This window comes from Amblyomma mixtum, chromosome 3 (assembly GCF_055824585.1).
Source record: "Amblyomma mixtum isolate Tamu chromosome 3, ASM5582458v1, whole genome shotgun sequence".
Lineage (NCBI taxonomy): Eukaryota > Metazoa > Arthropoda > Arachnida > Ixodida > Ixodidae > Amblyomma > Amblyomma mixtum.
Genome location: NC_143014.1, coordinates 56,158,886 through 56,303,064, shown reverse-complemented (window position 1 = coordinate 56,303,064; position 144,179 = coordinate 56,158,886).

Genomic DNA, 144,179 nt, shown 5'->3' with positions numbered 1-144,179 from the left:
CCATAGAATTAGAGATCCCTCACGCGCGAGTACTCTTTTGCTGCCGCCTAGGTTCTGCCTACATGCCCATATATGCGAAACAGGTCATTCTCTACTTTACATTCATGGATCGCGGGGAGTACTCATACCGCTCCTGGCTCAGTGGTGCAGCGGTTAAGCGATTCGTCGCTGCCCTGCGATGGCAGGCGCTGCCACATGTGAGGCTTGTGAGACCCAGGTTGCTCTTCCCGACGAACCTCTCGCCACCAATAATTAGTTTAACTGCCACCTGCCATGGTGCTCAGTTTGCTCACAATCCGGTGGGCAGGCTGTGATGACGTCACAAAATCACGTGACCTAGGTAGCAGGTGGGCTACCCGCTGACAACACCGCCGATTTTCTGTAGAACGGGAACCTTAACGCTAACGCGTTGATATCAGTGATTGTGTACACTAACGGACGTTACTCAAACTCACAAGAATTGATCGAAGTATCCACTAGCGAGACGGGTTATGCAAGCTGCATCTCTGCAACATAACGTTTAGGAGCTCATTAGGCACGCATGAAAGGTAACAGTATGCAAGGATTTTAAACTTGTGGCACCCTTCTTGAGTTTTGATTTTGCTTCTTCGCTAGTTAGCCAAGCGGCCATGCTATGAGAAGTACGATGACAGCACGTGAATGTTGGTGCTGGATACGGCGTAATTTAACTACAAATACTGCAGGCTACAGTTTGTCTTGCGCAGGAGAGGCTTCATATAGTATGCCGTCACAATTAAATACAGCATCGCACTCACCACTGCCGAAGATGGCTTACCTTCGCATCCACACACACAGAGAGAAAAAGAAAACAAAGGGAAACCTGGCTGTCCGCCAAATTGTAGGACATTGCACCTCAGCCCAAATTCAATGGCCGCACTAAATTGATTTACTTCTTTTGCTTTGCCATCTTTTGTGCCATATTTCGAAAAGAGGCGTGCTCTTTACATGGGTTTCTGTGTGCACCATTGTATGAACACGTGTTCAAATTAAATATTTAACGTACGTTAGGTTATGTGGAATATCTGTCAGAGAATTTGGCCTGCAAGTAATCTCCTCTCAGCCATGTGGCAGCACTGCAAAATACGTAACGTTGACAACCGTCCATGACAAATATCCGTTATTTGAAAAAAAAAAAAGAGAATAATACCCCGCATAAGTTACGCAATCACTCGCGTTAATAGGCCGAAAGTCTGGAAAGTACGAACTACGCTATCAAAATGAGATTTATCGCTAAACGTCTTTCAGGGAAAGAGACGTGCCAAGATCGGGCGTGCAGCAGGTTCCTCGGTAAAATTAGCGCCCTTCTCCCTGAGCGAGCGCAAAGAGAGAGCGGGTCAAGCAGCGACGACGTTCCTTCTTTAAAGAGAAAAGCGCCGTGTTTAGAAAAAAGTGCCATCGATCCAGCGAAAACGGAAAACGCCGAAAACGAGGGAACGAGGGGAGCGCATCGACGCGACGTCGGAAGCGTGCATTTCCGAGACTGCGCGCCACTGCGAGCGAGCGCGTCCTCTTCGGAGCCGCCGTCGCCGTGCGCAATGCGTGCCGCTCGCGTCACTCGCACGTCACGGGCCAAATTATGGTGGGAGATTTTTCCATCGCCGCTGCGGACGCCCACCTCAATCGGCTGAGATGCGGACCGATCGCGGCGGGCTCTCTTGACGCGTGCGTCTGTTTGCGGAGCGCGATACGGGGGTGCGCGCTGATCGAAACGGCGCGCCCGCAATCGGCGCGCGCTCGGCGCGTGCTATTTTCAGGTGGGGAAAAAAAAAGCGGATGGCTCGCAGTTCTCGTGACGCACTGTGCGCCCTGCTTACGCCGCTCGCTCGCGCAACCCCATCGTCCACTTCTCGTGTTCTGCTTCCAGGTGACGCTCTGCACGACATGGGAGTTTAAGGTGGTAATGACGTCGACGATGATGACAGCAGAGTGTTCCGAAGAAGCGTTTAATAATCGTGAGTCAGTGAGAAATCGGTGCAGAGGTTGAACGGCGCGCGAGTGTGGTAAGGCTTGTGCTATCGATTACCACAGCACACTTCTCCACTGGTGTAAACTGCAAGCGGCCAATAACGAAGGAAGAAAGGAGAGTACATTAGGGAGAGGGGAAGGAGGGACGACAGTTGAGCGCGTGTAGAGAAGCGCTGGCAGCGCTTCGTCCCAACTGGAAGCATCAATACCCGGGAGACAAATGAATCGCAACTAGAAAAAGAAACCGCCAACAACGCCGCTACGAGTACAGCAGGAGATCGGCAAAGCTGATGCGATTTCGGTACCTCCGAGGAAGCACTGGAAAGCATAACCAAATCGGGGAGGAATATGATGGTAAACTGGGCTCGATGTGATCAAACAAGTCCGCATATGAACGAACGTTGAAAGCTAATGATACTTTCAGCAATGGCATCTTAGAACTTAAAGGTGCACTTAGCGCGAACATGTTCGGTTCGCTGCTGACACGTATGCTGTTCTGTTTCCAATACACTTCCCTACCAGTACTTTTATCTAAATATGCGCCGCCTATAAGAGAAAGTTCCCCTGGACGAGAGGGCCCTGTAGCGCTGTTACAATAAAGCAGAGAAGAAAACTTAGTTTCTTAGTCAGATTTGCTGATATGCATTAGAGCATCTAAAAAAAACTGGCTGTAACAACATAGAAAACATTGAATCCAGATAATTCCCTTTGTGCAATGAATTTAGGGAAATTCCCGTAAGTGACATAAATTTTTAATAAGGGAGTCATTATTCACTGGCATCCACACAATAGCAGCCATAAGCTGAAGAAAAATTCGTCGTGGCCCGGAAATCGAACTCGCGGCCCCAGGGCAGTCGCTTTACCAACTGAGCTATTCAGGGCGCCTAGCAGATGGCAGGGAAAGGCCGAATTAATCAACAACCAAGTACAGAACAATTTTTCTTTAACTGCGAAGTTTCTGTGGCAGCTGTATAGCTTTCCTTTGTAGCTGTATGGCTGCGCTTGAGTCGATGACCATGAGTAAGTACTCCCTTGTTTATACTTCTCTTTGTTCCAATGTACGTACAAGCCATGGTTTTGAATTTCCGCGACCTTCGCGAAGTCACAAGACATAAATCGCCACGCAGAATCCGCCTACGCTCAGTAATTATAATTAAAATTATTTTCTCATGTTTTGGCTTCGGTTTCAGCAGCCGAACGGTAGCTTATTGTAGTAAAATTCACTTCAGGTCGCGTTAGGCATAAAACTTTTGCCATGGAGAGGAAAAAAAAAAAAGAAAAACTGAGGAGGGAGAGCGAAGCCATGCGACCAGCCTTCGCAAGCCAAATGCTCGCGATGCCGCTCCCTCCCCCGCTTTTCGCTCTCCGAGTGAGTCCCTAATGTTTTGGTGTTGGCATGTTTTGGTGCGCGCATCTGCGCGGCCCTTGGCGCGGGCGTCTACAGCAAGGAAGTTGATCTACATTCAGTTTCCTGGACTCAGTTTGCCGTATGCGCGCGCAGCGAGGATAGATATCACCGCACGGCATCACGTGGCGTGATCACGGGGGGGGGGGGGGGGGGGGGGGCTGACTATCTCCTTTTTACTTTTTATGGCTAGGCTTCGAGGCTATCGCCGGACGCTCCCTCCTCAGTTTATTTTTACTCCATTAGTGTTGCAGAAACAAATTGCACTGGTTGTCCATGAAGTGCAAGAGCATTCGTCATGATACTCACTACGCTGCTTACTATGAATACAATGACACGATTTATTGGTTTTGAGAAAACTTTATTCATCGATACTCTCGGCGGGGTTGTTGTTTTCATGGTTGGTTTGTATAGTATTGAGACTAGTGGTCTATGTAAACTGAAGTAAGAGACGTACTTGGAAGTCCTTAAGTCAACTGCCCCAAATGAAGCATCCCCACCTCGCCTCACACTGCCTCAAGGTCGGTACGGCAGCAGCTCACCGACCGGCCGCACTGGCGATCCGACCGGCCACATGTGCGCATGCGCGCGGCACTCCAATCGGTCCAGTTGCGGCGAGCACGCGCGTGCCGATTGACTTTCGCCGCGAGGCCAGATCTGCTGTCTGTATTTCTTTAAGTATAACAGGTCGGCATGCACTTCGTGTTTTTGCATTGTCAGCTATAATAAGACAGCAGTTAACAAATGAATTTTGGCTAATTTATTACTGGACTTAGACATATTTTCTATCACTAATTGCTTTTATGCTTTACGGAGGTTTAACGCCCCAAAGCGACTCAGGCTGTGAGGGACGCCTCTAGCACTAATTGGACGGAACAGAAGAAAGGTAAAGACAGGACCACGCTCGTCCGCTTGTGCAGTGTCCGCGCTAGGACCGAGCAGCACTAGCGCGCTTTTGTCTACGTCCTTTTTCTGTCCCGTCTTATTATCGTCAGAACATATCTTTTCATGGAATAGTACTGGTTTTATTCGTGAGGATATAATTACAGTGTTCTCTCTGTACTATGGGGCTTGGGGCTTGGAACAGACCGAAAAACCCTCACACACCGCCGTCATGATGCATCTGTGGCCATGAAATCCCTGAGCAAACTGAGGTAGTGGCAAGGTTGTTCTTATGCATGGTCACACCCTTGGCCAGGAAATGTAACAAACAAACAAACAAACAAACAAACAAACAAACAAACAAACAAACAAACAAACAAACAAACAAACAAACAAACAAACAAACAAACAAACAAACAAACAAACAAACAAACAAATGAATAAATAAATGTAAAGGTATGCGATTGAGTTTCGGTAGGTAACTTTCTCCGGAAATGCGGAAATAGATTCACACATGTGAAATTTCTAAACTTTTGGCTATAGAGGTTGGTGCGATGTGGTCACCCGCAGCCGCAGTGCATATGGACTCACGACGTTTTATTTATCTAAACACGTTTTTCGCTCCTGACTGCAAAGCAAAGTCCTTTGCTCATAGCCTTTATATACACATATACCACAGTGTGCATTTCTTGTATTGGCAATGCGTGCTTCCTGAAAATAGGCAAGGCCCACGGTATAAGATGGCAAGGCTTCATTCGCTAATATTAACTTTCCAGCTGCAATACTGGGCTGGGGAGGAGTGTCACCAAAGTACTTTAAGCGGTAATTACCTTTTGAAACTAAAGCTTCCCTACGGGACCTCGGCCTTTAATCGCGAACCGTGCAAATTTGACTTTCAAGTGACCTTGAGCTTAGAAAGCAAAGAAGAGGCGCATAACTGGCCCCCTCGGACAGTGGACACCTTAGTCGTGCTTTGAGCTACAAAACCAACGGAGCGGTAGCTTGGAAAACAAAGGAAAGGCGCATAACTGCCCTCTTGGAACAGTGGACTCTTGTGTCGTGCTTTAAGCTCCTTGGCGGTAGTGGCAGATGTGCGCTGCATCGACAAAAACGTTGGCATCGACAGCGGTGTGGCAGAAACGCGGCACTGAAGCCATAGGCCGTCGGCGTTCATTGTGTTCACTGGCGTTGGCATTGGAAACGCTTTGCACTGCGATGATTTTAAGGAAAGGAAGTGGCTTTCTGGATCAGTGGACGCCTGAATCGCGCTTATAGGTATACTTACGTGGGGTGCATGCGTTAGCGCTGACAACATTGTGGCCGACACGCGGCACTGCTGCAATAGGCCGCAGCGTTCTTTGGGTCAGCGAACTCTCGCGATCAACCATTAGCTGCCACCTGCCAGGGTGGCAGGGTGGGGGCGCTGACTATCCAGTGTCCGGAACGCACTCAACGTTGCAGACGCCAAGCCGCTTATAGTTGCCTGATACTTTCGCTCTCTAACCGGATTCAGCTATAGTTGAACCGCACCATTTTTTAATTGTCAGTCTTAAGTGGTGCCTGAAACACCATTCTTTGACGGTGCGTTGCTTTTACCCATCCGGAGCTCTGCCACTCTTTTCGATCCTACCAGCGTGAAGGGGCCAATACAGGAAAAAACCCATGTGCAGCCCTGGAACGGCATGACTAAACGGGCTAGTCGTGCATCAACTTGCTGCGGCTTTTGCATGGTCATAGGCTCGTCAGCGTGCTTTCCGCAGCTCCCGCTCAACGAAACCTGCCAATGATGGCAGAGCGACTGAGAGAGTTGCAGGTGTGTGTCAAGAGCGGTGGGTCTTGGGTTTATATGGGCGCATGTTTTATAGGTGATATGCACCGGCGCTCGGCCGCGTCGCGGCGCTGCGGCGAGACGCCGCCGGCCGTCGTGTTTGCTGTGCACGTGTCAGACGAACTCCTGATTCGCAAGCGTGCTTTCTTCGCATACCGCATTCATTTGTAATCCGCGTGCATCAGAGGTTGACACGGTAGTCTCCGCGCACGATAGCCACACGGAACTGCGTCCTAAACGAATGCCACACTGGACTGGCAACTGCATTGTTTAGCGCTGCTTGAGCCGGCCGAGAAACGGGCGCAACGACGAAAGTCATTAGCCGTGGTTTGGGTTTCCCTCGATTCCACTACCGAAGCTCGGATAGCGGTTGGTTATAGCGGCGCTTCTGTCAAAAATGGCTCGGGCGCATTCAGGAGAGGAAATCGATGACTCGGCCACTCGCTGCTGTGCTCATTGCATAACTGTGGTCGGCGGATCTGCGCAGAGCCCTTTCTTCGTGAGCTCTGCCAACGTGTGATATAAGTACATATGGTGTTTCAGATTTTAATATTTGGGTGATCTGCGCACTTTTTGGACGATATGTATCCTGATACCGCATTACGCCCACCTGAGCTTGGCGAAGAGTTGAATGAAAGTCTGTGACCTCGCCTTGTTTTGTATCTATAGAAATGAGCTCTTGGCGGATCGTTTTTCTTTGGAGTCATGACAACCAAGACGGCGTTTTTTTTTTATTGTAGACGATGCGAACTCCACGCTTGTGCCATGGCGATACTGCAAGTTCACGAGCTGGCCCAACCTCACTGCAAAGGCGTAAACAGCTCAGTTTCTTCACTCTGTGCTGAGTTGACAAAAGACGACACGAAAGAGAAACAGGACACAGGCGAAGCGCAGACTATCAATTATGTCAACTACTATCAGCTCTTTCATGTCGTCTGTTGTCAACACAGCTCACAGTGCAAAAATGAACGACAACCAGCAAGCCCAGTTTGTTTCCTTATTATGAACGGCTGTCTCGCCAATTCACAACCACATTTATGCAGAAAACGACTGATCCAGCGTGGCAGCAAGACTTTCCAAGCACGGCCTTGCGTATGCGTTGTGCATAGAGCACTTCCTCATAAGGCTTGAATGAACGGCATACAATCAGCGACCTTTCTCTGAAAGATTCACCCGTTATGTGTGTTCATATGAGCCACAGACGGGCCGCAGCGAATGGCCAAGTCACCGATTCCTTCTCCGTGAATGCGCCTGAGCCGTGCGTCGATCCGGTTTGATAGCAGCGCCGCTGTAACCGACCGCTATCCGAGCTACGGTTCTAGAATCGAAAGGAGCCCAGCCACGGACTAATGACTTTCGTCGGAGCGCCCGTTTCTCGACCAGATCAAGCAGCGCTGAACACTGCAGCCGGCAATCCTCTGTGGCATTCGTTTAGGACGCTGTTTCCTGCGGCTGTGGCGAGCGGAGACTACCGTTCGAATCTCTGACGCCAGTGGGTCACAAATGACAACTTGTATGTGACACGCGAAGAAAGCATGCTATAGCGGAGCAGGAGTTCGTCCGGTACCTGCACCGAAAACATGGCGGGCGGCGATGGCGCGTTGCAGCGCCGCGGCCATGTGCCAGAGCATGTGCAGTATTTGTCAAAAGTTTAGAGCCCAGGGGGTCCACTTCCAAGCTTTATACTGGTACTCCAGGAGCATTCATGGAAGTCCTACCTATTGCAGGAGGCAGTACCAGAAATCTTCTCATGTCCAGGAAATTTGGAGCGCTAGAGATCCATTAAGAACGACACAGTGTGGCTCAAAAGAAAACCCCTTGGGCTCCAAACTTTTGACAAAGGCTGTACCATCTGTTTGTCAGAAATGCCATAAAGAAAACTGACCTTGCGCCACACGTGTAGTTCTCGCTAAGTAATGATAATAATGACAATGTAAAGAACTCAATGCTTTTGTTGGGGAGTTCTCGAAGTGCTTTCGTGATATTTAGAAAAAAAAAGATTGCAGAAGAGGAAGAATAACGTAGCACGCTATTTATCAATCAAAGAAAAGACTAAACGTTTTAAGCTGCTGGATGGAGCAATAAGAGGTATAATATGCGATTTAAGACATTCAGTCGATGCACATCACTATCCTGGACGCAAAGCCTGCGGCGGGGCGGGAGAAGGTCGTTTAAGCTTAATGAATGGGGTGACTTTTTGCTGCGTCGTTGGTACACCTTGGCTGCTATCCGCACCGCTGCTTATACCTCGGTGCTGCTGTACCGGGAGCCATGAAACCCGTGCCGTGTGTGCAGTATAACTGTGTTTATGTGTTTAACAGCGATTTGAGGCTGTTCTTTACTTGAGATGAGCCGTATTTGTGAAAACCTGCAAAGGAATAGAATGTTCGAAAATCCCGCTACAAACGTTCTCTATACAGGAGCACAGCCTGCCCGGATGCTCCCCGATTTGACCGGCGCTGCAGGCGGGCCGTGTTGATTGGTTGGTTGGTGTTGTGTCCCCATATTGCTTTTGTGTGTGTGCGCCCCCTCCTAACGACCACTCGCATTCCCCTCCTAACGACAGTTCGCATCCTCCTCCTAACGACCACTCAATCCTCCTCCTAACGACACTTGCCCCTCGTCGCACGCTGTCACCAGATGCCCCCCCACGGTGCGCCCCCGCACCCTCCTCCTGTTCTGGGAAGCCACTCCCTCCCGTGGACGCTCCTCCGCTCCCTCCTTTCTTCGGGCGGCCAGTTCGGCTCCTGCCTCGGTCGACGCTGGTCGCACCCTCTTCAGCTTTAAATAAACGAAGTCTTAAAAGTACCGTGTGCGTCTTTCGCTGCATTCAACACAGCGACCGGACACGACAGTGGCGACGAGAAAGTGGATTCGACCCGCGCTACGCAACGCTATTGACAAGCCATGGCTACGCGAGGGTTTTCCAATCAGATACCAGAATTCAACGGCTCATCGTGGTCATCGTGGGTTGGACGCCTTCAGTTCTACTTTGAAGCTAACAACATCACAGACCCAGCCTTGAAGAGGGCCAACCTGCTGACGCTGTGCGGGGAGCAGACCTACGATACTGTCTGCGCCCTTATTCAGCCAAGCACACCAGCGGCAGTGTCTTACGACGACATCGTAAAAGCGCTGCAAAAGCACTACGACCCAAGGCCATCCGAGGTCTACAGCCGGGCTCGCTTCCAACGACGAGATCAACTGGGAGGAGAAACTGTGAGCGCCTACGTAGCCGCGCTCAAGAAGCTCGCTGCCGACTGCAATTTTGGAACGCTGTCGACAACAGCTACCGGGCAGGAGGGAGACGCAGCTTCTTCTGCTAACACCACCATGCTTCCCTTGGACGTGATGTTACGCGACAGATTTGTGTGCGGACTGAGTGACGAGTCACTGCAGCAGCGCCTGTTCGCTGAGAAGGACCTCACATTCAGCAAAGCTTACGACATCGCCGTTCGAGCGGAGAGCGCCGGTCACCAGCAGAGAGGGATTCGCCGGAACACCGAGCCGGTACACCAGACAAGCAACCAGGTGCGCAAGCCTTCTGTTGTTGTAAAATCGGTCAAAAAGGCACAACGCTGCTGGCGGTGTGACGACCAACACAACCCCCAGGGATGTCGATTCCAGTCAGCCACGTGTAATTTTTGCCACAAGCGAGGGCATATCGAAAGAGCATGCATTACGAAACGGAGACTTGCCAAGATAAAGTCACCTTCCCAGCCTAATCACAGCGTCAACGCCTCAGAGAATACGCCGCTATCTGATCTCCATGGAACAACATCAGCAACACCATCTGTGTTGTACGACCTGAACACCATGAATCTCGGCACGCGACCGAAGATTTTTACAGAAGTAAGCGTACATCACCAGCTGATTAAGTTCGAGGTGGACTCCGGCGCAGCCTGTACTCTGATCAGTGAGGACACGTTCCGAACTTCATGGCCATCTGACGCACCCGCCCTGCAACAAAGACGACACGCACCTGCGAACGTGGTCAGGACAGAATCTGCCACTATTGGGCTCTGCCAACGTGCAGGTTAACTACAACGGCCAGACCCATACGCTACCTCTGCTTGTTGTGAAGGGCACAGGATCAAGCCTTCTAGGGAGAAACTGGTTTTCTCCACTAGGCGTGATGATATGCGGCAAACATCAAAACGCCGATGCGCTAAGCCGTCTGCCACTAGACGCAACTGTTGACGAACCATTTCCACCAGGAGACGTTCTGATGTTCGAAGCACTGCCAGAACCTCCGCTTACAGCAGGCACAGTTGCAGCATCTACGCAGAAGTGCGCAGCTCTCCGGCTAGTTTACACAGCTGTTCAACAAGGCAACGTGCATAAACTCAAAGGGGACAACTTCGACGCTTACCGCAGGCGAGCTACAGAGTTGAGCACCCATCGCGGCTGCATCATATTTGGGTCCCGAGTTGTGATGCCGAGAGAACTACGCGCACAAGCTATGTCTCTCATCCACGCCGGACATCGGGGCATCGTTGCAATGAAAAAGTGTGCCAGAAGCTACATGTGGTGGCCTGGCATTGACAACGACATCGAAACAGTGGTGCGAGAATGCAAGCCTTGCCAGAGCAGCCGGAGCGCCCCGCCGAAAGCTCCTGTCCCAGAATGGGAAAAGCCAGACACACCATGGCACACACTGCACATTGATTTTGCAGGACCAATTGAGGGCTGCACTTTCCTTGTGGTCGTAGATGCCTACACAAAGTGGCTTGAGATAAGGCAAATGGGACAGACGACTTCGGCAGCAGTCATTGACAACCTCCGATCACTATTTGCAACGTTCGGCCTGCCGCGCAAGGTAGTGTCGGACAACGGAACACCGTTTGTGTCTGCGGAGATCCTCAAGTTTTATCGCGACAACGGGATCTCATCAGTTACATCGGCCCCCTACCACCCAGCGACAAACGGACAGGCCGAGCGCTACGTAGCCGAGCTAAAACGCGCCCTTGAAAGAGATCAGACAGGCTCGCTGCAGCGCCGCCTTGCGCGCTTTCTCTTCAAGCAGCACACGACGGTTCAGAGCACAACAGGCGAGACCCCCTCGAAAATGATGTTCGAGCGTGAAATGCGAACCCAGCTCACAGCCATCCTCCCCGAGCCAAAGGCAGAGACGTTCCGGGAAGAAAAAGCAATTCCGCGCTGCGGCACGCTTAATGAGGGGCAGCGCGTCCTCGCCCGACAGTTTCTGAAAAAGCCACGCTGGGAGGAAGCTACAATTGTCAGACGCATAGGCCTGCGCTCTTGGCTCGTCAACATACATGGCACAGTAGCACGCCGACATCTCAACCAGCTGCGTAGATTTACGACGCCGTCTGAGAGCTGTCCGCCAGCGGAGAGAACACGTGCACCATTTTCCCACATAGCCTGGCACCTCTTCCCGGAAGAAGAGACTTCGCCCAGGACAGACCTAGGAGACACAGCGAACAACAGCCAGCCTACAAGTGTTTCTCCCCCGAGCGCACAAAGCCAGCGCGCCTCCACGCGTGAGCGCCGACCCCCTGCACGATACCAGGCAACTTTCTAAGGGGGAAGGAAGTGTTGTGTCCCCATATTGCTTTTGTGTGTGTGCGCCCCCTCCTAACGACCACTCGCATTCCCCTCCTAACGACAGTTCGCATCCTCCTCCTAACGACCACTCAATCCTCCTCCTAACGACACTTGCCCCTCGTCGCACGCTGTCACCAGATGCCCCCCCACGGTGCGCCCCCGCACCCTCCTCCTGTTCTGGGAAGCCACTCCCTCCCGTGGACGCTCCTCCGCTCCCTCCTTTCTTCGGGCGGCCAGTTCGGCTCCTGCCTCGGTCGACGCTGGTCGCACCCTCTTCAGCTTTAAATAAACGAAGTCTTAAAAGTACCGTGTGCGTCTTTCGCTGCATTCAACACAGCGACCGGACACGACAGTTGGTTTATGGGGTTTAACGTCCCAAAGCGACTAAGGCTATGAGAGACGCCGTAGTGGAGGGCTCCGGAAATTTCGACCACCTGGGGTTCTTTAACGTGCACTGACATCGCACAGTACACGGGCCTCGAATTTCTCCTCCAAAGAAATTCTAGCCGCGGCGGCCGGGATCGAACCCGCGTGTTTCGGGACAGCAGCCGAGCACCATAGCCACTGAGCCACCGCGGCGGCGGCCGTGTTGATTCGTGAGTTTTTCGGCTTCGAAGTACCGCGATGCCGTCCCGCAGGCCGATGCCAGCATGTCGACGCCCCACACTTCATCTGAGCCGTGGAACGCGGCGCACCTGCGTGTTCATAAGGCCCGAGGCCAGAGTTAAAGGAAACCGGTAGATTTTCGCGTGTCAAAAAACCCAAGAAACCTGGACAAACGCTTCTAGTTTTCACTGCTGCCACCACGCGCCGCCTGGTGCAGAACATAACAAATCACAGCGCTAGTTTGGAACGTTCGGCACATCCCATTAATTTTTTATTGCCGCCGGAAATGGTTGGTGCACTGCAGGAAGAATTTTATAGGTCAGATTTTGTAGCAAGAAGTATGAGAATTTATCGGAACTCTTGAGTTTTCTGAAAATTAGAAGTTTAAAATATCCTCATTGAGTTACGCAGTGTTCGCTACTGGCGGCCAACAGAAGGCGCTAGTTGCTGATGCCCAATAGGGTTGCTACGCTAATGTCCAGGAAAGCTGGGCTTGAGTTGCGTCCGGGCTGCGAGGCATGCCGCACTTGCACCTAAGTTTTGACCGCTCGAGATTCCTGAATGCGCGCTAAACGGTCGCTGTTGAATGATTTCTCACTTCGCCTCTATCAAAAGAAACTGCAGTACTTGCCTTCGCCCTTTTTCACCGTACTGTGCTCTGCAACCGAATGCCATAGCCAGTGAACAATCGGGGCGAGTACAGTGAAGTGCCACTTGAACAAACCTAAGGGGAACTTGAGGCAATGTTCGCTTAAGTGAAAGTTCGCTGAATTGAAATGAGCACGTAGCCACTCATACTGACTAACTGAAGTACATTTCAAGCATTCAGTTGTACCCAAATGCATATAATTTTACAATAGTTTTGAAAAATAGACGCATGCATTTTGTTCTTGTCAGTTTCTATATATTGAAGGAATTTTCTTTTGAACTATTTATTGTATTTTCCATGGACTACCAACTTCATAAGCTGGGTGAGTTTGTCTGTGCTTTTATGCATCTTTATTGGTAGAAATGGGTGACGGGTTACATAGGGCTTCAACTTCTAAGACAGATTTGTGCCTCTTTTGCTGAAATTTTCTTTAAATTTTCTTTAAAATAAAGGCTTCTATGACTTCTCACTGTGACTGAAATGAAATAAGCGCGCTAGCCTACACGTTTGGCTACTGGTGGCAGCGGCTACGGCTACCTAGCCATTACCAAGCTAAAACAGATGTGGAATCTCGAAGTTTTTCAACTGAAAGTGCGGCGCTGCCTAGCTCAGCTTCGAATTGAAGTGGCTGAAGTTTCGGTGAGAAAAATTTCCGCATGTGTGCGGAATTCTGAGCCATAAGCAGGGCGCCAGTACTTCCCAAAACACTTCTTAAAACAGCGTAAAAGGCACGGGCAGACTCAGAAGAGAACACACACAGCACTGACTTTCAACTTCATTTATTCTTGAAATTCGCATGTGTGTGTGTGTGTGTGTGTGTGTGTGTGTGCGTGCGTGCGTGTGCGTGTGTGTGTGTGCGTGTGTGTGTGTGTGTGCGCGCGTGCGTGCGTGCGTGCGTGCGAGCGCGTGCGTGCGTGTGTGCGTGTGTGTGTGTGCATGGCTTGATGCGCGAGAGACAGCATACAGGCACAATGCACAAGAAAAAAAAGAAAATGATAATCGCGTTGATAATGTACCTTGCCAAATACGCTAGTTCTTTCCCTGATAACGCAAGAGAAGGGCTGCTGACGCAGAGGTGACCCAGAGCTAAGATCCTTTGTGCTTCAATAATTTCCCTCGTGTTTTGGTCTTTGCTTCTTTTGAAGGTCCGACACTTACCGAACATGGGTTTGCTCACTTGTTGACATTACTTTATGCATTCAAAGCAAAATGTTCACTCCCAAAATGTTCACTGAACTGAAAGCTGTAGTTTGCTGAAATTTGTTCAACTGAAACACAGTGGACACAATGGGATTTCGCAGATGTTGGTTTAACAGAAAAGGTAGTTCAAGTGAGACTCGCTCAAGTGCTTTTTTACTGTATACGGTAGACTTTTACCCATGACCCAAAATAAAACTCAATAATAATAATATAATCACTTATGCTGTATAATGTGCATTCGAAACTGCGTTAGAGCTACTGGTTTACAGTGCATAACTCGCATCGAAATGAATATATACGCCATGAGCTGCCGCTGCCACTTTCAAGCGCGACTTCTTCAGTCCATGAAATAATTGATTAAGGCATTAAATAATTATGAATTAAGTTCTTAGAATTTAATCACGTGCGAGCTGCATGATTGCTAACTCGCAATCGCGTGCGGGTCGTGCCTTGCATGGTGTTTTCATAGTCTTCAGCTCTGCAGCCCCGTTTCGTTTACGCGGCAGGGGATGACGAACGCGTGTATGAGACTATTAAAAAGAAAAAAAATATGTAGGTAGGTTCGACTGTACCTAGCTATTGGACATGCCGAATGCGGAACTGTTACTGTGCGATGTCAGTGCACGTCAAAGAACCCCAGGTGGTCGAAATTTCCGGAGCCCTTCGCTACGGCGTCCCTCATAGCCTTAGTCGCTTTGGGACGTTAAACCCCAATAAACCAATAAACCAAACCAACCAATGCGGAACTGTGCCCGGTCACCGGTGCATGAGCGATGTTGCTTTTCCTTACTTAGTGAGCATGTGTATGTGAATGTGACCTCGTGCATATGCTTGTATACATTCTCTACCCCTATCCTGTCTCGCTATCCCTCCTATCTGTGTTCCGCCGCTCTATACCCTACCCTGTCCCTTTAATGTCCTCTGGCCGCAGCTCAGGCGGTTAGGACAGTAAATAGCTGATGTTGCGCCCGGCAACTGTATCTTTTTCAGTTTTTGTTTATTTTATTGTAATCTTTAACAAAACCATCACCACTACTACTACATCAAAGAAGTCCATGCATGCCTTGCATTTCCTAATAAGCGGGTTCCAGTGTACTGCCTTTGTCCGAAGTCTGGAGCCCAGAAGGTTTGTTTCTAGGCTCTATTGTGGGGCTCCTGTGGCGTTCGTGGGAGGGGTCACTGCGGGGGGGGGGGGGGGGGGGGGGTCAGGCCCCGATATCTTCTTACCTTCAAAAGATTGGGAACACAGAGGATACATTACAAGTCACACAGTGTGGCTCAGAAGCAAGCCACCTGGGCTCTAAATATTTGACAAAAGCTGTACCTTATGCAGGCTTAGACTGCTGCGAAGATTTTACCAGGTGGTTCATGTTCCCCAGCTTTAATATATAAGCATGTGGCTTAAATTTGTTAATTAAATAATTCTGGTAGTTCATCAAATCAATGATATTTTTACGACTGTTAAATCTACCCTTGTTACTTTCGCTATAGATAATAGGAATGCGATAAAACAAAAGGTTCCTAATAAACGGGGATCCAATTTTTTGATCTCCCTTCTTCCAACCTTCCAGCGGGCACTTGTGGCCTCTTTTCTATATATTAGCGAATTTTGAATTTGTTGTCGCCTATACGCTCCTTCCTCTGGTGCTCCTTAATCGTTTTCAATAGTTTAGATTCCAAGAATTACTCTCGTGCAGTGATTGGGAAAATAGCCATGAAACTTTATTGCTCTATAAGACTAAAGCCCCTGCTGAAACTTGTCACGGTGCCTCCACTTGTACTTTCCGGGTTTGTCTTCTAAGAGTTGGAAGCGTTCTTTTCGATGTATCGTTCGGTTCTCAGCGAAGGTGCAGTCCACATCGGCACGTAGATCAAGGAAGCTAAGGCAAATCCGTCGGGGAGTAACACTTGTACTATCAAAATCTTCTTTCACGACTGAAAACAATGAAGTCGCTAGACGGCTCGCTTTTGACATTCGGCTACAAAACGCGTGCCACAAACAAAAGAAGAAAAGAAAACGTGGGTATTCAAATAAAGCTCCACATCGACAGTTTCCAGTCTCCGCAGCTTTCCGGGTTCTTATTTCTTTTTCATCTTGCCCTCACTGACAGTCGTGCCCTTTAATGTGCTTTTTTTTTTTGGCTTCGGCGGTTCCTTTCAGTGACAAGCTGAGCAGTTTATCCTTCGGCACTGACCTTTACCGCGAACTCTTGCGGACCTACGGCTAAGAACGCATGACGCGTTGACTGCCGCCGATGCGCCGGTCTGCCTTGCAGTCGCGAACGGCTGCGGTAACCGTTGAATTGGCAACCTTTTTCTTTGCATTGAGTTGCTAATATGGAGATCGATAGGCATCTTTCAGTGCCTAATGGCAAACATGGAAAGGCCCAAGGCGTAAAAACCCATCCCAACTGTGTACAAATTCGCCCTGTAAGCTAAAAGATTTGCGATCTATAATTCGGCCAGTGGCACGCAGTGACATTGGGGCGCGTACGCTCGTCCGGAGCTGTAGCGGTAATCTAAAGGGAATCGGTTCCCAGGCAGCGTCTTAAGACATGATTAGGTGCGCCGTTCATAGGTCATTTTTTTTTTTTGCTCAGGAATCGCTACAGTCTCCTTAGTTGTTTCCTGCTGAGAATTAAACGAAACAACTGCGACACTTTATTCGCTTTTTAATCAAAAAGCTAGTGGTGCAAAAAACATCACTAATGGTTTTCCAGGTTTATGCTGCGACTGTAAAATACTGCTTGGTTTGGGAAAGCCCTTGATTCATTTTCGGCTTTATACTAATAAAAGTGCTATATCGGCGCACAGTGAGATGTCTGCAATTTAATTCATCAAGTATTCAAACAGGACGAGGTTAGCAGAGTGTTATTAGTATGAAGAAGCCGCATCATAATTTCGCGCCTGGTGAGGCTAGCGATAGTAATAACAAAAGCCGCATCGCGCAGTGGTAAGTGCGAAACTCCGAAATTTAGCTGTGGTTGTTCGAAGAATCGAACTCATGCTTCTGCATGCTCCAGCTACATTATTCCAACAGCAAGGGTTAACAAGGCGTCGCATACTGTTCAGACAGTAACCTTTCGGAACTTTCATGTCTTTAAAATGCCCATCTTAAATGATGCATATATCGTTGTTGCGCTCCCATGAGGTCTTCACTCTTTCGTGTCTCAAACAGACAGATTAAATTGTTGTCGTTAAAGGTCGGAGCCCAGCTTCATGTCAACAGTCCGAGGTGACGTGCTGAAGCGCACATGCTCGTTCGTGCGCGCGTGACAGCTGAGCCCGCTGTGTATGACGCCAACGTCGCGGTCGCGCTAGGCACGACGTGGAAGAGCCATAGGCGTGGACGCATTCGGTTGCCGTCGCTCACGCTAAGTTCCCATTGGCGGGGGTCGGCAGCGGAGCGGGTCAAGGCGCGCTCAGCTGCGCTCTAACTACGCCCGTTAGGCTTCGTTGTTTTTCTTCAGTTTGTGGCGAATCGAATCCGGTTGTTTCGATCGTGCGTGTACCGGCGCAAACCAATGAAGACAACAATTTTTAGCCTATGTAGACTTCTTAGTTTCAGCAGGGCCCCTTACTGCTAATCTTCTGATCACTAAATTCTTTTTGGGTAATTGCTAAAGTTTCTTCTTTGTTATAGAAAAAAAATATGCAACATTTCGTGTTTCTCGTCCGGGTAAGGTGATAGGTAACGAGTAACGATTAGGACTCACTGACTGGACGGTTTCAGGCGAAAATTTCCCAGTATGCGGTTAGGAATGATAGCGTAATTGGCAAGTACCCGAACATGGCCACTCGATCCTCTGCTTGACGTGTCCACCGAGGGCAACTCATCTTTCCTCGATAGCCGCCGGTGTGTCAGGCACCTCTTCCGCTACTGGCTAGAAAAGTGGCCCTATTTAGTAGCTCCTATGCATGCAATTTCAGTCTGTGTTCCTTTCGAGCTATCGTCTGGGAACACTTCACTTCGTCGAAGGGAAAATATAAAACTGTTTTTGTGCACCAGTGGACAGAGCGAATGGTGTTGGTTTATTTCTTTCGTCTTGTCTTTTTTTTCTGTTTACGTCGCAATTGTTTATTACGTAGCACTCTAAACAGCAGTAAACCACCTTATATATTTAGGCATAAATGAATCTCGATGCAGGTGGGTGTAGGGCATCCTCTACTTTAACTATCGGTATATACTACAGCGCAAGGACACCGGATGCTCAAATGGGTGCATCTTACTCGGCTAATCTGAGGAAGCTTCTCAGCGTCCCATAACCGTATTCATGCAGTCTCTTCGCGTTTAAAATTGTACCCGACGATTTGCACACTTTACGCGTCCGTACCTTTGAGCTCAGTGTTTTTCAGGAAGCCCGACGTAGAGTGGGAGCTGTTTTAGGCGGATATAAGCCGCAGCTCGAGCCTAAGAAACGAGTATTTCTTTCAAGCATCGATATGCATCGCTTTTTAGTGTTATCTCTGCGGACTGCTGCAAGAAACGTTAATCTGATTAGTCTGTTTACCTTTCTCTGCTGTCCTCCCCACTGTGCTCTCTCAGTTCCACGAGAACCACATCCTCGAATATATGCTGACCCTGTAATAGCGCCACTTTGTATTTAGAAGCTGCATACCTTGTGCATGGAATTCTTGCTTCAGTGCATTTTTTGTCATCCATACAGACGCAAAATTTCATTTCACGAGGAAAATTTAGGCACTTTATTTGATAATATTGTCACCAGGAAGCGGGAAGCACAGCCGTATTCTCAGACGAGGCTCCGAACCGCCGAGCACAAGCTAGACGAAGACGACGCTCCGCCACGCGCTGGGAGCCAAGTTTCGGCCACCAGGTGGCGCCTGCAGAGTGTCAGCAGTGTGGCATTGCCCCCCTCCCTTCCAAGAGGCATCGGCTCGATGCCGCACGGGCGGGGAAAAAAAACAAGAATAGAGGGAGGGCGGAAAGTTAACGGCGCGAGTGTCTCCGTGAAGAGGGGGCTTGTCGTCTAGCTTGTGCTCGGCGGTTCGGAGCCTCGTCTGAGAATACGGCTGTGCTTCCCGCTTCCTGGTGACATTTTTCCGGTTTGAGAGAGAGACCAGCGGAACGTATGGCCTCGAAAACAGCACGCAAACGTTTCAGGTGTTCATCGAACGTGTCGGAGAAGATCACGACATCGTCGAGATATACGAGGCACGACTGCCACTTCAGGCCAGACAGCACCGTGTCCATCATTCGTTGGAATGTGGCAGGGGCCGAACACAAGCCAAAAGGAAGCACCTTAAACTCGTATAAACCGTCAGGGGTAATAAAGGCGGTCTTCTCGCGGTCGCGTTCGTCCACCTCGATTTGCCAATACCCACTGCGGAGGTCAAGGGACGAAAAGTAAGTGGCATGGCGCAGGCGGTCTAGGGAATCATCAATGCGTGGCAGAGGGTACACATCTTTTTTTGTGACGTTATTGAGGCGCCTGTAATCCACTCAGAACCTGAGGGTGCCATCTTTCTTCGTGACGAGGACAACAGGCGATGCCCAGGGGCTCGTGGATGGTTGTATGACGTCGTCCTGGAGCATTTGGGTAACTTGGCGGCGGATGGCGTCACGTTCTTTTGAAGACACACGATAAGGCCGCTGACACAGGGGTCTTTGGTCGTCCGCAACGATAATTCGGTGCTTGGTGAGCGGCGTCTGTCGCACCTTGGAAGTTGATGCAAAACAGTCGCGGAAAGAATAAATGAGATTTTCTACGCAGCGTTTCTGACTGGCCAAGAGGTGCGGGTTTACATCGGTCGGGATGGCTGTAGCCGTCACGTCGTCGAGATCTGACGTCGTGGACAAAGAACACTGCCGGGTACACTCTCCAAGCTCGTCAAAATAAGCGACGACCTCTGTCTTCGTTAGATGTTGCGGTTCACAGGTAAAGGTGGTGACTAGGATGTCGGTACGTCCGTTAGTAAGTTCTACGAGGCCTCGGGCTACACAAACTTGCCGAGCGAGTAGCAGCGACATGTTCGCTTCAGCGATGCCAAGGGTGCCGGTGCTGCTATCACACTCGACTGTGACGAATTTGCTGGCTCGCGGAGGAAGCGTTATGTGGTCGGCACATAGGCGCAACACTACTCTGCTGGGCTCGCTGTTGGTGTCAACGGCTCGCTGGGCGGAAAAAGATACCATGAGCTCCCGAAGGTCGATGACCGCACCATACTCTCGAAGGAAATCCATGCCCAGAATCAGATCTTTCGAACAGTCACGCAATACGGCAAAGGAGCCAGTGAAAGTAAGCTCTCGGATCTGGATACGGCAGGTGCAGACACCGATCGGCGTGACTACATGGCCACTGGCGGTGCGGATCACGGGTCCACACCAAGGCGTCATAACCTTACGGAGAATCGTGGCGAGCTCACTGCTCATCACGGAAAAATCAGCGCCGGTATCGACGAGTGCGTTCACTTGATAACTGTCGGCGGTAACTAAAATTTCAGCTGAAACTAATCGTTCGCAGCACGTCGGGGAGGTCGTCGGATCGGGTGGTCGCTGCCCGGGTCGTCGCGTCGAATCGTCGGGTGGAGGCTGTTGACTCTGTGCAGTGGCGGCGGCCCTACCCCCGGAGGACGCCGTCTTCAGTTTTCCCGGCGAGGGGACGTGCGTCTGAACTGACCAGAGGTGGAGGGCCGATTGGGCGAAGTAAAGCGCCTCGGGGACGGCGATCGCGATTGGCGCTGCTGCGAGGTCGTCGGGGGCAGCACGTGAGCGGCGAGGTACTCATCTATGTCCTGCGGTCTTTCACCATAGCGCGGTCGAGGCGCGTCCGGCGGAAATCCTCTCAAACCCATACGCCTGTACGGGCAATGCCGCAGAATATGGCCAGGCTCCCCGCAGTGGTAGCAGAGCGGGCGATCGTTGGACGTGCGCCACACGTGCGCTTTGCTGATAGGAGGGCGCAGATCCTGCTGCTGCTCGACGGGGCGCAGGTAACGGTGGGGTGGTCGAGGTCCGGCAACGGGGCGAAACGCTTGCGGCACGGGGGCAGGTCGGCGCAGGGCATCGCTGTACGACATGACGTGCGGCTCTGGTAGTGGTGCTGGTGGTGACTGCACCGCTCGCTGGATTTCGTCACGGATGACGTTCGCCGTTGAAGGTATACCTGCCGACGGAGCAGCGCCTCGTCCCCTGGGCCTGGCAAGGACGTGAAGTAGTGAGTGGCCGCTACATTCGCCTGACGGCCGTATTGGGCACTCCGTTCCTGCAGCGAGCGTTCCATGCAGGTAGCTTCCTTGGCGAAGGCGGCGACGGTTAGCGGAGGGTCGCGCATGAGGCCAGCGAACAGCTGCTCCTTCACCCCACGCATAAGGTGCCGTACCTTTGTAGCTTCGGGCATGGCAGGATCGGCCCGATTGAAGAGGCGTGTTATGTCCTCTATAAACATGGCCACGCTCTCGTTGGACTGCTGTAACCTAGAGCGAAGGGCGATCTCAGCATTTTCCTTCCGTTGGCTCGAGCTGAATGTAGCGAGCAACTCGCGGCGAAAAGCTGCCCAGTTGGAGAAGGACGCCTCGTGGTTCTCGAACCACGTTTTCGCCGAGTCGAGCAGTGCAAAATACACATTCAACAGCTTCCGCTCGTCGTCCCACTGATTGAATGCGGCCACACGGTCAAAACTGGCCAACCAATTCTCTACATCTTCGAACCGGTCGCCGTGGAAGGAAGGTGGCGACCGAGGTGCGAGTAGGACGAACGGCGTAGCACTGCCGGAGCACTGACCTGTCTGGCTGCTGCCAGTGGTGGACGTCATAGCGCGCACAGGCCTGGTCAGTGGCTCGAACTCGGGTTGCAGGCCTCGCAGGCGACGGCTCGCTTTGTGGACGGGTGTGGTGTCCGCGCGTTGAGGAGAAGCGTCACGGCTGTCGTCGGGGTCAGCGTACATGGGACGGTACCCAGCACCTCCACCAAATGTCACCAGGAAGCGGGAAGCACAGCCGTATTCTCAGACGAGGCTCCGAACCGCCGAGCACAAGCTAGACGAAGACGACGCTCCGCCACGCGCTGGGAGCCAAGTTTCGGCCACCAGGTGGCGCCTGCAGAGTGTCAGCAGTGTGGCAATATGCTTTTGAAAACAGCCCAGTGCCTTCCCGTTCTGGCATCATCGCTGTAGTACCTACGCACGGATGTTTCCGTCTAATTTCCCCTGCGTTTTCGCTTTCTGGCACCACTTAAAAAAAAAAAGGCAGCGGAACACAGCACATTTTTTTTGTACGTGTTTAAACGGAACACAGTTATTTGGCGCGGGTGTTGAAATAGTATAAATATTTTGGGTTCGTCGTAAGCGCAACCCAAGCAAAATGCCTAAGGGCGTCTTTCAATAACTTTGGCCCCAGCTGGAATTTGCATGCACACGAAGTCTCAATACGAGACTGCTGCGGGAACTTTTCATAGCGTTTCGCGTCTAACAACGTTCGGTTAAGAAGAAATGGCCTCGTCACAAGAAATCTGGAGTCAATGGACTCCCGGATGTGATGAATATTTTTTTTTTTTTTGTGAGAGACGCCTTCTTGAAGAGCTTGGGATTTACGCACATATCCGGTGTCCTTTAAGGCACGCGGAAATCTCCGCGATCTGAATGTTTGAGAGTTTTGCTCAGGTTTCAGATCTAAATGCCGCCGCCACACGCTGGGGAACCGAACGTGCGGAAGCGGCGAACAGCTTATGGTATTCATTCATTTTGCAGCAACGCCAGCCAACCTTTTTAAGCCAACCAAAAGCATTAGGACATAACACGGGCGCTTGAATCCTATGCTAATCAACTGTCAGATCCGAAATCTATAATGAGTACTGTTTTGTCTGGAGTCGCGAGTGGGGTGAGAGTGGGGGAGGTCGTGTAAATTTACTAATTACTCTCGAAATCTGCGTTTAAATGGTGAAATAATTGCTTTCACAAAGTCTGGAAGGGGTGAACACTGCATCGTGGTGTTCTGACGGCTAGCTTTTTTGCAGAGGCTGTTTTTAATCCAGCCACCGTTGCGCTTACACGAGACGTTCTCTGGTTTTTCATGAGAACGCTGCGGCCGGTTGTTCACAGCTGTATTGTCTCACAGACGATACACTTGAAATGCATGGGCAAATGTGTGCTCCGTGGAAGCGAGTAAAGCATGTGCTCTTTGCTATACGAGACGCCTTCTGTCCCCTCAATGTAGCGCAGCATTCCGGAGACGTGACACTCCGGCCGACCTCTTCACCCTGTTTTAAGGCGGAAGCCTTTAATGTCTCATCGTTGTAAGCAGCAGTTGTCGACAGAAATGTCACGCTTTTAAATTGGTCGAAACGGTCGTGACGTCACGGTGCGCGAATTTCAAACGGGGCCAATTGTACTTCGGCTAATAACCATGCAACCAATTGAAGCGATCGTATAGTGATGCTCCAAGTAAGTGGGACTGAGCTTAGTTTAATTGCCTAATTACCCACTTAGCCTAATAAACTTTTCTAGTCAGGCCATATAAATAAATAAAACTGAGTAGGAAATTGGTCGAGCTCGGGAATCGAACCCCAGTCTTCGGCGTGCGAGACGTGCATGCTATCCACTCCGCCATGCCAGCTCGATGCTTTGGAATGAACAAAGGCGCGTCTAGTGAATACGGTGTCTTCGCTCACTCTCATCCTCCTCCCTTCACTTCCGGCGAGGTTTAGGTGTCCACCGAGATATGAGAGACATATACATTTCCTTTCCTCAAAAACCAATTTACCGACGAGCGAGGCATAGAACCGAATGGGCGATGGCGTTCTATGAACTCCCTGGCAGCGTTGCAAAACGCTGTCGCGTTCCACTCTTAGAGGTGAAGCTTAAAATCTTAACCACACATAAGTGACCACACTTTAGGTCAGAAAAGTGCCCCCCCCCCCCCCCCCCCTGAATTTTGACGGGTGTCCACAGAGATATGTGAGACAGTTAGTGCGTGTTTTCCTTTCCTCAAATACAATTTTAATTTCCTTCATTACGGGCCCTCTTCGTCTTCTTTCACTCCCACTTCCTCCCTTCCTCTACGGTGCGGTTTAGGTGTCCATCGAGATGACACAGAATTACTGCGCCATTTCCTTTCCTCGAAAAGCGTTGCGTTCAAAGGGCAAGGCATCGCGCCGAACGGGTGGTGGCGTTCCGTGGACTCGCTGGCAGAGCTACAACACGCTGTCGCGTTCCACTCCTAAAGGCGAAGCTTAAGCGTTATTAATTAGCAGTTAATTAGTATCCAGACATTAATCAGTAATTAACCATTAATTAGCGATTTGTCATCACTTAGCAATTAGTACTCAATTATATGTGACGCCACCAGTGCCACAGAAGCAGCGAAAGTGGTGCGCAAAACGCTTTCGCCTCTACGCACTTTAGACAGTCAAAGTGGCCCCTGAATTTTCATTAAAGCTTTATCTACCCCTGTCTTCCTTGTACACATTGCACTATTTTCGTATTCCCGACGAATGGACGTTGATGCTTTCTTAGAAGGTCTCCGATAACCTTCGATATTTACCAACATATGTGAGAATTCTTATTTTAAACAACCGTACAGGTTGGTCTGAAGCACTTACGGCTCGCGGCTGCATTTCGCCGTTATTTAGCAGCCTGTTCTTCTGATTTAATTAACGCGCTTTGCGCCGTTGGGATGCTGCTGTATCAAGCATATTTCTTACTCCGTTGCTTTGAACTGAACGACGCGACATTTTTCGTGCGTGAATCTGTGAGTTGCGTAAGGAATTTTTTACAATGGAAGTTAATTTGATGGGCCAATCTAACTGAAAAATAATTTACAGGGGCGCTCCGCAAGGCAGCCTCATACAAGTTACTGAAGAGGGCTGTGTCCATTCGAATCACAGCAGTGTCAATGCATGCGCAACGCGCGTTCCCTTGCGCTCATACTGCTAAGAACCGCGCTAAAAAGGCATTGAAGTCTGGGCAAGTTGGTGGCGTGTTCATGCTTGCGACCGGACGCGCCAAGGAATAAAGCGCAGGGAAAGTTCGAAATGCTACTTCGTTCATTTTGTTTTTTTTTTCTTGGTGTGCCAGTGTCTGTTATCGGCCAGATCGTGGTGCTGTGCCCTTGCGGACAGCCAACTCGTGCAGTATGTTGTAAAAATTCAGGGGGCACTTTGACTGTCTAAAGTGCGTAGGGGCGAAAGCGTTCTCCGCACCACTTTCGCTGCTTCTGTGGCACTGGTGGCGTCACATATAATTGAGTACTAACTCCTAAGTGATGAGAAATCACTAATTATTGGTTAATTACTGATCAATGCCTGAATACTAATTAACTGCTAATTAATGACGCTTAAGCTTCGCCTTTAGGAGTGGAACGCGACAGCGTGTTGGAGCGCTGCCAGGGAGTCCACGGAACGCCACCACCCGTTGGGCGCGATGCCTTGCCCTTTGAACGCAACGTTTTTTGAGGAAAGGAAATGGCGCAGTAATTCTCTGTCATCTCGGTGGACACCTGAACCGCACCGTACAGGAAGGGGGGAAGTGGGAGCGAAAGAAGAAAGAAAAAGAGGGGCTGTAATGAAGAAAATGAAAATTGTATTTGAGGAAAGGAAATTACGCAGTAACTGTCTCACATATCTCGGTGGACCCCCGTCAAAATTCAGGGGGGCACTTTTTTGACCTAAAGTGCGGTCACTGATGTGTGGTTAAGATATTAAGGTTCGCCTCTAAGAGTGGAACGCGACAGTGTCTTGCAACGCTGCCAGGGAGTCCATAGAACGCCATCGCCCATTCGGTTCTACGCCTCGCTCGTCGGTAAATTGGTTTTTGAGGAAAGGAAATGTATGTGTCTCTCATATCTCGGTGGACATCTAAACCTCGCCGGAAGGGAAGGGAGGAGGATGGGAGTGAGCGAAGACACCTTATTCTCTAGATGCGCCTTTGTTCACTCCAAACCATCGAGCTGGCATGGCGGAGTGGATAGCATGCTCGTCTCGCACGCCGAAGACCGGGGTTCGATTCCCGAGCTGGACGAATTTACTACTCAGTTTTATTTATTTATATGACCTGACTAGAAAAGTTAATTAGGCTAATTCGGTAATTACGCAATTAACTAAGCTCAGTTGCACTTACTTGGAGCATCACTATACGATCCCTTCAATTGGTTGCATGGTTACTAGCCAAAGTACCATTGGCCCCGTTTGGAATTCGCGCACTGTGACGTCACGGCCGTTTCGACCAATTGAAAAGCGTGACATTTCTGTCGACAACTGCTGCTTACAACGATGAGACATTAAAGGCTTTCGCCTTAAAAACGCCCCGCGCATCTCCTAACTGGAGGAGCTGCGGTGACCCCGCCATATGAGATTTTAAGAGAGGCTCTGTGCGGTTAGTAAGTCTAGAGACTGAGGAAAGCTCTGATGGCAGACGGATTCTCGAAAGGAATCAGAAGACAGCAGCAGTACAGCTTGAAAGTGAGCTCCGTGCAGTCAGCTAATTTGGCTCTTGTTGCCAGATCTACTAGCATTACAAGCGTCCTTTGCACTTTTTTATGCTTTCTAAAATACCATAGCAGGGCTGTAGGTTACGTTTCGCCCCGATTTTTAGTCTCAACGGAATTAGTTCGCAGATAGAAATGCTACTTTGGAATATTGAGAGGTCACAAATACTTAAAACTACTATAAAAGTAATCTGGAAATTCTAAGTAATGAAAGAACTATAGTATCATACAAATTAAAAAAAAATGCAGAGGCGATTGTACTATGTTATGTGACAAGCCTGCCTAAGAAGTATTGGTTGTATGTTTCGCTTCTACAATGGTCATCTTCCCGTTGCATCTTTGAATTATATTTCGCCATCGCTTTTCGTTCCAGTGCTTCGCGAGATTCTCGTGGGTGGAGGCGTCTTCAGGGCGGGAATGAGGGGATGGGTGATGGGCGAGCGTCTGTAGGGTGGATATGAGCATGGTAGTAGGCAGAGGCGTCCCCGAGGGTGGGAGCGGCATCACCCAGCACCAGACGCACCAGTTTTGCGAAAGTGATAGTCGTAATGCTAACGCATTAAAAAAAAGTCAGCAGTTGGTAACAACTGGCCATGGGCCACGCGATTGAAGCGCCAAAGCATGATCACTTTTTTCGACAAGAACTTTTGTTTCGAACGCAATACCTGAACAGTAGGTTGCTGTGCCTGCGACGGGCTGAGAAAAAAATCCTCCCTCCACCTCACCCTATTTAATACTGACACATGTACGAAAAATTTCGATTAATATCATGCCGCCACATCAACCGAAGCTAGTATGGCCTTCAGATCGTTCTACTTAGCACTGCAGGCACTGACGTTGGTTATCTAGAACCGGGGGGCTGCTGTGTGAATCCTTCTAGTTACTACCGGCCCTTTTGAACTGGCTTGGGAGCGCGCCTCTGCATTGCCGCGGTGTCCTTTCTTTTATAATGGCAGAGTTTCCGTTCCGTGCACCCTTTTCTTCCCTTACTGATGCAGAGTAATATAGTGGTGTCCGCCAGTCAGCAGAGATAAGTCCGTAGAAGCATGTAGAAAATGTTCAGATGTACATGCGTTAAATTCACAGTGATTTAGTTGCCGTCATTTTGTTTAGAGACATTGTCGCACCGCTGCTGAAACGGACGACAGTCCCTACCAATGACTCTGAAACTTGTTTATGCCATCATGGCCTGGAAGGTGAAACAAACTAGTAATACTCAGCGACAACTTTTTCTGGCAATGGAGTGGAAGCTATGGAGCTGAAACACGCCCTATCTTTCTATGCAGCGGAGTTTAGTCCCCACTTTCTCTTAAAACTTAGTAATTGTCCATTTTCATATTTCAGTCATATTTCAAAGACAACTGCCATCTTTCAAACTTAGAAAGGCAAGGAAAGACGCTTTCTCGGTTACAGCGATTTTGCTAGGCACGCTTTGTTACAAAAAGCTTCGATAGATGGCGCCTGCTGTACCAGCAACGGAGAAGCTACCGCGCAGAGCAACGCGCCAGGCGGCCAGGCGCAGCGTCATGCGGATGAACAATTTAGCGAAAAGCGTCAGTAGCGGACGATCCGCACCTGTAGGCATCCCTTAATTGCCAAGAAAAGCTGTTACCGCGTATACCCCTTGTGCCACCGAGATTGTCTATCTATTCTACGGTTATTTTTCAAAAGTCAAATTGTTCTGATACGACTGGTTAACTGGCGCTGTGTATAGCTAATGAACAGCAGCTTTGTGATGACTCTTTTTCTGCTAGCATGAAAATTCGTACAAGCTTCTCAAAGTTAATAACCCTTCCTTTAGTACACATGCGTCAGTAGCCTGGAAATGGCAGTCCATTGTTCTAGTATAATCAAGCCTTTGAGTACAGTAGCAGCATGGGGAAACCAACTAAACAAATATTTTGAGAACGATGTTCCGCGATGACTCCAACGGAATGTAGCCTCTCGAATAAGCTATTCCCAAAGCAATGCGGGGGTTTGTCCGATTGGCAAGTGTAAGAACGACCAACTTGCGTCAGTTTTTTTTTTTTGTAAAGGTCAAAAGCTATTGCCAGGCTATTGTCATTTAACGAGGTACTCTTATTATCGCGGGGTAACCAGACTTCTGCCATGCTGTTGTAATTTAATGAGCTCATTTTAGTACAATATGCACAGTGGTGGCTATTCACGTGAGTTTCAGCTTCACTTGTAAAATACTCCCTCAAAACAGGCGATAAATTTCATTGTCCTTAATAACCTGCCGTTTAATCGGTTTCTACTTGCCGTTGTATTTCCTTATTGCGCCTAGTGGAGCTTATCTAAAATCAGCTAGTAATGTTTCTTCTGGCTTTACAAGAGTGGCGTTTAAAACATTTGATGAAGGGGAAGCTTACCAGAAGTGATATATGTTGATAAAGCCACTTATAAAGTCTAAAAGGCATAGTAACCTTCTCCAGCTCGAGGATGTTGCGGCCAATAAATCTAGGTCACTTCTTATTAGCACATACGTAAGTGTTTTATGCTTTATTTTGTTATCGGAGCCGATGTAAAGCGAACACAAACTGTAGTGCCGTCTCTCCTTTGCCGAAAGAGCAAACTTTCGCGTGTCTTTCTTATTCGCTAAGTTTAACAGCACGCGTGCATTAACATAAAAACGGCTGCAGTTCTGCTATACCGTGGCGGTTGCATCATGGGCACAGGGTGCGAGCTAAAATAGGGTGTATTTGTCTCTTGTCTAAAATTCAAACTTTCGCATACAGTTCTTGCTTGGCCATGCTGGAGCACAAGAAGCGTGCTTTAACTTCAGCATGTCTGTATGTTGGTATGTTTTGGTGCATTTCACTTATGCATAGTGATATGGTGTGGCTCCAGACTGGAATTTAAGTCGAGAGAACGGGTTCCAGGAGACAGCCGCGTATACAGTACAGACATTGGTGTTAGTGTAACGGCATTTCGTTTTACAGCGTTAGCTGCTCTTAGGCGGATTTAGCATAACGTGATCCACTACCGCGAACCTGTTCCTCGAGGTGCCAGGTGCGTATGCGCAGACGGCCCTGAGAGGTATACTGCTGGCACTGCGCAAGCGTAAAAGCGTGAGCACCGTCACAGCTATTAAAATTCTATATAAATTAACCGCAGGCTGCGACAGTAGGGGTACGACTATAGCATTGTCCCGATATCTCTCTAGATTCTTTGCTGCCAACGTGGGGATGAGGAAAGGCGTGTGCAGGTACGTGAGATGCCGAAAAAAAAATTTCGACGCCACCTTTTGCGATTGTTCTATTTTTTTTTACGCGCTGATTTGCATGCTTCGTCATACATTTATTGACACGATGAAAATCTAATGAGCCGCCGCGGTGGCTCAGTGGCTATGGTGCTCGGCTGCTGTCCCGAAAGACGCGGGTTCGATCCCGGCCGCGGCGGTTGAATTTCTTTGGAGGAGAAATTCGAGGCCCGTGTACTGTGCGATGTCAGTGCACGTTAAAGAACCCCAGGAGGTCGAAATTTCCGGAGCCCTCCACTACGGCATCCCCATAGCCTTAGTCGCTTTGGGACGTTAAACCCCATAAACCAAACCAAAATCTATTGAAATCTTTTGTACCCTTTGCAAATGTTCTTTTTCACAAAGATATAATAACTCATGGAGCGGTAATAAAGGGCACAACTTTCCCTTTCAGCTGTTGCTAAGTGGAATGCGCTCCGAAATCACATTACACGGTTTAACAACTTGGGTTTGGGTTTGCGACATTTATGTTTAAGAGTAGTTTTATTTTTACCCCTTCTTCCTTTGTGACAGGATTATTTCGTGGTTTAAATAGTAGTGTAAATATGTAAGAATAATCGAAGGAAAAGTCAACCAAACTGTTACACTTTTGCTCCCAGTTCCAATAGTGTACAAGTTCTTTGAGGCATAAGACATCACGCTGCATTATTAGTTTGATTGTTGCTTATGTCGCAAGGCCAAAAATAAATGTGGTCTATACGACTACCACGGAGTAAGTCAGCTGAGACTTACTGATGAGGGAAACTGCTTAGTTTGTCATGATGTGCACGGTAATAATTCAGTAGCATATGTGGTTCGAGTATTTGAATGCGAAATCAGAGCAGCGTCGATGCAGTCCACGTTGATAGCCAAGATCACTCAAGTTTTTCAGAAACAGCCGCTCGGACGGACATACACTGCCCTTTACAGACTACAGATGCCGGAGAAAGAGACTGTTTGAAATGCCGATAGTCCGCGGACACACCAAGGCCTTCATTGCATCTCCTGAAACGTTTGAAAACAACAACGGTATCAGGATTGTTTGTTAGCAGTGATGCTGTGAAGACCCTTTCTTTTATGCTTTGAAATAAAGTACCGAAGTATATTGGAACTCTGGAAACCGTGTCGATTTTTCCTATCGTTAGGTCGATGTTATTCTTAACTGGCTCTTCTGAGATTGCTGGCTTATTGAATTTCCACAAACGCACTCAGTCAGCCTATCTAATGAGTGTCGAATTATTTGTCTAACTTTTGGGAACGTCACCATCGCTACTTTGGCGAATGCGCGGTCTCTCCGGAAGAGCACACCGGAAAGCGTAGGAAGCTGGCCACTAAATTTGGCCTTGGACTTCAGAACTCGTTCAGCGTTAGTGTGCCACTGCTGCGGCACGTCGTCGAACAACTCCAAGGAGCGTGTTCGGATGTGCGTAAAAGCAGCAAAAATTAACGAGCAAGCGGGTATGGCAGTCCTGTCTATTGCAACAACAAGCTTTTCAGAGGCCTATAAGACACGCTTCCTTCGTACCGGGCACAAAAACGGCACTTTTGTGGACGCGTAATACGGGGACCCTATCCTTTCCTGACTCGGGCGCTGGATGTGTGCTACACTTTCTTTTTTTGCTTCCCTCGCCCTTGTAACGCGCACGCAGCGAGTTGGTCGAAGCGCTTTCCACAAGATGGCGACACGAGCCCTCATTACAGGCACTATCTCAGGAATAATATTAAAAGGAGAGTCTCGGCAGCTTACAATGCTTGACCCCCGTTGCACGCCACAAACGGCATCCGCGGCAGTCGGCAAGTGCTGCAAGGGCCGCATGGCAACTGCCGCTAAAGGGCAGCAACGGGAAAGACAGCGGCATATGCGCACGCGGCCGGAGCCCCCGGGCAGTGGCCTTGTTTTCGTGCCTGTCAAGTGCGTCGACGTGAACACAAAGCTCCATTTTTTTCCTTCTTTTTGTCTTGCCTCTGCTTTCGCCTCTCTCGTCCCCGGCGGCTGTCAACCCTCGGCTCGTCGCAGTCATACCCTTGCCCAGGACGGCGGATGCGCGAGACCGCCTCCCGAGGTGTCGCCCCTTTTGTCGCCGACAGCCGCTCCACCCTGACGCAGGGCGCAGACACGATTCGCGCTGTGCGCCTGCGGTGCGCCAATGGCGCGCCGACGACTCACGGGCTTCGTGCGCTAGGATCCTCCCCTCGCTTTTCTTCTTATTTTTAATCGCAACGCTGCCTCATGGTGACAAAAAGAAAAGTTACGAAACGTATCAAGCAGCGCAAGTAAAGAGGGATGCATGAAGGCCTCGCGCAGAAGGTGTTGGCGCTTCATATCGCCGGCTTCAAGGAGGCCTCGCGGTGACGGCATGGGTAGGCCAACTGTTCCGCGCACTCGGTTCTGACAATTTGTCATCATCAACGGCGCATTACTGGACCGGCCCAAAAGCATTGTACCAAGCCGGCATCGAGTATGGGCGGCCCTCCGCGGCCCGGACTGCGCTTTGGTGGCGGGAGCATAATGTTTGTGCTCGTCCGTCGCCGCTGTGATGCGACAGTAAATGTTAATAATATGTGGTGTTTAAAGTCCCGAAATAGCTCAATAAAGGGTCGGAAAGGGGCCGTCCAGGGGCGACATTGGATAATTGAGCACCGGATTCTCAGTACTGTCCTGCTATTCTTTGTTGTTTTATGCGCGCCGAAATCCCGGCGCCTGGGTGCTTTCACACTCTTCCCGCGGTGAAATGCAGAAGCCTATCGTCTTGCAGCCGCACGCGCTGTTGCATTCACCAGCCACTAGCTGCTAGGCTCCATTATACAACATTATACGCATGATAGCCTTAGTACGTTGCTTATGCGCCATATAAAATCCAACACACACCCACGTCTACAACATTGTGCGAGGGCGGCGGGTGCAAATGTCTTGCGGGTCTCATTACACTGGGTGGCGCAGGGCAAACGTACAGCACATACTCTCTAGAGACACCCAATGAGGTCTTCCTCCGAGTAGCGAGGGTTTTACAAATAGAAAATAAGCGTAGTTCAGTATGATGAGCGCGGGGTGAAGGAGAAACAAGTGCGAGGATAAGAACTGCGCACAGCACTGGTAGCTTCAGTTAATAAATGAAAAAAAAAAGACAGGTAGGATTCATAGCACTGGCTTGAGGGATGTGCGAGATGCAGTGCCAGCGTGCGTACCCCGTGCTACAGAGGTAGCAGTAGGAAAGATGGGGAATAAATTAAAAGTTAGAAATAAAGATAATCTTTTTGCGCCACAATTTGCAACACAGATAAGTTGAACCCTTTGGATTTTAGCTCTCACTTCTGCAGCGTTAGAATATGCAAAGGCAGTGAGAACATTTCTGTGAGAAAACAAAAACCGTGGCCACCTGCGCAACTCTGCAGTGGCTAAATTCGTTGAAGAGGTAGCTATTCGAAGGATGAATCCTAATAAAATCAAACCTTTACTTCCAATCTTGGGGACTAACACCGTTTGTGGAGGATTCACAGTCGGAAGTGCAGCAATCTGTTCGTGCATTACGTACCGGCATTGAAGACTGCGTTGTAAGTGTACTGTTGTTGACACACTTAATCTGGATACGCATAACAATCTTTCAGCGTCTTCATGCTGCAGATTCTGGCTGTAAGAAACTATCTTTTATGGTGTTTCCCTCACCGACGAAAGCATTATGATCACAGAGCTGAACTGAAAAAGATCTCATAACTCGTTCGTTTCTGGTGTATCCGCTGTTCTACACAGGGGGTTGCATGCTTACTATCTGTCAGGAGATGTGTCTTCGTTAATCTAGAATAACACTAAGTGCAGAGGCATGCGCCTATCAAAGTGCGTCTTCACGCTCTAGAACATGCAAGGAGAAATGTGCCAATTCGTTTGTCAGAATGCATGTCAGATGATTTCTGTGCAACTTTGTTAATACGCGTTTTACGAGAACACGTTCAATAATGCGCGTTCGCAAACTGCTGTAACCTGGCAACCTCCAAGTATCTTCACGAAGGGTAAAGCAGACGAAAACTTTCTTACAACGACTCAGAAAAAAGCTCGTGATCTGCCCAGCTAGCCCGACAATAACTCTTGCTAAACCCTATCATGTTGTCGTCGCCGGTCCTCCTACATAATACATACTGTGCAGGTTGTCGAGCTATAGTACTCCTAGTATCTAGTACTCCCAAATATTTCTAGCAACTCTTCCTCCAAGAAAACCAGAAAATTGCGAGCGGATACTTTCCACTGCAAACACATGTCCAACAGATGTGGCCGTACGAGTTAAACTTAATTTCAAAGGATTCAGTTTGATATCAATATTTTTTAAACTGAGCGCTTTTGTGCTGAGTACAAAATAGAGCCGCCGTAGATGTAAAAAAGAAAGAATGGTACCTCCTTTCGCCATTTTCAATTGCCCTTCCGTTTCAACAAAGAAGATTGTTCTTGTTTGTTGTTTAAAGTCTTTTTCAGGACGTGAATTATGCAATAAAGAGCAACATCCAAAAAACATCAGCAAAATAACAGATTAGTGCAAAAAGGGTCCTGAAATGGGGTGCAAATGCAGTTCAACACAGCAATAAAGATTTGTTACTTTTGTTCGCTGATGTTTACCGTTATTATCCCGTTTGTTCTGGCAGGAAAGCTTCAGAGGCAATAAACGGCACTTATAGCAGTAAGAAACGTCGCGCCTTCCTTCCCTCACACTAGATACACAACTGAACCTTTGAATGCTAATGAGTAATTACTCCCTTATTGCAACTCTCCTCCATCTTGGGGGATTTCTCTAAATATTGGACCAAAAACCGTTACAACTTCGAAATTTTGATCATTTCGCTCTCGCCCTACCCTATGCTAGCCGTCCCGGTTAGTTCAGTTTGTGAGCGACTGCTCCGATGAGGAGACGTTCCCGGGTTTGAGCCCCGGACCAGGACGCATTCTTCTTCAACTACGAAGTTACAGTGCGAGCTGTATAGCTTTCCTTTATGGCTGTATAGCTGGCTGCGCTTGGGTGAAAACTAACGGGTAATTACTCCCCTTATCACAGAACTAAACACCAAGATACATTTTAACGCGGCAGCGTTAAGTGACTCGTGCCACGGAAAAGCCTGTGTCGTCGTAAGCGGCGGCCGTTATTGAAAGATATCGATGTAAGCAAATAATTAAAATCGGAGGGGACACTTAAGCTTCGCTTTCAGGGTATACGTGATAGTGCACTGGGATAATTTCCATATCTGCAGAAGGCCATTCTCTGCTTCACATTCATAGATCCCATTCCTCGCTTTTGCATTCATCGCTTAACCGCTGCACCGCTGCGCCAGGAGGGCGCAGTTGTTGTTCTCTGGGCCCCACGTGCCGGAGCCACGACCGTGATTTTCCGCTCACAGCGCGAACACCGGATTTTCTGGAGAACGGGGCTTTTAAGGATATCGCGTTAAAAAGCTTGAGCTGAAAAGAATATCGGGTTAATTTTGGTTTGAGGGGGAATCGAACCCAGGACCTTCGGAATGCGAGAAGGGTGGTGGTGGTGGTGTAAAACATTTATTTATACTATGTACAAGAGAGGTATTGCTTGGACCGTGCCTGAAGGGCCCGGCCCTCACAATCACTAGGAGGGATCCCTAGTCCGGAACCCCTGTGGCCTCCGCGGCGGCCCGGGCTCTTGTCACCAGGGCTCGTTAGTCCTGGAGAGTTGAGCAGTCGAGCAGGGCAGCCTCCCAGTCCTCTCGGGTGGGGTGGAGGTGGGGTGGGAAAGCAGGATTGGCAGGGCATGCCCACACCATGTGATACGTATCCGCAAACACTTCCCCACAGTGTGGACACTCGCCCGAAAAGTCCGAATTGAAATGTTTGAGCACTGCCGGGCACAGTACCGTGTTGGTGTAGAGGCGAAGAAGCCAACGCTCCTCTGCCTACTTGAGGTCTTTACAGGGGGGTGGGTTTCGGCCGTGAGCGTTTTGATACAGGAGAGAGATCTCCCGAAAAGTAATAGCCGGATCAGGCGGCGATAGAGTCGATGCCCGGTAGTTAAGCGCGCGGGCGGTAGCGTCCGCTACCTTATTTCCCTCTATCCCCCCATGTGCTGGGGCCCAGATGATGGAGCGCCGGGTTGGGAAATCCCGGTACCCACATCTGTGTAAAATTTGGAAGGCACGATCTGGAATTTGGCCCTGTTCAAAATTGCGGCAAGCTCCCCTTGAGTCGGTGATAATGACTCGGGATGCTGGATCCGCAGCTGCAAGTGCGATAGCAACTTCCTCCACGAATGTAATGTTGGGGGCACGGAAGGTGAGAGCCTGGACTGGGTTGTTTTGGTGGACAACGACAGCCGTGTACCAACCCCCATGGTGTGGACCGGCCGCGTCCGTGTAAAATACCCCTGGTCGAGCACCATACTTCTCGGAAATGGCCTCCGCTCGCGCGAGGCGGCGGCCATCATGGGCATACTTTGTCATGTTATTGGGGAGGGGGCGAACCTGTAGTGCGAAACGCCATGCCTCGGGCACGGATACCCGCTTCTCCTCTTGGGTTGTGTAATTGATGTGGAGGCGGGTCAGTAGGCGGCTACTCGCACGTGTTTTGCTTAACCGCAAGTATTGATTGCTGAGATGAGCCTCGCGCAGCTCCCCAAAGGTGTTCGTCATCCCCAAGCCGAGGACACGTTGGTTGGATGTTGCAAGTGGGAGGTCGAGAGCTCTCTTATAGATTTTGTGGAGAATCACTTCGAGAGCGTTCTCATCGCATTTGCGCAGGTGGAGGTACGGTGCCGAATACAGGATTCGGCTGGTTACGAATGCATTGGCCAGCCGCAGGGCGTCTTTGCATCGCAACCCCCCTCGTTTGTTTGATACCCGGCGGACCATACGGCCCACCTGATCCCCCACCTTGCGGAGCTTCTTTAGCGTGGTGTCAATCTTGCGGTTCCGTTGTATGTAGAGTCCCAATACTCTGATTTCATCGTGTTCAGGTATCGGGCCACTAAGGAGGGAGAGGGCACCCTTACAAAAATGACTTTTGAGCTTCAGTTGACGCCTTGTTGAGCTCCTGTTGAATCAACTGGAAGCCAACATAAACTCAATGTATGTTGAGCCTACTCAACACCTGCTACACGGAATTTTTGTTGAGCGCAGTAAAGAGATTTACTGTTGAGCAATTTCTGTTGAATTTAAGTTGAATCATCTCAAGGCAGCCGTTTCTAAGCCTAACTAACTGAGATCATTTCGACATGCATCGTGTAAACAGAACCTGATCACAATACACATATTAAGAACGCACGCAGAACCAGTTAAAACTCTCATAAACCGCCCAAAGTCATCTTCTTGCATAGAAAAAAGTGCAATATGCTCATGCAGGCAGACCTACTTTGGAGGATTCGCATGTGCTCTCATAAAAAAGGGCGCTATAAATTAATGCTTTATTTAAGTTGTTTATGAATGAATCAAGGTCGTCAAATAATAGACCGTTGCATATGAACTTGATTACTTCTACTACACATAAAATAAATAAATATTAATAGTAATACCTGACATAACTTTGCTGATCGGCAGGCCACAACCTGCGCAGGTCCGGACACCCCTGAGTAGGACTATATAAGGGCGAAGCCGAGGTTGTACTTAAGATCGTAAGATGAACTCTGTCAGTTCTTCCTATAGCCTCGTGTGCAGTACTGTTCCATGCTCTCTATCTGATGGATGTGGAGGGCTAGGGTGTATGTATATATAAATTATATACATACGTGTTTGTTCGTATGTGTGGAGCTCTACGTCACAGGGGATGACGGCTTCATGTTAACGATAAATTGCAGCAATAAATAGAAATATATTGCCGAAAATTCCATTGTTTGGTCCATCTGGCGCAATACGAATGTAATCCCAGAATTTTTTTTGCTTTTTTATCCCAGCCAAGACTCAGAATGGCGTGTTGATTCACTCCCGTAATTCCAACATGAATTCAACATGAACGCAAAGCAGAAATTTCATTGAGAATGCTCAACTCTAGCACAGTGCCCACTTTTCCAATGAGTTTCAACTCGGCCTCAATAATTCACCAACACTAGCCCATCCTGGTCACAACAAAAATTCAACATGGCGTGTTGAGTCTGCTCATGAGAACTTCAACACTGTCTCAAGAAGCATTTTTGTAAGGGCAAGACAGTGAACATGGCCCGTACCAACTTGGTACGCGAGGGACTCCACAGGGAGCAGTCCTCTCGCCTCTTCTCTTCAATCTGGCCATGATGAAGCTCCCTACCCTGCTGGGTGAGGTCCCGGGTGTGCAGCATGCCCTGTACGCGGACGACATCACCCTCTGGGCAACACACGGTTCGGTTGGAGAAATGGAGGCCAACATGCAGCAAGCGGCGGCTTTTGTGGACGATTATGCACACCGCTGCGGCCTTGAGTGCTCCCCGAGCAAATCGGAATTCGTGCACATACGTCCCAATCCAAGGTGCGAGAAGGGCGCGCTACCCTTAGGCTGAGAAGGGTTTTTTTTCTGTCGTGGTATTTATTCTACATAGTTATATATATATATATATATATATATATATATATATATATATATATATATATATATATATATATATATACACTCTTTGCTTCGTGCTGAATAAAGGTACTAAGTAATTATAAGTATGCTAATTAGGAATTCGCTAATAGAGTAAGCTATGTGAACGTGGCCCGATAGCACTCTTGCGTTCTGCTCTTAAAGGCGAAGCTTAAGCGTGCCCCAATTTTTTTTTCAATACTGCGTAGAAACTGCCGCAAAAGATTTCAAAAGGGACATGCCTGAATTAGCATAATCAAGTGCGGGCGGTCTTACTGTTTTCAATAAAAAAAGGATGAAATGAAGACCATCTTTGCAATACGCAGTGGTGTGTTATGATAACAGATCTATTGATTGTTCTATGCTAATTGCCGTGAAAACTTTTATTGTGCGTTTGCCTCGCACCAGTCTCCTACGTTACAAAAATTGTTTTCGGGCGTTCACTACACAGTCTCAGAACGAGAAAACAAAAAGAAATGGGCTCAAATTGACAATTACTTATGCGCTGAAGGAGGCGAGCTGTGTACCAGTATTTCAGTATGAATCACTGATCGAACAGTATCAGTGAACCTGTCTACTGCTCAGTGGGTCGCGTATGAGTGGCAAGGTGGCGTCCGCAACCATGAGGTTCAGCATGCGCACTGCATAGCCATACCGATATGGAGGCGATGAGACTGTTTGTTTTGTCTTTATTCCCTGGCGTTCCAAATAATCTACAGGTCGGGAAAGACTAGACAATGAACTTGTCAAAAATGGGCTTGGATTTTTAAATTCTTTGCTATAGAATTTCCGGCTGCTTGTGTATGGGGACAGGTAAGGAATCAGGACGCTTTTGCTCAAGTGAAGAATTTTCGCGTGTAATAAGCATGCAGTGTTTTTAGCTCCCATTCACGACAAATTAAGGCGAACACATTCCGAACATGAGGAATAGCCTCACGCTGAACACGACGGTGAACTTTTCCGCAATGTTACGAAACTTTCCCTCCAAGTCGCTTCCCGATTCTATCACCGCAGCCCCTCGAGCCGTGTGCCTAAATGGTCGCTAACGCTGTACTGTGGATATTGTCGTATTCACCATCTTTCATCCGTTCGTTCTGCGTCGCATATGTTTTTAAAGGCCGCTAAAAGAACAAGTGGTTGTGAGGAAAGTAAAGGTGCAGTTGACCACGACCGTGATCTGTAGTGCATGCTGACGCCTGCTTCCTCTTCAGAACCGGCGCTGGTCACGTGGGTCTCCATGCATCAAAAGCGGCAAGATAGGCGAGCGCTCTGTCGCTCGCAAGACTCAAGTGCGGCTACCACCATCTATGAGCCGTCCTAGACTGTGCTACTCCTTTTCTGCATTGTATTCAGCGTTTACATCTGCTCTCGGCGACGAGATAGACGTGCCATGCCGTGCTGGGCTGCACCTGTAAGGTTTCCAATGAGCCTCTGGGATAGCGCCTGACACACTGTGCCATATTCATGGCCGCTTGACTGAAGAAGTGCTGGCGTATTTGCATATTTCACAAAGGTATCAGTTTGGGCTAGTTGGTGAAACATAAAAAAGAACTTGTCCTGTATCCTTGTCATCTTGTCTCGTTCCTCCCGCGATGTGTATCCCTTGCAATCCACATTCAGTTAATGGACAGGGTAAGCTGAACTTGCACACGTGATTGTTCTGAGCGGGGAAGTTATTCTGCTTTGGGGGGCCTTGCGGTTTTAGTTCTGTAGGCTGGAAACTTGTTCTGTTCTTTCATTTCGGGCTCACGCTGCGTTGATTTGTCTTCATTGCGCTGTGGCATACTTTCTTTAGCAATAACGTAATTGCTACTCATTGTGCAATGCTTTCTCGACTGATACGAACAATGCAGCTTGTAATGGCGACTTCCTCTCATATTTAATTTCACTTCCTCAAATTTATTTTCAGTAGGCATTTAACTCTTGTTCCAAGCTACTGTTTTATTGATAGCCCTGTATTTACGGAAGGTTTACTGTGCAAGTTTCTCAGGGCGAATAAAGTGGTCCAGGGAGGCAGTTTTGGCTCGCGACGAGATAGGCTAAAGTTGAAAACACTTCATTCGGGGAACCATTAGTTGTATATTTAGCCGCTGCGTGCTTATAATAGCGCTTCTACAGCATCTGTTCTGCGGCCGTCATTGATTGTGTCCCTGTCGAGTTTAACTGTCGTGATCTGTTAGGAGACTGGGCGCGTTTTTCGAGTTTCTTTTTGCTTCACTACTCTCTGCCTGGGCGCAGAGTAAGCATAGCTATAAGGTTAAACAAAGTTCACGAACAATGAAAGGGCCATGCTACTAAAGTTGTTTACGACGCTTTACTTGGTTAGACTGAAAGATGTGCAGATTATGGGAAACGCGGGTGTTCATCGTTCAAAATTTCTGTCGCTTTGTGTTAACGGTAGCCTAGCGTTCTGTGCTGCTTTCGGGAACTTCTCTTCCAGGTTGTCACAAGATTTCGCTGCTCGTGCATGAACGCGGTAAGTGTGGGAACTAAAAGATAGATAACAACAACAACAAGCGAATGAGCAATGTGCCCGCTTTTACCCCTCAACCTTCCAGGTATAATGAACGCCTCGGGTTTCATCGTCTTCAACGGAGGCACTTCCCCCCACCTCATAGGAAATTAGACAACCCCGATACCGTCTCTTGGCGGCAGGTACAGACGAACACATTTACAAACCTGCATAGACTACATCTCATACACCCAACATCATACACCGACATATGTCCCTGGTGCCAAGCCCGCCCTACACTCTGCAAACCAAACCAAACCAAACACTCTACAGGTGGAAAACACGTCTCTTGAGCGGTGGGAGGCGCTGCTGACCAGCGATAACCTGGAGGACCAACGGGCCCTCATACAACAGGTCCGCAGGTGTGTACGTCCTTCCTTGTTTCTTGTGTTCCGTCCTTTGCGCTGCTCCACCACGATGCCGCAGGGCAGCTCAATCCAGTGGAGCCCTGGAATGAGGACCCCACCCATAAGCTCGCACAATTCCCCTTCCCTTTAATAAAGTTTTTCATCCTCTTCCTCCTGAGCAATAAAACATAAAAAACAGGCAACAAAACCCCCACTTAATGTACGCAAGCTCAAACGAAAAGGCTCTGCTAACAAAGGTGATGCTGACGTGTGGCAGAGAGGAAAAAGAACCAGTGGGGAAAGTTTGCGGTGCAGACTACGGCCCCTGATTTCTTCCAGCCGTAATACTTGGATATTCCGTGCATTAAATTGTCCCCATGCCACTAAGCCGAGGAGCAGCGAGCAGCAAGAGCCAAGTTTTCTTGCCATTAAGAAAATTTTATCGTGAGTGATATGGAAAATGCTAGGCAGCGTTCAGCGCAGCTGAGCCTGGCTGAGCAAAACACATGGCAGCTGGGATAAGAAACGAGACTTAATTACTGAAGCGTTAAAAAGTTGCGGGGCAATGGCTTATCATGGGGCTGAGTGAGCGACGGAATTTCAATAAATTGCGCATTAACGACCAGGCGTAGCCTTCCTCAGAGACCAGCTCTGTGCTCATCTATTTTACCTGTATTCGTCGTGGGTTCTAAACACGGCGACATGATGTGCTTGCACGTTCGAGGCGGTTGTCATCTTGCCTTACTTCTTTTTTTGCATGTACCTTTATAATCGCAGATATAATAATAACAATAAACCAAGGCTTGAATTGGATATTAGTAGCCTATCTTTTATAGAAATCACGCCAGAAAAAAATGGAGCATGTTTCGACTTACACATGCAGTGCTTACGCATAACTGAGCAATTTTATTTCGCATCGCCTGTTCCGTAGTTACGATCGATGCCGTGTGGGCGCTAAAATGCAGCACGATGGCATGTCACGACGCAATGGTGGGACGCTCATGCTTCCTTGCTATTTCTTGCGCACCCTTCGGGGTATTTCGGCAGTACCGTTGCTTACGTTAAAGAGCCTAAGCAGATACAATAACGCAATTTTTTTCCTCGTATTCCGCCGCGCCTACTGGCAGATTCCGGCAATAGCGAGCGGTGGTGGGGCATCACTTAAATAAGCGATTGTAGCTGGGAATAATGAAGTGTAAACAGAATGGAATAGAATCGTTGAGTTATTTCGGACCATGGCCCGTGGCCTTGGCATGCTGTAACAAAAAGACAACCTAAAGAAGAATGATGATGGTTCGGACTAGCGGGTAAGCTCATGCGAATTACACACTAGCCCGAACTATCACCCTTTTAAGTTCGAGCTTGTGTCGTGTCCCTTCGTTGTTGTTTTGCTCTATGGAACTTCATGTGAACGTAACGAAGCCTCCTAAAAGCGGTAACGCGAGGCCGAGGGCAAATGCGGCGGATGAGGAGGACCGTGGTGTTGAATTCAGAAAATGTTCCCTATTTCGGAGAATTTAAGGAGTGAAATTTGGCGGAAAGGGTATCTTCACGGGTTATCAGGAAACTTTCAGAACAGGAATTTTCTGTTTTTTTTCTTTTCCAAATCGTTAGATTTTCTAAAGAGCTGCAGGGAACAAGGGGCAGAAACAGGAATCTTGGGGTCTTATATTAAGGGAATTTTCGGTTAAGGCAAGGAACACCACTGCCATCGGGCGCCACGCAAGGCATTACGGGGGCAGCTGTCGAAGTAAAAATGATAGTTGAATGCACGCATCTTATGCGTTTGCATCTGGCAGTTGCGTCTCATTTCGTAACAATGCTGATCTCAATTACTTCATATAATTTATGCGTTCGACTTCTCCTTCTATTAGCGAGATTATCCTTCTATTAGCGAGTTGCTAAGTTTTCTAGAATCTCCAATCACATGCTGCTGCATGCTTTTTGCGCTAAACGTCAACATCGAAGTTGCTCGATGCTCTAATGAAGTAAGTTGTGGCGCAGCGTCATCATTTTACATATAGGCATCTATTACGCATTTGTTCTCGGTAGAATACCTCACAAAAATTCTTGCAAGAATGGATGAAAAATTCAAACGCGTAAGCCAGTACGTGCGTGTTGGTGCATGAACCAACAGCGTCAAACGAAGCTTGATCATGACAAATGGTACGCGAGCACAAAAACAAAAATATTAGGTACTAGAGAGAAAAAAATAGGAGTCTATTAACATTTCCAAAGAGCGATATTCGCGCGTGCGAAATGAAATTTATCTGCACTAGTATTTTGACTCCCACAACTGAGATATCGTTTTGCTGTTCACATTTCAATTGTATTGTTCGCGTTTCAGATGACGTTGCTGTTGCTGTTGCATGCTTCCCTGAGGAATGCAACTGGCTGGAATGCGAAACCACGGACGAAAATATTGCGCTCGACTCTATCACTTGAATTTCAAGTGGGTATGCCTGATGGACTGATGGACGCACGAGCGAATGAGGCATTGTATAATTAAGGGCGGAGCAAAATATGGGCTTGCAGTTTTTTCTCTGTACGAGCCCCATGCTTCTTTTACTGCTTCACTTACAATACTGAGTTTTAATCAGGGGCGTGGTACGTTGTCTGATACGAGTAGGTTTGCCAGGCTTCTCTTAATGGGAATTAAACTGTAAACTACTAGGCCGCAATCGACTGTCAGGTGTGAAGTGCGTAAACAAGTAATTACAGCCGGCAGCTCTCTATCTATTGATGCACTCTAGCGTAATATTATTATGCACTATGGCTAACCTTACTGCTAGTGCAGCGCAAGTGTTGTGAATTAGGCTTGTTAGTTACCGATCATATTTGAAGCATTTGTTGCGTCGCATCACGTTTCAAGTTAGTTTTCCGCCTAGACTGCTTTTTATTTGCAAAGTTGACACGCTATTTGAGGTTCAATGGGTCAGTAGTAGGGCGTTTGTGACTCCGAACGTAAAGTCGTTTGTATTTGAACGTGGCGTAAACGCGCAACGAGAACAGAAAACTGGGCAAGTTGGAACGGATTCATCTTAAAGCAGCGCGATCATGGGCGTCCGGAGGGGGGGGCAAGGGGGGGCGGCTGCACCCCCCTGGAAAATCACTCACTCGAACCGTGAGTGATGGCCGCACGCCAGGGGCGGTGGTGCGCTCAGTCAAAAGGGTAAAAGCAGCCCCGCATGGTCACATCTGCGAAATGCCGCGTCCGGGCGTGCGTCGTTCCGCCGTTTTCAAACCACGCCATCGTTAGCTCTACTGAAGGGCGACCTGTTCCAGACATACAGCGGCACCGGCGAGCATGTGTTTCGAGCCGCCTTGAGATGGGTGTCTGTTTCTTTGATCTCTAGAGAGATAGCGACACGGAGGCAGACAGTGCACGGGGCATCTTGTTTTCGCCTATCGTTACGCCGGTCACCGATGAATTCTTAAGGAGGGAAGGTAAAATCAGCCGTGTCCACCCCCGCTTTGTCGGGCTGCTCAGGGGCAAGCGGGCGATGAGTTGGCGCCGCCGCCGCTCGCTGTCTCCTCCGATCCACGGGTAGCGCAGTTCGGTAGAAGCGCCGCTTTCAGAATCTCCGGCAAAGGGGATTAGCTGCTTTTGTTCACGGCGACGCAGTCTCCCGAGGCGCCCCCACACCAGCGTTCTTTGCGTCTTCTGCGAAAACCAGCGCCTTTGGTCAACGCAGCCCGATGGCGCCTGCCTGGCTCGCCTGTCACTTCTGGCTGGGCCTCAAATCACAACAGCGCCCATGTACTGTGCGTGTCAGTGCATGGTAAAGAGAGCCAGGTGGTCGACATTACCCGGAACTCTGTACTACTCCATCCCTCATAGCCTGAGTCGTTTTGGGGCTCTGAACCCCATAAAAACACAAAAACAAATTTTCCGACTGGAGTGGCGAGTGTCCCTTCCCCTCGGAAGTTGCGCGGCGTTCCTTTCACCCCCAAAGTGCGCATTCGGGGATACTGCGGCAAGTAAGCCCTTGCACGTGTGCGCGCCTCTGTGTTTGTGCTTGGGTGTTTTTAGTGGCCGGTTCTCAGCGAAGCTGAGAACAACCAAGACAGCGGACGAGAAAACGACGAGCGGAGAGCAGTGTGTGTGCGGTTGCTCGACTGTGCGGATGCGCAAGCAAGATGGAGCGAGGTGTATGAAGCTGCGAGCGTGCATTTATCTTGTAAATAAGTTTTCGTTGTATATATAGTCATCTTTTGTTTTCAACGTACGCGTTCAACAGTTTTTCCAATCAATGTGTATGATGAGTGTGCACCGAGAGCGTGTAATGAAGCACAGAAGTGAATTTATCACACGTGTAATTACGCAATTCGCCCAGAAAAATCCGAGGCGCCTACAGTTGCTGTTCAAGGAAGACTGACTGAGTGACTGTAGTTGCGTGTTTGTGAACATATTGTGCTGTGTGCTGGTCATCAATCCGGGTGAGTCGAGAACCCGTATGCAGCAAGACTGAGCACTCTTCTCCACGAAGTGATATAGCATCTTTTTGCATTTTTATTAATTTTAGTTGTTTCTTCGTTGATAAACTCCAATGTACCTCTCCTAGCCGCGCTTTAATTTGTTGTTTGTAATTTTTCTTTCATGTGTGCATTTTGTTTAATTTTTATTTATATATAAATAAATAAATTTACTCCGCAAATAGCGCCTTTCTGCTACGAACATACCCCCCCCCCCCCCCCCCCCCCGGGGCACCAACGGGGCCCCCCCCTGCAAAAAATTCTGCGGACGCCCTTGAGCGCGATACACAGGACGAGAGAAAGAAACAAGCGCTCGTGTTGTCTCTTGTTTCTTTCTCTCGTCCTGTGTATCGCGCTGCTTTAAGATGGAAACGCGCAAAACGGGGCCGCCCTTGGGCGTGCAAAATTAATGCTGTTGACGATCTGCACTGTGTATCCAGGGTCAGCAGAAGATGTCAACTGTAAACTGCGTTACCTCAAGTTTTTCGAACAAAAAAGCCTCATCTTTTCCCGTTGATTGGCGATAAAAGAAATACGCACTGATTTATGAATCTTAGTGAACTAGCCGGATGCGAAAGTACAGAACCGCTGACTGCTGGCCTTAAGGGCTTTTTATCTGGCACAATTGCTTAATGCTTGTTATTAGTAGGGTATAACTGTTGTGGAATGCTGGTGACTAATCACTGCGCGGGGCAACAAACTGGCTTGACTCCTCGCCTGCGCACTATATGGCCGCGCACATCTGTGGTTTAATTCAGAGTCTTTGGAAGGTATTTCAAGAATAACTGTTAAAATCTTTAGCAACTACGTAGGATCCATTCGAGCGGCGGCATTACTTGGCTAGATAAACACAGACTGCCAGATTTAATTCGAATTTCATAAAGCTGTAAATAATTATTCTTTTATACTTTTTTTTGCTTTCAGAGTTTGTTGCTTATCAGTGCACTCCAGAGATGATCTTATTTAAATTAATTTTCAAAAATTATCGTAACGAGAACTCCCTTCGAAATATCTGGTTCTCAGTCCTATTTGCATTCTAGAGGCCCGTGTACTGTGCGATGTCAGTGCATGTTAAAGAACCCCAGGTGGTCGAAATTTCCGGAGCCCTTCACTACGGCGTCTCTCATAGCCTTAGTCGCTTTGGGACGTTAAACCCCATAAACCAAACCAAACCTAAGCAATCACGAGCGGAAAGCATTGCGCTCTTTGGTTTGATTAACGAGAAGGCAAGCGCATCTTCCTTTTTTTTTTGCCGTAGGAGGGAATGGCTAATGAAGTAATTCCTATACTTTGATGACCACTTCGTTCTGAGTACAAAACAACCATTTGCAAGAAAAGTAACTGCGGCCACAGTCCACATCTGGAACGCTCTACTTGCAGCAAAGAAAGGACCATACACAACTGATGCAGAGTCGCCCGCCGAACGTTTCTTGGACTCATGGCCACGGATCCCAGTTTCTAAGGCATACGTACTCTCTTAGCCCCACCGCTGCATGTTGCGCTGGCACTGGGGTATTTTATCGCGCTGTAAGCTCTCTGTAAAGGGCCTGGCTTTCTTTCCACCTACTGCGGCGGTTGTTTTCATATGACGATACGTTCCGTCAACATAAGCAACTTTACATTCTCTGCCAGGACAAAGGCGTCTCCCATTAATCTTCAGGTAGCCCTGTCCTGTGCAAACTGCGGGCACCCTGTCCCACCAAATATCCTTATCTCATCTGCCCACCTGACTTTTCACTGCCCTCCGGCTACGTTTTTCTTCTCTTAGGGCATACCATACTTTCCGGAATATTGTCCGCATAAGGTGTATAGACCACAGGGCACGTTTCGGCCCGATAATTTATTTTTTTTACTAGATCACCCGCACATGGCACATATTCCGCACTGCTCATCTGTAGAAATAAGTTAATTGCGTTAGTGCCAAGAAGGGAGCAGTACGATGAACTTCCTTCTTTTCGGAGGCATCGTGAACCGTTTTCCTATAGACGCACAATCATTCACTATCTTCCTACATGCCAGGCGAAACTCCTAGCTGCACATTCGTTATGACAGACAGACGCATAGAGTCACCAGCGTGCATTATTGTAATTTCAAAGACAAGTCGAACGAACAGCACTCTTCAAAATCAAGAGTGCCAGTAGGCACGCGTAAAAAGTCAGCGGTTAATGGCGAAAGAAGAAGAATTGTGAAAGTTTTACGGTAATAAAAGCGACGTGATAGTGAGAATCATTTTGGACGTCACTTATTATGATGGGCAGTTCTGAAGACAAAAATAATAGTCCACCCTGGCAGATAGTCCGCACAGCACACTTTTAATTTTTAGGCATACATAGCTGGTCAGATTGTACGTCGAAAGTTACGATACTCTTACTCTGCCAGAGCATAGGTGATACGTTCGGCCTAAGTCCATATTTTCTTCTCGATGTCTGTTAAGATATCAACAACTTGAGTTTATTCACTGTTCCACGCTGCTGTCTATCTCCTTCGTAACGTTACCCCTATCGTCACCCTTTTCATTGCTCGCTGCACTTTCTTCAGTCCAATTTGAAGCCTTTTCGTTAGTCTCCAAGTACCGGCCCATAAGTAAGTACAAGCAGGATACAACTTTCATATACTCGGCGACGATGCATAAGCGCAGATAAAAATAAATGAGATGGGCTGTACCTATTGTGGAGTTGAGGACGCCTTATTTACCGATGCAATTACTGAATAACGCAATGAAAACCAGAGCGCCTTATTTATCGTGTTAGAAGGTTTGAAAGTTGAATGCGTCCTTATAGGAGGCGATGGCCAAGTACTACGACAGGCTGGCCAACTCCAAAGGCGCTTTGTACGCATTTGTGTATACACTGCGAACTTGCAGCTTTTTCTCGTAGTGTACATTTCCTCCTTCACGTTCATCTTCGAAACCCAAAAAATGATTTTGCGATTCCTAGGGCATTAAATGCATAAAACGTGGTTTTTAAATATACATTTCTAAATATGTTGAAAATTTCTAATAAATTTTGTACATATGTGCAAAAATTAGTAATTGGGATGGTCCGTTAACAAACTAACAAATTTATTCTTTTGGGGACTCGGTATACTGTTTAGGCGGGAAAATATTTGTTTTGAATCGAAATAATAAATGATGCTTGGAAGGATGCACTCAATGCATCCAGGATTTGTGGTGCGCATCGCTCCTGTTCTCCTTGTGACACTAGTCGACCCATAAGACCAGCTGACGCTTGAGAGGGTGCTTTTATTATTACATTTTTTTTGCCAGGATCAGCATTCACTGCGCAAATTCGAAAGTAATCACAGGCTAATGAAGCTTAAAAGACGCTTCATGAGCTATGCCATGGTATGGATATCCATGCACTTTTTGTCCACGTTTCAAAGTTTTCCTCACACGAAGGCGGGCGAATATAACTACAATCTTCTGCTAACTGTCGCGACCTCTGACAACGCAATCAACTGTCCTCCGACGACGCAGAAAATCATGAAATTTGCCCTTCCGTGCTGACCTTTGTGGCTGTTCTGCCAGGTGCAGATCTTCTCTTAAGGTCTGCTTTGACGTCGTCCTAAAGGGTTAACTCCTCTCTTCTGTCCTTGCTCAGTCATTGCTCTCTGAAAAATTTGGTTCGTAGAACTCGGCTTCTGTATTGGGTGTGCATGGAAACAAAAGAGTAAAGGATGAGAGGTTAAAGACAGGAATAAATTATACAAGGGGCGGGTGCTTCGTATCGCCGCGGCTTGTGGATTGGTCGGGAGGTTGGCTGGCCGTGTTGCTAACACAAGCTGTGCTAGCCTTCTTCGAGGAATAAGTTTTTTTATTTGTCGGAAATATTTGGAGGCCGATGCTTATGAAAAGGAACATGATGTGTAACTCCAAAACTTTAGATATTATTATCGTTAGCCACGGCGGGTGGGCTCGGCGAATAAGGCGCAACGTGGAGCATGAACGAAATGTGCCTACGTGATTCATTGGCCGTAGCAATAATAAACCAGCCGAGCTACCACTCGCGATACTGGACGCCACAGGCAACGAAGCTTAGTTAAGGCTCCGTGATTTCAGTTTCACTGCTTTCAAGAATTTGAATCACACGGAATATTCTCGCGCAGCTCATTTTGTGGAGCGGATGCAGCCAAGAAAACAGAACTCAACTTTCAGAGTCACTACGCAGAATCTTACAGCTCCTAATAATAAATGGTTAAAGCACATTAATTGACAGCCCAGTTCAATAAGCAATAAAGAAGGATGTCGTGACAAAGAGACTGACTGACCAGATAAACGCAAATTCTCTGTGGTAGAAAAGGTTTCGACGTTGCGAGAGATCTTGCCATACTCTGCTCATGAGTTGGATATCCTTAGCTCCCTAGTTTTCTCGTGTGCGCACATGCGTGCGACTGCTATCTGACTGCACCTCAAGTAGGAACAATTGCTGGATGATTTCTGGCGAGACCGACTAAAAAAAATTGATTGGTTGCCCAGCGTATAGCCGGCACACGGAATGGTACTCGCGTTTGAGACTCTACCATTAGCGTGGCGATTCGACGCGTTTACCTAATCTCGAAGGAATACAAGTTTACTGGGGTTTGCGAGGCGCCAGTGGGGCGGCCAGGACGCGGTCATTTTCGCTTAAAGGAATCCCAAACTTGTGAGGATTATGCTGTAAAGGCGGTGCTTGGTTGAGTCTGGACAAACGCTACAGATGGCTGGAGGCATATACATGATTTGACGTATTGGCTTCTGCCGCAAACAGGGCCAGTCTACTGCACTTGGTATAGTTTGTATGAAACTCCATGAGCCGCCGCGGTGGCTCAGTGGTTATGGTGCTTGGCTGCTGACCCAAAAGACGCGGGTTCGATCCCGGCCGCGGCGGCTGGAATTTCTTTGGAGGAGAAATTCTAGAGGCCCGTGTACTGTGCGATGTCAGTGCACGTTAAAGAACCCCAGGTGGTCGAAATTTCCGGAGCCCTTCACTACGGCGTCTCTCATAGCCTTAGTCGCTTTGGGACGTTAAACCCCATAAACCAAACCAAACCAAACCAAACCAAACTCCATGAAATTACCTGAATTTACGGCCAATCCACTAACCTGTCCTGGCAAGGTTAAGGTACTCAACGTTCCTCGGCGTCCTCCGGTGAATCAAACGCTGAGAAACGGTGTTCAGGAGAGTTATCACGGCCTAACTGATTTGCATAGTAAGGCAGTCTCGGAGTGGTGAATCACTCCGATCAATCTACGAATGCCGTGGGGACGCAGCACGAACGCAACGCTGCAAAGTAACTGTGACAATGGCGCCATCTGCCTCCGTGCACCAACGTTCTTATCCTCCTTAGGACACTTGCGAATGCATACCCAAAGGCCAGGATTATTGGCAAATTATGTTTGGCGCGTGATAAAGTTAAGTTTAGGAAGCGCTGGCCTGCAGGTGATGTTTCGCGTTTCAACGAGCATCGACATCGTGGGCCTTAGCGACGTGGCGCTGGCTAGTGATGCAAAACTATCGGAAAATTGACTATCGATAGTATCGATAGTTTTTTGAAACTATCGATAGTGTAAAAAAACTATCGATAGTGCTACTGTCGATAGACTATCGATAGTATTACCGATAGCCTACTATCGATTCTACTATCGATAGTAGAATCAATAGTATTACTATTGATAGTGTTACTATCTATAGTACTAGTACCGATAGTACCGCTATCGATAGCAAGACTATCGATAGTGAAATTGTCGATGGCAAGACTATTGATAGTAACAAAATTGATATTATGCATTTGTTGGCCAACGATTTGACCAAAACATTTGGGATACCTGATTGGTTTGACGGTCTCATGTTGCTTAATATCCCAAAGATGTGGTGGTGGAAAACATTTATTTACACATACACTACTGGAGGTTATGCATGAGCTGACCCAGAGGGGGCCAGCCCTTACAAGTACTAGGTGGAGGTCTCTAGTTCGAGACCCCAGTGGCGAGACTCAAGCTATGAGGAGAGAGAGAAAGGATGCCGTAGTACAGGTCTCCGGGTAAATTTCGACCAGCTGTGGCTCTTTAACGTGCACTGGGACAGTTCGGAAAAATACCTGGAACTGCATCCGATGAAAGTACTAACCGCCCAAGTTGTGCTGGCTTGCTGACGTAACCGCTGCAGAAATGGTTTTCGCACACATGCTTCGCAACTAGGACATTCGCACGCTAACATTTTATCCAGCAACTTTGTGTAGGGAACGTCTGCAGAGCTCGCTGACGCATAAGCCGCAATAACGGGCGAGTCCTGTCAGTTACTCATACCATCACCTCCATACCACACACTCGGGAAACCAAGTTTAGGATGCAGTGGGTACGCGTAGTTGATTTTATAGTATCGATAGTACTATATATAACAAGTAGTATCGATACGGCTATTGATAGTACTATCAATAGAACTATCGATAGTACTATCGATGGCACTGTCGATACTACTATCGATAGTTTTGCATCACTAGGCGCTGCTGATCGTTTGCTTCGAACCCAATAGCCAGCTCGCTCGCTGGAGGGCTCTACAATTGAGCACATACACCGGGCTGCATACCACACTGTGCATGGTACTCCTGGATTTCTTAGTACGCAGCCTAAAATCAACACCACTTAAGCCACTGCTGCTTGCTATTTGGTCAGAAGGACCTCTTAATCGGAAGTGAATCTACAATTTTTGTAGCCGTCGAATCATGATCATTTTTTAGTGTTTTCAGGCCTGTTTACCTGTTTTTAATGCAAAAGCATTTAATGTCCCATTAGCACAAAATCCGGGTGCGTCAACGTTCATGGGACAAAATTTCTCAGTGACGTCACCATGCTCTCGCATGATGCCAGCAGCAGACCATAAGATAATAACGTCCACAGCAAAGTAGAAAAAATAAATTTCTTCTGAAGGTCTGGGCAACTGAACCAAATACATTCAGATTGCGAGGCGAGCACGCAACCCATGGGCCACAAAACGTTTTTTCTTCATGGTATTTATTCTAAATGGTTATTTACAGAAAGGATATATATATAGATATATGCGTGTGTGTGTGTGTGTGTGCGTGTGTGCGTGTGTGGTGTGTGTGTGAGAGAGTCTTGGCAAATAAAGGTGAACCTAATGTCTGCGTTTCCTTACGGCTGTGTGCTCATAATTGGTGTTATAGGGTTTAACGTGCCGACTGAGGCTATGAGGGATGCCGTAGTGGAGGGCTCCGGATAATTTCGACCACCTGAGGTTCTGCAACGTGCACTGACATCGCACAGTACACGGGCTCTAGCATTTTGCATCCATCGAAATGCGAACGCCGCGGCCGGGATCGAACCGGCGTCTTTCAGGTCACCAGCCGAACACCATAACCACTGAGCCTTCACTCTGTTTAGTAGATGTGTCATTAGAGAGGAAGCAATTTTTAATGAACCTCGCAACCGACCTCACGATGAGACAGTGCTTTCGCATTCAGAGCTCGTTAGCAGTTTTAAGTGCCTTCCGAAATTCTTTCGTGCCAACTTGAAGGCAGAGTTACTGCCTAATGTAATCAGGTGATCACGTGATTTTTTTGTGCACCTGTGTCGGACAAAATTAACCCAACTGAGCCACTAGCAGCTGCCACCGCAAGCCATGGAACCCTTGGATGCGCCCGATAACCAACATTTTACCCACCGTGGTGGCTCAGTGGCTTTGGCGTTTAGCGGATGAACGTGGGGTCACGGGATCGAATCCATACCGCGGCGACCACTTTTCGATAGAGATGAAATGGAAAAACTCCCATGTGCAGTGCGTTTTCAGCGCATGTTAGAGGGACCCTGCGACACTTTTTGAACATCGTAAATAAGCTCGACCTCTCGTTAGATAACGTTGCTGTGAAAAGCTGAGCTAAATATTACACCTGCACACACAACAGATAACGCAGAATTAAACTAGAAATCTAAAGTTGGCTGGCGTTTTCGACTTCTTAAAACCGGTGCCGTCTTCCAGTATCGTGTCTGCCTGTATAGGTTTCAAAACGGCTATTCGTTAGATACTTTCCGGCCTCGCGCGAACGTCACGCAGCAACTACCGCGAAACAGTCTAAAATAACGAGCAGACGAAGCACGCCCGAAAATCTTCGGCAGCCTGGCCAATCCGCGCACTATGATTGCAAGTAGCTGCCTTGAGATGTTGACTAAAAAAAGTTGAAAAATACACGACGACGTGATGACGTCAGTGAGGACGTTTCAGTGGGTGTAGCCAGCGGAGACGTGCTTAGCTTTGAACATGCCAGGAGTCACTGGAGGAGAAAGAAAGGTGCGAAGAGGCCGATGGGTAAATTTAATTCCCGATATGTGCGCTTCTGTTCAACTTATGAAAAAAAAAAATCTTGCTAGAAAAGATTACGAAGTAGTCTCCTTCAACATCGCATGCATACCGCACCTTCGTATCGCAACGTTCGTATCGCAATACGCAACGTTCGTATCCAAGTACGAAACAAAAAGAGATGGGGGTGTTCAGTGTATGAAGTGTATGAAGTGTAGTGCCTCTTCCAGCTACTTCCTGCATCACGCAATGTCACAGGCATTACGTTAGCTTCCTAACTGTTTTTGTGTACACCAAGTTTATTTCACGTTTCTGCCTTCATCTACATTTCCGGGGGTCGTTGGCCCGATGACTGTTTTTGTTCCCGCTTGGTGTCAAGGGCATGCTTTTGAAGAAAAACATCGTTCTGGGAACGCAGGGACAAGCTTGAACGACAGCATCTTTGAGTGCTTCATTAAAAAGGCCAATTCGGCCGTATGGGCAGCTTTCACTACCAAGAGGGGACACCTCAAGCAATCCAGTATGGAGGCGCTACGGAGGACTCGTTCTGTGGGCAGCCTGGGTAGAATCACGTCTGTTTTAAGATTTCGCAATAAACTCGCACTTGCTCATTGGTGGTGGCAACCACGGGTGAGCCAGTCTTACGTTTATCTAGGGCGTAAAGGTATAAACGAGAGATGATGAAGAATTTCCTGTCTGGTGTTTGAATATGGCCGGCGTGAAGGTGGAATGGTAGACAGTCGAAGCGTGCTTTAGAGAGAATTTGAAACTAACGAAATCGAAGATGAATACTCTTGGGCAGGTGAATTACGAAACTAGAAGCGCAACTTTCTGCATTTAGCGCTACAGGTCAGGAAGGCCCAGAGATTGTGATGCTGCTTGAGCAGAAAACCAGCTCTAAAAGTGCGCAAGTCACTGTCGCTTGAGTTTTATCTGATCAAGTGTCGCTCTCTTCCTTTTTTCGTACTCGAAAATGTTTTTAACCAAGAGCTATTCTAGATATGCATATAGATTTGTGATCGCATGTACAGGTGGCAGGCTAGAACAATGAGCTCGCCTTTCCCGCGCATTGCTTTCTGGGAGCAATTGACCACGCATTGTGCTCTTGTAAGCAGTAGATGGGAGGCATATGATGAATGTAAGGCTGTTATTAAACCGTTATTTTCGATCGATTTTATTCTCTTCTTCTTATGTCCCCGCCTGTCTGATTCTAGTCACAGCGAGGGCATAGGGCAGAATAGCAAAGTGCAAGAAGAATCAGAATGAAATGCTATTCAAATGATATCGTCTTACCTCCCCATACCCCCTTCCGTGGACATCAAAGCACCGCATCACCATACACTCATGCCGTGAAGGCCTGTCATCGCTGAGGCAGTCCTGCACAGAACTCTTCGCGCTTGAAATGTGCCTGTTAGTCATATGTGCTAAGGGCTGTTTGTTAACAAATAGCGCCTCACATTTACAAAGATTCCTCCAATCAATTCAGAAATAAAGGCTAGGTGCCCGATAAGAGCTGCCTCGTCATGGTCCTGCAAGCGCTCCACTACAGCCGGAAAACTTTGTTCCCATGCTCGCTCTTTATTGCTGGCACAAGAAAAATCACGTAATGACACTCAGCGGCTCTTCTATCTCGTTATCTTGCAAATAACCACGTAACAGCACTCCTAAAGTATATTTTTATAGGAAAACTATGACAACAACGTGTGAATGTGCCGGTGAAGTACTCGCAACGAAGCAAACAACATGGCTCCGCGCACGCCGACCGTTCATGGACTAGTTCAACGCGCCGCCGCAGTGTGGCGTCAATTTCGTGAAAATCGCTCCTTCTACAATTGGGATGAATCCCTAACTTGAAAGTCAAGTGCTTGTGCAGTTATCTCGTCCACGGCATCACAAGTATCAAACTATCTTGCATTGGGCTACACGTGGGTCATTCGGCGAAAGAACCGCTGAGAACTCAAGACGGGCTCCTCCGATTAGTTTCTTTCGCGAGAAAAGGGCAGCCACCTTTGATGTGTTTCTGTCTTGCGGCGAATGATCTCATCTGCAGTCGAAATGATCAGGCTTAAGACACGTGCTTTCTGATCGGGGGGCAAAATCTTCGAACAAGGTGACAGCGCAACAGTAAGCTGTTAACTAACGAATCGGGTTTGCTGTAAAAAGGCGTGCAAAAACTTTGCCTGCCGCATGGTGGGGAAGTGCCCGAAGGAGTAGCCGCCGTGGCTTGGAGAGTTGCTGAACAAGTATCCTCAAACTGAACTGCTTAGTCCGCAGCTGCGTAAGATACTGCATCGGCGTTGACTGGCAGTGGAGGCCAGGCGAGGACAGAGCTCTGAGGGCTTTTTTCAGGAGCCAGAGAGAAAATGGCAGCAAAGACAAACCGTGTGCAGCCAGTGAAAGCGGCTATGACGGCTTAAAATATTGACCGGCTCCAGTCGCTTCATTTCGTGAAGAAAGGATAAAGACATCTGGCTTCCAACGAAACTATTAATAGGAACAATTATTACTTTTTAACTGATATGACATTCATTTGCATCTCACAGTGCTGTTTTTATTTGTCTACCCTTTTAGGAGCTTGACCGCAAAAAGAAAGAAAGTGAACCCTAAGTGAAGTTCCTTATGCTGGTATTTAGCGCCAAAGACACTGCTGGTTGTGAGGAAGGTTCCCCACCGTTCATCCTAAAATGTCTTGTGGTCTATGAGATTCCTCGTAGATATCACCTGCTTCTCGTCGCCCAACTTACAGCGCAAACTTTCTCGCCCGTTTAGTGCCACTTTCAAGGCGGTTGTTCCTTATTACAGGCAACACCCGCGATACAGCCTATGTGACACGTAAGTGCACTGCACTTCTGCACAGAAAAAACTTTTCTCCTTCTACACGCCTTCATCGGGTTACGCACACAGTCGTCTGCTGCGATGGAGTGAGCTCGAGTGCGCTGTGTGTTGCATACTTGCTAATTAATTAGCAGGTACAGGTAGCGGAAGGAGCTGTCATGGTTCCCGCGCTTTTTGCACGTGCGCAAAAACGTCTGCAGCACTCTTGTGCGACATAACTGTGGAGCTGGGCTCTGACTCCACGCGCTCCAGTGCTCACTCTGTACAGAATGCTGTACAGCTTTCCTTTAGCCGTATGCTTGCACTTGGGGAATTATTGATCAATTCGCTGTCGCCCTACCATCTGCTAGCCGCCATGATTAGCTTAGATGGTAGAGCTACTGCCCCAAACAAGCCGTGGTCCCAGGTTGGAACCCTGGACCAGCACGGGTTTTTCTTAAACACGAAGTTGATGTGAAAGCTGCACAGCTTTCCTCTGTAGCCGTATGGCTCGCTTGGGTGGACGCACACGAGTAATCACTCCCTTATTACAAATCTACTCCACTTTTGGGGATGCCTCTAAAAACATTGCACTTCACTCTTACAGTGCATGACCCTGTGCATATACTGCATGCTTTTACACACTGGTGATGCTTGCGTTCATTGCCGGCATGCCGATTCAGAAAACAACACAGCAATGCACCGCCGCCGCGGTGGCTCAGTGATTATGGTGCTCGGCTGCTGACCCAAAAGACGCGGGTTCGATCCCGGCCGCGGCGGCTAGAATTTCTTTGGAGGAGAAATTCTAGAGGCCCGTGTACTGTGCGATGTCAGTGCACGTTAAAGAACCCCAGGTGGTCGAAATTTCCGGTGCCCTTCACTACGGCGTCCCTCATAGCCTGAGTCGCTTTGGGACGTTAAACCCTATAAACCAAACCAAACAACAATGCACCATGTTTACGCACTGAAAGAATCAGCTTCGCCTCACTTTGCCAATGAGACGCTAAGTGAATCAGCGTGATGATGAGATAAGCCAGGGGAAAAAGCTGATATCTACTTATGCAGCTTTGCGAGGGAGAGATGAAACCGCAAGCTCACAAGGATAATTACTGATTGCTGTAAGCGATATTTTAGGTCGGAGTCCCCACTGCAGCCGGACTTTTCGACACCAGTTGAACAGTGTCCCAGCAAGCAGGCATGTGAGCACATAAATGATCTTATCTCGCATTGTTTCGCGTCTTCCTTGAGACTTCAGCGTTTCAAAGCCGGAACAAACAAGCTGTAATTTTTTTTTTTCCCAGAAGCTCACTGCATGCGAACTGTAGAGACCAAATCCTTCATGCTACACCAAAGGAGGCTGCTACGATGTTCTGCACAGCACTGTTTATTACACCTCGCACCCAGTGCAGCTCCAATAGCTGCACAGGCATAACACAGTATAAAAAAATATATTGCACGAATTCCACTGAACAGGCTGTTCATTTTGGGTAAGCTTTTGAAAACTCAGTGCTCAGTTTGTGCCCGGAAAACTTTCAACCTACATTGGGGCCCTTGCGTTATCCGGCCAAGATGACGAAAAGAGGATCTATTTGCAAAGGTGATGATATAAAATAAAAAAAAAAAGCGGTAAACTTGATTTGGTATTGGACTTGATAATGGCAACTTCATATATACGTCAGCATAAACTGAAATATGCAGTCACGTGTATGGATTGCGAGAACAGCATGCCTAACGCTTTTTTAAAATTATCGATGCAATTTGCTAGTGTTGGCAACTGTTGCACTTACTGCATTTATGGCCATCGCTAGTCAACACGTGCTATCCGGCTTTTTTTTTTTTCTTCCTGTCAGCGTTGTTGCAAGCAGTTTGCCGAGAGAGAAAAAGCTTCGGGTAAAGGAATAACAGCGAAATTGACTAGCTTAAGCCCGGGTTTGCAACAAAGCTTGCCGGGGAATAGCATGCATTATGGCTATTATTGAGACGCTTCCGCTTAATTTCTCTCTTTTCATGTCCAACATTCGTGGACAAAAATGTTGAATATTGAAAAATTGTAAGGTGCTCTTTGGAAATATTGAAGAAAATGGTCCATTCTTCCCATGTGTAGCAAAATGTTTCTATTAAAGTTTTTACATCGCTCGCATCAAGCAGCTAAGACTGTCACAGAAAGCCAATGGGAAATGCTTTTGACAATAGCAAAAACATTAATAACAAAAAAATGCGAGCCTGCCGCCGGGAGATATGTGGATATATTGATTTTTATAGTGAAATCTTCCAATATATGAAAAAAATTGCGTCAATAAGCTCTTTCCCGTTCAAAGATGCTTTTGTACAGGATTGTTCGGTCCGCAGTCTTGCAATTTTACTTAAATTTGAAGCGTATTTATTCACTTAGAAGGAAACCTCAAACATGCCGTAAAAGGGCCGTGTAAAACCAACTAAGGTCAGCTTCGGTTCCTTGGAACTTTTCAGCATATGCACTATTGCTTTAGATGCCAGGACCTTTCTCGGCTTTTGACCTCAACGTACTGCACTGTGAACGACCAGGATTGGCTGGCACAGGCTGCTAAGATATGAAATTATCAAATCAAATCAAATCTTTATTCAGCATTCTTCCGCGTATAACAAGAGGAATGCTGGGATAAGAGCAAAAAATCTGCAACAAGCAGCTTGACGAGGCCCTCGCCCCTAAATTAAAACAGCTGCCAAGAAACTTCAAAACTGTCTTCTTGCGACACAAAGCACTTTGAGCTCTTGTACCAAGTTCACTAATTCCAGTCTCCACATTACATCTTCATGATCATCATCCTGACTACGTTCACTACAAGACAAAGGCCTCTCCCATGTCTGTCCAATTATCCCTGTTCTACGTCTACAGAAAGTGGTAATAAAAAAAATAAAAAATGGTTCTATACCCCTCGAGTATGACACACGATTTCCACGTGGCAGAGATAGCCAGTGATGCCACATTAAGGAAAGTTTTCCTTTTTCGGGGAATTTGAGGAGTGAAGCGTGGCAAAAAGAAAATTTCTGCGGAGTTTCAGGAAATTTTAAGAGCCGATATTTGCTCACTTTTTCTAAATCTCTGCAATTGTCAACCTGCTGCAGGAAAAAAGGGCCGGAAATAGGGACTGTTTGATTTACGGCATGCACGGAACATCACTATAGACAGCTGAAAACTGCGCTTGCTCGTCCTGTGCTGTTTTTTATTTAATACAAATAATGAGTATGATTACTCTCCGCTTATGTGTAATACAATGCGACGGACAGCCCCGTCTTCGATTCTCTGTTTGACCTCTCTGAACACTTATGCTATTGGTCGGATGTTTCGCACAAGTGATGCGCTGTCTTTAATCACGCAGTTCCTACGGAGGACTACTAAAGAATCGATGGGGATAACCACGTCGGTGTATTGGTCTTCAGTTATAAGGGTGGTGGCGAATTTGGTTGAGTGAACTTTAGCCATCGCAGCAAGTGGTGCGTGTCACGACTGTGAGTACATTCCGTGCAACGCTAGCTGTTGGGCGGCAGAATAAAACAGCTTCCTTGTCTGCACTCTAGTTTCCGGCGTATCGCTGCACTTGAAGAAAAACAAGAAGCTGTGTCTGCTCTAGTCTCGTTTAGACGTCGTTATTTGTCTCCAGGACTCATGCCATGTCATGCGGTGTCGGGTTGCATATTTCTGCGAATATTGTTTCATGACGTTGGCTTTCGACGGAGAACGAGCCAGTTGACATGGACAGTGGTGCACGTAGCGCTGGTATGCTTCCTTCAGCCTCATTTCCCGTCGAAATCCCGCATGCTTAAGAAATCATCGAGTAATCGGCAAGTTTTTGTGTCGCATTCAGCTTGGCCTGCCGCTTCAGGTGTGCCTACATTTTCCCGGTTTTAATGAATTTCCCCAAGGCAGTGATGACCCTAGTTTGGTTTAAAGCCTCGGTGCACCGTATGCGTGAACATGCGTGCGAACTTATTTGACCTTTGCACGCGCTGCCATGTGCTATCAGGCCGTAATCAAATACGAACACGCACGTGAACCAAACCCAGTTTTGTTCTTTTATACCAAACTGTAGTTACAAACTAACATGGTCAATATACCTACGTCAACGGTCCTGCGAAGTTACATTTCTTTAACCGATTACACATGGACGTCGCGCTGCACACCGGAGGAATGCGGTGCAGTATGTTCGCGTTTCAATTAAGCCCGGTAGTACACAAGGTCACAGTGCACCTGAGACCTCTTATGTGCCATTAGGGGACTGAAGTATTGCATGCCGCGATTTACAGCTCTGTGACAGTACCATACGGAACAGCTGCAACGAATCTTCTGCATTCAGTACAAGAGGGAGCGCAAGAAAAGATTGTGAGGTTGAGAATAGCCACCGCTACCTGGAAAAAATAACGCCTTTGCAGCTTTCTCACCGATTATCAGCTTCGCGCAGCGCCAAATCTCTGGCCGATGTGAATAAGGGAAGGGTAAAGAAAACGTTACCGCTGCCTCGACAGCTATACCTGCTCTCAGGAATTGTGTGTTCATGAAGGGAGTAGCTGCGGTGTCTGTACGAAGTTGCTCGGAATAAACGGCTTAATATATTTTTAAAATACTCTAAGCGATGGCCATACTCAGGAAATTAGTCCTGAGACCCTCATCCCTGCAGTGAATGGTTAACCATCTCATTCTTTGAATTTCAGGAAACATTGCTGGCTTTCAATTCGACTGGAACTCAGCATGGTAGAAAGTCTCCCGGTTTTCCAGATTTGTAAACGTAATCAGAGCAACGGTTTCAAGCAAGTTGCAAGAGCAAGTTTCAAAAATACGCTGCAAACGTGTCCAGGAGAAGAATAATCCGAGCTCGTTTATTGCTGCATCGAAATAAAATATTGCATAAGAATAATTAGCGCTGATTACAAGATTACAAGAGGGCATATATTTCTGTCTGTGTATGTATACGCGTACTATTACTCTGGGAGGTTTCAGTCTTTGCAATTGAGGCTTATAATGTAGAATATTTTTGCTATGAAGCAAAACGTTACGTTTTAAATACTTACATTAGTCTATTTTATTGAATATGAGTTGCAGTCTCGTACTGGATGTCCTCGTAGTGCGCCCATTTCGTTCCTTGTTGACAGCCTATATTGTTTGCATGCTTTTGGTGACTGTTGTATTTCAGTCGCGTTTAAATCCTACACGCAGGTTCCAAGTGAATCGAGTTTGCGCGGCAGTGGTGCAGGAGAAACCAAAGAGCTTGCATGCATGTGACTTCTGCAGCCAGACCCCTCGACCTTCCGTTGTACGAGCGCACTCTTACGAGCAGCACGTTAAAAGCTGAGCGTCACACTAAATCGCAGCAGCATAGCAGCAGCTAGGTGGACACGCGCGAAGTCATACCTGCCCGAACGCGTGCCTGTATTTTGCTCCTTGCAACAGTTCGAATCGAAACGAAGCCCAGAGAAGGTGGGCAGCGTGTCCATCGTCGAACAGATGCGGACATAAGTAAACTGAGCAAGTCCCTCTGTTCTGAGTGGAATCACGTTTTCATTAACAGAAAGGAAGAAACACTGCGTGTCAATTAGAAAGCGCACCCACGATAACTGACAGTCTGATCGTGTCCGTACCTCCCAGTTTCAAGTAAGAAACGCCCAAAAAACGTTAGAAGAGAACAATGTGTTCCGTTTACGTATGTCCACGCCTGTTCCTTCATAAATAGGCTGTAATAAGGGAGTAATTACTCATTGACGTCCACCCGAGCGCAGCCATACGGCTACAACGGAAAGATATACAGCTTTCTCAGAAACTTCAAAGAAAAATTCGTCCTGGTCCGGGGTTCGAACCCGGGACCACCGCTTCACCGAAGCAGTCGCTCTACCAATTGAGCTAACCGGGACGGCGAACTTCTGGCAGGGCGAGAGCGAATTGATCAATAACTCGAAGTGGGAACTGTGTTGGTCAAATATTTAGGGGAATGAGTAATTACTCTCTTATTACAAATCTACTCTACCTTGGGGGATTTCCCTAAACATTTGACCATAAATAGGCTGTACAAAAGCGAATTGCAGCAATACATTATTGTGTGCAGGAGGATGGGGCTTTGTGATGGATATGTAAAAAAATCGGTGGTCTGTTAGGACAGCAAAGTAGATTTTAAGGGGAGAAAAGCATAGCCAGGGGCAGTGCAGAGACAAGTTGGAAGATGAGATCAGGAAATTTCTGGGATAGGGAGGCCAGCTGCGGGTTGCAGGACAGAGGAGATGCCTCTGTCCAGCTGTGTGTACAACCTGGCTGATGCTCCTTCTGATGATGATGATGAAAACTGGGATGTTGATGTTTCTCTGCAGCCCTCGTGTCATGGCAACCATACTTCATAAAGAAAGCAATCCCGAGTGAAAACACGATTGGATTCAAAGCGTGTTCGGTAGTGATTCGGTAATGATTTAGGAAAAGAATTTGAAAATTTGAATTAGTATTGTAATATAACTTGAAAATTTCTTCAATTCACGTCGATTATAATTTTTGCCATTCTCGAACTTCGAGGGGTGCCAACTCTCATACGGGTTCAATATAGATGCTTTATTTGACCTTAGCCTCTGAGTTTTGATGCCGAGATATCCTTGATAACTGTTCAGCAAGAATCCCCACGTTGACCGAATCAGTGGGCCAGAACACCGGTTCGGTCCATCGTGTGGATCAACTTTTACTTGATAGATGTAATGCTGATTAAGAGCATGCTGCTGAAGGAGTTCAGAGAAGGCTTCTATGAGAATTTCTCATTCCTTTGCAAGAGGAGTGATGAAATAGTAAATCGGAAATGGTGCTTCATAGGGGCACTTAATCTCTGTGCAGTTAGTGCACTTCGTGCCAACAAAGAATATTATTTTTAGTAACTCGAGCAGGGAATAATCAAACACAAGAACTGACGTTGCTCTGTCGGGCACTTCGGGAGATGAATTTTGGCGAGTGGTTCTGGATCTGAATAAGAGAAGTATGCTGAGTTTGTAAATTGACATGATGAAAACTGAAGTAAAGTAGGCACAAAGTATTACGGCATGCGCATAAGCGAAAAAAAAAAGCATTTCTGCTCGATCAACCAAAAACCAATTCACTGAGAAGCTTGCAAGCATGGGGGGACATGCATGCTCTATCCGCTGAAAAAAAAAAAAAAAAAAACTCGCACAAGATCACTGGGTAGCGAGGCAACGCGACAATATTTTTTTCCGCACACTCGCGTCCTGTAAAATTTTGTCCTGTACTGTAAGTACTGCAGTCTTGCGGAGGAGAGACAGTTTACGATAAATACGGACGTTTTTAAATTGTCGACCGCATACATCTATTTGAATCAAGTAGTTACGGCAAAATCAGGTGATGATAAGTTAGCGGGACAATACCAATATATGTCCGAATTGATCTGGCGGGCATTCCCAAGCTGAGAACCGCAGCTTGCCGATGTCACTCAAGAGAGATGCCGTCAAAGGCGCTAATTAACTAGAGTAACAAAACAAAGTATAGGAACAATATACTCTGCCAGCAACCTGACTTATTGTACACAAACTTAGATAATAACGGAAAAGATTGCACGGGAAGTAAGGACAACGCTGCAAGCGTAAAAAAAAGCAATACAGACTGAAAGAGAGCAGTGCGGATTAGAAAACAGTGGCTAGTTTACTTAAATTGTCGACAAAGTTCAATTGCAGTTAGATGAAGAAATGGACTTGGGCAAAATACGTGGTGCATAACACACATCACAGTTGATCTGTTGGCCTGTTGAAGGGAGAGGGGAGACAAAAGAAAAAGGCGTATTAGAGGGGCGGCAGAATAGTACGTGGAGCGAGAAAGTTCGCAAATTCGACAGGCACAGTGCAGCTGTGGGTGGCGCTAGGCAGTGGCAGCTGGAAGTAGCTGAATTGCGCCTTTGTCCTGCAGTGTATTTAACTGATGATGACGATGACGACGATGATGGTCATCAGAGAGAAGCAAAGTGCCACGCCGATATCGATGGCACTGTGCGGCGTTAGCACGTGGGGCCTGCTGAATGTACCGCACTAAAGATAATTTGAGGGCTCATTTACTTTCAATGCGAAAGCCTTACTAGTCCCATTACGAAAAAATCCGGCGGCGTGCGCGCGTGTGTGTGTACTCGCAGATGGTGCAGAAAATCTCATGGAGCGATGGAAAGAAAAACAGGTTGACGTCATCAAGCGGCCGTATGACGCACACAGCAAGCCGAGCACCACCACTTCAGACAGTCCTATAGATGTCGGTAGTCTAGGCATACTCGCCACTGGTCGACCTCCATGTGGCGCCAGTTTTCCCGACGACATTCGTACCAAAATTATGACCCAACCGTTTGTCGTACAGCGTTCCGGATGGTGTCATACTATTTCTCGTTGCATATATAGCTTACATGTGTTAGTCAAGTTGGAGGCTAGCTCGCGACAGAGATTCGAATCGACGGCATATGCACGTTCGACTCTATGCCTTCTCAGCCTTTCGTTTCAAAATTGTGACGTAACCGTTCATCGTACAGCGTTTCGGGTGGTGTCATACGCGTCCAGGGACAGTAGTGTTCTCGCATTCCCACACCTAAGCAGTCTTAAATGTCTCTGGCGAATTTTTTCTTCACTTGAAGGGAGGGTCGTTAAATTAGCGCAGGACACATAGAATCGAAGCGTGTTTAGAAGGAATACATTTCTCTCTCTTTTTGGCACATCATAAAAGAAGGGGGCTGCTGAGAATGATAGAGTGCTTAATATCCAGTTAAGTTGGTAATCACGGCACTAGCAAAGTTTCGAGCCGGCTGTAGGGCACCTAAAATATTGAATTTGTCGAAGCAGAGGTTCGGAACTGTTCATGTGGCTTTGTATGTAGATCTGTGGAGGCTGAGAAATTTGCTTGTCACGTTAATTGAACATTGTTTTCTACTGAGACTGTACTATAGAGGCCGTTGAGTGCACTGAACGCACTGGTGCGAGAGGTGCGTGGCGGCTGACTTCGCAATGCGGTGAAGCTTTGGGGTTTGTCCCCTACCAGTGCTTGACCAAAATACAGGCAAGGAATAGTAGTGAGGTCTGACCAACTGCAAGTTTGGCAGGATATACACCTGCAACTGACTATGTAACTATGCTTTATGGCTTTCCAGAATGTCGACTGGTGCTGGCAAGCTACTGCTGAATGTTGAAACTACTCTTGCAATCTAGCTTCTATATATATATATATATATATATATATATATATATATATATATGTGACGTCTTTCATCATGGCAATAATTCTTTAACTTCACGCTGTCAAGGACGTCTAGGTTCAAGAATCGTCATGATAAATGAAGCTGAGGGTGCATCAAATCACAAAAGGCGTCCAAGAGCGGTTGTAGTGGGTTCAGGATTATTTTCAGTGAATCCCCGAATGCACTGTTGACTGATTTTGCAGATTCCCCGCTTATGTAGTGCGGCACACACCGCGGACGACAGGAGCCAAGTTGTAAACGCCTCGAATTTTCTGCTCCTACTGGCTGTTCCGTTCTTGCCAATCAGGCAAACCTGGTGCTCCAGCTAAAGCATCAGCTCTGGATTCTTCAATGCTGCACAAAAACCTCCTCGATCACACTTTCTCGATCCGGAAGGACAAAAAAGGAAAGGACTGCCGTCATGAATCGTTTGTAACCCCCTTTCTGTCAGCGAATAATATTAAAAAACCAGTTTGACTGAACAGTGTCTTCTTAGCCCGTCAGCTGCCTACTTCTCGGCCTCAATAATTCGAAAGTGACCACCCTCAATTTTGCTGCATTATTCGTATTGCGATCGGCTTTAAACATTGGTGGCTTTTATGAACAGTCCACGTGAATATTTCTCGTCCATTCCAACATTATTTTTTTTTGCGGCAAATACCACCTACCAAAATAAGTTAGTACTGGAGTGAATTACGTGTCGTCTAGCAGTTGAACGCTTTCAGTTAGCACAGCACCAAGTAAAAAAAATTGCGAATTGCGGAGTTGGTTGCCTATGAACTTTTGATCTACTCCAGGGTTGGCGAGGACCAAGAAGTAAAAAATGCACTGTAATTCGTTGTGTACTGTCTTTTTTTTTTATTTATGAGTATTCACAAGGAAACATCATTTGTTCAACTGCATTTTTTTTTCGCTTGACATAGGTGTTCCAGGCCAGTACGGGCGAGTGCTATTTTTGCACTAGAAGCATGAAGGGCATGTCGGATACTCATTAACGTAATGGAAATTACTGCCCATGATTAACGCAGGAATCTTAAATATCATTATATGCATTCATGGCTGACATCGTCTCAAGGTTTCAACAAGTTACTCTTTAGGCAATACAAGGGAACGTAGTCTGTACCGCATGCCGAGAGCAAAAAGTGATAGAACGCTTTAACATCCCAGGTACGAGTCGCTGGATTAAGGGGGTCGGGCGTTACGATGGCTGCCCAACACCTGGGTGGTGTCCCTCGAGAGATCACACGTGCTCAGCTATTCACAGCTCAGCCGAACATAGCCCAGCTGAGCACGTGAGTACGAAATAATTTCTCGTTCTTTTTAAATGTTCCGGGTACCTGCAGCAGGGGCTTTGGCGGTTATGACGTTCTGCTATTCAGCTCGAGATTGCAGGTCCGAATTAATCACAATTCCTCCAATGCAGTTTCCTTCAATAAACCACAGTACAGTGCCTCTCATTGTAATAGTCACATGTACACGTATATAAACTGGAAATCGTACTGTGTCAATCATAACGCTGCGCTGTGGCCATGAATACAAACGTTTTGATATGGCCCACATAAGAAGTGAGGTAACGAGTTTGAGAAAATGTTTACTTTTCAGTGATCAGACTTTTTTTTTTTTTTTTGCCAGGCCTTCAGCGCAAGCATGAAAATGAGCTCTAGGAAACAAACATATATACATAGAAAGGCCCCTTTCGGCTCACTGATGCATAAAATGCTGTAACACCGACGCTTTTAAGTGTTTTCACAAGGTCCTGGTTGCGTAAAAATAATGCCACCCATCAGCCTCAGTATTCTGACTTCTCAGGAAAACGAATCACCCATCAGCTTGAGCCATTTTTTACATGATTTGCAGCAACACGAGAATACTTTGTGTAGGCATAGGCATACGCTTGCATGCAGAAAACATGCATAACATACAGAAAACCAAAGTAATGTTCAACAGCCTAACAAGGGAACAGCAGTTCGCAATTGGTAGCGAGGTGCTGGAAGTAGTAAGAGAATATGTCTCCTTAGGGCAGGTAGTGACCGCAGATCCGGATCATGAGAGGGAAATAACTAGAAGAATAAGAATGGGGTGGAGCGCATATGGCAGGTTCTCTCAGATCATGAATGGTAGCTTACCAATATCCCTGAAGAGAAAAGTATACAACAGCTGTATCCTACCGGTACTCACCTATGGGGCAGAAACGTGGAGGCTAACAAAGAGGGTTCAGCTTAAGTTAAGAACAACGCAGCGAGCTATGGAAAGGAAAAGGATAGGTGTAACGTTAAGAGATCGGAAGAGGGCGGAGTGGGTGAGGGAACAAACGCGGATTAATGACATCTTAGTTGAAATCAAGAGGAAGAAATGGGCTTTGGCAGGGCATGTAATGCGAAGGCAAGATAACCGCTGGTCCTTAAGGGTAACGGAGTGGATTCCAAGAGAAAGCAAACGTAGCAGGGGACGGCAGAAAGTTAGGTGGGCGGATGAGATTAAGAAGTTTGCGGGGATACAGCGGCGGCAACTGACAAAGGACAGGGTTAATTGGAGAGACATGGGAGAGGCCTTTGCCCTGCAGTGGGTGTAGTCAGGCTGATGATAATGATGATGAGGCATACGCTTGCTCTGAGTCGCCTTTCTCCTTACACATCGTTCCATATCACGACAGAGATGGTTTCTTATTCTCCAATGCCAGATAACGAAACGAGTGAGAGAGCGAGGAACGATAACTTTTACTGCTAGAACAAATAACAGACTAAAATGGTGCTTTTGCTAACTCTTAATTTAGAACAGAAGGCGTGCAACGCAGTGATTGCCTGCTTTGAGCCCGCATTGCAATGTGCGAGGGTTAACCCTCGCGTTGTCTACGACAAGGAAAGTATCGTTCCACTTACTGGCTTCCCGGCCTAGCAAAGGCACGCGGACAACTGCGCTTCCTGAATGACACTTTTCCCAAGTGCCAGCTGCAAGGCATCCCTACGGCTCGCTTGATTTTTAGCCGTTTAAACAGAAAGCACTTACGTGCGCTTGCGGGCGGGCGCAGCATTTTGTGCACTTCAGCGTTTGCCTGCTCTCTTTCGCAGTGGTCTTTCGCTACCGCCTTCACGGATCACTAAATGTTTCTCGCGAGGCGCCCGTGCTGTGCTGCCAGATACCCTGCTCAGTTCGCCCGGCGTTATTTTTAAAAGCTAGATAAGCGAGTCCACGAGCCAAGCGGAAGTCGTTTTTTTCTGGTCTTATTTATCACGTCCAGAACAACCTGTCTCAGCGCAGTATTGCTTCACAGCGTACCTCCATCTTTGTAACGTTGGCTTCACTGCTGCAATGACAAGAGTAGTGGTGAAGCAAGCGACTGCGAAGGGTTTGTTTGTCGCATGGGAAGGATCGACTATGTATGGCGACCCTGTTAGCTTTCGGGGTTACCGCGGTATTATTCCTGTATTTTTTTTTCATCGCGTTCCCTCTTCCTAGAGGCTTCGAAGGCGCAGCCTCGCAGCAGAAACTAAGCGAAGTCTTCGACATAGAGTATTAATAAAAATGTTGACCGAAAGTCGTGGCACAGTGTTTAAAACACACCAGCCATAATAGTAGCGCCAGCCTTCTTCACGTTGACACACCTATAAATATATGGCTTAGAACATAGCAAGACATACACAAGCGACTGAGACAGGTGAGCTTCATGAGCCGTCTTGTGATCACTTAGCATTCACTCACCGAAGCTGCGCTCGGTTAGGAACCGGCTCCGAGGTCAGTCGTACTGCCTGAAAGGCAAAGTAAAGTTACTCTTTATGCAGGGAGAGACTAGTGTCACAGGAATCGCAGGGAAGTTAACCAGAACTCGAGAATATATTTCGCTGTGCCCCTTGACGCATTCATTTTAGGCCCGTTTTCTCATTTCACCGTAGTCGAAATTCAGTAATTCAAGAAGCAGTTGGATATTGAAAGATTCGAATGCTTAGCGGCATTTGGCGATATATAGCGCATGTTTTACTCAGAAAGGGCGTGTTTTGTTGGAAGAAAAAAAATCATTGTTGGTTCTGACTAGCAAAGAAAAAGGTGAGTACATTTGTGGGCCTGCTAGATAAGCCTCGGTCACCATTTCTTGTTACTTCACATTACTCTAACTACCGTTGGTCCACTATATCATATGAACTGATTCCTAATCTTCGTTCAGGAACTTGGTAATTTACGAAGACGTGCTGCACGGGAGAAAACCCAAATCACTGAAGTGCCATCAGAGACTGACTATCAGGGAATCTCCATCAGATAGCCTCCGTCATAAAGATCTCCATCAGTCCCATCATAGGGAGGGGATTGCTTTGCCCTGCACAGTGGGTCAGTTTTAAGTGAGCGCAGGTAGCGTCGTTTAAGGTTAGTGCACAGGACGGACGAAACCGTTGTTTTACCGGCGGACCCTGCTCCACCTGACTCAACAGCAACCAATCGCGTCGCACGTAACTGGTCCGCGGCGAGTTTGTCGAGATTGTATTTCAGTGGTACTTTGTCACATGACACTGTTCGCGAACTGAAACAATGGGCCACTTCCATGTGTGTGCTTACAGGTAACGAATGTATGTACATGTGATACGTGTGTGGCCATGTTGCACATGCATCCACTGAACTGAAGCTTTTATTGCGAGTCCGATAATTAGGAATTTGAGAGTAGACGTATGCAGGAAATGCTTTACAGGACAGGCGCAGCGCATCCTAGGACGGCTTATAGAAGGTGGTAGCCGTACTCGGGTATTGCCAGGTACGGACAATGCCCCCACATTCACCCGCGACTTCTGTACGAGCAGGGCAGCGTGCGTGATCCCCCTGGATGCTTTCGTGGCTTGAGGAGCCGCTGCCACCAGCCGCTTCTCTTGTATGGCCAGCGCGCTCGCAATTGCTTGCCACCTTTGATGCTTTACGGGCCAGCGCATAAAGCCGCTCCTCTCTTACGTGCTGGAAATTTCGCTCAGCGTGCCTCGCTTCTTTCGCTGCTTGATGTGGTAGAGAGCTAGCCCGCTCCTTTTCGGCCTTGGTGACACGTTCAGCCCCCTTGGCCGCCTTCTCACGTTCGTGTGGGGTTGCATAAAGCTGCCGTTAGCGACATAGGCGAGCCCTCCTACCTCTCGACCCACACGGCCCCATCGCAAAGGCGCGAGGGTGCGCCCTAGTGGCGCTGAGAATGTATGAGCACAGAACGAACGCTTTCGTTCTAAAATGGACTAAAAAGGCCACGAGGTTTAGCGCTTCGGAAGCAGCTGGGCTGCCACAACCATTACTCCCTGGAAAGGCCAACCATTACTCCTATAGAGCCTAATTACAAAGGGATGTTAGCCACAGTTCGCCGTGATGGCTAAATGTTGCATGGTCTCATTTTATCCGGTTTTGCTTTATGGTGCTGATAGAGACGACGAAAACGACGGTTTAGCCGCTAGCAAGTGCTATAAATTAATTAAAACACGTTACGCGAGACTCTGAGGTTCGAGGACAGTCAGTGTTGCTCTTGTTCCATGCAGTAATGATAAAAATGCTGCAGTGATGGCCGAGTGGTCTGATGCATCCAGGAACGGAACTGTTCCGTCCGCGCCAGCGCCGGTTAGAATCGTAGTCGCGGCATTTTTCTCTCTTTTTTTGTCTGTCGGATACCATCAAACAAAAAATTTCGGAAACGCTGGGCTTCACATTCGCGAATAGGCTGCGGCCTCACGTTCACCGTAGTTTCCTAATGATATTTGCATGATTTTCCGAGAATTGGAGCTAATAGAATTTCACGCTTAATAATCATCATCTAAAGACATATTTCCCCTGGCGTATATAAGAGGTAGCGTGAGGGCAGGTGTAGAACTCAGAACTTTAAAGACCTTAATAGTGAAAGAACCTCAGTGAGCAGCTGTATTTGAATTTAATGCGGACCAACCCGCGGCCTTTTGGGTTAAAACTGAAACCTTCGGTTCTGCGACGAGTTCAGCTTAACTCAATATCCGCAATTTATTGCAGACAGTTCTATTGCAGATGCAATGTTTGGTCTTACCTAACCCGTAATACCCAGTGGCAAGGACTGGCACGTTTATTTTTACTTCTTCTTTCCTTCCACCGCCGATCTGTTTTGTTTTACTAGCCTACAGTAGACTAGTGTCCACATAGTCCACATTTTATCTGGTTGCAACGTAACTCAGCTTCACGCATACTTGTTACTGTGAGTCTCCAAGTTGCCTCCCTTGACGAACCAATTTACTGAGAGTAACCCTCACAAAATGGCGCAGTTGGGTTTCCACGGTGGCGATGAGTATTTGTGTTTACAGTAAATGACAAAATAAATTTTCATGCGGACTTTCGCTAGGGATTTGGGGCAGTGTGCTCTATAATGCACAGTCGGCCAGCACGCGTTTATGATTGGATTGAAATCACGATAGCTATGAAAGAAAGTTCTTTATTTGTCTCTATGACGCGCTAGTAGGTACCGTGGTGGCAGTGTCGGTAAATTTTTCTTCTTTATTGACACCAACAACATGTACACGAACAGAGCTGGGCCCAACCGTGGTCAGGGCGCCTCATGAAGACAAAGTTCAGCCCGATTGAATACGCCCTGCGCTGCGAATGAGAAGACGGACGCTGTGCGCGGGTTCCTCGAGGATTCACTCCGTCGTGTGCATCAACGAGACGTGTTAGGAGCGAAACGTACAAATGAAAGAGCACTCGGATGGGCGGGTCTTAGGGGCGCGAGCGAGATTGGTTCCCGCAGGAGATGACGGACGCTTCGCCTTTGACGCCGCCTTCCAGTGGACACGGCTGCGGCCCAAAAAGTCAAGGGCTCCGTGACGGAGATCTCGAGCGGACGATGTCGTTATACGAGAGGAAATGCCGACATTATTCGGCGAAAAATGCAACGACCTGGTGGCTGGTGGCCTTTGCACGAGGATCTCACCGGACATGCGTTAGCCTTCGGGATGCTGCCCTTCGCCAGTGCGCATGATCGTGTTTGACACGGAGCTGATTGCTTGCCATTTTCGCGAAGTGAACAGCGATTGTTCACTTTGTTCTAGGGCGTGGTATTTGCCAGTGGCGACTGGTCGTGCTCTTTGCGACGCGGGCAGTGGCTCCGGGAAGAAGACTATAATTGAGTATTCCAGAGGGGTCGGGGACAGGCGTGCCTTGTAAGGAAGATAGCGCCGCGCAGAGTTTGGCTGTTTTCACTGAACCTGTTGGTTACATTCGACTCTAGCCGTGAGCCCAACAGTGCAAGCATGCACTGGGGAGAGATAATGCTGCTGGCGAACAGGGCTCAGTACGTGATGAATCATGAAGGAAATTGTCAACATCGCAATCAGAAAGATGACTGCGCTAAGTCGCAGTGAACGCTTGTGGTATTTAATAAAGGTGCATGCTCTTCCAACCATTTCTGGCTTAGTTCTGATTTCGACAATGGGATAAACGTGCATTTTTTGAAGGACACTGAAAGAACGCGACAGGTAAAGCACATATATCGAGTGATATCTGGTTCACCGAGACTCGGTAAACTTTCCGGCTGATTACTGCCCCGGAATACGCGATGGAGGAAGTGCAGGCTAGTGTCAGTAACAGTTAGCATTCTTAATACCTCAAGAGTGCTGCCTACGGTGCAAATATTTGAGCGCCGAGTCAATCACCCTGAATTACGAGAATGACTAAGAGCGGAAGCGCCTGACGAAACGACAACCAAGTGCCTCTTTATGTGCTGGAAGCGCGCAGGGTGGTTGTGGCAGGCACCGAATTCACCACCCTGGTGACTGGCGCACTTAGGCGACCTGCGACGATATTCAGGAACATTCAGAACGTCCACGTCATCACTTAACCGGAGTTTTAGCCATCCTTCTAGAAGAAGCGAACGAGAGAGAGAGAGAGCTGTTTTTTGAACGGGAAAGAATTTTTTTAGCCGCCGTTGGAATGCGCGCTGTTTTCTAAAGGGCAGAGAGAAGGACCTCCAATACGCCGAAGATATGAGCACTTTTTTGTTCGCGCTGGAATTTTTCAAAGTAATAATGATTAAAGTGTTTATTTATTTATGTCTTACACAACTGAAACCACGCTGCACTCTAGAAGCTAGAGATGGCTTCAGCCGCAATGCGACCGATGTTGGTTGAAATTTTAATTTGAGATTAATAAATTTAATCAATTATATACTAGCGGTTTGTCTGTCTTGTCGTTAGCGCTCGCTGTAGGCCAGCGCCCGAGCGCAGCAAAGTTACGAGCCGTTCATATCAGGGAGCAGCTTGGTGAATATGCTGCTTTTTGCAGACCTAGTTCCATGCCACGCTGCGCGCTTTTAGTTAAACGCTTCAGCGTTAGTGCGAGGCGCACGGCCTGCGACTGAATGCAGTTGAAATATGGGCTTTGAAGCAAAGTACGCAGCTTGTATTTCGGCGATTACAATTCCTTGGCCAACGTAACCGAAGACAACGACATGAAATTTAAGGAGGCAAGCAGAAAATCAACTGAAACTCCGAAAGATGCGCGTCTATCATTAGACGCAATGACAAAGCCTTTATAAACAATATTAGCTCTCTCGCAGCCGCTATATGGTTTGGTTTGGTTTGGTTTGGTTTGGTTTGGTTTATGGGGTTTAACGTCCCAAAGCAACTCAGGCTATGAGAGACGCCGTAGTGAAGGGCTCCGGAAATTCCGGCCACCTGGGGTTCTTTAACGTGCACTGACATCGCACAGCACACGGGCCTCTAGAATTTCGCCTCCATAGAAATTCAACCGCCGCGGCCAGCATCGAACCCGCGTCTTTCGGGTCAGCAGCCGAGCACCATAACCACTGAGCCACCGCGGGGGCTGCAGCCGCTATATGCGGTTTTGGTTTAATAATATGTCCCAATGACAAACCCAGTGTGTGCATATATATATATATATATATATATATATATATATATATATATATATATATATATATATATATATATATATATATATATATATATATATATATATATATATATATATATATATATATCTGCCCATCGAAACGTGAAGTCAATCAAATAAATGTGTTTCCATTAACGAAAGCGTATACTTCGATATATATAAGCAAACAAGAGAGGGGGGATGAGGGGCTCATTATAAATATGAGAGAAGCCAACAGCCACAGAAACCAAGGGACACGAGGGATTTTTAATTAATTTATTTATTTTGTGCTGTTGTTCGATTAAGAATATTACTCAATATGTACCGCTTAAAGCTAATTGATTAGAAAAGCAGAAGAAAAAACAACCACATGCCGCCGGTGGGATCCGAACCCACGACCTCCGAATTACGCGTCCGGTGCTCTACCGCTGAGCTACGGCGACGGCTGTTAATTCTGCTTTCGGGGGTATTTACAAATAACCTAACCTTTAGAGTGTTCACCAGCGGTAACTAAGGACGTGCTGGCGCTGGATTTCTGTGGCTCTGTATATATATATATATATATATATATACAGGGTCTGTTCTGAAAGTAGTAGGACTGGTTTTTTCCTGGGCGAACGGGCGGACGAGAGGTGGTCTGCGCGTGCAGGATCGTTGAAGGGGGATATTGGGAATGCTGGGGAAAATCGGCAGTCGGCTCTCGAGGTCGCTTGTACTGTGAACCCCTGGTCGAAACGTCTCGTCACGCAGAATCGTCGAGCGTTTACAGGATCAGCGATACGCGATCAAATTTTGAGTAAATCTTGGTAAAACGGGCAAAGAGACTCACAACATGATTAAGGAGGCCTACGGTGACGCTTCCATGGGTAGATCAGGTGTTTTTGATAGGCACAAGCTTTTCCGAGAAGGTAAGAAAAGAGTGGATGAAGACGACCGCTTCAGACGCCCTTCGACCAGCAAGACGAACGAAAATGTGTAGCGAGGGAAACATTTACTTAAAAGTGATCGTAGAATGAGTATCAGAATGATTGTTGATGACTTGAGCATTCCTCAAACCCAAGTTTTTGGGATCGTGACAGAAAACTTATCCATGAGGAAAGCGTGCGCGAAGCTGATGCCGGGAGTGTTGTCAGAGGAGGAAAAGGCCAACCGGTAGGATCTTCTTCGTCATCTGAATGAGGACCCCGATTTTTTGTCCAGCACAAGGCGGCAACGCTGTCTCAGCCCCCCTACAGCCTCGACTTGGCCCTGCCAGACTTTTTTCTATTCCCGAGAATAAAATCGACGCTCGAGGGGAAACATCACGGATCGGTAGAGGTGGTTCAACAGGCCGTGACGAGGGAGCTAAACAGCATTCCGGTCTAGGCGTTCCTGGAGGTGTACGAAAACTGTAAAACTCATTGGCAGCAGCGTGTAGGTGCGGAAGGGTGCTACCGTGAAAAATTGTAATCGTTTGTACTATTCTCTTGAATAAATTTTGTTTAAAAAAATGAGTCCTACTACTTTCAGAACAGACCATGTATATATATATTTGCGTTCCACTCCGTGCGATAGCTTCTGGCTCGTACTGAACTTTCGTGGACGCGTGCTGCTCGGTTCATTTTTGTAACGTCAAATACAAAGAAGCAGGCGCCACAAAACAATACAATGATTCACGTAGACGCGGTTGTCTGAAACGAAGAATGGAAAAAGGAAGAGGGGATGGGAAAGGTAACTTATTCCTTTGGTGCGGTTCATACCAGCCATTTTGATGAGACCAATGGAAACGACTACGTTAAAAAAGAAATATTTGTTTGTGTTATCTTGGAACAAAAATTAATTAAATAATGCACCTTTAGCAGTTGAAATGTAGGTCTAGTCGAAACTACAACGTGTTTACAGAAAGACAGTGCGCCTTGTCAAGACGAACGCGCTGGAAAATTCGTTAAGACGAGTCGGCTCTCTGAAGAGCTAACGTGCTGCGCAAACGGAGGTCTAATCTCAAACCTAAAAGTTCCCGCAGTAAGGCTTCTGGTAGAGGGAGGATACCAGAGGAGGGCCAATGACATGAGGACGAGCGGCCATGCTCCCTCAACGTTCTAAACAACTAATAGCCCTTGCGCTTCGTAACGGTCACAAGCGTTCACTACTCTCATTTCTTCTGGCTGTGGTGTCTTTCTCTGCATCTACAGTATAGGAGTTTGCTAAGCTAGCGATATAAAAATATACAGCACCCGCAGAAAAACGGCCGTATATGGCTAAGCCCAAAAAGCATGTCTTGGACGGCTATCTGTCTTAAGTATTCAGGAACGCTCGTTTCTTGGTGTGGCAAGATATCTGCTGGGGCTAGTAATATTTTATTTTCGTTTAGTTCTTTCTGATTCTCGTTGCCTGATTACCGCTTAGGATATTCTTAATACTGATAGATCTAGTAAAAAGGTGTACCTCTGAAACCACTACTCGTATTTACTTTTGATATGTCCAGTAATCACTCGATGATATGCAGTGTCAGTTCAAGACACTTAACACTACGTCCTTGGAACCTCTTACCTGATCGACTGCAGGCTCTGGGCATAAAAACTGATTATGTGGCATCAGACCTGCTAAATGTTATGGCTCCGTAGGTGTGCCAAAATCCCGCAGAAGACAGATTTTTTTTTATTATCACGCTAATTGTCAGTTACGACTTGCATATTTTTGCACGCCATAGCACACAAATGTGCTTGCTAAGAAAAATTGGGCCACACTTAATTCTACTGCGTGATGAGAATGCGACACAATTAGGAACCTTTTATGCATCATACCGTTTGTTTTTTTCTTTTTCTGGCCTTTTTATTTTTCTGGCCTTTCTATTTTACCTTGATGTCTTATCGCCAATTTCCGCTTCTAACCGGATATTCCCGCGTTTTTTCCGCACTTTCTGCTTTCCTAAATTTTTTTTTTTTGGATGATGACGTCCCTTGTGACGTCATACCTATTCGACTAATCAGCGAATTTTTTGAAGAACGCCGCCGGATGTCGCTTTTTACCCCAAAGAGGCTTCGAATGTTATCGAATTAAAACTATTGCTTGATCTCTCACCCCCAGCGGGGCCGCATATGAGACAACATTGCGCGAAGAAAACAATTCAGCGGGTTGCGCAGGTATTTTCTCTCGGGAAAATAAAGCTTAGACATGATCAGCTCGGCCCCGTGACGACACTAGTGCTAGCTTTCTTATCTCTCTTTTGATGCGATATGTTCTTTACGCTGCTATGTCCAAACACTAATATTGTTTTTTTCCATCTCTCGAAGTTGTTGCTGTCGGAAGCAGTGCACAATGCGGAGACAATTAACGTGTCAGTCTTAAAATCGGAATCACTTCTAGTGCCGAAACGCTGACGTGCGGTAGCCACAAATACTTGACGTCTCGCTGCTTTCTCTTTAAGCTATAACCCTGTTTTTGTGACATATTCATATTTTGCATCGTTAAAGGCAATGTACGGAGCCAGTCTCACTTTGTATCAGCGCTTATGGGCTCTGCATCTGCTTGAGAAGCTTCATATTTTTTTTTATACAACTAACTGTTAATGGCAAGGTGTCCGGCGATCTCGTTGTTTGACGTCGGCTCTCGGAGCACGGCGCAGGGTCGACGCATGAAATCGTAAAAAAAAAAAAAGCACTGGCGCGTGGCGGAGCACAGTGAGCACGCTTAAGAACGCAATAGCCGCCTTCGTTAAGATCACGAAGTGCGCATTCGCGATGCTCGCCGGAAACGACTGCAAAGAGAAGACCCTTAAGTTCGTGCAGAAAAATCTAGACGAAACGCAAACAGCGACAATATTCAGAGTTTCTTGCTCGAAAAGCTGAAGATGCGAGACGAGCTGTGTTATCTCCGCATTCAAGGGGCATTAAATGCACATAACCTGTGCGCGTTCTGTCTTTTCCCTCCTCTTGAGGAGAAGAATAGGCGAAACAACAAGACCAGTAGAATAGGCTTGTAATAAAGCCACGTGAATTGATTAAAGAAATCACACGTGACAGTCACTGCAGCTGCACATTGCAGCAGTGGCTGTTATTGACAGTGATGACTATGATATACTGGCTATCTTAACATCGACGAGACAACAACCAGTCTTTCACCACTGAGGTTATTCGTGAAATAAAAGTTTGCCACTAACGGAACACGCAAAGCCAAACGGACTGCTGTGAAGCCGCCGCCAAACTGCCGCGTAGCGCCATCATCAGTCGCTTGTCGTCTTCGAAAAAAAAGCGTTTTCTTTCAGTCAGTACTAGTAAATAGTCCCATGCATACGGTGCGCTGTGTGCACTTATAAAAACCGCAAGTGCTTTGCATGCGGACAGGGAAACAGAGAGTGAAAAAGAGGAAGGCAGGGAGATTAACCAGAAAAAGGAGGATAGTGAAAATTGGATGTAAAGGTGAAAGAAAGGAAATCAAGAGACAAAGTGATGATGAGGATTTGATTTGAATGGCGCAGGGGCAGCGTGACCATGCCTAACGCGTGTGATCTGCTCGAGGTGGGGTCTAAGAAGAGGGATGAAATCAGTAATGAGGACGTCAAATAAGGGGGCGTGCAGAGCAAAGCTTTTAAATTTAGTTGTGTCTGAAATTTTTTTCAGAGGAAAAAATAGGTATGCGTTGTTTTTCTTAGCATAGCAAATACCTTCCCCCCTTCCCCCCCCCCCTCCCCCCCCCCCCCCCTCCCAGCACCGGCCTAGCCCGCATGGTCCAAGCTGGATAAATCGTATTACTACTTATCGCATATTTGGCAAACTACGTACGCGGACCACATTCATTGCTCAAGTGCAATCAATGGGAAGTCTGCAATCTGTGCTACGCTGATCTCACAGCTTCGAAAACCCCGCAGAGTGTCTCTCTTGCACCCATTGCTCTTATGTACGACACTGCGTATTCTCAGACATGCGTCTAGTACTGGGTAATGCGAAATCAAAACACCCTCCGAGCTTGATAGCCTTCAAGAGTGTGCTTGAGCAGATAGCTAGTCAGACCGAACTGCCAGAACTACCAGATCGGATCAGACAGAACTAACCATGAAAGCATTATCATTTTACAGAACTAAGTCGGATATATATAAGTGCTCAGATTTAAACGACCCGGCTTTCATCTAAGCAATTATGAACTCACCGCAACCACTGCTAGCATATAGTGAACAGTTTCCGCTAACGTGTGATTGTTCCATTTAAAAGATCTCCTGCGATGGGGGACGATCATAGGTTCCATTCCTTTTTTGTCGCATAATAGCGCGCTCCGCGAAGTGCTCATTGCACAATATGCGGCATTTGTATGGTGGATATGGAGAGGCGCAACGAGAAAATGTTTCTCGTTCATGAATATTCGCTGAGAAAGCAGCCGACGGTTGCAGTGGTACCACGCAGTTGGACACAAGCCGATGCTTCTGCGAAATCTGGCAAGGACTATGCAGTTCGGACGTCGTCTTCTGTACTTGTATGTACGTTCAGATGGGTCCACACAGTCCCTGTAAAGCAAGATTTTCATTGACTAGCAGGACCCCCACAGCGCTGGACCAAATCTGTCCGAGCAGATGCTCAAGCTTGTAGTGTATGTAAGTGCTGCAGCAAATATATCTTGAGATGTTTTCCTCTTTTAGTTTACGCCTTTGAGCATCTGGTTCTTACCTTTCCCAGAAGCAGATGTTATCTAGTGGCTATAGGGCATCATTATCATTTTATCGATTCAAATAAACAAACTGTGCAGTTTTCGTTTGGGGAATAATATCTCCGTTTATTAAAAAAAATGTCGTGATAAAGTTGTGGCGTCGCTACTATTTTCTGCTGCAGTACTTGTATTTCTTTTTTATTTCGATAAATTCGTGAACTTGTGTGTTTCAATACTTCTGCTGAATATACTCAAAACGGCGCCACTGTATATGAGCCGCACAGACCGCGGCTTTGCAGCAAATATTTGCCATTAAGGCCAATGCGTTAGAATAAAAACCTTTTGTGTTACGTTGCTATAACTTCAACAAAACTGGTTAATAAAATATAGCCCTTCTGAAGTATTTAAAATGTAGTAATTAGTATTGTTTCAAAATATGCTTCAAAAAGGCTAGGCACAGAAATATTTGGGTCAATTTAGGTTATTTTGTCGCAATACATTGTCAAGTGACATCAAGTGTGAATGACAGTGGGCTTCAGTTGTATGTGGCATACCAGAGGGACAGTACAGGTGGTGACCAAATAACATTTTGGCGTCGAACGACATACATCGTTTGTCACAGCCCAACGGTAAAGCCCTTGACAGTTCTTCAGGTGCCGGGTCCAACGTTCACCGTAGCAGGGAAATGACAGTGACGGTCTACTTATAAATCAAGGGCCAAATTAATTACGAAATGTTCAGGCCCACCAGGTGTTTCACCTAAGATCTGCCATTTTTTAAAATAGGATTTCTGAGTTAGAAGAGCTCTTTATTCGGCATAGTTTAGCCAGCGGTGTGGCGCATGAGTATGTATTAAGACGTACGAAATAGTAGCCTGATTAACTAATATTGCATAGTTAACTTTTTTACTTTTACTGTTAGTCTCTTTATTTACTGAGAGGCGTGTAGCCCATCAGAAGTAACATACATATCAGTTTTTAGAATTTCGAAAATGCAGTTACCCTCGGCGCTGTGGCCCAACAAATCTTTCGAAATGCTTGCAAGCAAAGCAACCCCTCCACTGCACATATCTCGCCGAAATAGCCAAAGTTTATCGAAATTCCAAAAACTGATATAGGTATTACTTACGGTAGGCTACGCGCCTCTCAGTGAAGAAGAAGACTAACAGTAATATTAAAAAAATAACTATTCACTATTAGCTATCCGGCGTACTAACTTGCATATTTTGCTGTATTCAGATGCGCTACACCGCTGGCAATGATATGGCGAAAAAACCGCTCTCCTAACTGAAAACCCCTTTTTTTTAAAGAATGCAAAACACCTTAGGTGATACACCCGGTCGGTATACTGCTACACTTGCGAGATCGCATACGGAGCCGCAGCTTAACGAAGACGTGTTTTGCAAGTTGGAGCGGCTCGCACTGTATTTATTCACGCCGCTCACTTATCGAATACTTTACCGGTGTAACTCACTTGTGGCATCGTCGTCATTTCCACGGCTATTGAATACGGTGATGAATTCGTCGTCGCGTTGTACGCTTCCTTTTCGCATCCGAGATGGTCTTCAGCCACGAATACGTGCTCCTATTCCATGATGCCGGGGTTGCAAATAAGAGATTTCTGGTCCTTTCACTGCCTACGTCTTCCACGCCTGGCGAGTCCACTTCACATTCTTCTGGCCTACTCGGTGTGCATAAAACGTCGCAGTGTTTTGGCTACTCGCATGTTTTCGAGCGCTGCCTGAAGGGCAGAAATCCTGAGCGCTTCACCGTGAAGCTGAAATACTCGAATGCTACGCACTCGCGTCATCGTGTTTCATTCGTTAACGACTGTACGTCCGACGTGCTTGTCGGGCTAGCCTGCCAACCACTACGCACAACTGAAAGCGTTGTCCCGAAGCCAATTAAGAAAGTTCACGGATATGAGCTATGAACTCTCTAGCAGCGTTCTTTATCGCTTTGCCTTTTTGTTTCTTTTTTGCTGTTGTTATTGCTGACATGTCTACCTGAATTCTGACTTTGAGTTGTATCTTGTTTGCACACACGATTCATGTTCTCTATCCTATTTTGCAATGAAACAAGAATTTGCGACTCTGTTCGTTAACCGGCACTGCCGGAATCGCAAATGGACAGGTTCGAATGCGCAGTGGAATGGCGCGGGTTTCTTTCGCTAAGCTCCTTCAGCACTTGGCTCAAAATCTACGGAGGCCAGTTGAGGGAAAAATTTGGTAAAACTACGCTTCATGCATGCTCCATTGGTGCAGCCCACGAGTATTTCGTGCCTAGCAAGGCTAGAATACAGTTCATTTTTTACTGTCGTCACACCACTATATTGGTTCGTTCAAACAAATGCTTTGTTCCGTGAAACTTTGATGAAAACACACTGTCTTGCCTTTATGTCGTTCCACTTAAGCTGTGCTGCGTTCTGGAAACTAAGAGCCGGTGTCAAATATTGTACGGGAGTCGAAGTCACGAATCCATTCCTTCTCAAGGTCCACCGTGATTGGCGGAAGCTTTTCCTGTTGTGGTTGCCTACTGCGACTGTCCACCACAGGAGCCCCTTGGGGGTGAAGATCCGCTCTAATGCTGTAACAGCTATGTGGGTGTGGTCCCCGATTAAATGCATCCAGTTGAGGCTGGCCTTAAATAACCTCCGCAAAGCTGTACGGTTTGAGTTGGACATAGTATAATTGCGTTTAATAAATAAATGTCTTGGCCTGATTATGTATGTACTGTTCTTATTTCACGAGTGTGCTGGAAGGAAAGGAAGGCATAAATTACGTATTGCGAATGGCCCACTAGCAACGGCGGATGCAAACCATCAACGATGCCCCTACGCAGAAGGACGCCTCCTAACGTTTCACCTCGCTCGAAGCTCCTTGCGTTCCCTGCTTCTAATTAGACACATTGAATGCGCCCCTTCAGCCTTAAAATGGGGTCTTGTAGAACGTTCTTTCGCGTGAGCCAGCCTCGAACAGGCAGCCACTTTGAAGTCGCCGTCTTCGGTGCGCTAACGTTCGTAGAGCCCGGCCATTGGAGTGACAGGCGAGAGCCAGACAAGCCCATTCGCGGCGCGACAATCGCGACACACCCGTCGATGCCGCCTGCTGCAGTCTTGACGTCCTCCAATGCCGACCCTCGGCCTCCTGCTACGGACACACCGTGTGGCTCCGGTCGCCAGCTCCAGAATGTGACAGGTCGGCGACAGGCGCGACAAAGCGTCCAGAGGCGTCGCGATATAATTTTTCAACGCTGACAGCCATTGTCTGGCTCCGATCGGGAGGTTCGGTCAGGTGCCTCGTCCATTGGCTCGTGACGGATGCTACGGCCACTTTGTCACCGAGGCGTTTGATTTGTCATCGCGATGGCTTCGGCGGCGCATTGGCTAAGCCTTGTACACGGGGGGCACTTGACATAAAACCAGGCGCTAATATAAGCTGAGAGCCTGGGACGTCACCATAATCATCCTGGCTGCTAAGATTTATAGCTTAGGCTTCATTTCTGAATCTTAGCTTCCTTCTTAGCAGTGAGATAAACGATTAAGCATCCAGATAATTATGCGAGGACATTGCTCACGTCCTGACTAGTGCGAAAATTGCACTTGTAAGACACGCGCGCTCCATGAGCACGAGCACTTGAAAATTTTTTTGTTACTGATTGAGTGTTTTACCAGAGATGTACAACAAAGTGACTGTTTTCTCCAGGCAGATTTATTACCCTGCAGATGGAACCACAATTAAGCCAGTTTTTTTTCGCGTGATTGGCGCTCAGCCAAGACGAAAGGAGGCGCACATCTTAGTTCATGCTGTTCACCGCGTTAAGAACACAAGGTGTGGTACGCGCTTGATTTCGATCCGTTGTGATTTCTTGTTAACTTCGGCCTAATCTCCCGGGGCTTTAGGTGACATGTGGTTGGGGTGTTTAGATTTTTATTTGAAAAGAATACCGGGTGAAGGAAGTCTTTGGAATATATTTACAAATTCCACATATTGTTCGTTAACTTTGTCCTCCGTCCTGGTTTAACACCGCTTCATTTATATGACCCTCGTGCAGGACGCGACCCTTCGGTCATGAAGCATTTAATTTAGTTTGTGCTTACTTTTAAGGCAGGCATGCTATTTTGGGCAGGTACAATTTAGTTCTGAGTGATACTTCTGATCACAGATTTCTGTGAAGTCTTTTCAGAGCTCTCTGGTATTTGGGACATGGAAGACAGAATGGTGTGGGAAAGCGGGGGTATTGGCGCGGACAATGCCCGCTGATGACAGCGACCAAGAATAAAGCGCCTGGTGGTGGTATTGTGTCAGATTCACAATTAACAACATCGTCCTCCTCTCTCGACTTGGTTTTTGTTTAGGCCTCGTGACTCTCGCACGCCTCCTCTCCCTTCCTCTTTTTCTATTTACTTTTTCCGCTTTATTAAATATTCATGCGACACCGTACACTGTTTTGTGAAACAAGAACCAAGTATGGCTCCTTTTATTTTTGAGGTCTGGCGTTAGTATCTAGTGGACAGCATGCAACAAGGTCGCATTCCCGTCGCCAGTGTTGGTCAGAAGGTGACGATTGTTCAAGGAACGTCTAATTGCACGACGGCTTGCCACACCATGAACACAAAAACAACTACACCGCTTCGGGTAGGCTTTTTAAACATAAAGATGACGCTCTAGTATGCGCCGGTCGCGGAGTCCTGCTGGGAGGAGGAGGAGAAAATTTTATTAAAAAGAAAGGGAGTTGTTCGAGCTGGGAGGTACGCAGCAGTTTTTATCTATATCATCAATGGTGTACGTTTTGTGCCAGGTAGCGAAGACGACTCGTAGTTGTCCGGACAACAAAGTGTCTCTCATGGAGCACTTAGTTTTTCTTCGTTCATTGTGTATTGGATGTATTTAATTAGGCGGGATTAATAAGTCAGCTTTCAAGACATCGCCTTGAGCTACCCTGTCCCAGCAAGCTTGCTAATTTTATCACTCTGCCTACATTTCTGCCGCTCTTGATTACGTTTTCCTCTCCTTCCAGTCCAGAACCTCACCCCAACAGACTGTTGGTTATTTGCTCAGCGCAGCAGGCGTCCTACTCGAATCCATTTCCTCCTCCGCTTTTTTTTTAACGCGAGTGCGTAAATACCCCAATGTCGGAAAAAAAAAATGGAGGGGGCACTTAAGCTTCACCTTAAGGATTTGAAGCGACAGCGTTAATGAGTTAATGCATATCTATGCGGGATTGGTCACTCTCAACTTTACATACATATGTTCCTGGACGTCCTCGTACCAATCCTTGCGCAATGGTGCTGCGGTTGAGGGATGCCCTGACATGGCAGGTGCTGCCACCGATGGGTCTTGTGCGACCTAGGTTGCTTTTCCCGAGCAACCTCTCGCGATCAACCATTAATTTAACTGTCACCTTCTAAGGGGCTAGTTTGCTCCCAGTCCAGTGGGTGCTTCTACGGGGGTGGCTGCATGGACCACCCTACGCCACCCTATTTCTAGCTCACAACGCCGACAACGCCGACGCGGGATTTTCTGCACAACGGGGCCTCTAACGCTATCGAGTTAAAATATAGCAATGTATTGAACAGTGACGTAAGGAAAGCCAAAAGCCTGAACTATGAGCGTCTTTTCTTCAATACTCGGGACAAACCGAAAATAGTTTGGTTTGTCGTGAATAAGATTACCGGCAGGCGGAAATCACGCATGATCCAAATAGCATGCGCTGAACTTAGTGACAAGAAAGACGTCGCAAATGCCATGAATAAAGCATTTTATTCAAGCCGGTGCGCATCCTTCCCAGGCATGTCAGAATGACGGAGACTTCGCAGTAACCATCACACGTGTGCCGGATATATATTCCTGAAACCAGTGACTGCAGAGGAAGTGCGTGAGTGGAATTGTGCGTATGCAGTGTATATAAATTAAATAAACAGTACTGTTGAAGCAGGACTCAGCGAAATTATTCCTAGTCCGATCAACTACGTTGGGTCCGATATTGGTGATGTGCTGGCATGTATTATTAGCGATTTCGATTGGAACCTTCCTCGCAGAACTAAAATTTGCACGCGTAGTGTCGGTATACAAAGGCGAAGACCCCAGAAATATTCTTAGATATCTGCCAGCCTTGATATTAACAGTGTTTTCCAAGATCTTTGAGTGCATCATTTATGACAGGTTGGAGATATTTTTTGTAAAAAGCAATGTTACAGCGGCGTGTCAATATGGTTCGGTTTATTGGGGTTTAACGTCCCGAAGCAACTCAGGTTATGAGGGACGCCGTAGTGAAGGGCTCCGCAAAAATTCCGACCACCAGGGGTTCTTTAACGTGCACTGACATCGCACAGCACACGGGCCTCTAGAATTTCGCCTTCATCGAAATTCAGCCGCCGCGGCCGAGATCGAACCTGCGTCTTTCGGGTCAGCAGCCGAGCGCCGTAACCACTGAGCCACCGCGGCGGGGCGTGTCAATATGGTTTCCAAAAATAAATGTATAAATAAATCGACAGAACTAGCCTTGCTACACGTTAAAGATAAAACAATCGCGAACATTGAATGAAGGAGATAGACACTAGGATTGCTTTTAAAAGATGAAAAGGCATTTCACTTGATTGATCACGCAAATTTACTGAATAAATTAGAAGAGTACGGAATACGTGGAAAGGCTAAGGATTTAATGAGAAGCTAATTGTATGGTCGACAACGATATGTTCGTTCGCACATGGCTTCCTCTGGGGCATTAATGATGCAGCAAGGTGTTCCACTAAGATCCAAGTTAGGTGCATTTTTATTTTTATTATACGTGATAGGGTTCATTATGTACAGAACTGACAGAGCTCATTACGTACGCAGACGATACCGATGCATTCTTTTTTTCAAATATTATTACTGACCTTCAGGATGATGAAAATACCTATGTTATCCGTATGGTTCAAAGCAAAGAGACTACATTTGAACGCGGTAAAGACGAAATACGTACTTTTGCGCTCGGTTATTGGAACCACAGGTTCCGAGATAAAAGTTATCTACAACGATAGCCCTATAAGTCAAATAAGCGAACAGTTCTCAGTGTGGTCCAGTGAACATCTAAATTGTAATACGCATGTAAATTACCCGACTGGGGAATTGTCTAAAACTGTGGAAGCTTTGTACAGAAAAATGCATCTACACTTAGCTTACTCATGCCGTTTTAGAATGGGGCACAGCACAAAAAATATTTACAGGAAACTGGTCCTCTCACAGAAAAAAATTGACCGCATCTTCTCAAATTTTCACGGCCACTATGCGAACTTGAAAACAGCACCTCTTTTCACTCATTACGCCCTGCTATGAGCGGACCAAGTATATTATCTGAAAATGCTGCGTTCCCTGCAAGAAAAACAAGAGGGTGGATAAAAAATAACGCTCACCCTCGGGCAAGAAGCCTTATATAGCCCCAAGATACGAGCCAATTATAGAAAACGAACGTTTCTTTTCCAAGCAATTCAAATAATGAAGTGTAAGAATTAGTACATTTTAGCTGCTCTGAACACAAATTAAAAAAGTAGATAAAGCAGACGGTGATGTTGGAAAACGTGTTTTGGAACCGAAAAGGTACCGTGATTGCTTCTTCACCTCTTACGTCAGTCGACCCTACGTGCGTTTTTCAGGAAACGCAGAACGAGGCATTCAGTGGTTTCTTTAGGAAATAATCAGTATGTCTCGCTGATTTCATTATTTTCTCCCCTGTATGCAGCCATTTCCATGCGATGTTTTACTAGTTTTAGTAAGTTCTCAAGTGCACTCATACGATTTTTCTTCAAATTGTTCCCAGTGGATATAAACGTTTTGTGCGAAATTGCATCATTAGTTCAGTTGAAATTTTCTTTGTATAATCACGTATATGTTAGAAGTGATTGTTTTCATTTATCACCGCCTTATTTATGTGCTTTTTTATCCTAAGAGCCTGTGCATTTAAGAGCTGTTACTAATGTGTGCTTGTCTTTTGAGCATGCACCATGCTAAACCTGTGTAGGGAGCAGGAATCTCTGTCAGGCTTCCTCATGGCCTTCAGTCCCTGCCTCCTATCGCATGAGAGAGAAATCAATAAATCAATTTCAATTTTGTCCATCCTCTGGAAGAATACGAGCTGAGTAACTAGCCGGGCAACCCAGAAATAAACTCTTTTTTTTTTTCTGCGAATCCGCGTTCCGCAAAATTTTATCCGTGACTACATTTTACGCCATCAAAGCACATGTTGGCGGTTATTGGACGTTGTGGATGGTAGAGACATGGGCTGCTATCTTAGACAGCCAGCTCTACACAGTGACGTCCAGACGGCCCATCCCAGGCATACCAACAAAATCGTCTATTTGTGCTGTATTGCAGACAGTCGCGTGGCAGAGCAGATCTACGACTCGCTTACTAGCGACCTCTGTTGTAGGAGAAAAACATTGCTTTCTTGTGGATTTGCCCCGTCAATCCCTGTTCAGGAGCAGACAGGCGTTGGGCATATTCAGGTGGCAGTGACCGCCTTCTTCTTTTTCCAGATTCCTATTTCTGTCTCCACGTTATCACGCCAAATGATAGTAATGAAATCGGAATGTCCGGAAACACACTAACCGAGCTAAATGCAGAAGCAACCCGTAACAACGTAACGGATGACGTCACACCATTCATTAACGGAGACGCCAAATTCAGATTTTGAAAGCTGGTTCCTCAAATCACCATTAGCGTGCATCTCAGTCGCAGTTGTCAGTCGTCGCTGTGGATTCGCGTCTGGAGTTACTCTCGACCTCCAACCTAGAACGTCCAATGGACACAATTCCGCACCGTATCCCTCTTGGCGTAGTTTGCTGAGCTAAGTGTCTCGTGCATTATGCGTCGAATCCAGATTGCGGATGCCCTAAGCCGCGTATGCTGACGTCAGATGGGTGATGTCACTCACGTTTGGCTTGGGTGTCTACGTTACAATAACGAGAGCCTCGTCCAGTGAAAACGACTACAGCGCCTCACAAGAGCTCCTTTATTTCTATCAAAGCTCCTGGGCCCGTGGGGCGACCTGCGTTAGTGGACTTTGCTCATGGCCAGCTGCTCTTTACACGTTATGTAGCTGCTGTCTGCGGACTGTGCATATAACGCAGGCACATCGCCAGCATTGCTTGCATTTTATTGATGTGCATGTCTTGTTCACTGCTCAAAGTTCAAATAGCATAATTATATGAAGTGTACAGGGACGGTCGAGTCTCCGCTCAAGTGCGCATCACTCCAGTATCTACACAAGCCGCTTTTCAAAAAATTCTGGGGGTACTTTGACTGTCTAAAGTGCGTAGATGCGAAAGCGTTTTGCGCACCACTTTGACTGCTTCTGTGGCACTGGTGGCGTCACATGTAATTGAGTACTAATTGCTAAGTGACGACAAATCACTAACTAATGGTTAATTACTGATTTGTGCCTGAATACTGATTAACTGCTAATTAATGACGCTTAAGCTTCGCCTTTAGGAGTGGAACGCGACAGCGTGTTGTAGTGCTGCCAGGGAGTCCACGGAACGCCACCACCCGTTCGGCGCGATGCCTTGCCCTTTGAACGCTTTTGAGGAAAGGAAAGGGCGCAGTAATTCTCTGTCATCTCGGTGGACACCTGAACCGCACCGAAGAGGAAGGGAGGAAGTGGCAGTGGAAGAAGAAAGACAAAGATGGCCCGTAATGAAGAAAATGAAAATTGTATTTGAGGAAAGGAAATTACGCAGTAACTGTCGCACATATCTCGGTGGACACCCGTCAAAATTCAGGGGTGCACTTTTTTGATATAAAGTGCGGTCACTGATGTGTGGTTATGATGTTAAGCTTCGCCTCTAAGAGTGGAACGCGACAGCGTCTTGCAACGCTGCCAGGGAGTCCATAGAACGCTATCGCCCATTCGGTTCTATGCCTTGCTCGTCGATAAATTGATTTTTCAGGAAAGGAAATGTATCTGTCTCTCATATCTCGGTGGACACCTAAACCTCGCCGGAAGGGAAGGGAGGAGGATGGGAGTGAGCGAAGACACCGTATTCACTAGACGCACCTTTGTTCTTCCCAAACCGTCGAGCTGGCATGGCGGAGTGGATAGCATGCTCGTCTGACACTCCGAAGACCGGGGTTCGATTCCCGAGCTCGACTAATTTCTTATTCGGTTTTATTTATTTATATGGCCTGACTAGAAAAGTTAATTAGGCTAATTACGTCATTACGCAATTAACTAAGCTCAGTCCCACTTACTTGGAGCATCACTATACGATCCCTTCAATTGGTTGCCTGGTTACTAGCCAAAGTACAATTAACCACGTTTGAAATTCGCGCACTGAGACGTCACGACCGTTTGGACCAACTGAAAAGCGTGACATTTCTGTCGACAACTGCTGCTTACAATGATGAGACATTAAAGGCTTTCGCCTTAATATACGAAAGTTTAAACGTGCTCATTGGTTTGCACCAAAATTAGCATCCTCTGCAAAAGCACACATGTGATATAAGTTACTGTACAAATGATATAAAACATGCATATCTTGAGAATTTTAGGCCTGATCGCACGAACACGCACACAAGCGCATGCACACACAAACTGTAGGTTGAGGCCTATAAAAGAAGACCTCGCCCGCACCACTAAGCGTGCACGCAAAGCCAAAATTAGGCAGGTCTTAATCTCCCGTCTCTGTATGTATTAAATACAAAGCCACAACTATGCTCTTTTGTTTTATTGGTAACGCAGAGTGAGACCTGAAAAAAGCAAGATATGAAATGAGCAGGAACGCTGAGGAACCCGGCGTAGCAGAAACTTTAAATTTAATGTAAGTTATAACAAGTCGTTTACTTCGGCGCTTATTGTCAAAGTGTGGGCTTATTGACTCTAAACATACAGACAGGGGTTTCCAACGTCTCATGTGATGCCAACGCAGGTGTCCCTAATTCTTAACGGTTTAAGTTTTTCTGGTGTGTGTGTGTGTGGGGGGGGGGGGGGGGGGCGTGTGTGAACACGTGAACATTCTCGGTGTTCCGCTTGGAACGCAATTGTGTTCACTTCGCTCTCACCCTATCCTGTCAACTCGGTATTTCCGCTGCCCCAGCTAACCTCCGCTGTTTGCTGCCATGTCTCCGGTCGTCACCCCAGGTCGGCAACCGATTGCGGACACTCGTGACCTGGCTTCAAATTTGAAACCACATGTTTTCTTCCCTTGCTACTTTGGAGATTTCGAAGGTCCATCGCAAGCCAGAGGCAGAGCTGTTGCACAAAATGTCGAAGCACTTCTGGTGAAGAAGGAAAATGACCCGGACAAAAAAGTTTCTTGCTAGTGGCTCCAGTCCCCTCTCCCTCGGTGAGTGGCGCCTCTCTGCAGTGGCTTGCCGGAGGCGCATCCTCACGGGCTGCCCAATCGCCTCGCTTCTCCCCACTGATTTTCCGCCCCGTCCCAACCTTTCGGAAACAGTGCGCGGACCTCGTGCGCGTCGCCAAACCAGTTGCGAAATGTCACTGCGACAAAAATTGGCGCGTTTCACAGGCGAACCCACGTCGGCTAGCAAGTGGTCTGCTTGCTTGAAATATCTGTCCTTCTGTTCTTCACTCCTGCTGGGACTTCAGCGACTGACCGCTTCCCACGAGTGGTATTTTAAAATGCCACTTTGGGAGGAGACATTTCTCCGGGAGGAGACCTTTTGCTCTGTGCTTAAGCTCATACCCCAAAAATATTTCTTCCGCCTTGCCGAAGAGAAAGCTCGGACAGCTTGAAGCTACGCACGAGCCACAAAAACCTTAAATGTGGCTACTGATTCTTCCCTTGGTTCGCCAGAATGCCACCCTATTAGGGCAGCGCACGACAGTACTGTTGAGTTATGGACGAGTTTGCGCATATTGAAAGGCCACTGAATAAAGGGCTGTTAGTGTTAAGGTCTGTTTTGCGGACATCATCGTCTTTAATCTTTTTTAATACTGATAATCGCGTCGCATTTACCGAATTTACCGAATATAAGCGCAAATTAGCTCACGCCTAGACGCGCACAGACACAGTCGCGCACGCATATAAACACACACACACGTATGCTCTCTGCATAGCTTCGCCTGTCGATTTTAAGCGCATTAGTTTGTCAAACTGCACAGTTGTTTTAGCGATATTGTATGTAGTACATCTTAGTCTGTATTGTCTATTATAGGAATAGGTTCATTCGCTTATTATGCGAGCGAAATAAAGTGGCACTCCTCTTCCGCATGCTTCGAAAAAGAAAGAATGCACTATCGAAAACAGGTTACATCATTCCCTATATATATTTAAATAACTACGCCTTTTAATCTTTGGTTCCGAAAAAAAAAAGTAGGCAGTCGAATTTAAGATATTTCCTGCGGTGGATGTCAGCTGTCTTGAAGCCTTAAACCTACAGGTAACTAAGTGAGAAGTGACAGTGCGCGACACAACACGAAGCTTTCATCTTCTTCTCGGAGTTAATTTATTGTTTTTCACGGAAGGCCGTTTATCTCTTTTTGGAAGGGTGTCTCGCGATAACACTGAAGCTCAATAACATTCACGTTCAAAGATTCTAGACAGCTCTCCCGAAATAACGAAACTCCGTGAAATGAGACGTGCCCGTGGTTTTAGCGCGATTATGCCGTGCACCCCATTTGTGTGTGTCATGTAAGCTTTAAATCTATTCGCCATTTCTTGCATAGTCGTCTCATAAAACTGAACTTCATGCAATTATGAAACAAGTTTTCCTCGTGTATGTTGTAGCGATAAACCTCTGGCAAGTAATTTATTCGTGAAATTTGAACATGGAGTAGAACGACTCATTTGTAATATAAGTTGGAATCACCAGGGGCGGATTCGCATTTTACTGCAGTAGTAAGCTACTTGTTACAGCCTGAACGCTCAACCTCTATTAGCGCACCACCACAGGCATTAAAAGATCCCGCCGAATCCGTTGCTCGCCGCTTCCGCCCTGCGCACGCACTGGCGTAAGCGCACAACCAGCAGTTGATATCATTTCATGACATGGCTCTGTAGCCGCAAATGTTTCTTAAGCCGACGAAAGCGTATCTTTTTATGCTCTCGCCGCATAGAAAATCATCGAAACTTAAGTGGAATTTTGCTGCCTTTCGTACCTTTATTTTGATGAATTACTAGCACAAGAATGCGCGAGGAATGACGTTCTGAGAAGGTGCAGTAATTCCTGACTACCCGCAATGTCAGCACAATGTGCCGCTGCAGCGATTGATACTCCTGGCGTCATCAAGAAGTGAATGCGTACTGAGCTGACTCGAGCGCAATGAGTGTTCCGGCTTTTGATACGAGTGTAACTTCCTTGCAACACATCTCTCATTTGTGATCGGGTTTGCCACATCCGGGAATGCAACGATCCAGAGCGCAAAAAAGATTTGACGCGACGGTTACGACTAAGAATCCCCACGTTCAACGATGTCATCATCATCATCAGCCTTACTACGCCCATTGCAGGGAAAAGGCCTCTCCCATGCCTGTCCAATTAACTCCGTCCTGTGCAACTGTGGCTCTTTATCAGTCCAAACTTCCTAATCTCATCCGCTCACCTAACTTTCTGCGGTCTCCTACCATAGCTAGTGCAAAGACTTGAATGCGGTGAAACGCTTCTTGCAGCTGAGAGTGACAATCTGATGATGCGGAACCACAGATGATCACACACGGAGTAACCAAACGGTTTGTCCAGGAATGGGTTGTGAAACACTCTCGTAGCTCCTCCGGCTTCCACATGCCACCGACGCCTTCTAGCTTGGGCTTGAGTGGCACACGCACTGCGGGGTCTTGACACTGAGGCCGCTTTTCGACACCTTCTGCGGTACGTACTGCCAGGTCTTGACGCCGATGCCTATTAAACTCGTAGGCAGGTGCAATTTATGCTCTTTTTTTTTTTCCGAAGCCACGCGCAGCGGACGCCGCCTTACGAGACCAAGATCTCGTTTTTTAAGGCATTGACAAAAGGAAGGTGCGCGTCGTAATGAATAACACGGCTACCAAAGGTACGAAATGCACTGGGCATAGGGTGATATGCGCAGCGCAACGGGGATGAACATGATAGCCCGCCGCGGCTGGCTGCGCGCATTGTGCGTGGTTGCGCGCTGGCGCTGCTCAGACTACCGCTTTTTTTTTTCTCCCTCTCTGTTCGAAGTCCAGCAACGAGAGACAATGACAGCCGCTGCTGTCTCTAAGAATAGGCCTGTCAAGCCAATAAACCCGAGTGCAAGATTGAAATTTCACGCGCATCCGCCTTCGTCATTGTATGCGAGCTCGGGAGCCGTTCCCTATAGCCCGTGCGCCAGGAACGCGGCGGCGTGTCCTGTCTCGCCATTTCATCAATGCTTCCTCCCTACGCATCTTGGCTCACGAGTCGCGCGTCCTGTGCCCACAATAGCTCGGGCAGCTCACCTCGTGGCTGGCGGCGATCCAATCGGCGGACTTGAAGAGCGCCGCCCAGTGCGAGCCGGAATATGGCGGTGCGGATTAAACCGGAGCGTGGAGGTTGTCGCCCGCGCAGTGCGCGGATCTCATTTGCAGACTCTCCCTTGTGTTCTCTTCAGCCTTCGGTAAGAAGGATAGGACTTATTCTTTAATGCACCACTCTTCACCTTCTCCCTGGACTCGCAGTGAATGAATCTTTTATGAAGCAAAACAAGTAATAAGATTTCCGTCTGGCCTGTGAGAAGGATGAAATGAAAGAAAAAAAAGCAGGTATATATAAAGACGTGTTCTAGCATTGAACAAAGCAACATTTCCTGTTTGGTTCAACTACGAAACGGCTATAACGTAATTATTTGCTCTCTTAAATGAATCCGCGAAGCGCCAAATATAGCGAGCTCATTTCAGCCCTACCGGTTTTCTTTAATGTAAAGGTCCTAAAGGTAGGCTTTTCACATACAGAGCTTACGTTAGTAACGTTAGATTTATTCTTTATAAGCAGCACCGTTAGTACAAACTGGCCTGTTCCGTCGCTGTTCGACGATACTTGTTGTCTTCCTAATCAGTCAGACTAGAAACCTTGGTGTCAGCAGGGGGCTTCTTTTCACGATTAAGAAATTATACGTTCTGGAACAGCGTAAACTTCGAAATAAAAGTAACATCATAATCTGCAGTCAATAGCTACCGTTATCGTCCGCCACTAGGTGGTGAAACAAGACAGCCCGCTGAGCAAAGCTGGGCAAGAAAGAATGGACAGGATATGCTCAAGTAGACTTTGGTTTGGGCTATAGTTGGTTTATAGCTGAAATTAATGCTAAGGACGATGCAAAAGAAACAGAGACAAAGAAGGCACCGTTCCCGTTGTTTTCATGTAACTTATTTGCCCGTGTATCTTTTGCGCCGTCCTTAGAATCAATTTCAGCAATGCACGAAAGTTTGGATAAGTGTGCTGTCTTGTGCCACAGGAGCGATTTGCCAGAGCACCAACAAAATCACGGGTGCTCACTGGATCTGGAGCCGAATGCTTAGAAATGACTATTTAGAGTAAATAAAAATTTAGGAGTGACCAGTTAGAGTCAATTAACTGTTAATTAAACCACATATACATAAGCTGTATAATGCTATGAAGAAACTTTAGCTCCCCTTCGGTTTTGCTGCAATCAGGCTTTACTGATCCACCTTTGCAGTGGAGGGACAGTTGTCCAAGCACCAGGGGCGTCAGCCAATTAACGTCAGGTATACTGCATGCATGCATACTGCAGGTAACCTGTTCGCTGATCAATGTGCCCGTGACTTCATGCTGCTTCATGCTAGACGACGCTCTTGTGATTTAGTATATCGTTGTTTATTATAAAGGTACTGATCTCGAATATCTTTGCTTCAAGTCTGCGCATTCAAATTTCACTTTCACCAGTAAACCACCGTAACTCCAAGGCTACCACGATAACTCAGCAACGTCATCGAACGCGATGTGGTCGCGATGAAATGTTCACTAGGTGTGTCATGTCCTTCTTCGTGGTGCCCATGCTGAGAGATTGGTTTGAAAAGTGAACGGGGGAAGCAAGACCGTAATGACACAGCCAACTTTAACGTGCCATAATGTTATCTCACTATAGCCTCAGGCATGATCTCGCAGTCATTCCATGCACTTGTCAGATGACACCTGAAAGCTTGACAGAAATATAACTAAGCGACTGAGGTTTACGAGATTTCACTCTATCGTACGGACCTCACACGCATGGCGCTACCCGTTTCTTCCCACCAAGTTTATCAACTGCTCTGGATTAAGATAAGGTGTTGCGTGGAAGAGCCTGCGGTCAAGTTCCGTTCGTTTTGGCGCAGCCTTATGCGGCGTGAGGGATTCCGCTGCGAAAATATTTCATTGTAGGTGTTAAAAAGTGTGTTGTATGTCTTTGCCGGGGTTATAAAATATTTTAATGCTTAAATTTAATTTCGAATGGGCGTAAGATCTATTTGCAACTGTGAAAACATTCCTGTAATCTTTCTGACCAGTCATGGGAGAAACGTACTGCTTAGATTCGAAGATACAGGCCTCCAACGTATCGCTCGATAAAAAGTGATTGAATCAAAACCTATTTTTATAGGCGGCCTCGTGCGCGCACGGCGGTCTCCTCAAATGTGCAGAAAAGCAGGACTCGTAATAAGAAGCGAACGGGCAGAATTGGAAATTCTACACTACCGCCGCGGTCGACGTGATCTTTCAATCCTTAGAGCGCTTGGTCGAGTCTGCGATTTCGTATTGTGACTCGCAAGCGAGTGTGTATCTTTCCCGTAAAAATAACGTACGGTTTTTTGGAGAGTAAGGCGTATTTATTGAAGACGTTGCATATAGGAAAGGTAAGAATGCAAGGGACGTAGAGTTAATTAATATGGCATCCGATCGGTGTTGTGGTGACGCCGCTCGTATGGAGACGCTAATATCATGACTGGTCACGGCAAAGTTTTAAGATATGCAGCACAGAGAATATTTTAGATGTGGCTTGTAGCTGCGAATTCAAAAGCGAGTTAGCGAAATTCGATCTTGTTAACACAGGATTCATGGGACGTGCAATAAATGTCACGTAAACATTAGGTGCTCTCTATTTTTATTGAACAAACCTACTGCATGAACAGAGAAGTTGCGTGCAGGGTCTTTCTGGCGAAACCGGTTTGGTTTGGTTTGGTTTATGGGGTTTAACGTCCCAAAGCGACTAAGGCTATGAGAGACGCCGTAGTGGAAGGCTCCGGAAATTTCGACCACCTGGGGTTCTTTAACGTGCACTGACATCGCACAGTACACGGGCCTCTAGAATTTCTCCTCCAAAGAAATTCCAGCCGCCGCGGCCGGGATCGAACCCGCGTCTTTCGGGTCAGCAGCCGAGCACCATAACCGCTGAGCCACCGCGGCGGCCTGGCGAAACTGGTTTCAGTCGTAACCAAGTACTTTCGTGAAAAAAAAAAATATGCCAGACTTACAACGTTGCTTCAAGGATTGTGCGTGTAGTAACATCGAAGAGAGTGTGGAAAAAAATGTGAATCTGTCAAGAAACGAAGTACCGTTCTTGGTATGATATAATGCAATGTGATCACAGCAGATTCGCGTGTTAATAGCTTTGACGCCGCGTTTCTGCTCGGACGAATCGTGCGATGAAATGGCGTGAAGCTGCAGAGCATTCGTAATTCTCTGGCATGTACTACATACTTCTCGAAGTGAATGTGATTCAAAAGAGGCGTACTTTTTCTCTCAAACTTTGTTGTATTCGCGCGAACCTTCGGCGCATTTTGTCGTGTGTGTGAGCGCGCGAACGCAACAACACATAGTCAGCTTTACTGTCTTCTCTCCTGCTCTGCGGAGAATAGTAGTTCATGCAAGGAATTATATATAAGGCTGTAAACAGTCGCCAACGCATGTTTCCTTAGCGGAGCCAATCTCTGTTCTCCACTTTGCTTATCCTCCTCGTTATAGTCGTCATCAAGGTGACTGTACCACCATCTTCACTCCGCTCTAAAAGAAGATGATTTGCGCACAGCTTGTACCTAGACTGATACACGGCTTTCTATCAAGGTAAAAATGCTAGTAGTACCAAAAAATTGGTGCCATTTCTCCCCATGTTACCAAGAAGTTATAAGAAAACCTATACCATCTTCGGGTAATGGGGGTGCAATGTTTTCATGGACGTATTCACCACAGACGGACAACTACACCGCATTGTTGTCCTAGAGGGAGGGAATGGGGAATATACCGGTTTCGAATCCTGACTCTGGTGGGAACCCATTTTATACGTGAATACATACCCTAGTCTAGTCGGGGTTCAGCGGTGTATATACATGACCGCGGACAGCACGTTCTCATTTCGCTAGCACGTCAGCACAGCCGTTGAGGGCCACAAATTACTGCGCCGACAGCACACCATTGTGTATAACTACGTGCGAAACGCTACGTGACACAGCGATCGCTGTAGAAGCGAACGCTTGAGAAAGCGTAATGAACCAGTCTGAAAAAGTCTTTACCTTTCGAGCGCTGTCCGAACAGTTACAACGTCTATCCACAATGACTTCGGGTATCCGACCACCGCCGGCGAGCATGCAGGTGGGAGGCATACGAGACAGAGACCGTCCCACCAGTGGCTTAATCGCTTCTCACCAAGCCGCCGCCAAATGTGACACGGGACGTCCGTCAACGGACCAGGGCTGCCCGTGAATGCTGCCTAACAGACATTGTGCTGCTTGCCAGTCATCTGTGCCATCGTTTCTCGATGGGCCTGTCCCCCTTTCCTCCCTTCTGACTGTCCCGAGAAGAAAGGAACCAGGAAACGCCTACGCAACTTTCTGACGTTGCTGGACCCGTACGTATACGTGCTGGGCCTTCGCCGCAAAAGGGGAGGACTTATACCGTGAGAGTATGCAGACCTGTGCGCGGAGCTCGAGCGCATGATGCGGTTAGGGGACGACGAGCGTCCCAACGAATGCCAAGCTCGCGTTTCCAATTGAAAGCGCTGAATCACGAATTTATCCTGCGGCAGGAAGCGTATATTTGCAGTCATTTAGTCGGCGACTGTTCATTTACCTTGTGCAGTGCATGCATTTTTATGCAACAAAGCTTGGACCTAACTTATAGCGTTAGACCTGATGAACCATGACTATGACATGACCAGTGCTGGATCTGACCTGACCACGGTTGGAGCTTGCTCCTAAATTTCTGGTATTCTCTGATGCGCGCACACGGCACTGCTTAATTTTACGGAGCAGTCAGTTCCCGTGTAGGAGTGTGTCCTGAATGCATAGCCACTGAAAATATTGCTCTGGCTAAAGAAGGATGAGGTGATATCAGAAAGTCCTTCATACAGCTTCACTAAAAAAAAAAAAGTCCTGAGCTAACATCCTTCGGCAAGCAAGCGTTTTGTTTGGATATGAAAATTGGAGCTTGAAATTTCAAACAGGCCTGCGTTGAACATTGGACAAGATTAACAAATCTTCGTTCACGTATGTGCTGGAAGAGATTGTACTGCTCGTTTCCCTTTGGCGAAGGATAAGGCGTTCTTATGTGAGAGAACCTAAGTGAATGTTTTTTTTTAGTGCCACAGAAAGATGACATCATTACAAACATGCCCAACTTGTATAGCTGTATTCCTAGGGTGGTAACTATGGTGATGTGTTAAACTAAACATTTAACCAAGTTCTTGTAAGGACTGCCGCTCTGTTTAGGCGTCAGCCTCGTGGTTAGACGCCTGCCCTCGTGTCCAGCTAGATTTGAAGAATGCATAGGAATGACAAGTGACTAAATGTGTGAGAAGTTTACCAATTTATTTCGACATTATTACGTTAAAAAAAAGCATCTGTAATCAACACTATGTACGTACACACACAGTGTGCGCTTTTATTCCGACTTCTTTTCTTTTTCTTGAGGGAGGGAGTTATCAAAGTTCATCGAACAGTTGTAAAACACCATAGCCACAGCTGAAAATGCCTGTTATGCTACATAACCATGATTTGATAATTGCGCCCTGCTGGGCAGGCTTTGTTACTCTGCCCCGACCTCTTTCGATTGCTTCTCTGTTCCTGTCGTACACTGCATATGAACGTTTGTCGCACTTGTGTGCGCAACCCATATGCGTACTGCAGTTGTACAGGCGTTTCTCTGTTAATCTTTGAGCTCGACGGCCACACTAATGTATTTGCAAGGAATTCGATCTGTCCAGCCATCAATTTGCACATAAATTAAGCCAGCTTTAATTATCAGAGCTGGAAGGACTCGCATGATTTCCCGCAGTATTCGATCATAAATTGACGCCTTCCAATAACATGCCGAACCTTGCCGGGCAGCTGGATAGCCCAAGAAGAAACGGTTAATCGAACTTAATTATCAGCTGTTAACAGAGTACAGGTGAAGCGTCTACACGTCAAAGAACAACACGAAAGCCAAGGCACCACCAATTTACGAACAAACCTTATGGACAAAATCTCTAACGATGTTTATGCACTAGATTTCTGCGCTGTTAATCTAGTATTGTGGCGCCGGGACCTTTCCATCAGGCGAAATTCCGGCATCGCGCATTCCAACACCAACAACGTTGATATAACCGCAAGAAATCAACAATTTTTAAAATTAAAGGCGCGATTCAAGAAGCCAGCCTGATGAGTCTGGGCTGCTACCATGTGCAGAGTGTACAGAACTGCAATTTCTGAGTCAGGCCTGGCCGTGCATCGACTTTAATGATATGAGGTAATGCATACGAGACGTTGTGACGTTCCGGTCTCCGCAAGCAGCCTAAGGCTGCGAGAAGATAGGACGTTGTCGTCGGTATCTGGCGGCTACTTTGCTGCGTGTTTTCTGGTTACGTCCTCGTTGGCATCATTGGTGATTCGTCCCGAAACGGTTTTCACGTCTTTTCGCATTTTCACCGCCGCTGTTCCCGGATGCGACAACGTGTTTCAGGTAAACTGATTGGGCTCCTCCATGAAATGCAACAACAGCCCAGGGCAGGATATGTGTCAGTTTATCCTTGTTTTCTACGTACCCAGCGCTTGTCACCACAGACTCGGTCAGGGCTAACAATGGTGTGCTGCCGTTGACCCCTCTGCAGCTTCAAATGACTTGAGTAGAAAAATAATCACGCTGTTCAACGGTAAACTGTGCATGTTGAGAACCTGGGACACTGTTTCTTTCTTTCTTTTTTTTACTGCCACTCGCATCTGGAGGGGAAAAAAGCTGTATTTCGTTGACCACAAACTCGGATAACGAGCGATACGGTGAAACGTCAGCGTCGCCCGCGAGAACCTCGTCACCTCGCATCCTGATTGTCTCCTACACGGACTGGACGGTCCTCTGCCAGAGTGAAGCGACGATGGAGCATGCAGCGAAGCGCGTAGAGATGACCAGTCCGCGGCGCGGACCCCCCGCTCGTTTTCAAGCGCGGGCCAGCGGGACGGCACCGGTGCGCGCGCGTGTGGCCCGGCCACCCACAAGGCGGCGGCAGCTGGCCGCAACGGTCAGCGCAGCGGGAAGCGCGCGTACCGCCCTGCTTCGTTCACAGCCGAAGCCGGCCAGGCAGCCCTTGACCGTTGTTCGCGGAGAGACGATGGACAAGTCAGACTTCGGCGGACGACCTGGTCGTTGCCGCGCCAGGGCGACGCGCTTAGACCGAGTTGATTAACCTTTTTCTGCTGAAAAACACTGCCCAGTTGGATTGACAGGTGGCCGAGTGGCCCATATTGTTCGTTCGTTTCGTCGGTTATTAGCCGTACGGCAGTGTACCGTGCTTCGCCGAGCGATCGGCCTATACGAGGCAGACCGTTGGGCCTATCACTCTTGCGCTGAACGAATCCTGCACCTCTATGTCCGCAGATCGAGAAGCTGCCCCCTGCACGGGACTTGACGTGCCAGAAGACCTGTCGCGTATCTTGTTGGAGAAATACTTTCCGCCTAAAAAGCAAAAAAGTCGGGCAAAGCGCCCTCCTGGAATCGTTCTGTCAAGCTGCCCTGCCTGAGGCACTACTGCCGCTATTTCGTCCTCCTTTTATTTTCTTTTGGTGGGCTCTTTCTCTATATTGTGCACTTATCCTACACAATCACTTGCAAACAGTGTAGACCGGCTATAAGCTATACTACGGGAGTCAAGAAAATCCGCGCTATATTCGGGCACAAAACTACAAGCGCTTAATACTCCAGATGAAAAGCCGATTGTTTAAGATTTTAAGCACATTTATTACGCATTAAACGCAGAATAACATCTTGAGATTCGTTTCGAACGCAGCAGCAAGCTTTCTCGTTTTCGCATGCAAACTTGAAAGAGTAACAGTTTTTAGTGCGGGTGCGAGAGTACATAATTTGCGCACGGCGAAAGTTTCGTGCTAACGTCAGCGCTGACCAACTGCGAGCGTCCCGTGAGCACACGTTGTCTGCTTCACCATCTGTGACCTTCATGGTTTCTGCGTAGGCGTATTTACGTTATCCATGCCGCCTTTTGCCTATTGCGCGCGATAGCGGGGCTAGTCATACCTTAGTTGGCGTTTTCAACGCAAGTGTTGCGAATTGGGCTTGTTGGTTATACCGATCTTGTGTGAAACAGCGCAAATACGGGGACGTAGTTAAGAGAGATGACGAGCGCTGACTATCAACTGTAGTTTTATTGCAAGAAGCTCAGGAACGTATATAGGCATGACATGCTAACAACAACAAAATAACTCCAAAACGCGCACAACGTGGCATGATAAAGGGAACGGCACGTGCCCAGCTCGGGTGCTAGGAGGATCTCAAAGGGGAAGAAAGTGCAACAAAACAAGTGTACACAAGCAACAACAAAAAGAAATTCATAACAAAGGTATAAGACAGCTAAACCCTAGCGAGAGGACGTGTTTCAGAAACCTGATGATGATGCGAGGGGAAACCACAAAAAGCAGCAAAACAAGCGTAAACAAGTAACAACAAAAAATTTATAACAGTGTATAAGACAGCTGAAATCTAGCGGCAGGGCATGCTTCAGAAATCTGATGATCTAGAAATGCGATTTCCTTGGGAAACAGGGTGGCAGACGGTGTGCTCACACAATGTTGTTCTTTCTTCGTAATCATGAATGCTTCCCATATCTGACGCGCAACCCTCACATTGGTGACAATAAATATAAAAGATTAGAACCTGTTGTCTTACCTAGTGAATTGGCGTGGATTTTGTTGATCTTAGCTTGTCAAGAATATACAGGGTGTTTCACCTAAGACTTTCTGCAATTTTTAAAAATAAGCTATTTGAATTAGATGCGCGCTTTTTCTGGCATAGCATTGTCAGTGGTGTAGTACATCATAATGCAGCTAAGACGTGCTAACTAGCAGGCTTGTTAACCAATATTTAATAGTTAACTTTTAAACTATTACTGTTGGGCTCCTTAATTATTAAGAGGCATGTAGCCCACCATAAGTGATGTCCATATCCGTTTTTAGAATTTCGAGAACGCGATTATCCTCGGCGCTGTGGCCCAACAAATTTTGGCTATTTCGACGAGTTACGTGCACTGGAGAGGTTGCTTTGCCTGCAAGCTTCTCAAACCGCATGTATTTTGGCGCGATGCAGGCGAAATTTGTTCGGCCACAGCGCCGAGGATAATCGCGTGCTCGAAATTCTAGAAACGGATATGGACATTACTTACGGTGGGCTGCATTCCTGTCAATAATTTAGGAGCCCAACGGTAATAGTTTAAAAGTTGACTATTGGTTTGGTTTATGGGGTTTAACGTCCCAAAGCGACTAAGGCTATGAGAGACGCCGTAGTGGAGGGCTCCGGAAATTTCGACCACCTGGGGTTCTTTAACGTGCACTGACATCGCACAGTACACGGGCCTCGAATTTCTCCTCCAAAGAAATTCAGCCGCCGCGGCCGGGATCAAACCCACGTCTTTCGGGCCAGCAGCCGAGCACCATAGCCACTGAGCCACCGCGGCGGCAAAAGTTGACTATTAAATATTGGTTAACAAGCCTGCTAGTTAGCACATCTTAGCTGCATTATGATGTACTACACCACTGACAATGCTATGCCAGAAAAAGCGCGCATCTAATGCAAATAGCTTATTTTTAAAAATTGCAGAAAGTCTTAGGTGAAACACCCTGTATATATGTTCGTGAGCTTCTTGGAATAAAAATAATTTATAGTCAGCACTCATGGTGTCTTCTTATTGTGTCCCGTCCTTGCGCTGTTTCAAATATGATGGTGTTTTCAAATACTTCACATCCCATATATGGCCCATTTTGTCAGGAGATTTCACGTTTTATCCTCATCTCTGAAATCCCTCTTATTCCTCCAGTGTTGCGTAGGGAAGGGCGTTTATCGCTCCAAGAGCCCAGATAGCTGTGCCGAGAGGCGCAATTTGGATGATACTGCTCTCAGTCTGGCTAAACCTGGATCTACATTTAATTAAAGTGAGTAGTAAATTGGAAGCAGTGTAATGCTGTCAATAATCAATTCGATATGTACATGCGCTTTCGCAATAAGGAGAGTACGATTTAGTACCAATCACATACACGGTATCCCGTTGCGAGACGCGGCTGAGGACAAAATGGGCACGTGGTGAGGCCGCATTCCCATTGATGACGTAGCAGTGGTGTAGTACTCACCGTGCCGAAAACATTATCTGTTGCAATTACAAAACCGCAAAGGAAGCGAGGGATACATTGGTGATGGCCAACTTTGGAAACACTTTTTGGAACGTACACATAGCTCCGCATCGGTTCTCAGCGAAAAGTCTATGCGTTGCTCAGATCGTTCGACGCTCGCAGCACATATTAAAGCTCGGAGTTCAAAAATTTTTATGAGAGTGTCTATGAGAGTGCCAGCTTCCATTTTTTTCTCACCCGAGGGGGCGGCTTGCCGCAGGCAGCATACTGTTCGCCATGAGTTCGCTAGCCGGCTGCCTCCCTAAGGGCGCGTCTTCGTCCTTTCAAGAGCACGTTGATCACGTGAGAGTCGGCATAAAAGATCCACTCCGTTGGAGGCAATTTTATTTCTTGAAGCGAAATTTCTTCAGGCACAGCTCCTTCTGAAGCCCGGAAAAGGATTCAAGCGAACAGCTATTGTACAGAGTGAAAACACAAGTCAGTTTTCAGATGAGAAATTTCTCGCGCAACATGAATAGCTTTAGAAATGGTCCTCCCCATTCTACACTGGCTTTAGGGCCACGCTGCAACCGGTGCCGTGGATACCTGCGTCATGTCAGAATGTGTGGAGGATAGAAAACTAAAAGAAGCCGTTCGTTAGGCTGTATTTCGATGTAGGTCAATGAAAAGACGTCAGCGCACTGTTTCACTCCAGGTGGTCGAAACTAATCCGAAGGCCTCCACTACGGTGACTCTCTCTCCCACACTTTTTTGATCCCTTCATCCCTTTCCTAACGCCGTGGTTCCACTCTGATTAAGACAGCTGATGTCGCCTTTCCTTTCCTAATAGCCAATTGTTATTGTGACAGGCGTCTTCACAGAAGACCGCACTACATGTATCCAGTGGCACAGGCCGGGCTTTGGGTCTTTCTTTTGCGGCCTTTCCGTCATTGATAATTAATGAAAGTCCAGTGAAAGGAAGTAGGGGCCTGGCCTTCGCTCATTCTCGCTGAAAGTAAGGTGCACAAGACGGACACGGGACGAAGAAAGGTACACGGACACTGACAGGACTTCATCCAGTGTACGGCTCGTGCGCCTTGTTTTCAACGAGCCATTAACCAACTTGCCCACCAGTCGATTCTTCTGTACTTTGCTGCATACATGAAATGAGAAATGCCGCTCATGCTACCTGCCTTCAAAAAGTACCCACACTGTGTTTTGAGTGGGAACGCATGCGTATCTTTCGACAATATCGCTGCGTTAACTTGTCCGCGCAAACTGAAAAGTTATAGCGAACGTCTCTTTGACATTTCTATTAGCATATTCAGAGGACAGCAGTAACCGCTGCTTCTCTGTATAGTTCCTTACCCGCACAGCTCAGGGGCGCTGGGGCCAAGCAGCTTCGGCGACAAACGGTGTACGTGTCGGCTATGTGATAAAGCCGCACCGCAGTCTTTCGGCAGCCATAACAACTCTGAGCTCATGGCGCACAGGTTTTGGCGGAGTGTTACATAAACCTGATTACGATGACTAAACAATTATGGCGTCGTACAGAGTTCAGCCCTTTATGAGGTAAAAGGCTTATTTTCGTGTCAAGCAGTGAAATGGCGGTGGTAGTGGTCGAGGTGGGGGTGGTGTAAATGCACATGTGGTGTAAATGTGCACGCGGGATTAGCCTTAAAATGGCCTGTCAGCTATTGCTCCGCCTGATGAAGTGGCATACTCTTGTGGTGTGGGGTGAGCATAACACCGCTTGCGTAAAGTGACTCCGAGTTTCACGTGGCGCAGCGATGTGCTGTTAGAGTTTGGTTTGGTTTGGTTTATGGGGTTTAACGTCCCAAAGCAACTAAGGCTATGAGAGACGCCGTAGTGGAGGGCTCCGGAAATTTCGACCACCTGGTGTCCTTTAGCGTGCACCGACATCGCACAGTGCACGGGCCTCTAGAATTTCTCCTCCAAAGAAATTCAACCGCCGCGGCCGGGATCGAACCCGCGTCTTTCGAGTCAGTAGCCGAGCACCATAACCACTGAGCCACCGCGGCGGCATATGCTGTTAGAGTGTATTTTATTGTTGGATCATGTAGCCTTGTGCAATGCGTTGTACTTCTTCGATCCTCATTCTCACTGCATTTAAAGAAAGCCAACAGTCACTGAAACAAAGAGGAGCACATGGGACGGTTTGTTTTTATTTGTAGTGTTATCAATCAGAAATTCGTAGTGTAATCATTCTATACCTGAAAGTATATGGACTAGAAAGTAGAACAAAAGAAAACCACATGCTCCCGCTGGGATCCGAACCAACGACCTCGCCCTTACGGTGCTCGACCAACTGAGCTATAGCGGGAACCGTCCAACCTTCTACTTTCGAGTGTATTCGTATTTCGTGTAAGCTCACATTGAGAGTAGGGTGCCTGGATGCCCGCTCACCTCCACTTACTTGAGAGTGTTTACCAGCGCCACCCTCGACCATAGCGGTGCCCTGGAACGACCTGCAATACCGCAAGCACCACATACAACGTGGTCGAGCGCTGAGAGTGGTAACCATGCGCGAACCTTGGTATGCTAACTGTGGCATCAAGATTGCAAGAAACGGGACCATCGGTTACGCATTACGGCGCTCTACGAGCCGTACTTCTTGTTTTGACGTACATTGGGCACAGGGTCCGCGGACGGTGGAGGGAAGGCTTTCTGCACTTTCTAATGTTCAGTGCCGTGTCTCTTTTGCCAATCCATTGCGTTTTGGCTTACCAATCGCTTGTAGCAAAATTATGTACTCTGTGTCGGTGGTAAGTAAATTTGAATTAAATGTATGTCTTCTTTGAACTTTGAAATGTTTAACGCAGCGTTTTGCGGGATACATCCACGTGAGAAAAAATAACACTTGCCAGTTGAGGTGTTATAGGTGTTTATTCATATTTTCATATCACACGAAATCAGCTAGCCGATCTGTAGTCAGGACTTCGTCCATTATAACCTTGTAAAATTTTTATAGTGAATTTTGCGTTTTAAATCTCCGCGGCTTATCCTGAATAGAAGGATGATAGTTAAATGGTGATTACAGCTTTGGTCAATACTAATGATCAGCGCTAGCAGGTCCTCATTGTGCGTTATCAATCGTTGCATTTGCTTTGAATGCTGTGCCATGTATGAGTGCGTGATCATTGTGTTTCTGTTTCAGGAGCGCTACAACGAGCTCTCCATGGTGTGACAAATGTGCTGGCACGAACTCGAGCATCTTGCGCAGCGCGTTTGAGGGGTGCGACCCGAGAGCGTTCGTCCTCCGCTCGACCCGCCATTGCGGGATGTTTTCATGAGAGGGATTTCAAGGCTTCGTGAGGCCTTTTCCGACCGTCCGCCCACCATTCATCGGGTACCCTGGCCTTCCTTCACTCCTGGGCCTGTCCGGATTGCGAGCCTCCAGATTGTGCCGTCGAGCTCTCGCGAACACCCCCCCCCCCCCCCCCCCCCCCCCCCCCCCTGTTCCACCAGCACCCGGAGGCACCGCTGGTCGGCGATCAACTCCGCGACGGCCACAAGACGCACACGGCCCCAAATTAGCTGCCTTCGGTTTTAGTATTGGTTTTTGAGGAAAGAAAAGCCGCAGTAACTCCCTCACTTTGCGGTGGGATGAAGGAGGGAAGGGTAGGGTGAAGGAGGGAGCGACAGAAGAAAGCGAGAATGGGCTAGGTGCCGTCGTGGAGGGCTCGGGAATAATTTCATCTTGCACTGACCTGCACTGCCATCGCGCATCACACGGGTGTCTTTTTCCCCCGTGTTATGCCCGTCCAGTAAAACGGAGGCAGCCTTGTCCCTTACTTTTATAGAGCTAACCCCCCCCCCCCCCCCCCCCGCCCTTTCCACTCCCTTTGCCGGTGCGCCCCCGGCCCATTTCAAAGTGGAATAAACGTGTTTTCATTCATTCCACACGATGACGGAGTTAGAGCAGTGCGTGAGGTACGGGTTGTGTGCGCAAGAGGGGTCATGCGATCATGGACGCTCGACGGTGACGGCGGCGGGGAGGATCTTGGCTATAATAACTAGCGCGCTCATGCTCTGTTGAGTGTTTCCTCGATCGATTGTTGTGCAATAAATTTCATTTAGCTGATTGATTAAGTGATCTATCGATCGATGGACCAATCAGTCAATCAGTGAAATTAAATGTATTGCACAACTCTGAGAAATATACACAAAATTATGGGAACAAATAACTTTTCTGGCTAGCGCGTAGCTGATCCGGTATACAATGGCTCGATGGCTAATTGACTACGCAAAGTTACCTCAAAATACAAAAAGTTCATTCGCAAGCAAGAAACCAATAAGCTCAGAAATTAAGCGTTTGATTTGAAAGGTAATAAGGTTCCCAAGCAAGCTCGAAGTTTCTGCTGAGGTTTATTTTGACAGGTTTTTCGTAGCCCCTGCGCTCTTTTGGTTGCCCCATCAATTTAAGACTGTTCCATAATCTTTGCTTTGAACGTTAAGCCTCGCTGTTACTTCTAAATTAATTATTATTTCTCTTATTTCTGAAATAATTGTTATTATTTATATTTTCTTATTGCTCTTATAATTTTATCGCATCTTATTTCTAAAATAATTAAAGCAAACAATTTATACCAATACCGATTACTCCAGTCCTACTGCACAGCTATTTAAGAACAATAATTTGTTTTATGCAGGACTATCATATTTAAGCCTCAGCTTTGAAACGTGTATCACTCGTTTTACGAGCAAGTGGTACACCCCAACACCCAAAAGGAGTTCGCCCTGTAATCATTAGGATACAGTCTATCGATGATGTTAAATAAGTTTAGCAACTCTGATATAGATAGATGTTTGTCGCTTTTCCAAGAAAGGCTTGAAGATTTTGTTTTTGCGATGTAATTTTTCCGATGCTCCCATATTTCCTCTTCTAAATTCGTCCTGCTGTGTGTCATTTACTCACGTGTCAAGTACGTAGGAAATTTCCAAGCATTTCCTTTTTTTTCCTATTCTTGTTTTGCTTGCATATCTGTTATTACTGTTCATTTCTTTTTATTTCCTTAAAGACCTAACGACGGCTGTTACATAAGGGACGAGAACAAACATTGGGATGACCAAGTGTTAATACAACGAAAGGTGGTTTGCAACATTTTCGGCGAACGCGGATGAGGGCGGGATGGCAGCGATGTCGTTGGATATGTCGTTCCAGTCTGCAGCAGCAGGGGAAAAAAATGAGGCGGCAAAGGTGACAGTGCGGACACGTGGACGGGAAACTTGATGTGGATGACGTGTGCGGTGAGATAAGCGAGCCGTGTTTCTTTACTGCTTAGTTATATGATAATATTTTTGTGTAATTTTACACTATGAAAACAGCTATGTGCACCATTTACCTGAGATCAGTATATTTGAACTACGTACTTCTGCGATTTTTGCATCAAATTGACTGATATTACGTTTAATGTGATGCCAGCTGTCGTCATATATGTGAGGAGAGCCGCCTCGTCAACCTGCCACTTAAGGCAGATTTTTTGCTCTGATCCTTCAATCTGTCTTAACTCCATTACTGGCCGGCCTGACCAGGACAGGGAGTGCGTCAAGATCACCCAATGGTGCGGCCCCCACTCACGGCAAAACTGATCTCCCATTCCTCTCTTCCCTTTGTTTCCCCCTTTTTATCCCCTTCACACGTGTAGGGTAGCATAATGGGCGTCGCCGAGTTAACCTCCCTGCCCTTCCGTTCTTCCGTTTCTTTCTCACTCTCTTGGACATTTTCTAATTCTTCATCGGCGTACTGCAAACAAAAGCGGCTACGCTAATTCGTATGCATTTCTGAGGATGCTAAGGAACTCGCAGCCTGAGAATGCTAAGGAACTCGAAATCTCGACTTGCATTTAATGCCAGAGGAAATGCTACGCAGGAAATTTTTATTATATCCTGCTCGCAGAGCGACCAGTCCAACTGCGTTAGCCGCACCGACTTAACGCTCCTGCGTCTGACTGCGGCCGAGCTGGCCTAGGGAATACCGCGGCGCCCGCGGGTGCTGCGGTCTGGCGATTGCGAGCAGCCGAAACCGGAAAACGTAGTCGAGCGCCCTCTTGCCGCCAGCGCCAGACCAACTTCACCGTGACGTGTTTCCGGCCGACCCGGGATATCGAACCAGCAGCGTCAGCCGCGTCACGAGTTGTCCGGGAGACACGTTGTTATGGAAAACGTGACGTCAGGCGATTACGTCGAGCGACGTCACTGAAGTCTCACTCCAGGCATTGAATTTTACAAAGCGTAGCGTCTCTTCGTGCTGCGAGCTTCCCTCGCGCTTCCTTCCGTTTTTAGGCGAGCTGCTTTTTTCGTTTAGAAGCCAGGGTTGGAGGAGACGGGAAGAGTCGAGGGAGAGGTAAATGGAAAGGAGGAATGAGCAGCAAACAAGCAAAGATGTTTTCGCTTATAATTCGTGAAATGACCCATTTTTAGATCCACTACTGCGTCGTATCGCCAAACGGTGTCTTTTTTTTTTTTCGTAACTTCTATCGGAACTTGGTTGGCGTTCTGGAAAGGCGCGATCTGGCTGTTTCCGCGTCGTTCTTTTTTTTTCCTTTCCGTCGGCCGACGATGTCGGCACGGCGATGTTTGAATTATACGGACTTTCTAAAATCGAACGGTTAGAGCCGTCTTTATCCTTTTGTTTTATGACGTTGTACGAGTTATCTCGAAAGGACCAGAATTAGGAGGGTACGCTCACTTTAATGGACAAAAGGCCTAAAAAAAGTTGTAGTCTCGACCCACTTCAACGGACAACCAAAATAGAGAGCGTAACGTCGTTCTTGCCTCTTCGTTTCCCTTTGTATCTTCCGCTTTCGTTTTGTAAGCTCTTTCTTGTGAGCCACTCCACGCTGTTTCGAAAGCAAGATATCAGAAAGTGCACACATACCTTCTTTGCGGCTGCGCGATAAGGAACCTAAGTTGTTCACAGCTGCAATAATTAGCTTTAGAGGAAAGGAGCTGGCAAAATGTGTCGCGAAAATTCCAACCATAAGGAGATTCCTCCTGGAAGTGCAGTATTTGTCTTAATTACTTCTTGGGGCGACTCTTTTAACGTCTCTCAGGTGTTCGCGGGGACGAAAGTAAACGCGCCTGTCTAGTTGGAGCAGAGAAAACCACGCAACTACTAAACTTTCAGCGTGTGCGCTGCTCTCTCTCCATTTTACGCGCGGGAAGGAGGTGGGGGAGGGGGTTGAGGGGAGGGAATGGGAATAAGGAACGGGAAGTCAGGATCGCAGGTTAATTGGACCAGGAGTCCAGCTTGCTACCCTGCACTGTACGTCTTGTAGTAGCGAAGTCTTTGTCAAAAGAGATTATCCCTGTAGGCGGTTTCTTTCAAATCCTTGTAGTGGGGCTTTTAATGCATCCGTGGAGGCCCATATTTCAAAGGTTGAGAGGTCATCTCACCTGCAAGCAATTTGAACGCTGTCGTCGATGAACATGATCTCCCATGGCATTGCCCAAAAGGAAACCGCTTGGGCTCTAAACTTTTGCTCAGATCTGTGCCATCGGTTGTTGACGATGCTATGGTGTGGTCTGGCGCGACTAATTTCAATCCATTTCGGCTTCACGCGCTAAATTAGGCAGATAGTAGATTACTCCTCCTTCGAAACAACTGAGGGGTCCTGGTGCCGGGCCTGGGACCTCGCGCTAATCAGTAGAACATCTCGACCACAGCGACACAAGAGGGGACATAGAAGTGCAACCCGGCGGCGACGCACTTTCGCCCAAACTCGGTATAGATCATTTGGGCATAGGTCAGCGTTATTTCAGAACACAATGGCACGCCTATCGAGCCTCTCCAAATTGAGGTACTGCCGCGCGACTGCGGCCTGAAACGCTGTCTCAAAAGGTGTGGCTGGGCTGAGACATCGACCGAGCAATACGCATACGGACCGATCTGAAACTCAAGGCGTAAATTTTAACCCGCAGTGACTTCAGCGGTGCCGTTGCGTTCCCAGCTCCGGAATATTGTTTTCGCCTCGCTTTCAACAAGTTACTTTCGATGCTTCCTCTTTGAAAACTAATTGGTTTCGCACCTGCGTGAATGGACGAGTGCAATCAATGGCAGGGTGCTGATCATCACGCTTTGACGCTAGTGTCGAACATAACAACAATCCCTTTATGTGCACATGCAAAGCAAAACTACCGATTCCTTTGTCACCGAGGAAGACAGCCAAGGGAAAATGGCTGTGTTGAAAATTTGAGCAAAAGCAATGCTAAGTAATTCAGGTTAACGACCTAGTTCACGCACGAGTTCCAACTGACCTCGAATTTTCAACGCCGTTTCTTCTATATTATTGCCTTGTAAGTACTGTTCCTTTAAATGTTCTTTTTATGAAACACCCACTCCTGTCAAAAGCCTTTTTACAAAGGCTGACAGTATTCTTGAAATAAATAAATAAATAAATAACCACTAAACTCGAGGTCGGATGGCGCGGAATATAAAATGTACACAAAGTTCCGTTTCTTGACGCTTTCAAAATAAAATCTCTCGTTTAGTTATGATCGTATAACGGGCATTTTCCTGTTATGTAACTTTAATATCATAGTCGCTGCTTTCCAGAAAATAAAGTTCAAATCATCCGCAATGCTAAGAATACAGTGCGGCATCTGTGTCCCATAAAGCTTGCCTTTTCCTCTCTTTCGCCATGGTCTGGTTGTCAATTAGTATAGTGGCTGCTAGTGGGAAAAATTTGTAGTGCGTTACTTCCGAAACGCTCTTAGCTATTCGATGCGCCGGCGCCTGCTTTCTCATGTGGGGAAAATCAGGACTGCAGGGTAGAATTCTGCGCCGTCCCTGGAGATAACTATTAGTGTTCGTTTCTTTATTATTGAAAGGCATGTAGCCCACCGTAAGTAATACACACAGAGTGTGGAGAAATCGCTGAATGCGGGCTTAAGTGCCAACGAACTTTCTTCTAACTCAAAAATCCAATTTCTAAAAATTGCAGAACATCTTAGGCAGAACACCCGGCATATGAAACGTATTGGCTATATGTAAGGGAAGCAGATGATAAGGGTTATCTGGCGCAGTGAACGCTTCCAAGTAGCGTCGCTTTCTATGCAGATTACGCACTAGCGTTTGATAAAAGTTGTTGCATACCGCAACGCTTCATTTGAAAGCGCCTTTTTAATCTATCACGCGAATGAAGTGGCCGCAAGCGAAGTTGGCAGGTGAAATATCACGAAGTACGAGAAGGCTGCGATCAATACTCAAAAGGCATCAGCGACTCAAAAAAGAACTTATGTAAGCAAATAAACCACATGTTTACACTTAGAGCGTCCAGAATGAAAAAGGTACTGCAAGATCCCCGTTTCGACCGTTCTTTATTCGCTTTTTGCGAAAAGCGCCCGAAATAGCACAGCGGACAGGCCCGGTGAAGGACGGCCAAGGGCGGAAGCGCGCATCAGCGCCGCGATCTCGCGCAGCTCTGCGATAAAGTAACCTGCACAAAAGAAACGGCGATCGGACCAGCCAACATGAGTACAGAAGCAAACGCGTTAGTTGCAGCGATTCTCCAGCTCCCACATAGATGGCGACACAGGCGGCCTATGGTCGCCGGCCGATTTTGGCTGTCGCATGGGCTGTCGCCGCGGGCTTGCTCGCCGTACTGCTGGAAAGCTCGCTCTCAGTGCGAAGAGACATCGCTACTAAAAAGGAACAAACATGATGGGGTCGCGAGTGGGGGGGGGGGGGGGGGGGGGGGGGGCAATGAGGCAAACGGTAGCACTCCGCTGGATTAAGGCATTGCATGAGCGGAGGTTTCAAAGAGTCAGTCGTTAAGTGTGTCCGTGAGGAGTTCCTGGTATATACTTGCCCGAGTAAAACAGATTCTGATGAACAGCTTAGACAGAAAGATGACGTCAGTTAGGTTAGCGGCAAAATTCTTTGAAGCTGCTATGAGCAAATTCACGAGAAAAACATCAGGCTCTGCGTTGCTCCTTTTCTTAGAAACATGCCGTAAGAGCTTTTTGGCATGCCTTGGGCAATCGAAAGCACTGTGAAAAATAACATTTCGATGAAATGTTTTCTCTCTTGTGCCTTCTCAAGCAGTGCACTCATTATGACGCGATTGTTTTTAGAAGAGAAAGTAGTCAAGAAAATAAAGCACGTATGTGAGGAGTACCTTCTTGTGCGGCTCCTGTTACGTAGCTATCTTGCTCATGTGAAAGTTAAGAATTCTAATGCTACCTGACTCGGTTTTTCGCGGCGTATTGCAGGTTTCTTACCTGAGGCACGACACAAAACGCTGACGTCTTGGTTTCCTGCATGCTCTCGTCGCAAGTGCAAGCCATCTGCGACAGCACTTATCGCTTTCGTGTACACGACACGACGCTGTTTTAGTATGAGTTGCCTTTCCTGGATGCTATCTGATTGAGAGCAGCTCTCAAATGCACATGTTCATGACAGTGGAACTGCATCTAAATTTGCCACATGGCTGAATGATATCAGCTTCAATCGTGAGTATCTTTGTTGCGTAATTCGATCTTTTTCTCTTGCTGTTCTGAAAGAAGTTCTTCCTAATTAATTTTCTTTTAATTTTTTTGCGTCGGCAGCGCAGCTATGCCCTTTCGATTAGTTTTGTTTTATTAGCATTAAAGACTGCGGCTCTCTTCAGCATAAACAGGAGTATTCCGTTTCTAAAAAAAAGGCCAACTCGCTAACACGAATAGAATATATGAAACGCAGCGTCAAAAGCAACCTGCTCAGATGAGTGCCAGAAAAAAGTACAAAACTACCTCTTAGCTGTGCCGCTGCCGCTTCTCCATCAAAAATGTCATTATGTTTACTGTGCCTTATTTGTAAACAGCCGCTAAAATGTATCTTTTCTCTGGATTATTTTGCCCTGCTCCTTGTAAGGGCGTTTTGCCCTTTTCAGTCATCTTGCCGGCTGAGAACCCCATGAGTTCGTGGTTGTGCGCACGCCAGCGAGAATTCCTTCCATTATCTAAAGCTTTCATCTTGCTCTCTTTGCTGTCAAGGCCATCAGTGATGGGTTAGGAAGTAATGGGCACTGGCAGCGATCATACACCCAACATACATTATAACAATAGGCGAGGGGTGGGCTGCACTGTTAATTTATCGACTGTATTTTAAGGCTCTTTAATATCCAAAAGGACTATTACAGGAGTGTCGACATCTCAACGATGCCCAACTCTCGCAAGGTACCGCAGCGGTGGTCTAGTCATTTGAGCATCCGCCTCGCATGCGGGAGGTGCGGGGTTCGACCCCCGTTGACGCCCGGTAGCCACCAGTGATACCACGGGTACACACTTTCCCCTGGCCTGGTGCTCGGCTTAGTTAGGGCGAAATGCTTAGGAAATGGGTCTCTGACACCCCACCCTGAGTAGACGAAAATACCCCTTCTGTCATGGCGCTGTTTGGCCGCAGATGCCCTGGCGCCATAAAAATTCATGATTTTCTCCTTACAAGGTAAGCATATTCACATCATACCCGCAGCTGAACAGTGAATGAGGCTTAAAGAGACCCACAAGGTAACGCATGTGTGCAAAGGAAACAGTTTTGTTCAAGCTAAGAGTTGGGAAATATTTGCTGTCGTAAAATCTCGACACAATTTCCCACTGTTCCCTTTGCTCAGCGACTTTGCTAATTTTTCGTTCTCACACCTCTTGCACGAAAAAAAAATTAAAAGACAACTCAAGTGTTATTGACTCATAAGGATACTTAAGCATGTTGAAACACTTAAGTGGTGCCTCGTGTCCATCCGGTTTAGCTGAGAAACTGTCGCCCCCGTCAAGAAGGGCAGCAAATGTCAGAGGCGTGCTAAGAGCGTGCACTTTCCGACTTGTGAATGCCCCGGCTTGTGAAGCACGCGCCCGGGCTTGGAGAGAGGGTTGAGAGAAAGGAGCAAACAGAACTGTGTACTCAGCGGGCCTAATACTTTTCTAGGCAGAAATAGAGGAAGGGTGTGTGAAAACGGGCTTCAACTTTCACACTATCCATGCTCCTGGCAGAAAAAATCAGGGGCACTTTGACTGTTTAAAGTGCGTAGAGGCGAGAGCGTTTTCCGCACCACTTTGACTGCCTCTGTGGCACTGGTGACGTCACCACTGGATGACGTCACACATAATTAAGTACTAATTACTAAGTAATAGCAGATTACTAATTAATTGCTAATTACTGATTAATGGCCAAATACTAATCAACTGCTAATTAATGACACTTAAGCTTCGCCTTTAGGACTGGAACGCGACAAGGTGTTGTAGCGCTGCCAGGGAGTCCACGGAACGCCACCACCCGTTCGGCGCGATGCCTTGCCCTTTGAACGCAACGCTTTTTGAGGAAAGGAAATGGCGCAGTAGTTCTCTGTCATCTCGGCGGACACCTCAACCGCACCGTACAGGAACGGAGGAAGTCGGAGTAAATGAAGAAAGAGAAAGAGGGGCCGTAATGAAGAAAATGAAAATTCTATTTGAGGAAAGGAAATTACGCAGTAACTGTCTCGCATATCTCGGTGGACACCCATCAAAATCGTGACACCTCTGCTGACAAGCTTCTGCTGACAGCCTTCTGTCGACAACGATGAGGCATTAAAGGCTTTCGCCTTAATAATTTGTTTTTAGTGCGAAAGCACTATTGGCCTGCTAACCTGGAAAATGCCGGTGTGTGGTGAAGCCTCTGAAGTGAATCAGGTGATGCTCGAAATGGAGGGAAATAAACGAGACTTTGAATCCTGTTGTCGTCTCTCTTCTCGCGTGTCTTGTGCGCTAAATTCTTGCAAGACTTTGAATGTTCGGCGATGGCTATGCCAGTTAGGGGTGGGGTCATTAATGACAATGGTACCGGACTTTATGGTAAAGCCCTTTAGTGTGAAGACCTTCAAGGTAAACGCCTTCAGGGTAAAGGCCTTATGGTAAAGGCCTTCAGGGCCAATGCCCTCCTGGTAAAGGCATTAATGCTTTTATGCCAAAGACCTTTATGGTAAAGGCCGTTGGGCCAAATGTCTTTAGGTCAAAGGCCTTTAGTTTAAAGGTGTAAGTCAAAGGATGCTCTCGCATTCACAGCCCGGAAGGCCCTTCCCATCGTCCCCGACGTTCCCACCAATTTGCACTCGCGATTGGCGATGGATTACAGCGCCTTCCCTCAACTCTCTCTCTCTTTTTTTTTTGTTGCGGGAGGGCACATAGAAGCCCGTGCGTATCAAGGCTATCTTCTGCATCTATTACCTGTTCTTACAATCTCACCTGGTTTATGCAGGTAACTTACCTTGGTACAGACACGGATGCTCCTTAGTGTCACCCAGGTATGCCAGTACTTGATAGTTATCCGGGTGAGCTCGGCAGTACAGACGCATAGCTGGGTCCACGAAAACGTGTCATGCAAGCTCTGGAATGTATTTCTGCATTAAAACGTGGCTCTCAGTGCGAGCAGCGAACGCTTAAAAGACAGACTACACTGCTACAATTAGCCGAGACATGTTTTTCATGTTTGCAAACAGAGCAACATTGTGTTTTTGTTTTTGCATGGGGGAATAATTATCCCTTTATTCTGTTTTATTTTGCACATAAATTTGCATCGATGCCCCGGGGGCAGGAACAGTAGTAGTAAGAAAGGGATTTTTGATATCTTTCAAGGAGAGAAGGGGGAAGGGCGGACATGCTTTGCATGATATGCTTTTTCATGTTTATGATTTGGTAGCGTTTTATTGTTTTAATGCTTGTCAAGATCTGGCAACTATTTTCGTATGTAACACGGTCAACATGCAGGATTTCCTTGGGTTTCTTCAGAAGGTTGACACGTGAAACTTCAAGGAAACTCCAGGGCATTCTTTTTTTTTTTTTTGCGACGTCTAGTACGCGACTGTTTTGAATTCCGCTCACTGACCGCTAAGTTGAAGCCAGTGTACTTCATTCTTAATTTTTCATATGTGATGCTACTTGGAAACTTGGAAGAAGGAATCACTCCGAAGGCTGCGGAGCTTCAGGAAAGTGGCGCTGTGAAGGCCGCGCAATCGCTTTTGATAGATATCTGAGCGCATAGCGCACTGCCTAAGAATCGTGCGGGGCCAATAGAGGCCTTCGTAGAAAAAAATATGCGCTTATAACATTCTTTTAATGTTTTGATAGTGCGCTATTACATTTGGTTCGCGTTCCATGTGTAACACGCTAAGAGCCTGCAGCTCACACGTGGCCCATACCAGCGAGAGGAGGAACGCTGCAGGCCTTCCTCCCCTCCCTTGCCGTAGCTTCGCGCGCAGCCGTTCCCCTTCCTCAGCTGTGTAAACGTTCCATAAGAAAGGCAGCGAAGCAACTACTGCCCCTGGCGTTGCCCTTCCTTGCGCAGCATAAGCGAAATCCATCGGTAATGAGAGGCACGGCGGCTTACGGGTCGATGGGACGCCATTCGCTGCGCCAGCAGTGGGCCGCGACAAGGCCGAGAAGCGGTCCGCTGGGGGAAGGTCGGTCGCGCACCACGACGCTTCGAGACGAGGAAGCCTGGCCGCCGGCCCCGCTAGGCCGGGCCAACGCGCGCCCATGGCGTTGCAGTACTAATCTAGGACGAAATGGGCCCCAGCATCGAGGTTCTGACGGACGCGAATGGGCGTCGTGGCACTGCGTTGCTATAGCAACGGAATCCTTGAAGCTTTTATTTGCGGGAAACTAAGGTGCGAAATTTGATTTGGTCTGCGGGAACAATTACAGTAAAACCCTGTTGATTCGAATTTCGCCGGACGGTAAGTAAATCCAGAATTAAATGGATCTCGAGTTATCGGGGGGACCGAAATAAAACTTGCACGGTGTCCCACGTGAACACACTTTTATTTCTCGAAAAACTCTGTTATTGTTGACTTATTCGGCTTAGGTGTGTGCGTGGCAGACACTATTTTTAGCAGTTCCGCCAAATGGTGCAGTGTGCGCACGCCTCGGATGAACCACTAGGACAATCAAAAGTTCAACAGCAAGCACCCCCCCCCCCCCCCCTTCCGCATACACGACGGAATATGTAAAAGGACTACAGGCTCCGCAACAACACGAAGGACGTTGACAATGCAGTCCGTGACGCGCAGACAACGAAAGAAAGAAAATGGCGGAACGCACCACAAAACAAAAAAGCTTCACGTCGTACCTTCTCCATATAGGTGACCGAAGTGATGAGTACAGCGCCTTTACACATTGTCTGAACACCACCAGCGCCACTCGGGCTATAGTGGCCATACTTCGGAGTTGTCCGCTTACCACTATATTCACCTCATCGCCGGCGCCCTACGCGCGTTCGATTTGCACCTCCGGTCCAAATTAATCGAAGCGCGGCCAAGTTTCTCCTACATGCGTACTACGTTTGATGGGACCGGACGGCGTGCCCGAACTGTTCAGTTTGTCAAATCAACGGCGGCCGAATTAAAGAGGTTTTGCCTTTTACATCCATTACGCCTGGGCACCGCTTACGCTCGCGGCTTTCTGTGCAGAGCAGGCCTAGTTGACAGCATCGCGTGTACCTGTGGGGAGTCCGAAGAAGACATTGAGCGTTTACTTTAGCACTGCCGCAAATATAAAACACAGAGTCAGGGACCCGACGACATTCTGAACACACTCGACAGGTGGCCAATGCCTCTGACAAAAATCCTGTGTCATTGGGGTAACAAATGCGCTGCGCGTACTCCGGGCTTTCATTGACCTTTTATTAAAACGCCAAATTTTGGGGGTGAACATTAGGTCTTACGTTCGCGGATTATGCGCACTGATATCTGCGGGGTCTGGAGTGCATCAACTAAGCATTGCCTTTTAAATTGTTGACATTAGCGCTGACTTGCGTCCAGTCCTTTTTCCGTCCTCCTGTGATCTTCTATGCTGCGCCCGACTAGCCCAGCACCATATTTTATTAAGTGCAGTCTGTTAAGAGGAAGGAAACGATGCGACTTTGCTATAAATAACAGCTCAGGTTATAAAAGCAGCCAGAAAAGAGCTTTCTACGGGACCAAACAACCTCCAATGGCTGCTGTTCCCGCGATTCCATTGTCCAATATACTGAGAAAAAAAAAATGCATTGCCGGTCTCAGGGGAATATGCCATGACTGTGTCCGTCTTGTGTGTATTATCTGTGGCATGAACTATCGGGGACAGAACTACCCAGGACGAGCGAACGCGCAGAAAAACATTGCGAGCGGTGATACGATTCTTTTTTTTTTTTTTTATCGCCGTGTCTATTCCTGGTAGAGGGGCTGGTGGTCCCAGAATTTCCCCAGAACGGGGTTCCAATCCCTCGCTTGATACATGAAGCGACTTATCAGCAGTGTACAGCAGCGAGCTGCTGGTAAACAAAAAAAAAAATGACGGATGATTTGGCATGGTTAGGTCAGATGCGAATTAGGTGCGCTAGCATTTCAGTTTTCATTCTCTCACCTGTTCATTCTGTATCTTACATTCATATATCCCTGGGAGTCCTCGTACCACTCCTGGCGCATTGATGCAGCGGATAAGCACTGCCATCCGTGGGTGCTGCCACCGGTGGGGCCTGTGAAACCCAGGCTGCTCTTCCCGAGAAACCTGTAGCGACTAATCATTAACTGAACTGCCTCCTGCCACAGTGGGCAATTTGCTAACATCTGGTGGGCAGGTTGTGATGACGTCACAAGGTCACGTGACCTAGGTAGCCCACCTGCACCCAGCTCTTCAAGGTCGCACAGAGACCGCACAAACATCGGCGAAATCGGCGAGTGAGGGTTCTAGTTCTGGCGCATTAAAATCCCCAGCGCATCAACCTAGGTGGCAGGTGGGCCAGCTAGGTCACATGTGACGTCGTGACAACCTGCTCACATAGAGGGACCGCACAGACAACGGCTAAGCGGGAGAGTGGAACCTCTAGTGCTAGCGCACTAAAGAAATGCAGGGTGCCGGCGCCTTTTGAGAGCGGCGACACCCGCCGGGAAGCGCGCACCATGCTTGTCGACTCAACGCGTGGGCTGCTGCCCGCACCAAGCGCAAGTGAAGCAGAGCCGATGCTTCGGATGAGCGCCCCCTGGAGCGCGAAATGGGTGACGTTGGTGAAGCAGCGATGCATTTGAGCCAACGGCGGCGCGTCCTGTGCACTTCTGCATACTTCTGTCCTCAATAATACTCAATGCGCAGACTTTGTGCAGAAGGATTTCAAGGGGTCTGATTTATTTATTTCTGAAATGTGGCAATGTTCCAAAGGCCACTAGGGCGGATTTACGCTCCGCTTCATACATCAGAAAATAGTAAAGAGGAGTAACCGGTTAGTAGAACCGTCGCATTGAGTTTCTGCAGGTTGACATGCTGTGAGGTTTGCTCCCTGACCATCTCACAGATTATGGGCTGGCGGGAGGAGGAGTAGTTCTGAATTATTTTTTCTTCATTTATTTTATACCACAGCTTCCAAAGTCAAACCAGGCTATGTCTGAATTCAGGCATATTTAGCGACATAATTGCACGCTTTTCACAAAATCAGTCTCATGTCTTTCCTTTATTGATACCGGTGTTGAAGCTTAATTACGTTTTATCGTGACAGTTCGTTCTGCCGGTGGCGTGCAATTTATAGAAACGACGCTACTAACAAGCTGCGCGAATTGAGGCTGATGCGCTCAGCGGTTTTCCTGGCTCTTCGCGAGCGCGGACAGACAATGAATTGGTGCCGCGAAATGCGCCCCACCACTTCGTCTTCCAGAAGCTGCGCATGGCGTTCTATCACAAGGGTATCTGTAGCCACACCTGCATTAAACACGTGGCTGTGCATTGTCTGGCAGCCGTATTTTATGTTTCTCTTTTTCGTCGGATTCTCCCGCAGTGCGCGCACAGATGTTTTAATAACATTCTTCCGTTTGGCTGCGCATTCTCGGAACCCTTGCGCCGCCTTCCTGAAAAGGCGTAAACACCACGAACTGCAGGAGCTTCTTTGTCACACCACACCGGCTGTTTGCGAGCATAATATGACCATAGTCTTTCCTGGCCCACTGAAAACGCACCTTCACTAACCGAATGAGGTGTACAAAGAACAACGAAAGTTTAGCTGAAGCCAAACACAAGTTGGGGTGAGGGGCGTACAACGGTAGCTGTGTAACGTATCAGCATCACACGCGTGACGCGGTCTAGCTCGCAATATTTTTCCTCAGGTGTCCACCTACAAAGTGAGCCAGTTATGCACCTTTCCTTCCTTAAACCAAGAGAGGGTTTAGACCGCGAATAAGATTAGACATTCTAGTTCCCAGTTTAGCCTTACCCGCAGTCTAGACCCTCGGCCGGATTTCAGAAAAGGAAAGGCGCTTATAACTGGCTCGCTTTGCCTGTGGAGCCTCAACCGTGTTGTGAGATAAAAACACAGAACGTCAGCAGGAAACAAGCTTTTAGTCTACGTTCGCGTTTTTCTCTGACGGCGTCGTTGAGGTGTCCACGGGCAAAGTGAGCCAGTTATGCGCCTTTCCTCAAATCCAGCCGAGGGTCTAGACCACTTCTTGCACCATGATCTAAACCGCGAATAAGACTAGACTGGGAGCTAGACTGTCTAATTTGCCTCGTGCAAGCGGGCCCTGGACTGCGCCGAGAAGGAAGGATCGAAAGTGGTATAGTCCAAAATGCAGAACAACGCTATGAATCAGGCGTGCATCTCTCGTCGTACACAGCGCTTTCTAGACGCGTCCTGCGCTCCACCCACACGCAGCGCTAGGTCAGTCAGGGCTGCGGCAGCTGGGTTTAAAGCGAAATGGGATCAAACTGAACTGCTCCAGTTCGTGCTCCCGGCAGTATTTTCGCATGCCCTAACTTTCGTGTCTTTTTGCTAATTGTGCCCCGTGCCTTGTGCCTTGAGTGCTTCACCATACTTCCTGCTCTTTCCTTATGCTGTAATTTTGAGCAAATGGCGTTGCTGAAGCGATAAAAACCACCGCAACATGACCAGCTTTCCTGTATGTATGTATGTATGTATGTATGTATGTATGTATGTAAGTATGTATGTATGTATGTATGTATGTATGTATGTATGTATGTATGTATGCATGTATGTATGTATGTATGTATGTATGTATGTATGTATGTATGTATGTATGTATGTATGTACGTACGTATGTATGTATGTGTGTATGTATGTATGTATGTATGTATGTATGTATGTATGTATGTATGTATGTATGTATGTATGTATGTGTGTGTGTATGTATGCGTGTGTGTGTGTATGTATGTATGTATGTATGTATGTATGTATGTATGTATGTATGTATGTATGTATGTATGTATGTATGTATGTATGTATGTGTGTATGTATGTATGTATGTGTTGGAGCGTCCCCTTCTAAACGGAGTCATACGTGGCAGGTGCCACCATGCTCAGTATTTTTTTTTGTTATATTTCTCTAACCAATCTGCCAAATTTTATGGTATCTATAAATTCGCCATTTTTCTCTGCATAAAAATTGTATTCATTCTACGTTTGAACATTTTTTTAATCACGAACTTGTATCTTTACGTCACCGCCCTGCTTTCGAGCCACCAATCTTCCAATTGCTTTTTTCCTAACGTTAAGCTACCGCACATTCATTCGCATTACCTTCGTATTATTTAATCTCTAGTGCCTCAGGGAGAGTGACTGCGCCTATATCGACATCTTGATGGACACTGCCGCATTCTAGCGAAACATGTTCCACTGTTTATACGAATTTACCACACACAGCACATGTGTAAACTGTTGGCCGCCAGTAGCGAACACTGCATAACTCAATGGGGGTAGTTTAAACTTGTAATTTTGACAAAACTAGAGAATCCCGAGCAATTCTGCGCGAACGAGGTGATCATCATGACCGACTTTTCCTTCGCGCTGAAAGATTTGAGATGAAATGCTTCCTACGCTGACACCAACTATTTCTGACGCCCTTAAAGATCAATATCATGTACCGAAAATTATAAATTTCCACGATGATTTTGAGTGTTCAGCGTCACTCGGCTAGTGGTGACAGCCGCGCGAACTAGAAGCGTTTGTCCAGACTTCCTTGGCTTGAAAAAATAAATTTATAACGTTTACGCTTGCTGCGAGAATAACGAAATTCAGCGAGAGGTATTGAGTGCGCGTTGTCGGTTGTTCCTTCCTAAAATCCCTTCCTCCACGGCATGGTTCAGGTGTCCACCCATTTTACGATTGCTACCGCGCCTTTACTTACAACCCTACGCCGAGGTGCGCTTTTTGTGGCTTCAACAATGCGATGACACTAGTGTTTGGAGTTATGCTACATGCTGCGCATTCCACTACTGAGCCACGAGGGAGGCGAAAGGATCAAGGCTACAGACTCACCCTCAATCGCGTCGAACGAGAGCTTAGCCAGCCTGGCGCGCTGGCATGATGGTCACGTGAACGCGGAGCGTGGCTCTGCTCTGAGAGGGGTACCCATCGGCAATCGCCGAAGATGTACCACTTGCAGCTTTTGCTCTAGAAAGAAGTCCGTTGATGTCCCCTTCATGATGGTACGCCTGGTAGCTAGTTGGCCCCGACTGCTACTGTGAAAATTCTTTGCAAATTCTTTTTCGCATCGAGAGCTGCATAACCAGCTCAGCTGCGCAGCTGTTGTGCCAGTTAGTCAGCCCATGTGCACACTTATTTACAAAAGGCAGCTGCGGATACCTGCAAAGAATTCACACCCATTACTGCAACTACGCAGAGCTGCACAGCCGCTAATGCGACCAAGAGACCATGCTCCCTTCCCCCAAATCTTTACAACGTCATGCTTCTGGGGCGCTTCGAAATGATAGTAAACCTCTGTCCCTTCTTCCGAACAGAGACAGCTGTTACCAAACCCCCACCCGAAAGAATAAGAAAGCTGGCTAAGTTCCGGCAGCAGCTGCATGCTGCAGCCTTCCACACCTGTCCACTGCCGCAGCTTTTACTGCACTGAATGGAAATTCTCTGCCGGCGCAGCATGGAAAACGACTAAAGCTCTATTTCAAAAATGTAAAAAGAGCAGTGCTTCTCATTGTTGCCCATCTTTTCTGGTGGTAATGGGCGCCAACAAGAGAAATAGGAGCCGAAAGATGGGAAAACGGTGCCTTAGTGAGGAAAAAAAATCATTGTCGACGTCGACACAATGCGAGCCTCCTAATAATTCTGTTACGGAGGTCTTTCCGCCGTTCGAGCCCAGCTGGGCGTGGCGCGAAGCGCGCCGCCTGCGAAAGAATTGAATTGTTGCCTCTTCAAGCTTGGAAATTCTTCGCGCTTTTTTTTTTCGTTTCCCTTTGGAGATTGGGCCTCGAGTAAACACGTGCGCATTGAAATGTCCTTCCTAGCGCGATGTGCGCGTCTTGCGGATGAGACAGTCGCTGATGGGAATTCGGAAGTGGGCAACGGCTGCGAATCTTTGAAGCAATAACAAAAAAAAAAACAGCAGAAGGAGCAATAGCAACCCCCACTGCGTTTTCCCGGCTGGCCGTCAATCACAATTGACCCGAATGTGGGGATGGTCTCGCCGGAAATAGGAGTAAATCATGCATGGATGCAGTTGCCGCTCCGACCGAGGCTTGCTCTCTGGCCAACACAGGCCACCTATTGGGGCTGGGTTGGTTTTATTCTCGGGTAGTTCACTGCTGATTGCCTGCGTACAGGCACAACAGCGATCTCAACGAAGCGATCGCGTCAGGAAGCATTCTTAATTCGTCTCAACGCTACTTTGAAAGCGCTGACATCTGTGAAAGCGTTGTCGCTACACCGTTCAGCCCACTACATGTAGTACAAAAATTTGTGCAACTATTATTTAGAGAGAGCACCTTAAGAAATTAACGGATGCAGCGCTGAAACAGTGCGTGGGAATGTCGAAAACATTACGCTAGGAAGGTCTGCAAAAACGACGAGGAAAGTAACTTGAGCGCGAGAATGCAGCTGTGCAATTCGAGCAGTGGACAACAAAAATTATGAGTATTCCTCGCTCCACTTTCGAAGGAAAGTACCGACGACAGCCAGGATAACTTGGTTTGACAAGATATTTTACAAAATGCGCTTCATGTGTGTACTTGCGGAGATTGCTGCAGCAAGAGACACTCCCCATACCTCCCTATCGTGCAGCATGCAGGTCATAGAAGCTTATGCAAAGGGGCACTTGGTCGTGTACCATAGTTCCCTTGTAATAAATGCGACACCAACCATAGCAGCGTTGCAACAAACTTCATCTTAAGTTCGTACGCAGCAAAGCACAAGGAGGAAAGACAAGATTTATGTAAAAGACACCTCACAAGACAAAAACTTTATCTGCTTATGAATGAGAATATTCTCACGATGCGTCCGAAGAGAGGGTCCTTGAAAATTTTGCATTTTTTTTAATCCTTTTTGAACATGCAGATTGACTTTATTTCCTGATGCGTTCTCTGTTGCGTTTACACAATTTCTTGGCCTCCCTCGCACCTGCTTATAATGCCCGCGCTTCCCTCTTCGAGTGCGATATTTTTTGTATGTCTGGTTGGCTGGTCGCGTGCATGAAATTTTTATAAGTAAGCTTGTGCCAACGCTTGTGTCTTCGTTCCTTGCATCCGCCAGATCGACCTAACCTGGAACGCGTGACTAAATTGGAAAGTAAATGAAATTCCAGAAATTGACAGGACGGCCGGTTACCCCTGTCTAACGTGATATTGAGCGACAGCTGTCAAGGTATTCATAACTTATGACATGCTGAGGTAAACAATATGAAAGCCACTTCATATCTGTATAGCGCTAAAGCACTCTTATTAGAATATGCCTTAGAATATGCCTCACCTATTTGGAGCCCGCATCATGCTTACCTTATCAACGCACTTGAAGCAGTACAAAACAGAGCAGCCAGATTCATTCATTCTTCATATTCCTACGACATCAGTGTGTCAGGGTTGAAAGATAAATCCGGGTTATCACTCCTCTCAGTTCGCCGTCGCATCGCCAGCCTTTGCTTATTCTACAAATTCTACCACAGTTCACTTTCCTGCGCACCCTACATCGTCCCGCCAACCCGCATATCTCATCGCACTTCCCATCCTTTCCAAGTTTCTCGACCACGTTCCCGCACGGTTACTTTTGCAGCCTCATTTTTCCCCCGTACCATTGTGGACTGGAACGGCCTTCCCAGCGACATTGCAACCATCATGTGCTCCGCGCCCTTCGCTGATAATCTTCATGCTCATTTGTCATCGTGTTAACACTTGCCGCCAACGAATATTGTACCCACCCCTTATGTAATGCCCCTCACCGGGCCTTTAAGGAAAATAAATGAAATGAAATGAAACTAGTTTTGTACACATACTTGTTTTTCCGCTAGCTCTCTTCTCCAATCTGCCGCTCTCTGCGCGCGATGCCCATGCACCGATGACCTTGTCCTCGGGCGGCGCGTTTCGCAGCAGCCGCTGCAGAAGTACCCTCCTCCTTTCACGGCCACCACCGTCTGGTTACTCCTTCCTACGCTCTCGCCATACCCTCCTCCTTCAACGGTAACCTGCTGCCTCCTCCGTCCAGGGTAATTATCCCCCGAGTGGTTCCTGTGGCAACCACCCATCGGTTGCGCCTTCGTATGCTCTCTCCATACCTTTAACCTTCCATGGTAATACTTCTTCTCCTTCCAGGGTAACCCCCCTCCGAACGGTTCCCGTGGCAACACCCCCCTCCCCCCCCCCCCCCCCCCCCCACACCCCGGTTATGCCGACGACGTACTACGACGCGAAACACAGGAGCGGGCGCTTAACAGCTGTCGCTGTAAAACGAATAGGTGCGCCGGGAGGCCGATAACTGGCGATAATTCTAAGCAGACATGTCGCACACGCTGCGTCATCGCTGGGTGCTTACAAGTGACTTCTTTAGTGGCAACCTGCCCTGTGTTGTTCCGTGTGTATGCATGAGACGAAAGCATTAAACAGCCCTAATTCATTCCTGTAGGGGGGTAATCTAGGCGTAGCACGGATTAGACCACAATTTTTACATTTTTTACATTGATATATATATATATATATATATATATATATATATATATATATATATATATATATATATATATATATATATATATATATATATATATATATATATATATATCGAGTCTCTGCTTAATGTGTGAGCGTGTGTTTTAACGGCAGTTCGAGAGTGCGTCTGCGGCACCAGAGCCTGTGCACACACGTGTTCCCCATATGTATATTTTTCCCGATATGCGCGTTTTCTTCAGTAGCGCCTGCCGCTGTCGGTTTTTGGAAAGGAGGTGGCATCTGAAAAGTGCCTCGCTCAAAGTCAGCACAGACGACTACCTTTTACAGTGGAGGCTCGGCGCTTTATTCAGCTCAGTTTTTGTTCTGTCGAGATTAACAGCTTGGAAGTTGCGCCAATTTTAAAGAAATGTAACATATGAACAAAACGCGGAAAGCAACATGCATTATGACCGATCGCCTGCTGGGCAGAGCCACACAGCCAGTTGGTTTGCACACGTCCCTCTGCTCTGTGAATTTCACTCATGCAGCTCCATGCTGGGCCAACACAAGGTGCCTCTATGACATCGGAGATTTTCCAAGGTGCTTCTCGGATGTGTTCGGATGCACTCCAAGTACTTTGACAGCATGCATGCCAGCAGCGAAGCGTTAGCGGTGCCGGCGTCGCGCTCTCAGCGCCATTGTGTGGGGCTGCTCTTCGGGTGCCACTTGCGGCATGTTTTCGTACCAGCGTCGCCTCGGGGTGGATGATGAATAAGGCATTCTTGCCGCGTAACGCTTGACACATAGGAGAACTCGAGCGTGTCACCGAGGCCCAAATCGAGTCCCCTGGGTACCGCTGGGAGAAGGTAAACAGCTCATTCTTTTCCCAATTTATCCTCAAGTTTTTCAACGGCCCCTCTTGCTGTCCGGCGGAGTACCTTTACGAACTGGCCTTTCCCCAACGCCAGCGTACAGCAACGCCGCTGGCTGCCACTTCTGCGTAACTGCTTTAGTTTGCGAACAGAGCACTGATCTGACAGAGCGGAAGTCCAGGGAACTTGGGTGAGCGGGCGCTTGGAAAATGCCCAAAGCTGTCTGCGCCTGCCACATGGAGTAAATCTCGACTGCTGCCGCTCGAACAACGCACCAGACCCTTTTTCGAAACGTGTGCTTGCTATGAGGGCGATTTGTATTATACACTTTAGTAAACGCCAGACGACAAATGGGGAGGGGGAGGGTGGAGGGCGGCAGGAAGAACTGGACGTCAAAAGTGAAAACGACAGCATGAAATGGACGAACACGAGATTAGAGAGCGAATGGGGCACACGCATGTTGGTACTTTAGCTGACCTGCTTTTGAAGCGACAGGCTTTCAACTAGCGCTATGCTCTGTGTTACTTGAATAGAGGCGGTTTCTTTCTTTTAACCCGCACTCTTTTTTTTCCCCGCTGCTTTCGAGCTAGACAAAAACCTTTTCTTCCATCACCCTTTGCCCTGACAATAATATGAAGGTCAGCCTCGACAGCGGTCACTGAACTTCTGTGCGTAAAGAAGCTCGCGAACCCGTCTTTATTTTTGGCGTGGCCACATAGGTATCCCAAGACAGTGATAGAAAGAGAGATTGAAAGCTCTCTAATGAAGTGGGTATTTTGTCCGGCACGTTTAACGCACCCAGCATGCTATATTCTGCGTATCGTTGAGTAAATAAAGGCGGTAGGAGGAAAGGTGCGGGAAAGAGCTAAAAAATTTGAAGATAAACTGAATTTTGGTCACGTGTTTTGGGATTTAGCCATTTCTGACGGTGAAAAAAAAAAGAGGGGGGGGGGATTCTAAAGTTTCCGAGGAGCGTGTTCCAGATAAGCAAAGAAAAAGTTCAGTGCATGGCGCAGCAGCGAAGAGCAGGCCAAGGGGCCTGTAAGCCCTCCACCGTTATACAATCCCAATATACATTCCTACACCTTAAAGCCGCCTTTCCCTCTGTTCACGAGGCTACAGTCCGTGATTCGAGAGCTGTTGGTCTTTGAGGGGAAGCTGGATTCCGAACTATTTAAGACAGCGGCAACTTTTCACGAGTACTTCAAACGGGCAAACGTCGTCCTACGTTGAAACGACGAGTGCTTCAGGACGCTGTCCTCAGCCCTTTCCTGTTTTGCCTCTTCTCAGACAAGAGTGTCGCTGGAGCTTCCAGAAGGAACAAGTGGGCAAGTTTCCAGGACGTTCCAGTTGACTTGAGCCAAGGATTCATAAACCAGGGAGACAGGATGATTACACGTAATCGGATTATTTAAAACGCAGTACTGTCAGGAGTTGGCTGCACTGAACAGGAGTACCTTCATTTTAACCCGACGCAGCAGGCTAAAATGAACGATTTCATGTATTTGCTATTTCGCGAAAAGTTTAAATGCAAAATTTCCTGGAAGTGAAAAACATAAAAAAAAGCTCGCAATGCTTTAATTCTCGTAGCGGCAACTTTATTGTAAAAGTTCATTACGCACTCCGGACAGGACACACGAAATCTGAAATGCCTGCTGCAGACAAGGGCGGATTTAAAAGTTGGGTAGGCGCTTGGAAGAAAGCAATGGCCCCATAACCCTTGAGGAAGCCACATTGGCCCCCATTTCTTAGGAACCAGAAAGCTCAAGGACCGCACGGCGCTCGACGAACATCGAACGTGACAGTGTAACATTAATTACGCTTCGTAAAAAAAAGTGTCAGGAGCGTCCAACAATGCCGCATCCGATCGTGACTTATTAAAAGAAACGCATGCTACCCTCAACACGCGCATGCTCTTGAATTTCGAGGGACAAAAATGTCCGGATAACACTGAGCTCCCGCTGCTCAGGATCGGCTCCGCGAAGTTTGTCGAGCGCACTCGCCGGGACAATTCATTGCATGCGCGGGCATGCGTGCCCAGCTAAGTGGCACGTCCCAAGTGGCGCTGGTCGAGCAGGTCCAATTGCTCCCGGCGGCCATGCGGAGCCACCTCGGGCCGTCCTTGGCCCGCAACTGGGGCGTCGCGAGGCGTGCGTGGAATGCGTACCCGCCGCACCTGGGCCCAGACCCGCGGCGGCACCACTTCCGCAGTGGACGTAAACAGCGCGGCGGACAGAGCCCCGATCCCCGGGCCGACGTCACGGGCCCGCGAACGTGCCTGGGCCGGCGGCCGGGCGCTCACGCGAGCGTGCCCGGCCGAGGCGTCACGTTCAAGGCCGGCCCAGCTGATGGCCGCGGGGCACGCCACGAAACGCGTCCTAATTGCCGCCCCTTTGTGACGTGGACCTTGGCTGGGCGTCACTCGGGCACGAACGACGACGCCCTGCATTTTTGATGGGTCGACGCGGTGCGGGGAGCACACCTGGCGTAGACTGCAACGTCAACACGTGACGTCAAGACGTGCCGGACTGCTGGTGCAGTGCGCGTCGCTCGAGTCCATCGATTGGCCGGCGGCGAGCCTCGGTGGCGTCAGCGGTCGCCGCTCGCGCCCCCGCGACACCCCTCGGCACCGCAGCGTGGACCTGCCGAGCGGAGCCGCAGCCCATCGGGCCCCGGCAGGACGCGGCGCGAGGAATCAAGGCCGAATCGGCGCCTCATTTGTTAGCCCAGAACCTCACTGAATCCAGAACAACCAGGAGGCGACTGACTGACTGACTGACTGACTGACTGACTGACTGACTGACTGACTGACTGACTGACTGACTGACTGACTGACTGACTGACTGACTGACTGACTGACTGACTGACTGACTGACTGACTGACTGACTGACTGACTGACATTAGAAGGGGCGTATAAAAAAAATAAAAGTGCCCTGCCCGCAGTTGCAAACGTCATAATCTGAGGCACAAGCATCGTACAAGTCACCCAGGGCGATTCCAGGGTTCTTCGTTTCCTGCTGCCACGGCCGCGAAGAGCTGTTGAGCACATTGCATACGAGATGAAAGGATAGTGACGAGGCTTGCAAGTTTCTTTTTCAAGGTGTCTAAAGGCAAGCGAGCTCATTCAGGGCGCAGTTTCTACAAAAAGAAAATAAATAAATAAACCTTGCGAATAACGTTAGAGAGGACTGACTGGTCTCAAATACTTTCTAGGCCTCTGGCGGTCGACGCCGAAGGAGGCGCTGGTGAGCAAGCGCACTAAATTCGCTTAAGATATGCTGTTCATCTATGACTGCCGACGTTATTGAATCGCTTTCCTTAAAAGTGAAGCACCGCACACGCTTCCTCACATTTCTTAGAAACTCTGCAACGTTGTACGTGCATGAATAAGGGAGCCCACATACAGACCTCTTCACACATGATGGTTTGGGGGAACGCTGTCTTACCTCTCCTGACGTTGAAACGTCGACCCTTTTTGCATGATCGGCTCAGTATTTGCTCACAAGAGCGTTCATGCTTGTTTCTTCCTAGCGGTTTTATGCACTTGGGAATGCTCGTACACGGTGCATGTTTGTTGAGGTGATCTCGACACGGGCTGTACGGTAATGCGTTTTATAAAAGTATCCCCTCCGTCGAAGAAAACATCCGCTACAGCCGGGCGAATTAGTCATGTCGATTGCGAACGTTCTACCCTCTGCATGATGGCCCGGGTAGCTTCCGCTCTAGAAGGCTCCCTCGCAGCACGGACGAAGTTTCCCGTTGTCCCGCCGACGGATTCAAAGGCCCAACGGGGAACAGCGCCAGAGAGAATGCCGTTGGCTCCCCTGCAGGTTGGCCTCGACCGCCGATCGCTCTGGGTGAGCAGCGCCGAGGGTGAAAATGCGCTCTCTCATCTGCGCGGCGCCCCCCTCTCCAATATTAACGGGCCACGGCGCACCGTTCATTCCAAGGAGAAGACTCGCGGAGATTTCAGCGCGGACTCCGCGGAGCCCAAGTCAGTGGGTCCGCGGTGCTCCGATCGTGCGGCGTGGATAAAAGATTCATCGGCCCCGGCGCGCGCGAAGGCAGCAACCCCATCTGCGCCCCGTCGGCGCGATTCCCGGCCAGCGCGTGCCAATTTGAGCCGCCTGTTGCCAATTTTTGCGCTGCCGTTCATCATGGCGTGCCACGTCCGCGATCCATCCGTTACTTCCACTCCTCCCTCCCGTTTCGCCGAGGAGCGAACGCCGTGTCGTGACGGCGCGCAGCCGCCGTTCGGGGAGCTTCTCCTCTGCCTTCGTTATTGATAATTCCGGCGAGTTATTTTGGGCGGACCCTTTGTCTGTGCATTTGCAAACAGGAGCCGGCCGCGCGCGATCGTCTTTTTGTCGGCTGCGATCGAGCGGGCCGCCCACCTGGTTATTGACGTTGGTGGGCGACTCGCATTGCGTCATGTGAGCGCGCCCGCAGGTTGCTGCCGCCGCCGGCCGCCGCTGGCGTCTTGGGCGCGCAGCTTCGGTAATCCAAGGCGCATCTCGTTATCCGCGGCGGTCGGACTCGCGGCCGTCATCGCTATGCTAATTATCCGGCCCACAGGACGACCGACTGCCGAGCGCACACGCTCTGCGGTCTACGGCCCGTGCGCCGGGACATCGGAAACTACAGCTGCAGCAGCGACTCGGTTGTGCGCAGCTCTGTTCAAAGCGCTGTTGGGAAATTCTCGACTGGCATCAAAACAGCGGAACGGGATCGACAAATTGCCCTCGGCGCACGTCCTCGCCACGTCCGGTTGTTTGCTCTTCCGAGGAACGGAGCCATTGTCCAAGGAAAAGACACATCAGGGAGGAAAATTTCCGCAAAAGAAAAAAACTTACACGCGGTTGTAATTTAATCGAGCCATATCTTCTGGCGCACGCACTCCTCGGTGTCAATCAGTTGTTCAACTGACGAGAGATGCGTGGAACACTGCCTACCCACGCGTTGTTTTCGTTGAACGGAAACCTTTTTGCGTGAACTCTTGCGAAAAGCTCGCGGTCACGCAGGCTAAATGTCAAGGGCGACCAAGTTTTGTTATGATAGTTTGCCTAATTAGAAAAGAAAAAGTTTTCGCTCTCGAAATAATGGCGACCTTTTCAGAGGTTGCCACATGAGTTGATGATTTCGATACCGAAACTGAAGAAATGGCGGTCACTGCCTTCCAGAGCTAGTGACTCGGTTGCAAACGCACGTTGTGAAGGCACCAATGAGGTTGCCAGGCTCGCGCCAGATGGGACTCCTTCACTGCTCGCTTCATTCTCGTCTCTCGTCGGAACGCCTAATCTCCCAGTGATCTTCGCTCGCTTGAGAGGTGCCGGTCGTCTAGAGGTGCCGGTGACTTTTAAAATACTCAACTCCGGATTGAATGGGGCGCAGCTGTGACAGGGGTCAAAGAACGGCAAGCACAGTGCTCTCCAACGTGTCGGAGTAGCCAGGGAGTGACCACCCGGAACGGGTCGGAAGGGGCGCAGGAAGAAGGCTAGTTGGGCTAGTTGGGACAATTTGGTGTTGTCGAGCTAGTTGGTGCAAAGGTCTGTGGAGCAGAGCTTCTCGAGAGCTCGAGGCGGGAAGTCGATGTCAGCTGGAAGAACAGACGGACCAAGTGTGCCTGCGTGAGTGCCAGAGGGAACAACGCCGTCCATGCGCTGAACTTCGCCGTGCAGCTCAATGTTCATCAAGCTGGGTTCCTTCTAGCCGTCGCATCCGAGATACCAATTGACAGACTGCCACGGGTGGGCGGGACGCCCTGATTCAAGTCAGACAGTAGCACTAGATTGATCTCGTGTCTTTTTCAGGCTTTTCAACCCAGGAGAAAGCCTCACTCGGCAACTCATCTGCCGACAGGTGCGGTGACCGTAATGGCGTACATTTCACTTAGGCGACTCAGCTTCTTCCTCAGTCCGCCTTTTCCGCTCCAAAGGCAAACGTGCAGGAAGACGCACAAATCGACAAAGTGGTATCTTCATGAATAAGCTAACCCTGTACAATGGCTAACCCTATAGAGTTGTACGTAACGCGTTACAAGTAATTAATTTCTGTTACATTTCCTTGCAATTCTGTTATTAAGCAATAACTTTTTTTAAACTCCAAAGTTCCGGGTAATTCAGTTACTTTTTTATGTAAACGACTACTGCTAACAAGCTACTTTTTTTTCCAAAACAAGTTGTAACCAATAGTACGGCTTTGATAACCTCATCGTGACGGCAAGCATTGGTGCCAGCGGGGATGCCTCCTTCCTGACAGAGCGACAACGAACCTGCTGCGGAGAAGCAACGCGCGCAATAATGCCGGGAACACAACCGCGTCACCGCCGACGACGGCAGTTCTCGTGCCGAGAAATATCACGAAACCTATCTGTAGGGACCCCTGTCCTGTCAGATGGTTCCGCGACTTACATCCCAACACACCCAGCTCGGAGGCTTCCACGCAGAGCACGGGGCAACAACGAAGCGCGGCTTTTCATAGAGTTCTTGGACACTAGGCTGGAGCACAAGGTGTTCAAATGTTATTACACCGCCCTTCACTCCAGAGAGAGAGAGAGAGAGAGAAACTCTTTAATGAAATACGCAGATTTTAGCGCATACACTGCGAGAGTGTTAAGTGTAGCGGCTGATCTCTGCACGAGGAAATGTGGGAAAATTAGCGGCGACAACTTCGAAAAACAACTCTCGTTGAAAATTAACGTCTAACAAAATGTCTTGCAAGCGGCAGTAGTTCATTGTAGTCTGAGTAAACTTTGTCGTGGCAATAAAAGTTGGAAGGAAAATAACGCATTAATAATCGATTACTTTTCCGTATATGTTCAGTAAGTTTTCTGGGGCTGTTAAATGCAATTTAGTCACGTTTCCGATGGAGGCATTGTAATAGTTATCGGCTACTTATATTTTTAACGTGTACAAGACTGCCAGCTACGAACGCGACAGATTTAGTCGAAGTGGGGCTTTGGGCAGCACTTCGAGGAACAGAACACGTCCATCAAAAGTTCCCGTCCGTGCCTAGCAGCGAGGAAGAAGTACTTCGCAAATAATTCAGAACGCCATGCGGCTCATTGCATGAGAGGTAGCTACGATGCTTATCAAGATACTATGGGAAATCTGCTGCAGTGAAGGTGCTCACGGCTCCAAGTTGGTTCAAACCGATACAGAAAATCCCTGCATTGTACCGATCAAGGTTAGCCGCTGTGCTGATTCCGTAATACGCGTGTTAAACTCCGACACGGCCGGCACAAAGAGCTGCTAACACGAAAAGGGAGAGTAACGACGACTAGAGGCGATGAGAGGAGATGAAATGAGAGCGCAATGTGCCCCTGAGAGGTTTCAATGGGAAACAAAAAGTTTTTCTTTTACACTGCTAAAAAAGTCTACTGCGACTACCTGTATGTGTCTCATTAAAGTGTTGGACCAGCGCAGCTCGTACGGAAGGATCTTCTTACCAGCAGCTCTCATCCCCGCCACCAGTTCTTTACGACCCGCGAAGAATGCCACGGGACATGCCTAAGAAACGACCACAAAACGTGCCATACAGTAAGCCTCGTCGATGTAAGCCTCGTTCACCTATATGAGAGTGTCGAAATGGCGGAAGAAAATTCACTTGAGGGGTCTTTCTCAGCGATGACGCACGAGCCGGATGTTCCGTTTCGCCGCATCTCATCCGAACGTGGCACATGGCAACGGGCAGTACGTGTCCGATTGCTTGCTGAAGGTGATTTGCTTTTAGTTTGTCAAGAGCCGCTCCAAGTGCATAAGTTCCGGGAGTTTAAACTGAGACTGGCCTCTGACCACTTCCTCTTTTTTAGTGTAGATGTCGTGGACTTGCACTAGTTTATTCTTCACGATGGCTTGATAAGATGTGTGAGCATGCATGTAATCCTTTCATGTTTGAGTGAGTTGAAATTTAGCGCCTGTTATGTCTTTCCTTTGTGTCATGTTCGTTTTTTTTTTTTGCGCTATTGTCTACAACCACTCAGTGCATCACGGAATAGAATGATTGGTTTGGTTGGTTTTGTGGGGTTTAACGTCCCAAAGCGACTAAGGCTATGAGAGACGCCGTAGTGAAGGGCTCCGGAAATTTCGACCACCTGGGGTTCTTTAATGTTCTTTAATAGAATAATGTGCGAAAGTTCACGCAATAGTGTGGCATGTCCGTGGAAGTGTTTTTGGAAGTGCTGTCTACGTACCTGCGCTTCGACTGTCGTCAAGCGGACGAATTGTGTTTTTGTAAAAAAATCGGAAATACTATATACTGGCTCGCGAATTGCGCCTGTTTTGAGCGACATGTTTCTGTACCCAGTGGACCAAGCAGTGGCCGCCGCTCTAAGCCACCAAGTGCTAGCTGTTTACAGATACTCAGATACTCAGGTGGTTACTTGATTTTTATGAACAGCAGAAGTAAAATGGTGTGGGGAATATTTTGTGAAAATTCACAGCATATGGTCAAGAAGCTGAGTAGAGTTGAAAAGTCGATAAATGGTTGCATACATTCTCTCTACATGCGCATCAGACAGGCAGAGAACCATGTGTGCTAGTTGTATACACCGCGTACGGCGAAGTCTTCGTTTAATTTCGCTTCGGGGCATTCTAAACTGATCAAGGACGGGATTGCCCTTTCGTCGCTTAGGGCGGCAGTAACAAACTCGAGTGGGCACCTAGCCAACGAAAGCTTTCTTTGCCAGGTCACTAGGCTCAAAGAAATGGGTTACCCTGATTTTACAACCGGACGTCTTTGCGAAAGGTTGGCTGGGATGCAAGCTCAAGACGAAAAAATATACACAGGTGCGCGGAATAAACAGAAACGACTGGGCGAAAGAACTTTGCTGTCATATCATATATGTCAATTGCATATCTATTCGCCTCAAAAAGAGGCGCCAGATATGAAATCAATGCAATTTTTTCTGCCGACAGAAAGTTGCACATCTTTTCAACGTGTTCTAGGAGTAGGTTGCCGGCCAAGAGAAGATGCCGACACGGTTAGCCACCATCTGGGTTAGCAGACCCGTCTGGGCCTTGCAAGAAATGCACAGTGTATTGAATGCCTTTTTTTTCCGGCGGCATCTCTTATATCGGCCAGTCAAGGAATTATTTAAATGCGCGTCTAAGAGAACAGAATAAACATGTGGTGCACGTGGTGCCTTCGACGAGTTTGAGCTCAGATTGCCTGGATCATGACTCTTCTAACACATTAATCAAACTGTTAGGGAGTAAGTAAAGGCCTTGTATATTTTCAAAACTCGTGTCACGTGCGTTAGCAAGCCATCAATCGCCTTGCAGCAATGTGAGGTTGCGTTATTGGAGAGAATTTTGTGAGCATGGATGGGGGCGTCATCTGTGTAGTATACATATAGCCCTTTCCTGTCTAAGCAAGTTGAGAGTTCGCGCCTGTCGTCTTCGTTTTTTTTTGCGATGTGGTCTACAACCACTGCTGGCTCGCCCAGCTTTCCGACCCTCCGATGCACCTAATAACCAAAAGAATTTGTCTCCAAATGTTCTAGGTTACCTTCGAGAACCTTCAAAATGCATTTGATAGACCGAGATTCGGTTTCATATCCTTTCCACAGCCTTTGCCTCCTTCGATTCAACCACCTGCTTACCATACCTTGGATTCCAAACTCTATTTTAAACAACCTTCGTTTAAACGCATCTCAGTATGCGAAGGAGAGTTTTCTCTCTCCTCCACCCCTTCTCTCTCGCCACCTGTGGGACGCATCGCTTTTTAAAGCTCTACGGGGATCACGAGGGGGAACCAGTATCCTATTTTCAAAACTTCTGGTAGATCAGGTAAGTTCATGTTCGTACCCCACTTTCGTTGACTTCATTTTCCGTCTAATCTACGCTTCGCCCCCACGTCAGGCATTTTTCGATATTACCGGCATATCACGCTTATGACACATCACACCGCTCCCTTCCACGAGCAGACGGAAGCACAGATAAACACGGTGGCATCGAGTGCAGTCGGACTCGGCGCTGCGGCGTACGCCATCTGCAACCCTCTGCTCACTCTTTCTCCCTAGTTCTGTCTGCACCTTTGGCCAGCACTGTCACCCCCCCCCCCCCCCCCCACTAATAGAACACCGAAAATTCTCCCAGCTGCTCACACTTACATCTCATTAGCTTAAATAGCCGCCATCTTCATGTACAAAATACACAGACAACGTGGATTCCATCTGCTCACTTCAAAACAACACACTCATTGAAGTCCTTCACGACGACCTCTCCGAAGCCCTTCATACCTTCTTCCGTACCACGGTCACAGGATACCTAGTCATGCTGGGATCGCAAGAAATGAGCTGGCCTATCAGCTCTCCTGCGATACTCTAATTAGCCCACCTGCGATCCCCTCGGCAAGCCCTCCGACCTGTGACACGGTTCTACTCTACAAACAGATTACCAAGGCACGCTACATCGCCCACTTATAATCTTCGCAAGCTCCAGAACACCCTTCTCCCACCAGTCCACCTTCACCTTTTTCGCCTCATGCCTGACCCCTCCTGCCCCAGCGACCTTCCCGATAAGCTAATCTGGACCGCTGCCTCTTTCAGTGCCCAGAAGCGATCAAAACATCCTTCTTCTCTCGCCCCCCTCTCACCTTGATTTGCTTGGCTTATGGCGGAATCTTGTTGATCAGCGTGCCCTAGTACTTCATGCCCAAGATTTTCTGAGTGCGTAATTCGTCGCTGGTGAATTAAGCGATTTTATCTCATTTTGTCCTCCCATAATGCCACTGAACCGACAACTAGGTAACTTGTCATTATTGCATGGCTCCGTCGGAGTGGTGGGAACGCATTCGTGGCGTTATAGTGGCCACAAGGTACAGGAAAAGAGTACACTGCACAGAATTTCTGGTGCATCGTCTTCATCACGTTTTTACTGCGAGAGGCTTTAGTGGAACCCCACATCCCAAGTGACCGTCTAACCGCATACCGTCGTATTAGTTGTAGTTGTCTTAGAAATCCGGAAGCCAAGACAAGACAAGCTAAATGCCAAGCCAAGAGACAGGATTAGAGAAAGGTGAAGAGACGAAAGAAGGAGCAGAGAAAGAAGAAAGAAGCGAAGGAGGAGACAGTAGCAAAGAGAAAGAAGAGAAGGGAGTAAAAAGGGAGAAACATCACGGATCTTGCCCAAATTTTAGCTAAGCCGGGGCGTAGATTAACCGGTAGCGTATTTACACAGTTCTATGCATACCTTTCACGATTGCGACCCTCAAAGCGGGGAGGGGCTTAGATTCAAAAAATCTAAAATGACCCCTCCCCTCCCCACTTTCCGCGGCGACATCTCGACGAGACGGGTACGAGGAATAACACTGCGAACAAACTCGCAGACTGCTTTTTCACGTTAGCGGATGTCGGATGTCGGTCTCTGCGCGGTTCCGTGAACCGCTTGTGTCGCGGCGCCTTTGAAAATCTGGTCCCGCTGCTTTTCAACCTGATGACGCAGGCCCGGCCCACGCCTGGGCGCAGACCAGGTCCACGTGGGCGCAGACCAGGCCCACGTGACAACAAGCTGGTCGCGTTATTGGGGTCATCTGTGATGCACTTTCGGCCGGTTTTTTTGGCGTTTTGCGCCGACATGTGTCTTGTGATTTCGATCGCAGCAATACAAGAAGCCAGAGATCGCACCGCGGACGCCGCGCCGCTACGCGACTCTGGCTCGATGACAGAGTGAGCGAGCATGCTTGGCGGCTTGGCTCCTCGCTCACCTTCCACCCCTGCCCCCCCGCCCCCCCCCCCCTCCCCCCAAGAAAAAAAATTATAAAAGGGTGGTGCTTAGATTAGCGAACCACCTGCTTTCCTAATATTTTTACGACGACAGGAGGGTGTGTACGTGTGTGTGTGTGTGTGTGTGTGGGGGGGGGGGGGGTGCTTTACTAACTTGTACGTAATACGTAACTTTTTTTTCCCATTTTATGTGTTCAAAATACTATGTGTGATGCAACCTGTTTGTTCGGATCAGTCGAAATCGAGGTGAATTTGCGGTATGCTGAAACAAAACGCCAACAGAAAGCAACAGCCCATCTTTTCGCCCGATGGCCGAAGCAGTGGCTGTACATCAATGAACCCCCTTCTCCCAGGACAGTGTCCCCTCCCTGCGATAACTGCGATACATTATTCATTCATAATAATTAATTGCCAGCGGCAAATTAACTTCGAGTCCTCCCCTACAGCAGGTATCACCCGGTCATTAACCATAAACAAAAAACGTGCTTTCTTTTTTAAATTAGGCAAATCTGAAATGAATACTCATCTTCCGATTCGATTAAAGAAACCGAGATCTGTTACGCCTAAAATAATAGTAAGCTAGCCGCATTGAAGCTTGAACAAGGTTGCTGTTTCTGTTAATGGCGCTCTTAATTCATTTCAGGGACGACGGACGATACCAAGAAGGAGACAACTCTGTATATGTTTTAGTAGTTAGCGTGAGCCGTCTTGTGGCCTTTTTAATCCTTTCGTCCGAACGCAGTTTCCCCATCTTATAAAGCTTACCAACAAATTCCAGAAATTTCCCATTGAGCTCAAACGTGTCTTGAGTCTTTATTTTCTGTTAGCAAAAAAAGACCAAAAAGAGAAGGGTCTAAAGCGTCAGCGCTGAAGGTCTTGGCGCAGGTCAGTTTAAGAAATAGTATACGTTTGAGGCATCCTGTCGTGCTTCTTTTTTTAACTCTCGACTTAGAGACGCCATGCAGACTCGGGTCGAGGGACGTGCTCCCAGGAATGGGAAGTTAAGTGAACGTCTTAATCTTCCGCCTTAATTAATTTATTCTCTGCCATGCTCCGATGAGCAAGATGTGGACACTCGCGTCTCCTTTACCTACGTCACTCGGGCCAGATATAGCAGTGCCAGGGGCAGGCGCTATTCTCAATTTGAGCGCACCTCCCGTTGATCATCGCCTCGAATATCGCAGCGTCTCGTTTCTCAGTTTGGCATAAGATTCCTAAATCTGGGCAATTATTTTTGGAAAATTTAATGACTATAACTTTCAGCGAGCGGCCTAAAGCGCCAGGGGCAGTGACGGTGCGTGCTAAACTAGGATAGCATTCGCTGGAAGCCGTATCGAGGAGCGCTGTTTCGGTACGCTTTGCAGACTTGCTCGTGTTAATAAGTGGAATGAGCGGCGCTTTGTATGATAGGCGTTTTGAATCAGGCGCCTACGTTAAGATAATTAAGATAATTTCAGAGCGATAACCTTCGACAGTGGCATTGTTCCGCTCTCTAACGTCACAGTTTTTACGCTTGCTTATAAACTGGAAGCTAACACATGCCTTCAAGCAAGTTGTACGGCGCATCGTTGCTGTTGGTTCTGTCCGCTACGCGCACCTAACCACGTTGCTCAGCTATATGAAGACGACGTACTTATAGGGGCTCCAGCTTTTGTCCACGCATAAAAAATAAGGCGCTATTTATCTTTTAAGACGACGCAACGCGCGCGTGCTGAGTATCTCGGCGTGAATAGAAATGTCGTACTACACTAGTGTACAGCGCGTGGACAATGGGGCAGCGAGCTACCGCTCCCACAAGGGAATATAAGGGTTGCGACCGTCGCGCAATAAAAAGGAAGGGAAAAAAAAAAGCAATGAACACAAGAAGAATAAACCTATATCGCAGGTCGACATAAAGAATAAGCTATGTATGAAGCATTTTCCAGCCGTTACTAAATAAATGACAAATATTCCCGAGAGCAGTACAATGAAACCCGTCTCATTCCTGCGACAGCGGCCTATTATAGTGACCGATGTTTGGGCTAGTCGGGACATCAATATTCACCGAGCAGAGCTGCGCGATTTTGGCTGAAAAGAAAGCAGAATATATGCGCACGCATTGACGTTTGATAAAATCTGTCGACTTTTTTTTTTTTACGACGCATGAATATTTTCTGAGGCAGTAAGAGAAAGGGTTGAACAAAGAAAGAAAAGGGGCAGCGGAAAAGAAAGCTGATGGTCCATGCTTTTCTGCATTTGCGTCCTCGCGTCGTTTTAATGTACGGCAGTGTTTTTACAGCCCCTCTTTGCGCCTGCACAGCGCTCCGAATGCTCGAACGTCGGCTCCACTTTTGTGGCGCGACACATGAATGTCGGTGGCGCTTATCTATAAAGATTTTTTCAGTGTGATTGCGCGCAGAGCATGTCTTCCTCACACTAACGTTAGCCGTAAAAAATCCCAGTAGGTTTTCAAACTGTGTCAAACCGGCCTGTGGCAATCGAGTCTGTGACACCTTCACAAACGAAGGCTGTGTCCTCAGTGCTCAGTCTCCCGTGTGCATAATGTAAGAGCAGTCATTCGATTGACATGCTGTGCATAACTGTATAACCTCGCGTATACGCCACACTTTTTCGATGAGCCAGCTGCACTGCGCTTAGCATGCTTAAGCTAAGTGCCCCAAGCTATCAAGTTATTAGGGTGTGCGTCTGTTGCGGGGCTAGCCACTTAACAACGATTGCTGCACTCATCACTT